The sequence below is a fragment of the Bombyx mandarina genome, chromosome 11, assembly GCF_030267445.1.
Source record: "Bombyx mandarina strain Sakado chromosome 11, ASM3026744v2".
Classification (NCBI taxonomy): domain Eukaryota; kingdom Metazoa; phylum Arthropoda; class Insecta; order Lepidoptera; family Bombycidae; genus Bombyx; species Bombyx mandarina.
Window position 1 is genome coordinate 93,096 of NC_143218.1, and position 144,179 is coordinate 237,274.

Consider the following 144,179-nt stretch of genomic DNA (forward strand, 5'->3'; position numbering starts at 1 on the left):
CCTTGAGAACACGAGTAGCTGGGCCGAAAATGGCCCATGTCCTTTGCCAACAGTGATTTTAAGACTAAATTGCTTCATAGAACGTAAATTACCATAACTTTGATAACAAAACACTATTAAGAATGTTATTATTGTAAATTATGTAAGTTCCTGTATTAAAAAGAACGACGTACAAATCCTAGAGGGTGGCAGTTGGCGTATTAAAATTCAACAAACCATTGATCTCGTGAATAATATTTTATTATAAATTGTAATTTTTTTTTTTAATAATTTTAATCTTCTTTTGTTTCATACACATTTTTATTACGAACATCATTCATTAGTTCGGAAATTGAATTAATTTATTAAGTAAGTGTGGGTTGTATGTCAAGACACAACACAGAATACATATACAACAGACGGACGCTAACTAACTAACTCACGCACTCAGTCAGTCGTCAGACTGAGTTAGCAAACAGTAAAGTTCATCGTCCTCGAACGAATCACCTGGCGCAGGGCTGAGTCTCAACAGATCGCAGCACGACGCTGCTCTACCGAGCTCAACACCCCACCAGGAACGGAAGTCGTCTACAGACTATTCCGAGCCCCGACATCGAACTGAGTTATATCCGGACCTTCGGAGCCGTGATGCACGTGTTAAGAAAAAAACCGATAGTATCGATCTCCGCGATCCAAATGGGCTTCGACGTCGCGTCTCGCGTTTTGAATGCGAAACGCCACTAGTAAAGTCACATTGCTTAGAGCCTCCCGACTCTCGGGGCTCCACAGTAAGCATATCTTTGCCGGATTCGGCTAGGCTGGCTTCGGCCTTAGAGGCGTTCAGGCCTAATCCCGCGGATGGTAGCTTCGCACCACCGGCTGCTCGGCTGAGTGCATGAACCAAATTTCTGAATTTGCGCTTCCTTTCGTACTGAGCAGTATTACTATCCGCACGCCACTGACCCGGACGTATACAGTCCGGGCCCGGTGAAGTCCGCCAGTCAAAGCGGGGGAAGCCTTGATCTCTTCCACTGAGATCGGCCTCCACAGCTGAGTGTAGTCGCGATTGCCCCCGTGCTGCTCCGCACGCCATAAGACGTGAAGAGCTTCCGATGTAGGCCCAGGTGCGTCGGACACCCTCTCGAGGATAGGTCCCCAATAGGCCTCTCATCCCCTCGAGCGAGTGTTCGACACCCCTACACGCGCCATCGATCACTTCAGCTGCTGCTCTGCTGCGACACTTGTACAGTTCCTGCACACGCGCGTACTCCGCTCTGCGCTTCTGTTTTTTGGCTTTGTGGGCACTAGCAGCCAGATCATCGTTCAAATCGTTTCGCCGCCCTGCAGTCCTGAGTCTCATAACCCTGGACGCTCGTCGTCTCTCCGAAAGAACCCGAGCGGCATCGGGCGACATCTGACCGACTGCGGATGGATCATAGGCCGCGGCGTCTTCGGCGCATCGTTCCACGCCCGCTACCTCAGCTCCAGAAGCCCGCCGGAAGTCAGGCTCGGCCGAGCGCCCATCTGACGAGGGACCCGGCTGGGAACCAAATCGGGCAAGGTGCGCTAGCACCAATGCCCTATAAGGCTCCCTTCGCCGTTGTTCCTTAATTGCTTCCAGGGTTCTTCCCAACCCCGGAAGCGCGCCAAAAAGGTCTCCACCCGAGCACTGACCTCGTTGAGCGATCAACCTGGACTCGGTGCGAGCGAGGAGGTCGATTTCCTCGCCATGCCACCGCTGCTTCACCATCATCGGAGCGGCATCCGTATTGATCTCAACAGGGTGGGCTCTACGCTTGTGAACACTCGAGCGAGTGTCCGACGCCCCTACACGCGCCATCAATCACCTCAGCTGCTGCTTTGCTGCGACACTTCTTGTACAGCTTCTGTACATGCGCGTACTCTGCTCTGCGCTTCTGTCTATTTGATTTTCGGGCACTAGCAGCCGGATCATCGTGCAACTCGTTTCGCCGCCCTGCAGTCCTGGGTCTCATAGCCCTGCACGCTCGTCTTCTCCCCGCACCCTCAAGGAGTTCGGAGAGAACCCGAGCGGCATCGGGCGACATCTGACCGACTGCGGATGGATCATAGGCCGCGGCGTCTTCGGCGCATCGTTCCACACCCGCTTCCTCAGCTCCAGAAGCCCGCCGAAAGTCAGGCTCGGCCGAGCACCCCCCTGACGAGGGACCCGGCTGGGAACCAAATCGGGCAAGGTGCGCTTGCACCAATGCCCTATAAGGCTCCCTTCGCCGTTGTCCCTTAATCGCTTCCAGAATTCTTCCAAACCCCGGAAGCGCGCCAAAGAGGTCTCCACCCGAGCACTGACCCCGCTCAGCGAGCAACCTGGCCTCGGTGCGAGCGAGGAGGTCGATTTCCTCGCCATGCCACCGCCGCTTCACCATCATCGGTGCGGCATCCGTGTTAGTCTCAACAGGGTGGGCTCTACGCTTATGGACACCCAAGCCCCTGTTGGTCGAAAAGGAACGCCCACAGAACTGGCAGGTCCAACCTGGCGCATCCTGACCCACAGGATCTGCGCCGGCGGAACCCCGCACAGTCGGGTTATCGCCTGTCCTCTCTGACTCCAGCGGGAGGCCAGAGGCTTCAGGTCTATTTACTTTATTGGACTTTTTTGCAACAAGGTTAACCCTCTGCGGTCGGGCTGCAAACCCAACCGCAGGGTTCGCCCGCAGGTATCGCAAGGCCCCACCCGAAGGTACCTGCTAGGCTTGACGGTCCTCGCGGACTGTCCATCGGGGCTGCTGTCACGTGTTTACCACGTGTACAGCCATCCGGGTGACACCGTCCCATAAGGGACAGTGCGGTGAACGCTATCAGGAGGGATTACTCCCCCCCGCTAGCGCCCCGGCCCACTTTTTGCCTCGTTATGTTCTAAGGCGGCACTTACGAGGGCTGTAGTCCCGCAATGGCTACACCAAGACTACGTGATTCAAGTGCTGCCCCTCCTCCCGTATCGGTCAATGTGCGGCGGTACCACGTGCAGGTTATGGGTAGGAGTGGGGCGTCGTGATCTCGGCCATAGTTTCAGACCGCTCTCTCTTACCCCATTACTAACAGGGGGGTGTATTGGTCCCGTCCATTCGATAGCCAGCCACGAGCAAACAGGTACACCGTCCCTGTTATGAGCAACTAATTTCACTTAACCCGTTAGGGTTGGACGTATACTTGGCACAGGACATCGTCTCTCACACTTATAGTGAGTGACTCCGCCAGCCTCGGGGCCATCCACATCCTGTGCTTATGCTGGTGACCGCGCCACTGATCACCAGATTAAGACGACTGATTTTTAATGAAAAATAAAAAGAATGCGTATCGCCCCTAATGCGGAGTTTACATTACGAAATTAGTGTCATGCATGTTGAGCTCAGTTTCACGAAAGTAGTTTCGATATATGCGAAAGTAATTTCGTAAAAAAATTAGTGTCGCGAAATCCACAGTATCGTAGTAACCATGGCGCCGTCAGCATCAAAGCTATATTTTGCTATATTCAATGTAGCTAAAGAAATGCTTAAATACCTATGAACTTAAAAAAAGGCTATCAAGAAAAAAAAAGTTGGTAGATTCGAGGATGGTCAACAAGAAGGCATTTAGGTGCAATGAAGTTAGTCTCTGAATTAGCAGATGAAGATCCTGAAAGTAATAAAAACTATTTTCGAATGAGTGAAGATAATTTTGATTTTGTACTGTAGCTGTTTCGGGTCCCATAGACACCCTTGTCGCTGATATTCATTAATAAGATCTATTTTATTTTTCTGTACTCCATCGTTGGTTTGCCATTTTCAACGCTTGAAGCGCGTCCGAACTAACAATACACACGTCCGCACAGCGCAGGCCCTTTCGCGACATTAGTTTCACGTCGCGTTTACACTATGAAATTAGTTGCATGACACTAATTTCACCAAAAAATCGCGCAGGGCACGAAACTAATTTGCATGCATGAAATTAATGCATGCATTACGAAAGTATTAAATTACACGTGAAACTGTTGGTAAAACTAATGTCACGAAATTAGTTTCATGCCATTAATTTCGTAATGTAAATACATTTTCATCGCCGGATCAACATGCCATCGTCTTTAGTGACTGTGGTCGTAATCATCATGGATTAGGATCGGAAGACCCCGAGATTCCCACCCTCCCGATCGTGGCCGTACGCCGGCGAAATTGGATCAGTAGATGTTTAATGTCTGTTTCTGATGTTAAATATAAGGGAAGCCAAGGGAGCGAGCTCCGGGGGAGAAACAGACGGGCCTGATCTACACCCTTACCGCTGGACTACTGTGCGAGGCTCAACCAACGCCGCCCCCCATGACGGACGTCATCTGATTGAACCTGGTCCAATTCATGTGCGATCCTCTCAACGCCAATATCGGAACGATCTGTAGTGTCGGTTCCCGAAGCCCGATTATGGACCTTAACTCCTTGTAAGAAGCCAGGCTCCAAACTCCCCTCCAAGATATCGTGCACGAAGTGGCTCGCACGCACTCAGCTTTCGGAAGTCCTAGTCTACCTGCGACCAACTCAACCAGCTCCCCGTGATTCCCGTATTTATTACGTTTCTCACGGTGGAGCTCGTCAAGCGATCGCTGGCCCGAGACCACCTGCACGTCCACGATCACTCCGACACCATCCCTGGAGGCGATAATATCCGGCTTACGGAGACCAACCGATGTTCGTAGCCTCGGCTCCAGCTCAACCGTCCACTTGTTCTCTTCCATGGCTTTCGCCACGAAAGATACAATCTTGTTGTGTCGTAGAATCCGGCCGCCGTGTGTTCTGTGACACTGTTGTAGGATGTGAGCCGTCGTCTCCCTAACCTTGCAACCAGCACGGCAGGTCAACGAAGACTCACCCCCACCTCTACGCCCTCTCGATCCGCGAATGCGGGATGGGAGGGCGTTGATATGAGTGTGCACGAACTGCACGAAGTCCCGTCCGGTTATCTGCGCGCATCGCTCCCTAATCCACTTTGTGGATGTCGGGGTGCGTGTGGATTCGCGAAGTTCGCGTCCATCAACAGATGCGTGCAGATGTTCTCGCCAAAACAAGCGCACAGATGGTCGTTGCGTTGTGGAGTCAACACGGCTGAACCTGCGGAGCTGTTTCCAGGCCCACCGCAGTTTCTTACGAATCTTATCAGATTTGGCGGCGGCTCTTGCCACTGACCATGGTGACGAGTCGAGCCCCCCGAAACGCCTCACAATGAGGTCCGGGATGGTCGCTCGCACCGATGGGATCGCTAAGCCGCCGTCCTGAACTGCGGCGTGATAGTATGCCTTGGGCACATCCGCCGGTAGCCTTAGCCACTGTCCGACTGCTTTCCGGATTTGGACATCGAGCATTCTCAATCGGTCATCCGAGATGTTTCCAAGCACAAAACCGTGCTGGAATCTCGGAATCAGATGAGCTCTCAAAATCTCCAACCTCTGTTGGGGTTTGAGAGGTGCCCTTGAGATGTTATTCAGAGCACTACTGATACTATGCTCTAATGTCACGCATCCAGAGGCCTCAAAATCGACACCAAGATATCGCCACCGCTCAACACAACTCACCTGCCTGAGCGGCTTACCTCCAATATTGAAGGTTCGCTCAGTCAGGTAGTGATGCTTCTTGCGGTGGCCATCCGGTATCATAGACAGAACCGCGCTCTTCCTGCAATTCAGGCGTAGGCCCATCTGCTTACCAACACAGTCCACAGCAGAGATGGACTCCTGCATCCCTACCTTCGACCCCGCAAGCAGGACTAGGTCGTCAGCATAGGCCAGAGCGGACACGAGTTCCATCTCCAACCTATACCCGACCCTCTCCGGCAGGGAAGCTAGGATGAGGTCCATCACCACGTTGAAGAGTATTGGCGACAGAGGGTCCCCTTGACGAACCCCTCGTCCCACTTTCACAGGGCTGCTCATTTCATTGTTCACGGCTAAGGTGGTGGACGCCGTATCGTATAAGTGAGCAATGTAGCCGCAGAACTGTTCGGGCATGCCCCTCAACCTCAGCAATTCGACAAGTGCCTCGTGAGACAGTGTCAAATGCCTTGGCGAAGTCTAGCACCGCCACGTGACATTCCCGCAGCTTCTTCCTGCTATCCCCAAGCACCGCGTCCAGTACTGCGGAATTCTCCAGCGTACCGTCGGCGCAGATAAATCCGCGCTGTCGTGCGTCAGGGGGGCAGCAAGCCAACAGCCTCCGGGCCAAGATGGAGTGAAAGTGTCTCAGGGGAATCGACGCGATCGAAATCGGTCGATATTCCCCCGGTCCACCTGGTCTCTCCACCTTAGGCACAAAGACGGTTCGGCACTGCCGTAGAATTTCGGGTATTTCGCCTCGTGCCATCCATGCATTAAACATTTCCGCCTTCAAGTGCACAGGAACCGCACGCCACTGACCCGAACGTATACCGTCCGAGCCCGGCGAAGTTCGCCAGTCAAAGCGGGAGGCCTTGATCTCTTCCACCGAGATCGGCTTCCACAGCTGGGTGTAGTCACGATTGCCCCCGTGCCGCTCCTCACGCCCTAGGGCGTGCAGAGCTTCCGGTGTAGGCCCAGGTGCGTCGGACACTCTCTCGAGGATAGGTCGCCAATAGGTCTCCATCTCCTCGAGCGAGTGTCCGACACCCCCACACGCGCCATCGATCACTTCAGCTGCTGCTCTGCTGCGACACTTCTTGTACAGTTCCTGCACACGCGCGTACTCTGCTCTGCGCTTTTGTCTTCTCGTTTTGTGGGCACTAGCTGTCCGATCATCGTGCAAATCGTTTCGCCGCCCTGCAGTCTTGGGTCTCATAGCCCTGCACGCTCGTCTTCTCCCCGCACCCTCAAGGAGTTCGAAGAGAACCCGAGCGGCATCGGGCGACATCTGACCGACTGCGGATGGATCATAGGCAGCGGCGTCTTCGGCGCATCGTTCCTCGCCCGCATCCTCAGCTCCAGAAGCCCGCCGGAAGTCAGGCTCGGCCGAGCACCCCCCTGACGAGGGACCCGGCTGGGAACCAAATCGGGCAAGGTGCGCTTGCACCAATGCCCGATAAGGCTCCCTCCGCCGTTGTCCCTTAATCGCTTCCAGAGTTCTTCCAAACCCTGGAAGCGCGCCAAAGAGGTCTCCACCCGAGCACTGACCCCGCTCAGCGAGCAACCTGGCCTCGGTGCGAGCGAGGAGGTCGACTTCCTCGCCATGCCACCGCCGCTTCACCATCATCGGAGCGGCATCCGTATTGGTCTCAACAGGGTGGGCTCTACGCTTGTGGACACCCAAACCCCTGTTGGTCGAAAAGGATCGTCCGCAGAACTGGCAGGTCCAACCAGGCGCATCCTGACCCACAGGATCTGCGCCGGCGGAACCCCGCACAGTCGGGTTATCACCTGTCCTCTCTGACTCCAGCGGGAGGCCAGAGGCTTCAGGTTTATTATCCTTATTAAACTTTTTTGCAACAGTTATAACCCTCTGCGGTCGGGCTGCAAACCCAACCGCAGGGCTCTCCCGCAGGTATCGCAAGGCCCCACCCGAAGGTACCTGCTAGGCTTGACGGTCCTCGCGGACCGTCCATCGGGGCTGCTGTCACGTGTTTACCACGTGTACAGCCATCTGGGTTACACCGTCCCCTAAGGGACAGTGCGGTGCTCGCCATCATCAGGAGGGATTGCTCCCCCCTGGTGGCGCCCCGGCCCACCTATCTCCGGATGACACTGCCCCCAGAGGGAGCAGTGCGGTGCACGCCAACAGGGGAGATTACTCCCCCCCGCTAGCGCCCCGGCCCACCTATTGCCCCGTTGCGTTCTAAGGCGGCACTTACGAGGGCTGTAGTCCCGCAATGGCTACACCAAGACTACGTGATTCAAGTGCTGCCCCTCCTCCCGTATCGGTCAATGTGCGGCGGTACCACGTGCAGGTTATGGGTAGGAGTGGGGCGTCGTGATCTCGGCCATAGTTTCAGACCGCTCTCTCTTACCCCATTACTAACAGGGGGGTGTATTGGTCCCGTCCATTCGATAGCCAGCCACGAGCAAACAGGTACACCGTCCCTGTTATGAGCAACCAATTTCACTTAACCCGTTAGGGTTGGACGTATACTTGGCACAGGACATCGTCTCTCACACTTATAGTGAGTGACTCCGCCAGCCTCGGAGCCATTCACGTCCTGTGCACTATACTGGTGACCGCCCCACTGGTCACCAGATTAAGACGACTGGATTTCAATCGAGAAATTAAAATAATGCGTATCGCCCCTAAGAGAGTCATAGTTACTCCCGCCGTTTACCCGCGCTTGCTTGAATTTCTTCACGTTGACATTCAGAGCACTGGGCAGAAATCACATTGCGTCAACACCCGCGAGGGCCATCGCAATGCTTTGTTTTAATTAGACAGTCGGATTCCCCTTGTCCGTGCCAGTTCTGAGCTGACCGTTGAACGGCCGTCGTACAGAATCGTGCCGATCGCGCACGAAACGAAACCGACACGACCTTACGGCTAGGAAGATCCGCGGAAGGCCGGAGAACGCGGGTCCGGATCCAGTCCGAAACGTAAGACGATTTTCGCGAGTGTCATATTAAATATATACAGTTTTTGAGGCCGCATTATATTAAAATACTGACTCGCTAAAACGAACATAACGTACGAACATCGACCAGACCCGGCACCGAACTCGAACGCTCAGGCAGAAAAGAAAACTTCGCGGACCTCTCGGCGGCGTCTTTAGGCCACTTTAGGTCACCTCGTCGAACACTCGTTTTTAAAGACGAGGGAACGATTATTGAAACGGTTCCGCTGCCGGGTTCCGGAATAGAAACCGGATTCCCTTTCGCTCAAAGGGCGTTATTTTATATATATGTATATGTTTTTTTTATATTACACTAAACAATACAAACACGATTAAGTGGGGACGGGGCATCGCGACGCCGCCGGCGAGGTTGGGCCCTGCCTTGCCAAACAAACATACATAAGATTATAATAAAGTCAATATTCTATGTGTAACTGAACATTGGCTTCAAAAATATAAATTAAATTTTAATTTTAAAAATCACCAGGTTGTGAGTTGCTATACCTACGAGGTGGCTCACTTATCATTGTTAATAAAGATTATAAATGTAAGGAACGTCGAGATATTGTGAGCCTCTCTATGGAACTGATTATTGAAATGGCCTGTGTAGAGCTTGAGCGATTCATTGTTGTAAGTGTGTACAGACTCTACAGACCCCCGAATCCGTTATATGATTCTGTTGAAAATTTAATGGAACGTGTTTTATCAAAGCTTTCTGTTTCTAATAAACATATTTTTATCTGTGGTGATTTTAATATAAATTTATTAGAAAATACAAATGCCACTATTAGATTCAGAACATTGTTAAAATCATATAACCTTAGCAATTTATTTTCAGAGCCCACATGAAAAACCAGCACATCGGCAACCTGTATAGATAATATTTTCACAAATGTAAAACCTTTACATAAATACATTATTAATCATTTAAGTTCAGACCACAGTGGACAATATTATCTTTTAAATTTAAATCTGTTACAGATGTTAATAGTTCAAGAAACCTACCGTTTGTTCCTATTAATATTAGACGTATGGAGAAGCTTTGAGGTAAAGTTTTGGCAAAAATTTCGAATGTTGTAATGAAGAATGTTTACTACATGGATTTATTTAATTTGCATTAAATCTGAATTTAGTGCCATCTTTACTTCTAAAACTCTGATCTTACATAATAAAAGGTCATTCAATGAATGGGCGACTGTTGGAATTCACAAAATTAGGCAGAGATATATGATGTTTATCATGAAAAATCATAAAATCATAATAAGTCATTTTATGAGTATGTCTGTAAATATTCCAAGCTGTTTAAAAAAGTCTGTACATTGGCCAAGTCATTGCACTTAGGCAATCTTATAAAAAATGCACCTGACAAAATTAAAATGACTTGGAATATCATTAATAGGGAGACTGGGAATGTCAGAAACAGCAATGCGGAATTAACTTTGACAATCAATGATAGAATAATAACTTCTCATCAAGAAGTGGCCAGTGCCTTTGAGCGCTACTTTGCTGATATCCCAGCTTCTACTACAAAATCTTTAATTTCATCTCCTACCGTCGCCGAATCATTACTGCAAGATCATGTTGATGAATGCAATGTTAACTTTAAGTTCACGAATATTGATATAGAGGACATAATTGATAATTTAAAGCTCATTAATATTAAGAAAACTGGTGATTTATGGGGAATATCAATTACAGTCATAAAATCCATTATTGATATAATCGCACCTTACCTTGCTACAATATTTAATGACTGTATTGATTGTGGTGTGTTTCTTGATCTAATGAAATGTAGTAAAGTAATGTAGTAGTACCTTTGTTTAAATCTGGTAGTACTTTTGACCCCTCTAACTTTAGACCCATTTCAGTACAATTTTACTCAATAAAAAAACAATACGGATTCACTAGAGGTCGTTCAACTATTGATGCAAGTGTAGATCTTATTAAAAATATTCTTCAGGCTTGAGAGGAATCGCATAATGCCCTTGGGGTATTCTGCGATTTATCTAAAGCTTTTGATTTTGTTGAACATAATACATTATTGAGGGAATTACACCACTATGGTATTAGGGGCGTTTCATTAGAACTTATTAAATCTTATTTATTCGGAAGAATACAAAAGGTAGACGTTAAAGGAAAGAGATCTTCCGGTGTCTTACTTAATATGGGTGTTCCTCAGGGTTCCATATTGGGTTAATTCCTATTTCTTGTGTCTATCAATGATTTACCAAAGTTTATTGAAACCCGTCACGAGGTCGTATTATTCACTGACGATACATCCTTATTGTTTAAAATTAAACGACAATTGGAAGATTATGACGATGTGAATGATGCTATCTCGCGCGTGGTACATTTGTTTAGTGTTAATAATCTGTTATTAAATAACAAAAAAAATGTATAAAATTTACCACACCTAATGTTAGACAAGTAGACACTAATATTACTGTAAGTGGAGAGACACTGGAGCTTGTGGATTCGATAGTTTTTCTTGGTATAACAGTTGATTCCAAGCTGCAGTGGGGTCCTCACATATGCAAGTTAGCGAATAGACTTGGTTCTGCAGCGTTTGCGGTAAAAGAAATACGAACGTATACTAATGAAGATACGGCACATCTGGTTTATTTCAGTTATTTTCATAGGTACTTTTCCAATTACAGAGCATAATGCGACTCATTGACTACCTTTGTGTTGTCCTACGGCATTTTGCTATGGGGCAATGCTGCCGATATCGAAACGAGTTTCATCCTGCAGAAGAGGGCTATTCGTGCTATATATAAAATGCACCCGAGGGAATCCTTGAGAGACAAGTTTAAGGAAATCAAAATTCTAAATTTAGCGTCCCAATACATTTTTGAAAAATTGTTAAAATAGTTAGCTATGGCTTGTGGTTCGTCACAAATTTGTTGCCTACTTTAATCGTGCTAATAAAGTTTTTTGGCTTATAATTTTTAGACTGGTTTATTAGTTGCCAAGTGGTTTTTGATTTATTAACAGTTATTTATATTAAATGAATTTTGTGCTTTCTGTGTAAGTTTTATGATTTTCTTTAATCTTTTAGAGTATTGCTTTAGATAATTTTTATTTATTAAAGAAGGGTTATGCCTATGCAACCAAACAAGTTTTCTTTTTTTTTTACACATTGTTTTATACCACATGATATCCACTTAGCCTTTTTGTGTGATCGAATAAATACTTGTTTTTCCGGAAAACAAAGGTCTTAAAAGAGTGAAAATCTCAAGAAAATTATCATATTATGCCTTATTCGGATCATCAGTACTATACATTTCAGTAAAAGAGTAGTTAATTAAGCAATTACGGAATTTTCCTAAATTGTCTTTACAGTAATCTCTTCGTTTTATTTTCCAGCCGTTAATAATAGAAAATTGTGTAGTTGGAGACTTAATCAACTGCCGTGTGATCAGACATTGCGATTTCAATAGGCATGATGACTTAATTTTCAAAATCTATTCTATGATATTCAGAAGTAGCTATTATATCAAAAATATATCATATTTCTGTAGAACAAAGTTTTTCATGCAATAAAATGAAATTTAAATTTAAAGTTTTTATTTCGCGCTAAAACGCTGTTCAGTGTCATGGCGTCGGTCATTACGTCACGGCTCAGTAAACTTCAGTACGTCAATAGTAAACAGATGTTTTTTTATTATATAAAGTTATTTTGCTTAATAAATATGAATTCAAAATTGTATAAGTGGAGTGTGGTCCCTCAGTGCAATAATATATCTATAAAAACTCCGAACAAGTTAATTTGTTTACGTCCCAAATAACAAAACAATGAGAAATAAATGGTTGGATTCTTGCACGGCGAGATCCAACAGGTTTAAGTCTAAATATTTCAATTTATTTCTGTGAAGATCATTTTGATGTAAGTTTGTACATATTTCGTATATTCTACAATGATGTGTGACCTTAATTGAGGTCTAAAATTTCATAAGTTCAATATTTTCTGAGATTACAGTTAATCTCTTGAATAACCAGTAATCTTTATTTCAATGAGTGCTTTATTCATTTTCCAGTTACCACATATATGGACAATTATTAATGACAATGGGATTGGTGTCGCAGGTTCGCAAAAAACCAGGCTGTATTCTCAAAAAATTTGAATACCAGATAGTTAGAAAAAAACGAACTGCTAAAATTATTATAGATAACAGAAAAGATTAATCTCATGTACTATTTACCATAATTTATCAATTCAGACAATAACCATTTAAATAATTGTCTGTTAACATACATACCTAATAGTTTACCCTCCTTAACGTTTATTATGGAAAAAGTAAATTGTAAAATATGTACTAAATACTTTGTCAACTTTGTTTGATTCATTGTTTGTAAAAAGAAGTGCAGATTGTATTCACTAGGTATGTTATTAAGTCCTGCATTTTATTTGTGTCTAATAATTTGCTATTTTTACTTTTTAGTTTTGCGTGACAACTTCTAAGGAAATTTAACAGAAAACATCCCTCGAGAACGACTGATAAGTCTATTCAAGTATTTATTACTCACAAGTTCAGAAGTAAAGCCGTTCAAACAGAAAATAAATTAATAAATTAGATGACATCACCCTTGAAACCTCTCATACCCATTCTGTTTCACGTTCCCATGGACATCCACATTACATAAATAAAAAATAAATAAATATTTACTAACAATCGCGCCACGTTAACTGATCCCGTGCTAAGTTCGTAAAGAACTTGTAGGTATTACAGGTACCAGACCAGATAACGGAACCTAATAAACCTACAAGGCAAATATATCCCCCTATAAGATCAATCTAATAGTGATACTTCTTTTACACCATCTGTAATGTACAGAGAATCATCACCATCAACAATATCTCAAAATTAAATTATATTAGACTGCAGTGAGATGATACAAGACGATAAAAAACAGGAGGCATCTAAAATTCTGGAATGTACCTTGCTTAAAATTACAAAGAGCTCGCGATCTTACATTGGAGTTCCCAAAAGCTGTAATTACTTGATTTAATAGAAAAACATACTAATTATTCCTGCTAACAAAGTATACTCATGAGTCTAAACAAAATTAGATTAAATAACCCATTTAGAGAGCTTGCTGATGGCTTTTGTGGAACTTTTGTTGTGGAAATGGTAAACTACGATTATCAAATGTATTTTAACGACAGGTAAAGCGAAAACAATAGTTTTTTTTTGTTAAAATCGCAGTAATCGCGCGTAAGCTCAAACGAAACAAGATGACTTTTATTAAGACGTGACGTCATTCGCTCTGATTGGTGTTTAAGCTATCATGGCTGATTGTTGTATTTTGTAGATTTATTTTAAGAAATAAATCATAAATCTCGTCATTAATATGAAAATAAAAACATTTTTCAAAATCCAAGAATTATGTTTCATTAGATCAGTTAAATATTTTAGCGATACTTGACTACTGTCATCATGCCTATTTCACGTTGCCATAGAGATCCACATTACATAAACCTTCACCAATCAATCATCACCATCAACAATATCTCTCCAAATTAAATCTATATTAGACTACAGTGAGATGATACAATACGATAGAAAACAGGAGGCATCTAAAATTCTGGAATGTACCTTGCTTAAAATTACAAAGAGCTCGCGATCGTACATTGGAGTTCCCAAAAGCTGTTATTACTTACCTAATTGATTTAAGAGAAAAACATAATAATATTCCTGCTAACAAGATACTCATGTGTCTAAAGAAATTTAGATTAAATAACCCATTTAGAGGGCTTGCTGATGGCTTTTGTGGAAATGGTAAACTAGGATTATAAAATGTATTTTAGCGACGGGTAAAGCGAAAAAAATAGTTTTTGAAGTGAAAACTTCTTTAGAATCGTTGTGATTTCAAACCGGATGCAACGGAAAAAACGACAGGTGAGAGACACAAATACAAAAATGTGTAGGATGAAGCCAGCAAAGAATGAGACAGAAATATACATACTATTTAATACAGCGCCATCTGTGAGATTTTTTAATACTAACGTGTGTATGAAAGCTCTTGTAGTGAATTTTAATTTAGGATTATACGTGAAATTAAAATATCAATTCACAGAGGGCGCTACCTTACAATTATTTACTAATGACAAAATTTTACATATACTTAAGACGTTTAGGATAATTGTATTTTAATTTTGGAAGGTTTCACTTCTACCACGTGTGAATTGCACACATGTATTTTTTTTTTGGTTAAAATTGCAGTGATCGCGCGTAAGCTCAAACGAAACAAGATGACGCTTACTAAGGCGTGACGTTTTTTTTTCCTGCCTACGCTGATAGCCTTGAGAGGCTATATCAGCGTCGACGCGACGAGAGCAGGATGTGTTTGCACGGTAGTGACCGAAGAGGTCGGGTGACAGGCAGCCTGGGGAGCGATTAGCAGTGCTGTTTCGCTGAAACAGTCGCTTATGGGGACGCCATTGTATGATGTGAGCCGGCATTTCCTTCGATGGTAAAACCGAGCTTGTTTTCGTGCCTGGCAGGGGACGAGGAGGCGGTCTAACTTCGGACTGGTACATTTCCAATATTCTGCTGGAACATGTCCTTACCTATGCTGGATATATCGGTGATCACTTCCTCCTTATGCACGATAACGCTCGTTGTCACACTGCCCGTGTAACAATTGTATACCTCGAAGAAGTCGGTATCGCCACATCGGACTGGCCAGCGCTCAGCCCTGACTTGAATCCCATTGAGCACGTGTGGGATGAACCGAAGAGGAAGGTTCGTTCCAGAACTCCTGCTCCTTCATGTCTGAATGAACTGAAATCAGCGTTGATTTACGAGTGGGAAGGTATCCCACAAGACTCAATTCAGAAGCTGATCATGTCTATGAAGAATCGTCTTCGAGCAGTTATTAGGGCGAGGGAAGGGAACACAAAGTACTGATACTTAATTTTAAGGCTAAATATTTTTTTTTACTTATTAATTTTTGTTGTTTTGTTCATTCATTATTTTTCCATATTTCCTTGTTTTCCTACCTCTTTCACTTAATCCGGGATAGCTCCTTAACTACCGGCTCGATTTGAATGAATTTAGTATCAATTTAAAGTTGATAGCTGAACCTTTAAAATGATGTAATTTTTGTGATAATTAAAAAAAAATTTAGTAACTAAGATCGCGTGGAACCAATTTCAAGTAAGTGATTCCAAACTTTTGCTCGCGTGTATAGTTCCGGTCCATAAACATTGCAAATTTTTTTCGCGGCTTGCGTTGCATTTTTACCTGTTTTGTAGTAAAATTTGAAAATGTATCGAATTTCTTTATTAGTTTCACTCATCTTGACAGTACGAAAAGTAAATAAAAATCACCCATGTTCCTAATTTGAATTTGGAATTATCTTCTTTAAAATTTAAACTTTCAATGATACCAAAACCAACCAGATAAAAATAGTATAGCCAAAGAAATCTTATTACAAGTTCATACATACTATAATGCGAAAAGACTTTTCCCCAACCTTGTGTTAAAGTTTAAGCAATTAATAATTGTGTAATTAAACACAGAAAATAAATAAATAATATAAGTCTTTATTTGTTATAAATAAATTGATTAAATTTTATCAATTAGTAGTTTTACAAATTTACAAAATCCTTTAGAAATAAAATATAGGATAGGTAATTTGTTACTGCCATCTACAGGGGCAATGAGAAACTAATCGAAGCGAAGCCATCTAGTGGCCGACGCTCGTAAACATTTTTGTTGAGTTCTTGAGTTACTTATCTATAACAAATTTGTGTATGCCCGAATGTATTGTGCGACAATAATCACTCGTATTTATATTACTCGAACTTTGACTAATCTTAGTTAACTAAATACTGACATTGCGCCGATATGTATAATAGCTAAGAAAATACATCAAGGCAAAGTTGAGATGTTTCATCAAAAAAAATTACTCTCCTGTTTGTACTGGCTTCTGGTTTCTTCTAACACGGTTTCACACAACACGGGACTTTGTAGGAACGTATCTACCGCGCAATATTTTTTTTAAAGGGATTTCATGACCTGGTAACTAAGACATTTAGGTCAAGTCTTATTTTCATTTTAATGAAAACTTTTTTAATATGAAAAATGATAAGAAATGAAGTTGATATGAAACACGGCAATAAATGAAAACGAAATGAAATGAAATGATATGGGATGAAATATAATCTCAATAAAATGGTGGTCATTTACTGAGATTTTTTAAGTTTTACTTCTTTAGGCGCGTTATGAAAAATTGATGAGAGTGAAATTTTACGATGCGCGCCCACCGTGACACAAAATTAACAGAATGAAGTTGCCCACTAAATCGCTCATTACAATACGACCGACGTAACTTGGCGAGTCTGAATATAGCCGCAAGTGAACTTTCGCTCATGTACACTCGTAAAAAAAGTGTTATTAGCATTAATTTTTAGTAATATAAATGACAAATTTATTATTTAATATAATTCATACTAAATATTATTAAATTATTAACGTTAAATATTTATTATTAATTATTTAATATTTAAAGAAACAAAATGTGTGCAATTCACACGTGGTAGAAGTGAAACCTTCCAAAATTAAAATACAATTATCCTAAACGTCTTAAGTATATGTAAAATTTTGTCATTAGTAAATAATTGTAAGGTAGCGCCCTCTGTGAATTGATATTTTAATTTCACGTATAATCCTAAATTAAAATTCACTACAAGAGCTTTCATACACACGTTAGTATTAACAAATCTCACAGATGGCGCTGTATTAAATAGTATGTATATTTCTGTCTCATGCTTTGCTGGCTTCATCCTACACATTTTTGTATTTGTGTCTCTTACCTGTCGTTTTTTCCGTTGCATCCGGTTTGAAATCACAACGATTCTAAAGAAGTTTTCACTTCAAAAAAAAAGAAATAAATTTAATAAAAATAAAGTATAACTTCTTACACGCGTACATAAGTATACGCACCCTTTTTTTCAGTGGGCTTTTTGGAGGATCCCGAGAAGTTACGTCCAGCGGCTTTGCTTCATTTTTCCACATTTGTGCACTTTCACAGATATTAAACAATTAATAAACCACCGTTATTACACATTTAAACCTGAAGAAACACTAAATAGACAAAATAAAACAAATCACACAACTTCACTCCAAGCGTTCCCGCCAAAAAGTCGACTACCGCGTTATAGTAGGGTTACCTGTACAGTATTGAAATTACCAAACGGGGCGATTGGGATTTAATAAAAAATAAAACAATGTTTGAGTAGAAATGTGCTGTATTTAACTATTTTTTCTTTAAATCAATATCTGTATGTGAACACTCTGGTATAATGAATAACTTCGCAGTGTTTTCTGCGATTCTCAATTTGAGGTCTCTTAAATGTAATTGTTTCGTTGCTCTTAACCTAATGTCGAGACAGGATCAAAATCGTCGGTCATCCGAATTCATATCTAAATAGTCTGTGTAACCTCTAATATATTATTATATATATGTAAGCCAGTGATTCTCAATCTTCTTTTTTGTCGCGGCACGCCATGAACGTTTTCGAAATACGACACAAAAAAAAGATAAGTCTTACAACTTGTTCACTATCTCTAAATATACTGCGTCGATGTATGACAGTACTAGCTGACCCGGCAGACTTCGTAGTGCCTCAATCGATAAATAAAAGACCTAAATTTTTGTATAAAATAAATTTAAAACAAACAAAAGTAATCCGTCCGACGGGGGACACATCAAAGGAAAAACAAAATTGTTATTTTTATTTCATTCCGAGCATTTTCATATTTATCTACATTTTAAACCTTCTCTGGACTTCCACAAATAATTCAAGTCCAGCCGTTCTCGAGTTTTGGCGGGATTAACGATCAGCAATTCATTTATATATAGATAGATATAGATTGGATGAGTAAAGTTTGAGGATCACTGTACGTCATGGTAGGGCGAGTGCGTGTGTGGGGGCGGGCGCGCGGAGCACCGTCCCCGGCGCAGGTGTCGCAGGGCGCAGCGCGCGGCGGTCCCCTTGGCGATCCGGTAGTTGCGTCCGACGCCGCGGAACGTGCCGCGCCCGAACACCTCCACGCACACGCGCACGCGCCGCCCGTCCGCCAGCCGCTCCGGCTTGCTGCGCCACACCCACACCCTCGCCAGTTACGTCATCGACCACCGGACATTACTTCCGACTCTATTATTAAGCTATTGCATAGATTTTATCGCGGGCCTTGAGCGCGGCTTGAGAGCGGAATCATGAAATTCCGTAACGAAAAAAACCTTACACTCCTCACTCCGCCTACCATGTAGCTCGCGTTCAACACATTCACACGTTGCGCTTGTGTAGTGTTTGTGAATAAGCGCGCGGCGTGACGTCACACTGCATGCGCATCATGAAAATTCGGCCCATCTCTCTCTCGCGCGGTCTAGCTTATGAGTGTGAAGGGGACAGTTAAGGTATTGCTATTATTAATGTTTAATATAGCGTGGTCTTGTTTTATTTTTGTTTTAATATTAAATTATTATTGTCTAATTATAATTGCATAAGTTGATAAAAAATGCTATGCAATAGCTTTACCGCGGCAGTTCCCGAGTGCCACACGTTTTTCATTGCTTAGATGGGTGGACGAGCTCACGGTCCACCTGGTGTTAAATTTTTTATTGCCTTTGTAGGCAGACGAGCATACAGCCCACCTGATGGTGAGTGGTTACCGTCGCCCATGGACTTCAGCAATGCCAGGGACAGAGCCAAGCCGCTGCCTACCGAAGCCCATAGACATCTACAACGCAAACACTGCCACCCATCTTGAGATCAGATTTCTTTGGTTTCAGTTCTATTCTAACAGTACAACGGCTGCCCTGCCCTTCAAACCGAACCGGATTACTGCTTCACGGCAGAAATAGGCAGCGCGGTGGTACCTACGCATGCACCAATATTTATATATTAAAATGTGAAGCAAAACCTTTGTACTGCTTTTTAAAAATTGCGCGGACGGAGGAGTATGACACTTCCCACACTTGTAGTTGTCAAACTTAAAATTTCAATTGATTATAGTCGAATTTCGACTAATGCAGAAATATGTGAACCGAGCCGGGCGAACTTTTTTATAGCCCTTGTAGGCAGACGAGCATACGGCCCACCTGATGGTGAGTGGTTACCGTCGCCCATGGACTTCAGTAATGCCAGGGGCAGAGCCAAGCCGCTGCCTACCGACCTGCTCTGGACGCACAGCACTATAGCTGTGAGGGGGTGTTGGGGGGGGGACTCACCCGAACTTGGCGGTGTCGGGCTCGGCCTCGAGCAGCTCGCGGACGGGCGACTTGGGCGCGGCCGCGCTGAAGGCCTCCAGCTCGCGGCCCATCAGCCGCCCGTACGACTTCCACACGGCGCCCAGCGACATGCCTGCCGACGGACACACTTGCCACTCTTATATGACGGATTCATTAAGTCTAAAGGCGGCCTAAAGGATAAGACGTCCGGTGCATACGTGTGTAGCGATGCACCGGTGTTCGAATCCCAGGCGGCAGGTACCATTTTTTGTAATGAAATACGTACATAACAAATGTTCACGATTGACTTCCACGGTGAAGGAATAAAATCGTGTAATAAAAATCAAACCCGCAAAATTATAATTTGCGTAATTACTGGTGGTAGGACATCTTGGGAGTTCGCGCGGGTAGGTACCTCCACCCTGCCTATTTCTGCCGTAAATCAGTAATGCGTTTCGGTTTGAAGGATAAGGCAACCGTTGTACTATACTTAGACCTTAGAGCTTATATCTCAAGGTGGGTGACGGCGCTTACGTTGTACATGTCTATGGCCTTCAGTAACCACTTAACACCAGGTGGGCTGTGAGCACGTCCACCCCTCTGCGCAATAAAAAAAAATAGTAAAAAAAAAACTAAAAAACACGCTTTATATAAAATTCAAGTAAAAAATTGAAAATAAATTTTAATAAATTTAAATTGAAAATAGTGTAAAAAATAATATTTTATTGTAAAAACTTTATATAAAGCGTGTTTTTTAGTTTTTTTTAACTATTATTTATTTTTCATTTTATAGTTGAATTTAATTTTTTTCAATATTTTTTTTTGCAATTTTTATTTAAATATTGAATTGTCATCGGTCCTCGATAAATCTACAAAGTATGAATGAAATCTGGCCGTTTAAAGTGGGTGAAAATCGCGTCTAAAGGAGTCGGTTACAAACATACATACAAGTGAAGCTAATATAAAGCGTGTAAAAAATAACACGATGTTTAGATAAAGGTATAAATGAATTAGAACAAAATACCCGAGTCCAGGAATATGGCGCCGGCGACCGACTCGAAGAGGTCTCCGAGCGCCTTGGGCACCTCCACGTCCTCCGCCTGCTCCATCTCGTCTTCGTGGATCAGATAGTGCTGGCGACCAAGCATATCGTATATGCCGGCGCGACATTACTATTTACTTAACTAAGATCAGTTAAAGTTAACTGTCTCCATGATATTGACATAGTCTCTTGAATATTGTAAGTCCAACGCGTGTAAACAATTGTTTAGGACGGTGTTCATAACAATTCATGACTAAGCTACCGCTTCGCTTTCTACCATAAATACGAGTGACTATTGTCGCACGAAGCATTCCGGCTCGAACAGCCGAACGAAACGGAGCTCTTGAAATGTACACTTGGAATTTAATAAATGAAATTCATTGGAAAAGTGAGTCTTAATTACTGTCACTATGGAAGGCAATGACAACAACTAACAAAGTGACGTCATCGTTTGTAATAATAATGTGGCGCCAGTCGCTGACGCCATAAGTCTCTGACGTCACCGCTCACTCCGTCATAATATAAATAAGTACCGACGGCACTGACTGAGAGGCCCCGTGTAGAAGGGGCCTAATGTTCGAAGTGTGGAATGGATTTTTTTTTTAAATAAATCTTTAACAGCACTGTTATAAAATTGAGATTCGATTCCACTTAACGATCGAAATTCGACCATAATCGTCGACACCTAAAGGTTTAGATTCGTTTTATGCATCAAGTTACTCAACTGTTTTTTGTATATTTCTGTGTGGATCAGTTAAGGTAAACAGTGCATAGGAATTTAGTTTTTATAAGCAGCAGTTAAAGGTCATATTTGTTTGTTAGGTAACGATTTACGCAATCCCCCTGCAAACTAAAAGCTTCGTTCTATACATCAAACCGGCGACTTTGGTTTGCATGATGAGATGCCAGCGTACTGCTCAGAGCTGCTGAGAGCGTCTGGGTCCAGTCAGCCGGTGTTGCTGGGTGGGGTGTGGACCTTGGACTTATCTGTTCGCAACCATTGAACATATGAGTCGGTTACCTCTTCGCTTATAGAGTGTCCGTTTTCCTCTTGTATCTTCACGTATTTCTTCAGCACCTCGTTCAAGCCGGGCGACATGTGTCTGAAATATCTGTGAATATATACAAAAACGAAATGCAGTGTCAGTTCGGACGCACGGCTGGAGGGCACTCTTTAAGCGTGCTACCAGCTACTTTCAGATACGTATATTACTATTTGTGAATTTATTTGAAAGTCACCAGTAGATGGCGTTAATCATAAAAATAAATTGCGCTATCGATGTGTTCCTAAAACGTATATATGGGACATGGTTTTTTTTCTACCTAACGGCCTGGCCACGGGGATCGGCGGTGCGAACAGCGAAGCGGTGGACGAGGCGACCATTCGCGCAGCACCGTTTGCAGGCCACGGGTTCTCACGTTCGCCGCCGCGACTAGTAAGGAAGTCCGACAGCGAAATGTCTATATCGAAATTATCTCGATATTGCTTACAAATTAATAGCTTTTTGGTTCAGGACCTATTATTTGGAAAATATTGTGAAGTACATGATTTGAATAAGAATCGGAGTATACCTAAAGATGGAGAATTCCACAAGAAGTACGAGAAATACTTTGGGTGGCTAGACTTCCAAATAGCTGGTCTAGCTAGTATTTCAGCTATTTTTTTTATTGCTTAGATGGGTGGACGAGCTCACAGCCCACCTTGTGTTAAGTGGTTACTGGAGCCCATAGACATCCACAACGTAAATGCGCCACCCACCTTGAGATATAAGTTCTAAGGTCTCAAGTATAGTTATAATGGCTGCCTCACCCTTCAAACCGAAACGCATTACTACTTCACGGCAGAAATAGGCAGGGTGGTAGTACCCACCCGTGTGGACTCACAAGAGGTCCTACCACCAGTAATTACGCAAATTATAATTTTGAGGATTTCATTTTTATTACACGATGTTATTCCTTCACCGTGGAAATCAATCGTGAACATTTGTTGAGTACGTATTTCATTACAAAAATTGGTACCCGCCTGATATTCGAACACCGGTGCATCGCTCAACACGATTGCACCGGACGTCCGTTAGGCCACGACTTTAAAAATATAAAATAAAAAATAAATAAAAAATATAAAAATTTCGGCGTTAATTTTTCGCGGCGAAAACAACTAAACTCATTTAATCACTGCACTATTCGCCGCGACTACCGCTCGACTCCGTGGCTCGCGCCGTCCGTATTCATGCATTTGTTTTGCTCGCCCGCCGCATCGCGCGATTCGCTCGGTACATTTCGCCGGTCGCTTCGCCGGTCGCCGGGGCGCGTGGCTTGTTAGGTACATTTCTATGCGCTTGTTTTAGTCGCTAGACGCTTCGCCGTTCGCACCGCGCGAATATTCGTATCGGCGAATGTCCCGTGGCCAGGCTGTAAGCTGTTGTTAGCCTTGAGAGTAGGTGAACTCATGGGGCTCAAGCCGGGAGTGTTTCGCAGTATCTACCACCGGATCGGAAATGAGACCCACTGAGAAGATCCGGCGAGAAACTCAGTGGGCTGTGTCTGTGGGTTAATTTACTCGTAGAGTCCTTCGTTGCAAGCGACGGATTCGGCGAGGACGGTGACCGGTGCTTGAGGTACCTAGAAGCACCGTTAGTGGATCGGAAGGATCTGAAATGACGTGTTTAGGGCGACGTCGATTTTCCCATTCGATCCACAGGATCAGGTATGGATATTTTGTATAAATTGATCAAAGGTATACTCCAGTCTCCGAAGCCCCATCTAGCGCTCTTCGCCGATGACACGCCTATCTACTACGCGTATAGGAAGAAGTCGTTAATGCATCGGCGTCTCCGGATGGCAGCAGCCACCATGGGACAGTGGTTCCGGGAGTGGCGCATTAGTCATGGGCAAAATCACTCACCAAGAAGAAAAGAGATATATATCTTTTGGATACAAAGATATTTATCATTCCTTTATATATTTAACTCTTTATCTTAAAGTGAATGAATAGTGAAAATTGCAGACAAAATTAGTTATTATAGTGATATTAACTCTGTGAAATGTAAATAGCGGTCTGATTTTCCTTCATACTTGACAGAATATAAACAATAACAAAATACAAACAAAGAAAGGCTAAAAGATGTTGATTACATTCAAACAAAATTGCACCATAAAACTATGGCAGTACGATTTATTATGATTTGCTACTATATTAAATGGTAGTGCAAAGTAGAGGGGGAAAAGATCAACCGAAGAAGACATGGATGGAGTGTGGGAATGACGATATGAGAGAGAGAGAGAGAGAGAGAGAGACGTGAGTGTTGAGATGACGGCTGGTAAAAGAGAATGGAAGAGAAAAATTTGCTGTGCCGACCCCAACTAGTGGGATAAAGTCTTGGGATAACTTGATGCACGTGAATGAAGTGTAACTTCTTTTGCGGTGTGTAGTATTGTGGTTTTCTTAATTTTTCATCTTTAAATCAGATTGCTCTTGTAATAGGGAATGCTGTGTATAAGACATGCGACATCTTCAACATTTATCTATACTTCGATACTAATATTATAAATAGGAAAGATTTGTTGGTTTGTTTATATTGAAGACTCCGAAACTACTGAACCGATTTGAAAAATTGTTTCACTGTTTGAAAGCTACACTATTGCCGAGTGACATAGGCCATAATCTTTTTTGAACAAAAATTATTTAATATATTTTTACATCGCGTGCCCTGCGAAAACCATGATGATACAATAAAATAATGTACTAAGACTTTGTAGAACACATTATTATTACATATCTACAAAAAGTGTCGCGACAGCATATGTCTAACTATTGTAGTTATGCCGCTATAAGTGTTCTTTTATTTTAAAAAATAAAACAACGTCAATTATCGTTGAATTTTTGTTAAAGACCCGAGCGGAGCCGGACCGGTCCACTAGTATTTTATATAATTTAAATCGCTGCTAGTTGCTAACGCTCGCGCTGTTCTGTAGCAGGTACTACGCGCGCAGGCACTACGCGCATGCGTTCGAGAGCCTCGCATTCACTCTCGCTCTGTCTCTTTCTATTCCATGGTAGCGTTACATGTTTAACGCAACCTTGTTGGAAGTCGCATTAGAAGTTTCACTTCAGAAAAAAGAAGCCTGATCAATAAAACAAGGCTCACTTGTGAAAGCCGTGTCTGGCCGCCAGGGTCGCGAAGATGGTGTTGTTGACCAGCGCCGAGCGGAGGTCGGTGAGGGCTCCCGGCGAGTGGCAGCGCTTGTCTTCGTACAGGTGACGCGTGATCAGGTAATCTGAAACGTCACACGTCACGTGAGGCTGTCTCGGCAGTACGCCTTTGCGTGAGCCCAATATAGTATAGTCTATGGAATTTCGGAACGTGGTTACCGGAACCCATAGACGTTTACAACGTACATGCCGCCACCCATCTTGAGATAGGAGTTCTAAGGTCTCAGTATAGTTACAACGGCTGCCCCGTCCTTCAAACCGAAACGCATTGCTGCTTCACGGCAGAAATAGGCAGGACAATGGTACCCATTCGCGCGGACTCAGAAGAGGTCCTACCACCATTAAAAAATTAACTTCTGTTATGTTAATACACTATTATGCCATTTTTTTGGACAATCGCCATATTTTTTATGCTGGGGCAGCCGTTGTAGCTATACTTGAGACCTTAGAACTTATATCTTAAGGTGGGTGGCGCGTTTCCGTTGTGGATGTCTATGGGCTCCAGTAACCACTTGACACCAGGTGGGCTGTGAGTTCGTCAACCCATGTAAGCAATAAAGAAAAATAACAAATAAATCGGTTATCTGTAAAGTCGGTTTACTGACGATAGTTGAACGTGACAACATCATAAGAAAATACTGATGGAAAATTCAAAATGGATTCAAAAGAAAATTTTAATTTTATTTGTTTGATAGATACTTTGTATGCATATAGAGAAGGAGGTAAATGGAAATCACAATTGAATTGATCGTGACGCTTCAATTTCCCTCATGACGTTTCCAAGGTTCAAATTAGACTCGAATTGACAACGGCGTTCCATGGTCGCGTCTTTGTTGTTGTCAAATAATTGGCGAAATTTATTGCCAGTTTAGCCACGTGATCGTGGAACGCCTCAGAGCGAGGTAACGCCGCACGAGTCATGTTTTTTCGTGCGTGCAGCCGGATCCACGTCAAAATAATTCGACGAGAACGAAATCGTTAGTGTTATTATAGTGGCGCACCGAGTATGGCGTCGCCGAGGAACTCGAGCCGCTGGTAGCAGTCGGTGAGCACGTTCCTGTGGTGCGACGCGTGCGTCATCGCCTGCAGCAGCAGCGAGCGGTCCCGGAACCTGTACTGCAGCACGCGCTCCAGCTGCTCGTAGCCTGCCGCGCGCACACACACATCACTACATTGTATACAACAAAGTCGCTCTCTCTGTCCCTGTGTAACTACTCAACGGATTTTGATGCGGTTTTTAAGCTATTGCATAGATTTTATCGCGGGCTTTGAGCGCGGCGACCGAATCAAGAAATTCCGTAACGAAAAAACCTTACACACCGCACTCGGCCTACCATGTAGCTCGCGTTCAACACATTCACACGTTGCGCTTGTGTAGTGTTTGTGAATAAGCGCGTGGCATGACGTCACACTGTATGCACATCATGAAAAGTCTGCCCATCTCTCTCTCGCGCGGTCTAGCTTATGAGTGTGAAGGGGACAGTTAAGGTTTTGCGTTTATTAATGTTTAAAATAGCGTGGTCTTGTTTTATTATTGTTTTAATATTAAATTATCATTTTCTAATTATAATTGCATAAGTTGATAAAAAATGCTATGCAATAGCTTTACCGCGGCAGTTCCCGAGTGCCAAATATTTTTTTTGTTAATAGATAGTGATTGAAGAGGAAGGTTTATATCGACTCTTGAAAGACAAACGTGACTAAGCGACAATAACTGCTTTGTACATAAATGACAGGTAATAACCATATTCAATGCGCAAAAAATATATATTTCTAGTTCTATTAAAATCATTTCAATCCTACAGCTAGATTCGTTAAAATATAAATTTTTTTCAAGTTTTTCTACTTTAAATTAGTCTACTGTAAAGTTGACGCATTGTCGCTTAGTCACGTTTGCCTTTCAAGTGTCGATATGTATAATAACATCCATTAAATAGTGGAGAAATCAATAATAAATTACAGTTTCCAAAGCGACGCGGGGGCGGGACGCTAGTAATCTATATATTAATACGTGAAGCAAAAACTTTGTACCGTTTTTTACGAAAATTGCGCGGACGGAAGAGTCTAAAATTTTCCACACTTATAGAGGATATAGAGAAGGAGTGCAGAATACTAATTCTTTTTTTAATTATGCATAAAAGATACTTTAAATCAATAAAGAAAACATTACAGACGTTATCATGTATTTGACACAACACATACATAAAAATATACTCTTTATTTACTGTCAATTGGGAAACTTTTGTTATTGTTTAAAGTCTATGGTCGAATTGAAAATAGATTAATATTGTTTGTCTTTAATATTATTTGTCTATGGTCTAGACGAAATCTGTGATTATAGAAGTATATTAGTCTTTGACAATAGAACCATAATAATGTTCATATTTATAATTTCAATTAATTATAGTCGAATTTCGACTACTGCGGGGCCACTAGTATGGGTTAAAGCATGAAATTACAAGTGGCCCCTCTTCTACCTATTCTAGTAACCTCGGGGGGTTATTCTAGATTCGCCGAATTAGTAAGTGAGCTCACGGGGCTCAAACCTGAATGTATGCCCGATGCGGGTATCGAACCCACGACCCTCGGCGCAACAGTCCCGCTAACTACTGCACCATCGAGTCAATCATGTCACTTCATCATTAATGAACACTAGTGTGTTATATGGCGTACCGGAGCCTATAGACCTCACAACGTAGACGCCACCGCCCACCTTGAGACTTGAGGTCTTTCTCTCAATTATACTGTAATTAGGTAGATTACAAGTTTTGCGAGAATTATTTTTATTACACGATATGATTCCCTCACCGTGGAAGTCATTCGTGAGCATTTGTTAAGTACGTATTTTATTAGCACAATTGGTATCTGCCTGCGGGATTCGAACCTGGGCATATCGATCGACACGCGTGCACTGGGCGACTTATCCTTTAGGCCATAATGACATATCACGATACAAATCGTTTAGCTTCGAACAATAGTACAAACGCTGGTGCGAGTAAGCGCGACCAGTACTGGCGCTAGCTACTGTCCCTAGTCTGCGGACGGCGAGTCACTGTAGGCGCTCTGTTCCAATTCCTTACCGGACAGCATCTTCTCCAGCTCACCCTCAGGGTCTTCCACGTAGCGGAGCAGCGGCGACGGCGGAGCTTTCAGTTCGCCGTACACTTGCTGTTCGGAGAAAGGCAAGGCTAGTCAAGCTGGGTGAAGCTATCGCTAATTGTATGGGGCGCACCCATCTCGCGTCCCCCGTGGTCCCCGGGGGGTGAGATCACGTTCCATCTCAACCGGTTGAGGCACGCGTAGGTGACAAACAGACAAACAAACAAACTTTAATTTCTATTGTGTTGCTCCAAGATGTTTTATATGCGTTATACAATTGAAACTTCGATTCTATTCACTGTGTCAAAAGAAGGTTACGCTAAAAATGCAAACATTAGGCCCTGGCGTCATTATACAAGGAGTTTATTAATAAATAATAGTTTAAATAAAATACAAAAAAAAACATGCTTTTATAGAAAATCCAACTAAAAACAGATGTGTGGCGTCGTGGGCGGTGTCCCATAGGAACGAAGTTCTTTATTATAAAAATATTAATTTTAAGTTCTATTCGAGGTATAAAGAAAATAAAACTGGAGGTTTCGCAACAACCCACGGCCATTCGGTAACGTGCGAACTTATTGTGGTACACTTCATTCACGGTTGTTTGCATAAGAGTTAGTGTATTGCGCACTCTGAGATCGTGGTCAATGAATGATAAAAAAATATGTTAATTTTTGTACGTTATTACAAAGTTAAGTCGTACACTGTGTGCATTACTAATAAAAATCTTACGTGACGGACGTTTTTTCCCGGTAAGGGTACCCCTCCGCATCGTCCCGCATAAGGAACTTCGTTCCAAAAATGGGAAAAAAATTTGAAAAAGCTAAAAATCGTGTTCATAGATTCCATATCAAGCTAAAGTTAAATACGTATGAAGCTAATAAGAGCATATTAAAATGTACACGAGGCAACCCTATCTGGTTGGCGGTAGGGTTGCCTCGTGTACATTTTATTATGTAGATCTGGTAGTGCGTACCTGGACCCAGTTCCCCTGGCGGTCCCTGTAGGGGGGCAGCGAGCCGACCCTGCGGCGCGCGGGGGGCGGCTCCGCCGACGTTTCCCGCTGCTCCTACGAGATAATACACTTTACTGGTGGTAGGACCTCTTGTGAGTCCGCACGGGTAGTAATGCGTTTCGGTTTGAAGGGTGGGGCAACTATACTTGAGACCTTAGAATTTATATCTCAAGGTGGGTGGCGCATTTTACGTTGTAGATGTCTATAGGCTCCAGTAACCACTTAACAACAGGTGGGCTGTGAGCTCGTCTACCCATCTAAGCAATAAAAAAAAGTTAAGATCAATATTTTCTTTGACATTTTAAATTAACAGCACGTATTCTCGATTGTTCCGGCACAATTTCATCACATTATGACCTCATTTGAGGCCAATGAGACGAGAATCTGGTATTGATGATGACGTACACCAATTAGCCACAATATATCGAGGTGAAAGGCTGTTTGGTTTAAGAGATATATCACTTAATACCCCACATTTATCTATATATTAATACGTGAAGCAAAAACTTTGTACCCCCTTTTTACGAAACAGTTCTCTTACTGGATTAGCCCGACGTGACTGATCTCTTCTAACGTACCTCTACTCTATTGTACCCAAGTCTATTTTTATATACCCTACTCTACCCTAATATAATTTACTCTTGTATACCCACCCTACTCTATCTTACCGTACTCTACTTTACTCTGGTATATCCTAGTCTACTCTAATCTAGTCTACTCTACTCTAGTATATTCTAGTATACCTTACCGTACCCTACTCTAGTCTAGTCTACTATTACATATATCGTTGTATGTAATAGTAGACTAGACTACTGTATATATCGTTTACCGAGGTCGAGTGCGTGTGAGGGAGCGCGGCGAGGTGTCGCGGCAGCACGGCGATGCCGAGCCACGACATGAACAGCAGCGCGCCCCGCGGCCCGCACTCCAGCAGGTAGGCGCCGATCAGCGCCTCCACGCAGTCCGCTATCGACTTGTCTGCGGCACAGACGCGGCCTCAGTACAAGGGTACTTTCTTTTTTTTCCTACCTATGCTGATAGCCTTGAGAGGCTATTTCAGTTTCACCCTAACGTTTGAGGTGAGCTCACGGGGCTCAAACCGGAGAATTGCTAACACTAACCCTAGCAAGAGCAGTGTTTTGTAGAATCTACCACCGGATCGGAAACGCGACCCACTGAGAAGATCCGGCGAGAAACTCAGTGGGCTGTGTCTATGGGTTAATTCGCTCGTCGAGCCCTTCATCGCAAGCGAATGGTTCGACGAGGACGATGACTGGTGCTTGTGGTCCCTAAAGGCACTGTTAATGGATCAGGAGGATCCGTAATGACATGCTTTGGGCGACGTCGACGGTTTACCATTCGGTCTACCGGGTCGGGTATATAAACGAGCGTACGTACGAGCTGTACGTACTTATACGCGGGGAGGCGTAGCATGCAAGCATATAGATATATATCGACGCTTGAAAGGCAAATGTGACTAAGCGACAATGCGTGAACTTTACACTAGACTAATTTAAAGTTGAAATACCTGAAAAAAATTATATTTTAACGAATCTAGCTGTAGGATTGAAATGATTTTAATAGACCTAGAAAATAATTTTTTTTGCGCATCGAATATGGTTATTGCCTATCATTTATATGTACAAAGCAGTTATTGTTGCTTAGTCACGTTTGCCTTTCAAGCGTCGATATGTATTACTAGCGACCCGCCCTCGTTTCGATTCGGAATCATTAAATTTTATTATTGAACAGTTGAGTCCCGCAATATTACTCGCGGTCACTGTCTTATCGCGGGTGACGCCGCGGAGCGAAGCTAGTTATAAAATCCTTTAAAAAAATCGAATATTCTTTTCAAAAAAAAACAATGCGTTTTAAATGTTCATAGAAATACAAAACTGATTTATCTCGTGATTCAAAACATTATACAAGAATGTTAGATGTTACAATTGTTTGCACCCTCACGGTGTGAGAGACGGAACACTCACCCGGGATGCTGTGCTGCGTTATCAAGTTATAAGGGATGAAGCATCCAACGTTCTCCGGAGACGAATCTACGTTCTGTTTCTTATCTTGACCGTTCAGCTGAAGAACAATAAGGCGCGTTAGATTATCGTTGTCTAACTAGCCGGGTAGGCCAGCAGCGACAAGTGATTCTGATGGTAGGACCTCTTGTGAGTCCGCACGAGACCAGCACCCTGCCTATTTCTGCCGTGAAGCAATAATGCGTTTCGGTTTGAAGGGCAGCCGTTGTAACTATACTGAGACCTTACGGGTCCTCTTCACAATCGGCCATGATGGGCCAACAAATGATGGTCCATCATCGTCACCATGATAGGGCAACTCTCCACACAATCGTGAACGTTCATTTACTGACTGTCTATGTTGTCACGTCTAGGTATCGAAGATGGAAATCGAGAAGATCGGGGCTGCAATATTTGTAGTTAGCCCATATAATCATTTAGCTAATGTGCCCGAAAACAGAATCGTGAAAACTAGATGGAGGAAGAGAAGGTGGTGGATGGTGGCTATCAATCGGAACAGAACAAGGTCCATGCAACCATAGTTTTGTAGTCGACACAACTGACACACACTCGAGACAGCTACGTACTGACTAAGCGGCGATGGTGTGGACACGCACACAATCATGGGCCATCATTCCTTTGATCTACCGAAACAACGCCGATTGCGCACGATCACACGCGGTGGTGGCCGATCACAGACATCTATGCCCTCTACACTATCGTGAGTTTCTATAATCGCCCATCATGGCCGTTTGTGAAGAGGAGCCATTAAAACTCATCTCAAGGTGGATGCGGCATTTACGTTATAGATGTCTATGGGCTCCGGTGGGCAGTGAGCTCGTCTACACAGCTAAACAATAAATAATAGAGCATAGATGGCCTCACGTTGAGCTTGGGGTGGAGGGTGGGGGGCGGCTCGTGGCAGGGGGGCAGCCAGTTGTCGTGCGGCTCGAACTTGGAGGCGATCATCCTGCTGCCGAGCTGCTTGTTGCGCCCGAGACGGTACAGGTTCAGGTTCGACACCTACACGCGAACAAACAACAATTATGTATGTATATACAATTTGCTGGTGTGACCAAATAACCACCCTTATTTGTCTATAGTCTATGTCTGTAGTCTTGGCGAAATCTGTGATTATAGAAGTAGAATAATTCAAACATATAATTTCAATTAATTATAGTCAAATTTCGACTACTGCAGGACCACTAGTAAAAAGAAAAAAGCCTTGGCTTAAAGGTCCCGTTACCAGGTCATAATATAAAAAAAACACAAAACGTCAAAGCGTAATGAATGCGGCTACTGTTAGTCTGTGGCACCTGCTTGCTCCGCATGTGGCTGAGCTTCCCCTCGTGCACGTTGGGGTGCGCGCAGTACAGGTACGCGGTGATCGCGAACTTCAGGAAGCTGTCCCCGACGGTCTCCAGCCTCTCGAGGTTGATGCCGTCGTTGGCGTTCGACATCGTCAGCGCCTGCAACCGAACGCACGCGCACTGCCGGGTCAATGGACGAGCTCACGACCCCCCGGTGGAGTCCATGGACATCAACCACGTCAATGCCGCCACCAACTCGAAACATGAGTTCTATGGTCTCTGTACAGTACAACGACTGCTCCAGTCTTCAAACCGTAATGCATTACTGCTGTAAGGCAGAAATAGGCAGGATCATGGTACCTATCCGTGTGGACTCACAAAACGCCCCTACCACTAGTAAATTATGGTAATTGTTATTAAAATACATTGTTTTCTGGATCGATGCCCACGCTGAGCCAACACGATGGTGGTAGGATGTCTTGAGAGTCCGCACGGCTAGGAATACTCCGCGCGCGAGTTCCGAGGATTCGGGGGCTGAGGAAGCGGGCGAGCGTACACCGCGCCCGACCGTCGCTACATACCCCGCACTCTCCCAGTACTAGTGTTGACCTTAACGTAAGAGTACGTTTACCGACTCGCTGTTTTTAATTTTGCGATAGCAGTGTTAATTACGGGTGATTTCTAATATAAATAGTCTTACACTTATAAGCCTTCTTGTTTGCACAAATAGCTATTTAATTTGATGAAAAAGGAATGGCGAGCACTAGCATAATAAACATGTCTTAGCATAGAGGAATATTACTGGCAAAAGGATTGCTTAATGGAGGACGTTGTCGAATCATTTATTATTGAAGTATGTGAGGAGAGTGACATCAAGAGGAGAGTACATCAAATTCTTCAACTACTGATTAATCTGATTGCGAAGGTAATTAATAAGATTTCACGTTCATTTTGTTCAATAAAAATCAGTTCATTAAATGAAATTCATACATGATCAGTTGTTTATTTATTTATTTCAAGTACATACATAGGCGGCACTGAAAATTTCGGGAATTAACGAAGTGACACAACATTACTATTTAAAAATGTATTTATTGCTTTTCGAAGTATTCTCCGCGAAATTAGACACATTTTTCCATACGATGGAACCAATCATTGAAGCAACCATTCCATTCGGAAGTTGGGGTCTCCAAAATGGCCGTTTTGTAGGCGTCCACAGCTTCTTCAGGTGATGAAAATCTCTGTCCACGCAATTTATTCTTTATTTTAGGGAAAGTATAGAAATCATTAGGGCTTAGGTCGGGGCTGTACGGCGGATGGTCTAATAATTCTATGTTTTCTTGCTCTAAAAACTCTTTTGTTCTGTGCGCGGTGTGAGAACTCGCATTGTCGTGATGGAGGATGATGCGGCGGTTGCAGTTCTCTTTACGGAGTTCAGAAACGACCTGTGGCAAACAAATGCTAGCATACCATTCTGCATTAACCGTTCTTTGTCCCTCAAGAGGAATAGTCGTAACATGGCCGGTTTTGGAGACAAACGTGGCCACCATTTTTTTTGCAACACTCCGTGAACGAATAATTTTTGTTGCCTTTAACTCATTTTCGAACACCCAAACTCGTGACTGGTTTTTTGTTTCGGGTTCGTACGCGTATATCCAGGATTCGTCACCTGATACAATGTTGTATACAGCATTTGAGGATCCTGCGTGGAATCTTTCGATAGTTCTGACGCACCAAGTAACGCGAGCCGCTTTTTGCTCTTCACAGAGCGATTGCGGTATCCATCGGGAAAACAACAAACTCAGCAAACCAGCGATAAATTGTGGTTTTGGATGGGGCTTCATCACCAAATGCAGAAATCATCCGGTCAACACACTGTTTTTGTGTTAAACCACTTCGAAAGTCATAATAAATCATCGCTCTTGAATTTTCTCGAGTCAATTCCATTTTTTCAACGACTAAACAAGTTTGACAAAACCTCGTGACAAGACCGAGAATCTTTTTTTAAATAAATAAATGGTATTCGATTTTTAAAACAAAGGAGTTTTCAATTAAAAAGATTTTAATATGACAGGAACAGTGGAAATATTCCATTCCCGATACTTTTAGTGCAGCCCTCGTAATACCCTCATAAAACTATTTTATAATTTACACTCGCACGGAGGCTTAAGATGTGTTAGTATCGATAGCGCAATATCGACTAATTACAATACAAGCTCATTACGTCAACATTCCTTAAAAATCTTCAGAGCTCGCGCGCAGACAGTACCACCAGTAGCAGTAATGCGTTTCGGTTTGAAGGGTGGGACAGCCGTTTAACTAATCTTAGAATTCATATCTCGAGGTGGGTGGCAGCATTTACGTTATAGATGTCTATGGGCTCCAGTAACCACTTAAAACCAGGTGGACTGGTGAACTATATGTTCTTTGGAGAAGACCATCAATCTTAGACACTCGAATTGCCGTTTCCTTGACGAAACCACGGGTCTCGTCTAATTGGCATCGCTTTTACTCTAAGTACGTTATCGAATTGAAACAGTACTAACCTGCAGTATTACGCTGGGACTCGGACCCGGATGTCCTTCTAGAACCGGTTGAAAATCAAAGTCGAACTCCCTCTTCTGACCGCCCTTATCATCTTCGTAATAAGGTTTAAATTCGTTGCCCGTATTGTATTTGTCTCCGTCGTCGAAGCCTATATTCGTTATTTTCTCGTCCACGTAATCGGGAGCGTCAATGTCTATGTCCTTCATCGAGAAACAGAATAAGGACTTTATCTCTTCAGGCTTAAGGTTCGTTTTCAAATGATTCAGTATGAAGCGTTTGTTTCGCTCGACGCTCTGCAGCGTGAGACGTCCGTCGTCCGCGTGCCGCAGCTCTCGTGTGCCGTACGGGAACATCTCCAGGACTTTCGCCTCTACGTTCGGTGTGTTTAAGGTCGTTTTTTGCGTGATCAACGGCGGCAATACTTCCCCGACGGGCTCGTCACGTTGTATCAAGCAGTTCCTCGTGATGTGCTCCTTGTGTGCGGCCACGGAGGAACGAAACCTCTCAATGTGCTGTCGACGAGAACAAAATAAGACATTTCAGATGGCGTAACTCAATTGGACGTATGTAATGCGAGGGCTGGAGATCATTCTTCAAGTTCATACATTTAATTTTTAAGCTATTGCATACGTTTTATCGCGAGCTTTGAGCGCGGCGACCGAATCAAGAAATTCCGTAACGAAAATAAAACATAACACCCTCACTCCGTCTACCATGTAGCTCGCGTTCAACACATTCACACGTTGCGCTTGTGTAGTGTTTGTGAATAAGCGCGCGGCGTGACGTCACACTGCATGCGCATCATGAAAAGTTTGCCCATCTCTCTCTAGCGCGGTCTAGCTTATGAGTGTGAAGGGGACAGTAAATGTTTTGCTTAGGTTAATATTTATAAATATAGCGTGGTCTTATTTTATTATTATTATTTTAATATTAAATTATTATTGTCTAATTATAATAGCATAAGTTGACAAAAAATTATATGCAATAGCTTTACCGCGGCAGTCCCCGACTGCCACACTTGTTTTTTAGGGTTCTAGTAGGCAGACGAGCGTACCTGATGGTGAGTAGTTACTGTCGCCCATGGACTTCAACAATGCCAGGGGCAGAGCCAAGCCGCTGCCTACCGTTAAGGACTCTCCACATATTTTTTTTTAAGAAGACACTTGAAGCGATTTCAATGCGAACGCGAATTGTGACGTATCAAATGACTGATGTCCATGAACTACGGCGACCGCTCATCAAGTCAGTCAGAACGTACTGATAGTAAGTTGCATTAAATACTATAAACCTCTGGCGGCGCGAGCCCATCTCTGATGATGCGCCTCTGCAGCTCGAGGTCCCGCTCCTCCAGCCGGGGGTCCGCTGCGGGCGCCGGGTTGACCTTGACGTTGCCGCCGACGTCCACGGCCTCCGCCTCGTGCGCCGTCCTGTACTCTATGCGGACTCCCATGGCCGCTGCAACACGACTCGTTATGTGGAAGAACGCGGCTCCAGTTCGATGTCGTCACGTAACGAAAAAGCGTTATGCGACTATCCCTGTCTCTCTTTAAAAGTCCCTAGCGCTATCTGACGGACAGTAGACCGACATAGGGAACGTTTACAAGAATCATATCGAGGATCAGACATGTTGTGGTGATGTTCAGGAACTATTAGAACATCATCTTTTTTTCTTTTTGGAGTTTATTGGAGTTTACTCCTTTAGAATCGATTTACATATATAGGCCCGGGGTATGAAAATTATGGGGACCAAAATCGTACTAGCATGTCACACGAAATGCGTTATGCGCCTGATTGCGCATGTCACACGAAATGCGTTATCGCAGGTGACGCCGGGCTGCTGCGCCGGCAGTCCGCCACAAAGCCTCGTACTGATCGCGCGTTTCTCTCATTATTGTATTTTCATATATTTGTTAGTCGTTTGTTTTGTGTCTCGTTAATTTGTTAATAATCTGTAGTGTATCGTGTTGTCGTAATATAGAACTATTTCTCGTATTGTTTCGTTTAATTTTTTATATCCAGTAAACTCCAGTCGTGCGTCGGAGCGGACACACACACTTTTTTCTTTTTATTGCATGTATGGATGCATGAGCTCACAGCCCTCCTGGTGTTAAGTGGTTACCGGAGTCCATAGACATCTACAACGTAAATGCGCCACCCACCTTAAGACATGAGTTCTAAGGTCTCAGATTAGTTACGACGGCTGCCCCACCCTTCAAACCGAAACGCATTACTGCTTCACGGCAGAAATAGGCAGGACTATCTGTTGTCACCGTTACCTTAGTCTTTGTCTACTGTTTTTTTTTCTTTTCCTAAGCTGATGGTCTAGAGAGACCATATCAGCGTAACCTTAACTAGTAGGTGAGCTCACGGGGCTCAAACCTGACGATATTACTAACACGAACCCTAGAACCCTAGCAAGAGCAGCGCTTCTTAGAATCTACCACCGGATCGTAAACGCGACCCATTGAGAAGATCCGGTGAAAACTCAGTGGGCTGTGTCTGTGGGTTAGTTTACCCATCGAGCCCTTCGTCGCAAGCGGCGGGTTCGACGAGAACGATGACCGGTGCTTGGGGTACCTAAAAGCACGGATTAGATATTTGGGGGGTCAGTGGGGACCCCGGTCCGCAGCAACACGCAAGACATAATCACCGTTGGAGTGCTTGCTGCTGCAGAAGCCGCTGTTGTCGGTGTCCTCGTCGCTGCACTCGCTGTCCAGGTCCGAGTCGTCGGTGTCGAAATCGCTGAAAGGTTTACGAAGGGCGTCAACAATGATCGTCGCCTCCGACGTAGTGATTATAAGATACAATTGAAATTCCGACGTGTATATACACGGTAACGTGAATCTCAATGATGACAGGGAGCTTGGCACAGTTAATAAGTATTTACAGTCGGCATGATTGCGCCACTTTGAGAAGGTGAATCGAATGGTAAACAGTCTACGTCGCCCTAAACACGTCATTGCGGATCCTCGCGATCCATTAACGGTGCTTTTAGGTACCTCAAGCAACGGTCACCGTCACCAAAATTAACCTACAAACACAGCCCACTGAGTTTCTAGTCGAACCTTCTCAGTGGGTCGCGTTTCCGATCTGGTGGTAGATTCTGCAAAGCACGGCTCTTGCTAGGGCCAGTGTTAGCAACGTCATCAGATTCGAGCCCCGCGAGCTCACCTACACACGTTAGGGTGAAGCTGAAATAGCCTCTCAAGGCTATCAGCATAGGTAGCGAAAAAAAATCTACGCTTTGATAGGTGAGCTCAAGATCTCAACCTAAGACAATGTGCTAATACCGGCCCTAGCAAGAGCAGTGCTTCGCTGAGCCTGTCGCCTCACGACGCGTTGTACTGGGGCGGTGGTCGAACTCCCGACGGGTACTTGGACACTGGGGCGGTGGTCGACCTTCCGAGGGGTACCTGGACACTGGGGCGGTGGTCGACCTTCCGACGGGTACCTGGACACTGGGGCGGTGGTCGATCTTCCGACGGGTACCTGGACACTGGGGCGGTGGTCGACCTTCCGACGGGTACCTGGACACTGGGGCGGTGGTCGACCTTCCGACGGGTACCTGGACACTGGGGCGGTGGTCGACCTTCCGACGGGTACCTGGACACTGGGGCGGTGGTCGACCTTCCGACGGGTACCTGGACACTGGGGCGGTGGTCGACCTTCCGACGGGTACCTGGACACTGGGGCGGTGGTCGACCTTCCGACGGGTACCTGGACACTGGGGCGGTGGTCGACCTTCCGACGGGTACCTGGACACTGGGGCGGTGGTCGACCTTCCGACGGGTACCTGGACACTGGGGCGGTGGTCGACCTTCCGACGGGTACCTGGACACTGGGGCGGTGGCGACAGGTGAGAGGTAGGTACCTGGACATGTAGGAGCAGTCGCTGTCCGCCACCGAGTAGCTCCGCGTCGGGTTGAACTCGCTCTTGGGCTTCTGGATCGGGTTGCACCAGCTCGCGCTGCCTACAGACAGACTCCGGGCTAATATGTATTACAAAGGACATGGGCCACTCTCCATACATTGCACGGCCCACTAAACGAAGTTCATAGTATAGTAAATACTTTATGACACAGACCTCAATAAACGCCAAGACTAATTTTATGCACAACAAAATATAATAAGCAGATAAATCGCAACGAAACACTTAATAATATCCACAATGCGCACGAGTGCGAAAACGACTGATCAAATGTAAAACGTAATCAACATTAAACAAATAATTATTGATCAATGTAATGATTTATTCTACGGATTTAAAAGTAAAAAAATAAAAGATTTTATATGAATTGTTTAAAATATAAATATATTTTACCTATGGTAACTCCTTCAATATTATCAATGCAGCTTAGTCATGCTAATTTCTTTTTATTTATGATTTTAATTATCCCACCATTAAAATACCCTTAAATTTTATAGTAAGTATGTAAAAATGAAATGTTTTTTTCTATAGATCTATATATTAATACGTGAGACAAAAACTTTGTATCCCTTTTTACGAAAATTGCGCGGACGAATATGAAATTTTCCACACTTATAGAGAATATAGAGAAAAAGTGCACAATGCTAATATTTTTTAAAAATAATGCATAAAAGATACATTAAATCAATAAAGAAAACATTACACACACTACATACAATGTATTTGACGCACACACGCATGCATACTATTTATTGTCAAACTCTTGTTCTTGACGTCTGTGGTCAAATTGAGAATAGATTAAATATTGTCTGTCTTTGTTAATATTTTTTATAGTGTAGTCTTGGCGAAATTTGAGATTATAGAAGTATAAAATACAATCATAATAGTGTACAAACTTACAATTCCAATTAATTATAGTCGAATTTAGACTACTGCGGGACCTCTAGTTTAGTTAAATATTTAGTTATGTGTGTATGTATGTATGAATGTTGTATATAGCTAGAAAGACGCCAATTGCAACAGTTACTCACCGGAAGCGGAAGTGCAGAAGGTAAGATTCGGAGGTAGAGGCTCCAGATATTCGTCGAAGTCAGTGTCCTCCGGTATCGAGGACGCCATCTCATTACTCCACGTGCCAATCTCGAAGCCCTGTGTTGCCAGAATATATTTTTTTTAGCAAAAGAACATTTTTGTTTAACAGATGCACAAAATAAAATTTCCCTTATTATTAAGTGTTACAATTTCTTTATACATAGCGACCGTCTCAGTTTCGACGATGACAAATCAGGAATCAAGTAAATTCAAAAATAAACATGAAAAATTTAACTAATTAATAATTATTAACTACAATAGCTATAGTGAATCAAAACGATGACAGAAAATGTACTATAGTTTAATTCCTGAATTTCATTTCTTTTTCATGATTAACATTTAGGTATAACAGAGAAACAAACAATAAGAGAAAAAAAATAAAGAAAACTTATATATTTCTTAGAACAAAAACAGCATTATTTTGTAACACATTCCCCTGCCGTACGTTTTATTAGAGATAAGTGTAAAAGTGTAACAATGAGAAACGACATTAAAACACCGACATCATGTTTGCAGTGATAGTTGAGGTACTTGATTGATAAGTGGGAAACTTAAACATTTCTTATCGTCAGATGTTGAGAAAAATATTTTATAAATATTAATAATAAACATAATGACAATAGCATATTGACGACATAATGACAACAACATAATGACAAAGACATAATGACAACGACATAATGACAACGACATAATGACAACGACATAATGACAACGACATAATGGCAACGACATAATTATAGCGACATAATGACAACGACATAATGACAACGATATAATGACAACGACATAATGACAGCAACATAATGACAACAACATAATGACGACATAATGACAACGACGTAATGACCACAACGTAATGGCAACAACATAATGACAATAGCAAATGCAAAAACAAGTCGTAAAAGAAGTTTCGATAATATATACGACGAGCGAAAACCGAAGGAAATACTATTAAAAAAAAGTACGTACGTTTTCCGCATCCTCCTTCTCCTGCAGTATGTCGTTGATGGTCTTCGTCTCCGCCCCGCCCTCGTCGGCCGCACCATCCGTGTTGGTCTCAGCCGAGTCGTCCCCCGGCCTGTCCACACACACATCCGACTTGAAGTCAGTCGACGGCTACACATACGTTTGCATGCGGGTTAGGCTATTATTGATACTTGAATTTTATTTCGTATTTTTCACAGCAATGTAAATCTAAGTTGCCTCGGGTAACGAACTACCCTCATACGTCTTCTCGCTTAAAACTTATTATATCAAATATTCGACTTCAAACGCGACATGTCTTATTTCTCTAACTTTTCCCCTCTACCTATTCGCCGGTAGCCTAAAGTAGATGACACGGTCTCAACCCGAGAAAATTTGCCAACACCAGCCCTAGCAAGAACAGTGCTTCGCTGAATCTAACACCGGATCGGAATCGTGACCCACTGATTTAGGCAGCGTGACTGTCTCCGTGACGGCGACGGTGACCGTCCTCATAAGATCAATCCCCTATGGCCGGTGGTGGGAGGACGAAGTTAGCTTATCATGCACTAGCGACCCGCCCTCGCTTCGCTTCGGAAACATTAAAACACACAGGAAACAAAAAAAAAAAAAATTTTTTTTTTTTAAAAATAGCCTATGTTCATCAGGGACAATGTCGGCTTCTAATGGAAAAAGAATTTTTCAAATCGGTCCAGTAGTTTCGGAGCCTATTCGAAACAAACAAACAAGCAAATCTTTCCTCTTTATAATATTAGTATAGATGTAGTAAGGTTGCAACGTATCGAACCATTACGAAGTAAGACAGTCGCACATAACTCGTCAGGTAATAAATACAGTTGCATTATATATAATTCTACCGTACGTGTGTAAGTCACTGATCCCCTCCTAAACGACTGGACCGATTTGAATGTTTTTTTTTTATTGTGCATTTATTCATTCATTCATCTTTATATTAATACGTGAAGCAAAAACTTTGATCCCTTTTTACGAAAATTGCGCGGATGGAGGACTGTGAAATTTTCCACACTTATAGAGATTATAGAGAAGAAGTGCACAATACTAATTTTTTTTTAAATAGTGCATAAAAGATACATTAAATCAATAAAGAAAACATTACACACATTACCATGTATTTGACACACACACGCATGCATACTATTTGTTTATTCTCAAACTTTTCTTTGCAGTCTGTCAGTTATAGTCTATCAAATCGAGAATAGATTAAATACTGTTTTCTCTTTAATTTGTCTAAAGTGTAGTCTTCACGAAATCTGTGATTAAAGAAGTATAATAGTCCTTGAGAATAGAATCATAATAGTGTACAAACTTATAGTTTCCATTAGTTATAGTCGAATTTCGACTACCAGGGGACCACTAGTTTCATTCATTTTGTGTGTGCAGGACAACGTCTGACGGGTCCGCTTGTATATTGTAGGGTAAGTGTTCAGCAAGTGTACAGTATCTAATAATAAATAAATAGCGTATATCTTAACTTATCTTTGGCTGAACTTATACTGACATACAAAATATAATAACCAAATTCAAAGATGCTATAAAGATTTCGCTTTAAAACCACGACTCACTTGTCTTCCTTCTCTTTCTGTTCCCTTTTCGACTCTTCCTCTTTCTTCTTATCGTTCTTCTCCGCGTCGGCTGACAACACCTGCGAGAATGATGTACAAACGGAAACTGTCACATTACTAATGTACAGAACGCGGACTTGCTGTGAATAGAATAGTACAGCACTCGCGCTGCCTGACCGATGCGGGTAGTTCTAATTAATGTAGATTATCGACAAAACAGCAGTGATGTATATAGATAAAAAAATATGAAGTTACTAATTTAATATCTGTTTAGAATTTTGAAACAGGAGAATCTGAAAAATCCCTCCCTATTTGTACTACTGCGAATATATATTATTACTAGCTGACCCGGCAAACATTGTTTTGCCATATATAAGATTTCTAGGGAATTTCTAGTGTAGAAAAAAAAACTAACTTATTGTAATTGTGTAAGGATGTGGTAAATGAGTGAAAGAGGTATGTAGTGCTGTGAACGATGAGGGAATATATAATAAAAATAACAAAACCTCATTCAACCACATAATACCTCATTATAACAAAAAAAAAATGTGCAAATAAAAAAAATATGCTAGGGGTGGACAACCCTAATCACGGGGGTATAAAAAATAGATAGTAGTCGATTCTCAGGCTTACTGAATATGCATAAAAAATTTCATGAGAATCGGTCAAGCGGTTTCGGAGAAGTATGGGAACGAACATTGTGACACGAGAATTTTATATATTAGATACACAGTAAATGTAATTTCAATTATTTTAAATCATCATCATCATCGGCATCGGCATCATAATCACCATCACCACCACCATCATCATCATCATCATCCTCGTCATCATCATCAACAGCCCACGGCCGTCCACTGCTGGACATAGACTTCTCGCAATCCATACCACTGGGCCCGTTCTTCGGCTCTCCTCATCCTCATGATTTTAAATGTTAAATATTTTTCCAGTCGAGAGATGCACCACGGCTCGTGCTCACCTCGGCGAGACTCCAACCGAAGTCGAGCGGGGGCGGGCGGGCGCGCGGGTGCGGGATGCCCAGCCCGACCTCCACGGCCACCGAGCGACGGATCTCCTCCGCGATCAGCAACGCGTTTATACTGGACAACAAACAGTACAGCTGTGAGTAACGGTGTACACTGCGGGGCGAGTGTAGTGCGGTGTACACTGCGGGGCGAGTGTGGCGCGGTGTACACTGCGGGGCGAGTGTAGTGCGGTGTACATTTCGGGGCGAGTGTGGCGCAGTGTACACTGCGGGGCGAGTGTAGTGCGGTGTACATTGCGGGGCGAGTGTAGTGCGGTGTACACTGCGGGGCGAGTGTAGTGCGGTGTACACTGCGGGGCTGGTGTGGCGCAGTGTACACTGCGGGGCGAGTGTAGTGCGGTGTACATTGCGGGGCGAGTGTGGCGCAGTGTACACTGCGGGGCGAGTGTAGTGCGGTGTACACTGCGGGGCGAGTGTGGCGCGGTGTACACTGCGGGGCGAGTGTAGTGCGGTGTACACTGCGGGGCTAGTGTGGCGCAGTGTACACTGCGGGGCGAGTGTAGTGCGTTGTACACTGCGGGGCGAGTGTGGCGCAGTGTACACTGCGGGGCGAGTGTAGTGCGGTGTACATTGCGGGGCGAGTGTGGCGCAGTGTATACTGGACAACAAACAGTACAGCTGTGAGTAACGGTGTACACTGCGGGGCGAGTGTAGTGCGGTGTACACTGCGGGGCGAGTGTGGCGCGGTGTACACTGCGGGGCGAGTGTAGTGCGGTGTACATTTCGGGGCGAGTGTGGCGCAGTGTACACTGCGGGGCGAGTGTAGTGCGGTGTACATTGCGGGGCGAGTGTAGTGCGGTGTACACTGCGGGGCGAGTGTAGTGCGGTGTACACTGCGGGGCTGGTGTGGCGCAGTGTACACTGCGGGGCGAGTGTAGTGCGGTGTACATTGCGGGGCGAGTGTGGCGCAGTGTACACTGCGGGGCGAGTGTAGTGCGGTGTACACTGCGGGGCGAGTGTGGCGCGGTGTACACTGCGGGGCGAGTGTAGTGCGGTGTACACTGCGGGGCTAGTGTGGCGCAGTGTACACTGCGGGGCGAGTGTAGTGCGTTGTACACTGCGGGGCGAGTGTGGCGCAGTGTACACTGCGGGGCGAGTGTAGTGCGGTGTACATTGCGGGGCGAGTGTGGCGCAGTGTATACTGGACAACAAACAGTACAGCTGTGAGTAACGGTGTACACTGCGGGGCGAGTGTGGCGCGGTGTACACTGCGGGGCGAGTGTAGTGCGGTGTACACTGCGGGGCGAGTGTGGCGCGGTGTACATTGCGGGGCGAGTGTAGTGCGGTGTACACTGCGGGGCTAGTGTGGCGCAGTGTACACTGCGGGGCGAGTGTAGTGCGTTGTACACTGCGGGGCGAGTGTGGCGCAGTGTACACTGCGGGGCGAGTGTAGTGCGGTGTACATTGCGGGGCGAGTGTGGCGCAGTGTATACTGGACAACAAACAGTACAGCTGTGAGTAACGGTGTACACTGCGGGGCGAGTGTGGCGCGGTGTACACTGCGGGGCGAGTGTAGTGCGGTGTACACTGCGGGGCGAGTGTGGCGCGGTGTACATTGCGGGGCGAGTGTAGTGCGGTGTACACTGCGGGGCGAGTGTGGCGCAGTGTACACTGCGGGGCGGGTGTAGTGCGGTGTACATTTCGGGGCGAGTGTGGCGCAGTGTACACTGCGGAGCGAGTGTAGTGCGGTGTACATTGCGGGGCGAGTGTGGCGCAGTGTACACTGCGGGGCGGGTGTAGTGCGGTGTACACTGCGGGGCGAGTGTGGCGCAGTGTACACTGCGGGGCGAGTGTAGTGCGGTGTACACTGCGGGGCGAGTGTGGCGCGGTGTACACTGCGGGGCGAGTGTAGTGCGGTGTACACTGCGGGGCTAGTGTGGCGCAGTGTACACTGCGGGGCGAGTGTAGTGCGTTGTACACTGCGGGCGAGTGTGGCGCAGTGTACACTGCGGGGCGAGTGTAGTGCGGTGTACATTGCGGGGCGAGTGTGGCGCAGTGTACACTGCGGGGCGAGTGTAGTGCGGTGTACATTGCGGGGCGAGTGTGGCGCAGTGTACACTGCGGGGCGAGTGTAGTGCGGTGTACATTGCGGGGCGAGTGTGGCGCAGTGTACACTGCGGGGCGAGTGTAGTGCGGTGTACACTGCGGGGCGAGTGTGCGGTGCGACTGACCGGTAGAGCGCACAGGGCAGCGCGACAGTGGCGGCCCACAGCGGCGCGGCGAAGGGATGCGCGCGGCACAGCTCGGGCAGCAGCAGCTGCTTCTGGTCGAGGCGCTCGCGCTTGGCGCGGCGGGTGCGCTCCGACGACACGGGCAGCGCCACGCCCTTGCGGTTCACGTATCTGTCGGAACAACATTCAAAGTTCATTACTTGCTATGTTACCTGATAGAATAACGAGCAAGGGAAGGTTTTATTTTTTGTCGATTGAAATATTCAAAAACCATTTCAATCACAATGACAAATGAAGGTTTTATTATTATTTAAATAAAATAATCTGGATGATAATAAAACGTGCAATAAAGACCTGGGAGTGAGGAGGTTGAGTCTGGCGCTGGTGTGGTCCACGTCCAGCAGCGGCTGCTTGCTCTGCGTGATGGTGACGCCGTACTTGTTCTGGTAGTAGTCGCGGAAGGTCGCGTGGCTCGCCGACGGGAACACGGAGTCGGGACTCAGGCGCCAGCATATCTCTGCCACCAGGAAGTACTGGCGGCACGTTTCGTACGTTTTTTATTTTATTGCATAGATGTTTGGACGAGCTCACAGCCCACCTGGTGTTAAGTGGTTACCGGAGCTCACAGACATCTACAACGTAAATGCCGCCACCCATATAAGTTCTAAGGTCTCAGTACAGTTACAACGGCTGCCCCCACCCTCCAAACCGCATTACTGCTTCATGGCAGGAATAGGCGTGGCGATGGTACCTACCCGTGCAGACTCACAAGACCTCCTACCACCATTAAAATAAGTAGAGGAGAGGAGACGTAATCTAAGTTTGCGAAGTCCTAAACTAAAATGTTCTTCTGCGACAACGACATCTATCGGGTAAGTATTGTTACGCCGGTAAGAGTCACGGCCGAATAGTCGAACGAATATTGAAGGATCTAGTAGCATCTACTGTAGGCGCGCGAGTTCATGTCCATCCTGAGGAATGCGGTAGTGCTGTGACCTAATTAATTATGGTAATGTCGATAATAACTACCGATTTAGTCAACAGCTGTCAATTTGGTTTAATGTAACTCTTAAGGTAATTTTGCAATTTATGAAATAAAATAAATGTGATAAGTAATTAATTGTTTATTTCTAATAGAGAAAAATATTTTTTAAATTCCAATTCAATCACTATCGAATGAAAAGACAACCGACAGATCAGAGTCGGAATCAATATGTATCTTTTTTTCAATCTGAACTTGTTGGAAGCGGAGTAGTCATGGTTAAATAACACAATAGCGTTAGCGTAAATTTTCGATATCGATAAGCGCGCGTCACAACCGTCACGGACAACACTCGACGTCAGACAAATGCGGGCAGGCGGGCGAAGGTGGGGCGAGCTGTCCCCCGCGCGTCGCCTCTGGCCCTGATGGACATGAACTAGCGCGCATACAGTAGAACGCTCGTGAAGTACAACGCCATCTATTGTCAGATAGCGGAAACACGCAATACTAGACTTTTATGGAATATTCTCGAAGCGAAACTCCGAACATATCAGCTGAAGCGAAGCGGAAGAAGCGAATTGAGAATATCAAGTGTTGAATAGTTTTTAATTTATACTTCGATAGAATTTTATTAATCCCGAACCCCAGCACGTCTGTTTCGCGCGCTGTTACGCGCTATGTACCGTCAAATTTCGTTAATTGGCAAACATGAAGCCGGTATCGCGTTTCAACCATAGCCGCGGGGGCATTGACCCTGCACGTCAATTGTGTTACATTGCGTGCTCTTTGTTTTGGGAGCCATCACCACTGCGACCCGACCTCCTTTACAATGTTACAACTATCATTGAACCGTAAGACATTTAGACATAGAACTACCACCTGCGTACTCTCTGACCCCCTCGCGCGTGTGACGCGTACGGTATCCAAGTCTCACCTGCGGCTGGTCCTGGTTCCTGTACCACGGCGTCACGACCGCTTCCTTGTACTTGTCGGGGTCGAACACGAACACCTCGCCCGGCTTCAGGAGCGGGTTGTCCATCTTCTTCACTTTCCCTTTCTGCTTCACCTTTGATCGATAATAGGTGATTTTTTTTATTTATTACTTAGATTGGTGGACGAGCCCACAGCCCACCTGGTGTTAAGTGGTTACTGGAGCCCATAGACATCTACAACGTAAATGCGCCACCCAGCTTGAGATATAAGTTCTAAGGTCTCAGTATAGTTACAACGGCTGCCCCACCCTTCAAACCGAAACGCATTACTGCTTCACGGCAGAAATAGGCGGGGCGGTGGTACCTACCCGTGCGGACTCACAAGAGGTCCTACCACCGTGACGATGCTGGTAATGGTCAATACATGCTGAAACATTAAATTCGTTCAAACGCCTGATTAAGGTGCATTATTTGACCATTTAGCTGTCAACCAGTCTAATTTGTGTTTGGGTAAAATTTTGAAATTGATATATATCATACTTAAATTTTATTTATATTTCTTAGGTATTTTAAGTAGGTTTTGTAAATTGCTTATTCTTATTTATGTGTAAGGAAGCAAAATTATAATAATTATTATATTGTTCATATTTGTGTATAATTTTCATTCATCCATATGTGTATAATAATTTAATAATGTATGTATGTGTGCGTGTGTGTATATATATATATATATATATACATATATACGTTTCAATCGATAGGTACAACACGTGAAAGACATTTCCAAATGATTCTTGTCTACCTGATGGTTGTCTGGAAGAGATCGTTTTTAGCGATAAGACTGCCAACTGTATTTTGTATTTAATGTTTGAAATTGCTTATTCATTTTGTGTACAATAAAAGACTACTCTCTCTCTCTACAATACTCACACATTTGTATACATTGCTCGTCTCAAATGACAAAAAAATCGATGAGCAATAAATATAGTGAATGATGTTGCATGCCGCTATAAACCTTGAGTCTTCTTCTTACTCAAATCCCCCCCTTCTACGTGGGGTGTCCGAAAAACAACCCCTTCCATTCTGGCCCACCGAACGTCATCTCTGTACTCACTTTTTTTAAAAAAAAAGGTAGGTAGCGGTTTGGTTCTGCTTGTGGCATTACAGACGTCCATGAGCGACGGTAACCACTCACCATCAAATGGGCCGTGTACTCGTCTGCCTATAGGGCAATAAAAAAAGAAGAACTTCTCATACATATCCTCTCTTTCACGCAGTCCATCCAAGTGTTTTTAGAAGCTACCCTGAGCCGCCCCCCACCATTGAGACATGCGGTGGAAATCTCAGCTCTATTATTTATGCGGTTATTCGAACCTTAAAACTGTGTATTAAATCACAAAGCAATCCAACATCGTACCTGCTTGCCGCTGACGTCACCCCCCTGCTCCCCCTCATCTCCCTCCTCCCCCTCGTCTTCGTTCCTCCACAGCATCGGTTTCTCCACCTCGCTGCTCTTCTTCTCCTCGGTATGTTTATATATCAGCTCCAAGAACGCCCAGTCGATATCGATTTTCGGAGTACCGTCCTCCTTTACAGCTGTAATTAAAAGTTTCGATGTATATCTAAAAGCTATTGCCGGCAGCTTCCTTCGCTTACAAAAGAGAAGCATCTTCAAGAATTCTAATAGTCTTCGAGCCGCCAGAACAGACCGCAGCACGAACAGAGAGCACGCTGAATTGAATAATGACGTCACTGTTCATCAAAATCCCAAGCATTCCCTTCTTAATAATACGTGTAGATTAAAAGCAAAAAAAAAAAGACTTTTAAATAGAACTAACAATTACATACATCTTATTTTATCCTGTCGATACTGGTCAGAACATTAAGAGCGAAATATTGTAAAATTATTGTATCGAGCCATCTGATAGGTCCGCTTGGTTCGGCTGATCGAGCCGGAATGTTTTGTGCTTTTTTTTTCCTACCTAGCTGATGATCTAGAGAGACCATATCACCGTAACGTTAACTAGTAGGTGAGCTCCCTCACGGGGCTCAAACCTGACGACGTTGCTAACAAGTGCTTCGCAGAATCTACCACCGGATCGGAAACGCGACCCACTGAGAAGATCCGGCGAGAAACTCAGTGGTCTGTGTCTGTGGGTTAGTTTACTCGTCGAGCACTTCGTCGCAAGCGACGGGTTCGACGAGTACGGTGACCGGTGCTTGAGGTACCTCAAAGCACCGTTAGTGGATCGGGAGGATACGAGATGAGTTTTGTGCGACAATAGTCATTCGTATTTATAGTAGAAAGTGAGGGGTAGCTTAGTCATGAATTCTTTTCAATACCGTCTTAAACAGTTTAACTATTTTTAGTTTAAGCTAGCGACCAGCCCTCGCTTCGCTTCGGAAACATTAAATTTTATTATTGATAGGGGAGTTCCGCCATGTTGCGCGCGGTACGATAATAACTGCGAGTGACGCCGCTGGGCGAAGCTAGTCTAAAAAAAGTAGCCTAAGTTACTCCTTATATCATCAGCTACTTATTAGTGAAAGTCTCATCAAAATCGGTCTAGCCGTTTCAGAGATTAGCCGGAACAAACAAATAGACAGACAAACAAAAATCGTAAAAAATGTTATTTTGGTGTATATACCGTATATATACTCATATGCATGTAGTAAAAAGCGGTTTTTTTTTCATTGCCTTTGTAGGGAGACGGGCGTCCGGCCCACCTGATGGTAACTGGTTACCGTCGCCCATGGACTTCAGCAATGCCAGGAGCAGAGCCAAGCCGCTGCCTACCGCCCACTGCGGTTATCTCAATATTAGAAACAGACACTCTAATTTTATTTATACATACATAAATATATAGATAGTGAAGTTGCGCCGATATAATTATAATATGAAGAAGAAGCCGTAATCTCTCGAGTCGCGTCGCGCGCCATCTGTGCCTCGGTACCAGTACTACTACAGAAGTTGAAACTGTACGTATTTCAGCCGCGGGGCGGCGCTAGCGTCGCGTGTGCCACTCACTCTTTATCGTCGGCACCACGTAGTAGTTGTTGTGCGTGGAGCCCTCGCTCTGCAGCCTCATGCCGCGCCGCCGGACGCGCAGCACCTCCGAGAACACGAACCGCATGAACCTGTCCGCCACAAGCGTTTCTTACTGCTGGTAGGACCTCATGTGAGTCCGCGCCAGTAGGTACCACCACCCTGCCTATTTTTGCCGTGAAGCAGTAATGCGTTTCGGCTTGAAGGGCGGGCGAATTCATACTTTAATTATTATTTCCCCAATAAATAAATTTGAACTAAAATGATAATAACAGTCGTTCCAATAACACTAATGTGATAGATTATGTATTAATACCTTATGACTGTTAGAGCCATCTCTTGGCGAATAGCGCTACTAGACATAAACAAGTAACGCCATCTAGTTCACCAACATACGAACGTTCAGAGAACGATTGACGCATTACTTAGACAGAGACCTTACAGCACGAAAGTTTGCGAACGCTCCGGCATAGCATAGGACGTAGCGTTGTAACTATACTTGAGACCTTAGAACTTATATCTCAAGGTGGGTGACGCATTTACGGCGTGGATGTCTATGCGGTCCAGTAACCACTTAACACCAGGTGAGCTGTGAGCGCGTCCACACAACCAAGCAATAAAAAAAAAGCGTCTTGAGCACCGGTGAACCAACGCCGCACTGGCTCTGTAGCTCAGTGGCTATCGGAGCGTAGAGGTTCCCACCCGACTCTAAGCTTGAGATCTTTATTTTTATTTTATTGCTTAAATTAGACGAGCTCATGGCCTACCCGGTGTTAAGTTTATTTTATTTATTGCCCTTGTAGGCAGACGAGCACACGGCCCACCTGATGGTGAGTGGTTACCGTTGCCCATGGACTTCAGCTATGCCAGGGGAAGAGCCAAGCCGCTGCCTACCGAAAGTCTAGCCTACCTAAGTGGTTACTGTAACCCATAGACATCTACAACGTAAATGAACCCACCCACCTTTCTAGGCAAGAGACCCCCTTTTCCAAAATGAACTGATACCGCAGACCTTCATAGCAAAAAAACTTAAAAAATCCCATCTCTATTTTTTTTCCCTATTGATTCCAAAAAACTTAAAATTGATAAAAATATACAGACATAATAAAAAGACATAAAATTCAGAAAATAATAGTACATAGAAATGAATAGTAACTATACATCCAACAATAATACTTCTTATGAAAATATTAGTAATTTTCACAACAAGTACATGTGCGTACAAGTATGTACGTACCGCACCTCGTACAGTATCTTGAAACTTCACAAATAAGAGCTTGTGTTAATTAATGGGGGTCGATTTTAGACCTCATCGAGTCCCAAAATCAGTTTTCGCTAAGCCTGGGACCACTTTTGGAATCCCTGCGGTGGACTAACATAGTCCGTGTGTAGTGTACCTGCGCACGAGGCGTCCTCTGCGCGGCGAGATCCTCACGTCGGCGTCGGGCGCGTGCTGCAGACTCACGCGGACCTCGCCCGAGCGCGTGTACACCGGGAACGCCGGCACCTGCAAGCTGAGCCGACAGCTGTCAGTGCCTACTTCATTCTAAAGTGTACAGTGAGCTAGTCAGAGATAGAGTGAGTGAATTAATAAATCGGTGAACGAGTGAGTGATTGATTCACTAAGTATGTGGTGAGTGAATGATTGCTTCACTAAGTATGTGAGTTGGTTAGTGAGTGAGATTGTGAGCAAGTGAACAAGTTAGTGAGCGATTGATTCAGTAAGTATGTGAAAGTGAGTGATTAAGCGAGTGAGTAAATGATTGATTCAGTGTGTAAGTGACTGAGTGCGTGAATAAGTGACTGAATGAGCGAGCAAGTGAACGAATGAGTGAGTGATTACTTCAGTATGTGAGTGAGTCAAATGGTTAAGCTAATGAGTGAATGATTGATTCAGCAAGTATGTGAGTGAGTGAGTAATTGACTGGATGAGCGAGCAAGTGAACGAATGAGTGAGTGATTGTTTCAGTATGTGAGTGATTGAATGATTAAGGGAATGAGTGAGTGATTGCTTCAGTATGGGAGTGAGTGAACTTACTGCAAGTCCGTGTCGGTCCGTGCGAGCAGCAGCGCGAGCGCGTGGTGCGCGTGCTGCGGCGCGTGCAGGCGGCGGCCGCGCGTGTTGTACCGCTCCGGCAGGGCGCAGCGCAGCTCGCTCGACAACAGGTACAGCACGTTCCTCTTCTCGCCTGAACGATCCGCGCCGAGTCATTGAAACGTTAACCAGCCGTGGACTACTTTATGAACGATTAAACTGAACCTGACTGCAGGATTTTAGAAGTCGTCGTGGCCTAAGGGTTAAGACGTCCGGTGCATTCATGTTGAACGATGCACCGATGTTCGAATCCCGCAGGCGGGTACCAATTTTTCTAATGAATTACGTACTCAGCAAATGTTCACGATTGACTTTCACGGTGAAGGAACAACACCATGTAATAAAAATCAAACCCGCAAAAATTTTAATTTGCGTAATTACTGGTGGTAGGACCTCTTGTGAGTCCGCGCTTACCCATCGCTTGCGACGAAGGGCTCGACGAGTAAACTAACCCACAGACACAGCCCACTGAGTTTCTCGCCGGATCTTCTCAGCGGGTCGCGTTTCCGATCTGATGGTAGATTCTGCGAAGCACTGCTCTTGCTAGGGCCAGTGCTAGCAACAACTCAGGTTAGAGCCCTGTGAGCTCACCTATATGTTAAGGTTACGCTGACATAACCTCGCAAGGCTATCAGCTTAGGGAGGAGAAAAAAAACCGCAGACCTGGCTTTGGCTCCGGCCTGGGCGTCGGCATCGTCCTGGGCACGCCGTCGGGCGGGTCCACTTCCGTGTCGCTGCTGTCCTCTATCGGCTGACAGTCCGTGAACGCGGACGCCGTCTGGCAAACCAAAAATACCAAAGTTTTTATTAAAATTAATTACGGCCATCGGCTACCGGACTTTTTAGTCGGGTATTGACCGAGACTTCAATGAACCATTCAAAAGTCGCAATACGGTCGTACGTAAGGAAAAACATATCTCACACGTTTTTTCTTATATGTTTAGACACGTGAGCCACCTCAAGGAGCGAGATTGAAGACTCAAGTGTCTGACGAATAACCGGCCTACATTATATCGAGATATGAAAGGCTAATTGGTTTATGCGAAATTTTGCAACTTCACAGGAGAGCCATTTAAGGATTAAACATTTGACCTTGATACTTCAAACCGAAACGCATTACTGCTTCACGGCAGCAATAGGCAGGGTGTTGGTACCTAGCCGCGCGGACTCACGAGAAGTCCAGTAATTACGCAAATTATAATTTTGCGGTTTCATTTTTATAACACGAGGTCATTCCTTCACCGTGGAACAGAAGAAGACAGAAAACAGACAGAAGTATTTTAGACTAGTGCATCGTTCCAGGTCGGCGATGTCGTCAATGTACAACGGACCCGTTTGTAGTAGTACTGGCGGCGCTTGGTGGTGCCGGGCCGCGCCAGCTCGGCGCCCTCCTCCGAACTGTCGCGGGAATCGAGTTCGGCTGCTTTGAAATTCTCTTTTCCTGGACACAAAACCAAAATATATAAACCAGAATATATATATAACCAAAATATACATACAGACAACGAGATCTGTGTGGTTAGTGCAAATTTTTAACGTTCCGATAGCGTAAAAGTTAACTGAAAGGACAATGCCCATTTTCTTAGGGCGTTTGGGCCCCTAAAAACAGTTGTCGGGTCATGATGGTTTTAACTTAATTGGATAGACAAAGAAATATCATTTCATATTCAGAAAACGATTTTTATATTTTCACCCAGGCTTAAGAGAAATCTGTTTTTTTCTGCAGCTAAAATTAAGTTGTTAATTGGTTTCTTCGAAATCAATAATCGCTCTCATCATTATTTACAGTATTAAATAAGTTAATTGTGGTTAATGTTGCTAGAAATAAGCCCTTACGTACATTTTTTTATTATTATATCCTCATAATAATAATAAAATGAAATGAAAATCCGGAAACCGGCAACGATATTGTTGTTGTTGTTGTTTTTAAATTTGCCAATAAGCAGGCAAAGAGCGTAGCAATTATTGACGTTAAAAAAACATTAAAATAAAACTACAAGTGACGCTTCACTCGGGTTGCTGCCAAAACTCTCTGATCATATATGTCGGCGCGTGTTTTTATAAACCATTAGTTCATGACTAATAAAGATGGGACGACAAACAACAGGTGCAAGCATTCATCGAAAACAACACGTGCAAGATAAGAATCGTAAACAACATCGTCCCACCACGATACATTGCTATAAAAACGCTCCGTTGTTGCCTCTCGAGCTCAGAAGCGAGCGAGTCGCCGTGTCGGACGGAACGCTCCTGCGTGATATACACTCTGAGTTCATTTCTAGTTTTATTGACTTACGAAGACCGCCCGCTTACCATGTCGCTACCCGAAAGTGGAAATACTCCAACATATATAATAAGAATAGAGTAATGATAGGCCATTGAGATTTTTACTAATGGAATCAATAATATCTACAAATATTAAATAATTCATGGTTTTAAGTAATAATTATTATTACAATATATAAATATTGAATTGAACAAAAATAAACTGAATTATAACCATTAGCTATTTTTTTTTTGTTTTTCAAGTAACAGACAACTCTATCGTTTGGCAGCTTAAAGGTTTACTATAAGGCTTTATGGGCTAAGCCCTTTGCCTATTGACGAATTTAAAAACTATGGCACTCAGTTTTGGGATGTTATCAAATAAATAATTTATTTTTTTGTAAAACAAGCCAGGTTGAAAGAAATGTTGATACATAAACTACGCAACGTGAAAAAATAAGGCATAGTTTTGACATAAAGTTGGCCCACTTTTGGGCATTGTCCTTTGTATGCAGTTCGAACATACAATCACTTTGCCCCTAGCGGCAAACGTAGGCAAACGATCCAACTTCATACCAATGAAGACTTAACTTTTACGCTATCGAGAACGTTAAAAACTCGCACTAAGCACACAGATCTCGTTGTCTGTATATATTCGATTACATTACGTATAGCGGTAGCGTAGATTGCCACAGCACATGGAATCCCAGTTTGGGGCTTGATTGTATATATCTAAAATACATTAGACCAACAACCGGCCAGGCGGACCGATGACTTGCGAAAAATGGCCGCAGGAAGTGGATGAGGAAAGCCCAAGAACGGGCTCACTGGTGTAAAATAGCTTGTGACCAGTGCGCTTAGGGCGAATTCACGTGTAATTTAACATTTTCGTAATGCACGCATTAATTTTACGAATGCAAATAATTTTCGTGCCCTGCGCGATTTTTTGGTGACATTAGTGTCATGCAACTAATTTCATAGTGTAGACGCTACGTGAACTGGTGTCGCGAAAGCAACTGCGCTTTCATATCAGCGACAAGAGTGTCTCTGGGACCAGAAACACCTACAGTAAAAAATTAAAATTATCTCCACTCATTCGAAAATAGTTTTTATAGATCTCAGGATGCCTTCTTGTTAACCGTCTTCGAATCTATCAACGTCTTTTTTTAATTTTATATATAAGCATTTCTTTAGCTACATTGAATATAGCTTTGATGCTGATGGCGGCATGGTTACTGCGATATCGCGACACTAATTTTTTTACGAAATAACTTTCGCATATATCGAAACTACTTTCCTAAAACTGAGTTCAACATGCATGACACTAATTTCGTAATGTAAATTCCGCATTAGTGCACGTTTTTTAACGTTCTCGATAGCGTAAAAGTTAACCTCAATTTTTATGCAGTTGGAACAGCGCCCCTAACGGCAAACGTAGGCCAACGATACCTTTCCATACAAATATGAGCTTACTTTTACGCTATCGAGAACGTTACGTTCGTTACGTCGTTACGTTTACGTTATCGTTTAGGATTAGAAGCTCACCTATGGGCTGCAGCTGGTCGTCCAGCTCCCCCGACCTGTGCAGTATCCTGCATGCCTGCAGCGCCACCATGCGCCGCGCCAGCACTCGACTCGGCATCGGGTGACCCTGCGGTAGACCGGGAGACGGTTACTGGACAACCTTCAGTATATCACCAACTCGATCAATGCAGCTGGGATTCGCTCAAGTGTTACATGTGCCTTTTGCTGCCTTTTTTTGCGGATAAACTTAAAATAGCAGGTCAGGTAGGGACCCTGTCTCTACCAAGCTAATGATAATGAATCGAATAAGTATACTTACGACAATATTATATTTAACAGGACAGTTCAGTGGCAGCCTCAACGTGCAGATGTATGCGTCCCGTTCGACACCGTCCCGACCAGGGAGTCGAACCTTGTCCGTCCAGCACTGAGGAGCCAACCTAGTAAACGTGTCGGAGGGAAGCTTTCCACAGTACCTGATAACAAAAATTAACACTTAATTATATTATCCCCGATAAATGAATTTTGAATAAAATGGTAACAAGTATCGTTCCAATAATACTAACGTGATAAATTATGATGTTAAAATAAATAAAAAATAATAACAAAAAAACTTCTTCATCTATTTGAATAGAGTAAACTTAGTTGAAGTTCAATTAAAAACATCAAACTGTTGATGCTAATACCAAATAAAACGCTCCTTTCATTACAAAACACTGTATAATGCTTCCTTCCTATCTCATTTTCTCCCACGTTAAATCTTATGAATTTATGTATCTGTCTCTTTTTAATACACTTTTATTAGCTTTGAACCTTTTGACTGCTAGAGCCATCTTTTGGCCAATAGCGCTACTAGACATGAATCAGTAACGCCATCTAGTTCATGAACATACGAACTTTCAGAGAACGATTGACACATTACTAGAGACCTTACGGCACGAAAGTTTGCCAACGCTCCGAACCGTAGCGTTGGGCATAGCATTGGACGTAGCGTTGGGCATACATATGTGACACACAAGTGAGCGCGACAACGCAGGAGTTGAAGAGTGCAAAGCGAGAAAAGCTGTACTAATTCCAAGCGAACAGTGAAGATTACTGTGTACTGTGCTTAGTGCGAGTTTTGTAACGTTCTCAACCGCGTAAAAGTTAACTTAAATTTGTATGCAGTTGGAACAGCGTCCCTAGCGGCAAATGTAGGCAAACGTTCCAACTCCATACAAATTAAGAGTTAACTTTTACGCTATCGAGAAGGTTAAAAAGGACAGTGCCCAAAAGTGGGCCAACTTTATGTCAAAACTATTTGTACTTGAAAAACTATGCCTTATTTTTTCACGTTGTTTAGTTTATGTGCCAACATTTCTTTCAACTTGGCATTGTTTTACAAAAACAATAAATTACTTATTTGATAACATCCCAAAACTGAGTGCCATAGTTTTTAAATTCGCCAATAGACAAAGGGCTTAGCCCATAAAGCCTTATAGTAAACCTTTAAGCTGCCAAACGATAGAGTTGTCTGTGATTTGAACAACAAATAAAAAAAAATAGCTAATGGTTATAATTCACAGACTTTTTAGTTTATTTTTGTTCAATTCAATATTTATATATTGTAATAATAATTATTATTTAAAACCATGAACTATTGAATATTTTTAGATATTATTGATTCCATTAGTAAAAATCTCAATGGCCTACCATTACTCTGTTCTTATTATATATGATCAGAGAATTTTGGCAGCAACCCGAGTGAAGCGTCACTTGAAGTTTTATTTTAATGTTTTTTTAATACTTTATTGTGATGTATAATATATAAATTGGGTGTTGTTTTGTGTATTAAACGTCAATAATCGTTGTTCACGATTATTGAGGCATTGGAATAAAACTGTGGCTAACATAGCAGTGACTGTTTTTTTTTTTCAAGATATAAAAGGTCTGCGGAAATTCACGCTCACTCAATGTGCGTATAGGCTACGCTCTTTGCCTGCTTATTGACGAATTTAAAAACAACAACAACAATATCGTTGCCGGCTTCCGGATTTTCATTTCATTTTATTATTATTATGAGGATATAATATAATAATAATAAAATGTACGTAAGGGCTTATTTCTAGCAACATTAACCACCATTATCTTATTTAATACTGTAAATAATGATGAGAGCGATTATTGATTTCGAAGAAAACAATTAACAACTTAATTTTAGCTGCAGAAAAAAACAGATTTCTCTTAAGCCTGGGTGAGAATATAAAAATCATTTTCTGAATATGAAACGATATTTCTTTGTCTATCAAATTAAGTTAAAACCATCATGACCCGACAACTTATTTTAGGGGCCCAAACGCCCCAAGAAAATGGGCATTGTCCTTTCGCACTAAGCACACTGTGTAGTGTGTTATAGTGTGCGTAAGAGATCTAGCAAGTAGAAAACGTTATCACATGACGTGAGATTAACTTCGACTTCGCCGTGATTCTGGCATTGCTGTCCCTATATCCCTATGTATGCTTAAATCTTTAAATCTATGCAACGGATTTTGAAGCCGTTTTTTAATAGATACGAGTGATTGAAGAGAAAGTTTTACATGTATAATAACATCCATTAAATAGTGCAGAAATCAATAATAAATTACAGCTTCCGAAGCGAAGCGAAGGCGGGTCGCTAGTATGTAATAAAACATAAAATTCGACCTAATATCTCGAGACAGGTCACAGAATTGACGTTGTGGTATCTATAGACTCGGATAAACAGTTTTTTTTTTTTTTTATGGCTCGAGTCTCTTCTTTTACGAATTACTCTGCCAATGTCAGGTAGATAGGATATCAATGATATAGATAGATATAGATTGTAGCAGATGAGATGAATGAGAACTGGAGAAAAATTTGTAAATATTTTTACAGTTTAATGTTATTGCAGGAAATAAAATAAGCTAATGCATTTACAACTTTAGGATTAGGGAATGTTAAGAGATAGTTCATATTAACTGGGAACGGGATGTTAGTGTTAGTTAGTAAACAATATAGTGGTGGGCATTCAACATTAAGAGCGCATTCCAGAAATATATGATCTAAAGTACCGATAGATTTACCGCAACTACACATAGGAGAAGGTTTAATTTTTAGCTTAAATAAAAATTGTGGTGAGCAAAAGTGACCCAATCGAAGCCTGATAAGTACACTAGTTATTTGCTTGTTGAATTTTTTGAACTTATAAAACCAAGGTTTGATAAAGACACTAGGATTTATTTTAGAATATTGATATTTGTAGGTTTCCCATTGCTTTTGCCAGTCTGATACGAGATTAAGTTTAATATTATGAATAAGATCACGACTTACATTCGCGTAGTACTCACAATCACCACTATGTGTTGCTTCTTTAGCCATTTGATCCACAGTTTCATTCCCAAGAATTCCTGTATGTGAAGGGATCCAAACTATTTCAACTTTAATGTTGTTTTGATGACAGGTGAACAACAGGTTTTTGATTATACAAACTAGCGGATTTTCTAAACAATTCTTTATCGGATTCTTTGAAATGGCTTGAATAGCACTAGAACAATCACATAATATCGCGGAGTAGTTAATTGAGTGCTGCATGATGAACTTTAGACAACTTATCAATGCAATACACTCGCCCGTGAATACTGAGGTTTCTGGGGGTAGTTTGTGCAATTTGTAATGATTTGCGTTTGGGTGATAGAAGGCAGCACCAGTGTTACCATTTGAAACTAATTTCGAGGCATCGGTGAAAAATAAATTCCACCGTGGCCATTTTTCTTCTACCATGTTTAAAAATTTTAAGTTGGCGTTTTTTGTATTTTTTTCTAAACCTATGTTTAGATAAACTGTGGGGGAATGGCAGAGGGCCTTAAATGATATTTTGAAAATAGGGAGGGTGTCGGATTGAATTAAGGGAGATTGGAAGCTATCAATATAATTTACACTTTTAATGAGACAGGGCTGTTCCCTACTATTCCAGAAGTTTGAAGTCATACAATTTTGAAGAGCAGATAATTTTGATATAATAGCATTAGGGTGTATTTGAGCTAAACGGAGAGTATATCGATCTGAAAGATACTGTCGTCTCAGGCTTAAGGGCGGCTCTGCACTTTCGACCTATAGGGCTCGAGTTGGGGAGGATTTCATTGCACCCAGCACTATTCTTAAGGCTTTGAACTGAACTGAGTCTAATCGAGACAGAATACTTTTAGTTGAGGTCTGCAGGAAAATTGAGCCGAAGTCTATAATACTGCGAACTAGAGCATTATAAAGGAGTTTTTGACTATAGGGATGGGCACCCCACCATGTACCAGATAGTGCGCGTAGCACATTGATGTTTTTTTCACATTTTTTTACTGTGTTATCGACGTGTGCCGAACCCGTAAGCTTGGCGTCTAGTATTAGACCCAGAAATTTTGCCTCTGTTACTAGTGGAATACTATATCCTTGATATACGATGTTTATATTAGGGGGAGAACGCTTTCTTGAAAATAATACTACTTGACTCTTTATTGGAGCTACGTCAAAGCCGTGGTCCAATGACCAGTTGCCAACAGAGTCCAAACAAGCATTTATATCAAGTGAACCCTCATTGATATTTTCGTGAACACGATAGATGCAGATATCATCTGCGTATTGAATAATTTCACAGTTATTTGTGAGAGCGGAGCCTATATCCGAAGTATAAATATTAAATAATAATGGACTAATAACTGAACCCTGAGGGAGTCCCTTCCACACAGTTCTTTCTGTAGATAAGTGGCCATCTATACGAAAGCTGATCTTACGTTCTACCAGTAAATTGCATATAAATTGTACTACTTTACAGGGAATGCTCAGCTTGAACAGTTTGTTCCTGAGCACCGAAATTAGTACGTTGTCGTAGGCCGATTCTATATCTAAGAAAACTGATATGACCGAGTGTTTATTGGAAAATGCAATCTGGATGTCAGATATTAGAAGCGCGTGGCAGTCCATAACACTTTTACCTTTTCTAAACCCTAATTGGCTGGGAGAGAGGATACCTTGACTCTCTACAAACCAGTCCAATCTATTTTTCAGAAGATGTTCTGTGATTTTACATAATGTTGAGGAAAGGGCTATGGGTCTATATGATGATGATAGTAGTGGGTCTTTTGAAGGTTTTAGGACTGGGAGGATAATTTGGTGTTTCCAAGATGGCGGGATGGAACCGGTGTCAAAAAATGAATTTATAATAGTTAGGAGATGATAAAGAGCATTATCTGGGCATTCTTTTACAAAGGAATAAGGGATACCGTCTAATCCTGGGGTAGAATCTTTTAAATTGCCTAATACCATTTTTAGTTCTGCAATAGAAAACGGAACATCTAGATCAGTAGAGTGGGTAAAATGATAGGACATGGGGAGTTCAGAAAACCAAGGCACATAAGCTGGGGCTAGCTTATTGCAAAATTCTTTGGTCCAGCTATTTAAGTTTGTTTTAGGCGATGGGATGGCTAGTTTGCTAGATTTGTATCTTCTTATCATGTTCCACATTACAGTTGGATGCGTAGATGGTGAAACGTTTTGGCAAAAAGATTGCCAACCCGTGCGTTTCTTCCTATTTAGCAGTCTTTTACTTTTGGCTTCAATTTTACGGAATGAGATATAATTTTCTAATGTCATATTTTTATTAAAATTTAATTCAGCATATTTTCTTGCTTTGACTACCTCCGTACTTTGTTGATCCCACCATGGAGGAGAGGGAATTTTTCTGGATGATACATTTTTAAATGGAATGTTGGTTGAGCTAGCAGAATGTAGAACATCGACAAAATTCTCATAACATTCGAGTGCATTGGCGTTAGTGACGCTTTCTTTTAAACTTATTTCATTTTCCACACAGGTTCGGAAGCCACTCCAATTGGCCGCATTCAATCGATATTTAAAAAGAGAAGGAGGGCTCATAGTTTTTCCAAAAGAGGGGAAAGAAATTTTAATGGGGGCATGATCACTACAATAAGTGTGTTGGTCTATGTCCCATGATAAAAGTGGTGCAAGAGAGGGTGAACAAATGGACAAGTCGACCGCGGAAGGATTTTGAAGAGGAGAAGTTTTACGCGTGGGTCGGCCATCATTTAAAATAACTAGATCACCGTCATCTAGTATTTGACAGAGTTTTTCTCCTGGTCTATCATTTCGGTATGAACCCCACAGAGTATTGTGGCAATTAAAATCGCCGACTATAACAATTGGGGGTGGAAGGGAGTTAATTATACTACTAAGTTCAGTTATGATAGAAATAGTAGGATGCGGTATATAGATAGAAAGTAATGTAATAGTTTTAGATTTGAAATACACAGTGACAGCTAGCATGTAAACATTCTCAATTGACGGTAAAGAGATTTGAATATATTTTACGCAGTTTCTGAATAATAGGGCCACGCCGTCCCATCCATCCGGGCGGTCGTGCCTTAAAGTGGCGTATTGTGGAATATAAAAAGGCGTTGACGGCTTAAGCCATGTTTCAGATATTGCGACTATTGATGGTTCGTGTTTATTAATCAGATAGCATAGTTCATTTTTTTTATGAACTATGCTCCTGATATTCCATTGTAGAATGGTTTCCGTTTTGATTGATTAAAAGTTGGGTAATTTCGAATAGTTTTTCGGCAACGTTGGACGGTAAACTTTGATTGGTGGATACATAGGTAACTAGGCTTTGTTGTAGTAGATCAAGGATATCTGATATTTTAGAGACATCTGTAGAGTTGGAAATAGTTTTAGAACTCTGCAGAGCACAACCGTTTTCAGGAGTAGGTATATTAAATTCTCGAATGATATTTTCATGTGCTTTTTTATCATAACCCCTTTGAATTGGGGCTCTAGGTTTTGGTTTTAAAAAAACGGTTTTTCTGTAAGAATTAGTCTCAATGTGATTTATTGGATCTTGGGTGGGCACTCTTGTAACGTTAGCTTGTTTTAGAACTTCTGAGTATGGACGTTGAGAGGCGGCAATGCCTTTTGCAGCCTCCTGAAAAGATATTCCTTCTTCTGACATACGTGTTTTGATTTCGCGTTGACGTTGTTGCTCAGGACAATTTTTATCTAAAGCGGAATGTGTGCCTGAACAAAAAATGCAGGACAGTGAGTCATCGTTATTATAACATCTATTGCTAGAATGTGGTCCGCCGCATTTATGACAACGTGGATTTGATCTACACGCTTCTTTAACATGGCCGTAACGACAACAGTTAAAACACTGTATCACTGGAAATTTATAGGGTTCTATGGCAATAGAGTTATGGAAGCAATAAACGTAGCGAGGGAGCCGCTGTCCATCAAAAGTCAGAACTACTGTCTCACTAGGACGCCATTCGTAGGATGTCTCGTTCCTAACTTTATAATTAAGCCTCCTAGCTTTAACTACCTTTCCGCAACCTAATGGAACATCTATATAGTTTGGTATCTCTTCATTAGAGAAATCTGTGGGAATGCCCCTGGCAATTCCCATGCGAGTTACCTGATAAGACGGGATAAAAGCTTTATAGCCTTTTTCAAGTAGGAGACTATTTTCTAGGAAATCGTTTGCAGCAGATGAGATCGTAAATTCCACAACTATCCTGTTACGGCCTAATTTTTTAATTCCGTCTTTACTGATATGTGGAATGCTATGTTTAAAGATGAATTGACCAAATTTTACAGGGTGGATTGATACTCCTGAAGAGGGGTCACTTTCAATCTTAGAAACATGTACTGCAAAAGGTCCCAAATCTGATGATAGGTATTTACGAGTGTATGCCGGGGTCGAAGGTTGATTATTTTTCGATGATTTTGTCGAATTTTCAATCCTAGTTATTTTGTGTCTAATGGACTGATCATCTGCGATTGGGCCTCTTTTCCGCGATGAGGCTTCATTTGGTAATAGCTCGACGTCAGGAATAGGTGAGGAAGAACTTGACCGAATGGAAGGAGCTGTCAATGTTGAAAAACTTGGAGATCCTAGGGATTCAGAATCATGTTCTGGTATCCCCGGATCGGGAGGTTTATTTTTGTCAGAATTCATATTACATTTTATAAGTGAGGGTACACCATAAAAAAGAATTAATTTATAATAAGTAAGAAAAAATGATATTTAAAGAATATAAAACTACTTACCAACACCGAGAAACATAAACTAAACTAAATAAATAAATGTTAAACACTCACAAATAAGGAAATATTTACAAATAACATGCAAGAGTAATATTTAATAGACCGCGATGACAACCACGTGATATTCGCACTAGAGCTGACCACAGAGTCCGGATAAACAGTTAATACCACCCCTTTAGTTTATCATCTATAACTATTGTAACCCCAGTAAAAATAAAGCCATCTATCGTCGAATAGCAGAAACGAATATCAAAGGAACTAGTGAAATCTGGTATGCTCAAGAAGTACAACGCCACTATTGTCAGATAGCAGAAACACATATCGAAGCTACTCGACTTGGCCTTAAAGTTCTCGATAAATCTAGGGATGTCGTATCGACTATAAAAGCGTTGCAGGGATGACACGAATTCAGTCAGTAATCAGATCTAATCGAAGCGAAACAACGAACGGATCACCTGAAGCGAAGCGGATGAAATACATTGAGAATTTTAAAGTGGTCGTTAAATGTTAATACAGTGTTAATTTGTACTTTGGTAGAATGTTTATTTATCGCGAACCCCAGCGCGTGACGCTATTAAAACAAAATTAACTTGCCTGTTAATCAAAGCTATGGCCGAACTAAGATCCACACTGCCACCCGTCTCGTTCTCACACTTGACATCGTACTTAAGATCACTGTACACTTTGGACACTTCACTCGGACAAGGATCACTGTCATTACAAGTCTGACACAAATCACTTTCGGACATATTTGAGATAACATCGACGTCCTCTGTTTTAGTCCATTCAATCTTTTTATCATCTTTTTTTTTTACATTCCTTTTATCATTTAATTCATTAACGTCACTAACGTCTGACACGGTTACATAGTTTTCACTTAATTTAGTTTCTTTCTTGCTATCCTTCATATGGTCGATCGGTGGTTCCATTCTCAATACATCTTTTTTATTATCATTCGGCGCGTAGGGCTTTATAAGTCCGGTGAATGTGTCGGCCTCATCCTCCTGTTGTTGTGTCGGTTCATTCTGTATACCGCATCCGCATTTCCGCGTTATGATCTGTAAAATATACATCATTGTATCAGGAGAATATTTCAAAACGCTATCGATTGAAGTGATAACTTCTTATATGGGGGTAAACCGGTTCGTTACGTAACGCGTTACGCCGCCAGTCTGTCTGTGTTCTCTTTCTCTCACACATCCGGCAGCGGTACTAAAAACTTATGTAACTCCTAACTATTTATATATCTTTAAATTAGTTAGTCTAACATATTTGTTTGTGCTGTTCTTAAAACAACAGATTAGGTTACGGAAAAATAGATTAAATTTATTTCTATTTAAATTTTCTTTATTTTCTAAACGCCTATCATTTTTGTATATACTGTGACATTAGCAAAATCAATTCCTAAGGCATTAGAGCCAATTAAAAAAAACTATTAATATATCCTTTTCATTTTATGCAAATAAAATTTAAGTAACAACCTAAGCTATTCTCAAGTTAAATAATTTCAATATTAAATAGTTCAACTAAGTTTAGTATAAGGTATAATATACATACTTTATACTATAATATATTACGTCGTGACGACATAAATTGTCGGAACGATGTCGTCCCGACGATATCGGAACGATTGATTTATAAATTAGTATTGCGAGCGATATACCTGATCGAGTTCCCTGTAGATGGGCAGCGTGTCGAGCAGCGGGCCCCCGGTCCGCAGCAGGGCGAGCGCGGCGGAGCGGGCGGCGCGGGCGCGGCTGCGGCACAGCACGTACGAGCGGTACCTGGACAGCGAGCTTGTCTTGCAAATGGAGCTTATTCACGGTTACTGAGCTTTCACTAGTATACTGGGTGTTAGCAGACCGCTTCCGAAAACGAAGACAGACGATAGTACTAATGACACCTTTGATGATGGGACGGAAAAAAAACGATCGGGATTTAAAAAAAAACATATTTTTAAAACGTCTTATTAGCATTATTTACGCTCCATCATGTTAGTACAGCTGAATGTAATATTACAACTTTTATTTCCCAAAAGCTAGGGTAGATGCATTAATAATTAAAACCTACTTTCTGAAAAGGGAAATTTTTCAGTGTTCTTTGTGCAAGTGGTAAGGAAAACACGAAGAACATTCGTTAATCTATCTGACACATAATAAAATAAGCCAGAAGGCTGTCAGATGTGAAATATTGATATTATTTCATACAGGTATAGAGGGCATAAATAAGATAGTTTACGACACCGAATTTTTTGTGGCATAATGAAAAGAAATTATTAATATTAAGAAACATTCACTTGCGCATGGCGACGCTGTACATAGACTACGCTACATAGAGACTGCATATTTATCGAGAGGTGAAAGGCCATTTGTTTTAAGAGATTTATTTATTTATTTATTAAACGTCCATTTTATTTGGTATTAGCATCAACAATTCAATGTTTTTAATTGAACTTCAATTAACTTTACTCCATTCAAATATGTGCAGAAGTTTTTTTTTGTCATGGTGCTTTTTCCAAATTTTAACCTTTAAATGGTTCTCCTGTAAAGTTGCAAAAATGTCGCTTAAATCAGATAACCTTTCACTCCTCGATTTATATACTATCAACTAGCGCAGCGACACGTCACCACACCATGCGTCGCTACGGCATGCGTCGCCACACCACGCGTCGCCACGGCATGCGTCGCCACGCCAGCAATCGGTTCTAAGTGCGGCTGTAGACGTTTCACATCAAAGCGGAACAGAAACAGAAGTATACTGACGAGGGCGGCGCGTCCCATCTCAGCACGAGGTTGCAGCGCGGCAGGTCGATGCCCTCCTCCAGCGCCGCCGTGGCCAGCAGCAGGTTGCACTCGTGCATCCGGAACCTGCGGCGGAGAACACATCGACGCTTGAAAGTCAATCGTGAATAAGCGACAATAACTGCTTTGTACATAAATGATAAGCAATAACCATATTCGATGCGCAAAAAATATTTATATTTCTAGGTCTATTAAAATCATTTCAATCCTACAGCTAGATTCGTTAAAATATAATGTAAATAAAATAAAATAGAAATACATTAACTTAGATGTTAATGTATTTCTGCCGTGAAGCAGTAATGCGTTTCGGTTTGAAGGGTGGGGCAGCCGTTGTAACCACTCAACACCAGTTGGTCTGTGAGCTCGTCCACATCTAGGCAATAAAAAAAAAAAAAAAATTCGGGTATTTCAACTTTAAATTAGTCTACTGTAAACTTCACGCATTGTCGCTTAGTCACGGTTGCCTTTCAAGCGTCGATATTTATTACAAGCCACAAATTTTATTCAGATCTATTTTTGAAGTTAAACTCCTAATGCGACCAATGGTGGTAGGACCTCTTGAGAGTCCGCGCGGGTAGGTACCACCACCCTGCTTATTTCTGCCGTGAAGCAGTAATGCGGTTTGAAGGGCGGGGCAGCCGTTGTAACTATACAGAGACCGTGCGGTACCGCAGTACCCGTGCGGACTCACAAGACGTCCTACCATTAAAATAGGCCGCTCGACTGGCCGCCTTGCATTGCTGATGTCCATGAGCGACATTGACTTATAGCCATCATATGGACCGTGTGTGAGCATTGGAAAAACAAAAGTCGTCGCTTACGCTATTTACAATGCACGATCATCTCGTAACCGATACCGACACGACATTTATATTTTTATCGTAAATTAAACGACGCGATGGTGGTTAATGTTGTCGTAACGTTATCCTGTCGGCCATTGCAAAAGCACTTTTAGGTAATAAGAAATAAGATTGTGTTAAATACTTCTTCAGAACGTCTTCGTGTTTCTTATTTTGTCGCTGGCACTCTCTGGGCTCTAGGGACTCCTCGGGGTTCTCTACTGCGCAGTACTGGGCGCACACGTACGATAACTTCGGGTGGCAACGTGACAGGTCCTGCAATAGTAAGCGTTTAATGAAACTGTTGGAATGTTACGGGTGTTGGTCCTTCGAGCCGTATCATGTTTTTATTTCCGTCTATGCCGGGGTCAGATTCTGTAGGCAAGTTTCTAACCACTTTTCAAACAATTTTCTAATGTAATTACGTAATTATCAGCAAGAAAATCGTTTAAAATGAAACCCGCAAACAACACGTAGCTATTTATTGGCTGTATTGTGTGCCCACGCGGATAGGTGCCACTATCCCATTTCTACCACGAAGCGGTAATGCGTTCCGGTTTGAAGAGTGAAACAACCATAATCCAATTCAATTGAGACTAGCGACGTAATGTCACCTAGTGTGAAAAGATAAAGTGGTGATTTTTTTTTATTGCCTTTGTACGCAGACGAGCATACGGCCCACCTGATGGTAAGTGGTTAACGTCGCCCATGGACTTCAGCAATGCCAGGAGCAGAGTCAAGCCGCTGCCTACTGCTATCTCATTCTCTCGAAGACCAAACCATAGGTACATATATTTATCTCATTTTATTGTAGTTTTTCTAATGTCATTCTAGTTTCATTTAATAGACTAGCCAGCTGGTCCTCATTTTCGTTATGTACTCACCGCGATAATCATGAAGAGAATTTTGGCCATAAGCGGTTCCTTGACGAATAAAACGCCACACAGGGCGTCAGGATTCTGTCCCGTGTTTTGGGTTCGATTGGCGTTGTTCCTGAGTTTGGTCCTGCCTCTGACGCGATTCCCGGAACGTCTGAGAGGACTCGGTTTGACCTGGAGCGGATCTAGGTTAGGCTGGGGGATCTTTTCGTTACAATATGACGACTTTCTCTCTTCCTGTGCCCCGGTCTCATTCGGTTCGCTATCCCCGTCTCTATCGCACTTGTCGATGTAAACGTCTATCTCTTTCAGGTTAGCTTCGTAAGCGTTGACTTTATCTTCTATCCTATCGGCTAAATACGCGAAATCACATTTTTCTATAGCACTCAGTAATTCGAGGGTTTTCGATTTGATTTTTTCTTCATCAGGCTCGGTCTTCACTTGTGTATTAACGGTTTCATTTGGGCTTGTGTTATTTAGAAGCCCGCCATTGTCACCGTTCTTAACATTCTCTGTAGAGCCGCACAGGTCAGCGACTACATTAACTGCGTTATTTAAACTGGCAAAATTTTCTTTGTCGGTATTGCCAGCGTCGAGTATCACATGTCCGCTGTCGGTACGTAAACTCGAATTACTAGTGATGGTGCTAGAGCTTTCGCTTTCCGTTATACAACTCGATGTTTCGGCGCACGAATCCTTCGAGTTGGCGGCGGCTTCGCTCTGAGCGAGGCCGTTCCTCTTGCCTTCGTCGTGAGGTGTATCGGGCGGCCGAAACCTCTCTAATATTTCGGCCAACCTCAGTATTTTCGGCGTCGAGAAGGCCCGGATTCGGTCCCAGTCCGACTCCAGCTTCCCGAACACGAGGTCCGCGTAACATCGTATCCTGACGAACACCGTCGTGCAGAGGCACAACAAGAGGAAATGTCGTTCGTACGGCACTTTAATTTTTAACTTCTCTAATTTTGTTAATATCGAAAAGGCCGCTTTGTCGGCTGCGTAAGGACCTGACGTGCAAAAAAAAAAGCGTTTAATTAATTTTTAGGGGTGAGTCACGCTTATGGTGTATTTGTACAGTAAAAGATTTTATTCGCGGGGCATATGTTAAGACAGCTGGTTTACGGAATCGGACGGAGTCACGATCCTCAGCAGTGAGGGACCAATCGAAGAGAGATGTTAAGAAACCGTGAATATGAAATGGTAATTTATCGATATCATTTAACAAAATACTTTAGGCATAGTTGTAATAAGGTCTATTTTTTTATTAGTCCATTTCACGACACGCTTAGAAAGGATATTCGGTTGAATACGTACATATTGGAATCCTTTTTATCAATGTATCTATAGCGATGTACCGAATTAGAACCGCGAATATAGAAATTTTGTCACATTTGTTTTTACCCGAATAGTAAAAACGCGAATAATGGAAGCGCAAATGAGGAGCTTTTACTGTTTTTTTTTTTAATTACAATTTGGGTTAGATAAATTTGCAGAAGCAATAGAAGCAAAGCAGTCAGATGAACGGTTTCGGAAGGCATAGAGAACAATCGTACCAACAAAAATATTGCATCAAATTATAACACCACGACTAATGTGTAGTTTAGTAAAAGTATAATTGTTACAATAATAGATAGATATATATTAGTGAGCTAACCGCCACGCGGAGTTTTCAATGCACGGTAGAAGATGAAGTGACTCACCCAGTTCTTCTAGAACATGTAAGAACTGTTTGAACATCATTTTGGGTTCGGTCGTCGGGTCCGGAATGTTCTTGAACTCCTCGTACAGCTCGTCTCCGTATATCTCGGTGGGATCGTGTCTGTAATGAAAGGTTTTGATAGGCGCAACATTATTATTTAGTTAAATAGGATTAGTTAAAGTTAACTGTTTTCTTTATGTTGAGATTGTTGGTTAACTATTATAAGTCTGATGCGTGTAAATTCACTGGTGGTAGGACCTTTTGTGAGACCGAATGGGTAGGTACCACCGCCCCACCTATTTCTGCCGTGAATCAGTAATGCGTTTCGGTTTGAAGGGTGGGGTAGCCGTTGTGACAATACTGAGACCTTAGAACTATATCTCAAGGTGTGTGGCGCATTTACGTTATAGATGTCTATGGCCTCCAGAAACCATTTAACACCAGGTGGGCTGTGAGCTCGTCCTCAGATCTAAGCAATAAAAAAAAAAACAATTGTTTAAGACGGTATTCAAGACAATTCATAATTCAGCTACCCCAAAAGCCCATTTTCCTACTATAAATATGAGTGACTATTGTCGCACAATCCGGTCATCGTTCTCGTCGAACCCGTTGCTTGTGACGTAGGGCTCGACGAGTAAACTAACCCACAGACACAGCTCACTGAGTTTCTCGCCGGATCTTCTCAGTGGGTCGCGTTTCTGATCCGGTGGTAGATTCTGCGAAGCACGGCTCTTGCTAGGGTTCGTGTTGGCAACGTCGTCAGGTTTGAGCCTCGTGAGCTCACCTACTAGTTAAGGTTACGCTGATATAGCCTCTCAAGGCTCTCAACTTAGGTAGGAAAAAAAATATGCACAATACATTCTCGCACGAGCAGCCGAACGAGGCAGAGCTCTCTCTTGTTATCGCTGTACACTTGAAATGTAATAAATAGAATTCATTGGAAATTGACTACAGTGCAAGACTTTAATATGCTGTAGAGAACGCTAAAACAAGTATCACACGAACGCACACGCACGTGCACGCACACGCACACACGAACACATACGAAAAGCCATATACAACGCTTTTTCGTTACGTGACGTTTTCTATCGCAATGCTGCCTACCTGTGATCATTAACGAACTCCGCAACGTCTTCAACGGTCCTCTTCATGTAGCTCTCCAGCTCCAAGTAATCCTCTGAGAGCTCGCTATCAGGTCTCCGAGGACAGTATTCGACTATCAGTTCATTTGGTTTGGTGGATGCCGCCGCTGTTCTGAAATTCGTTAGACGATGAATTGCATTGCATGCGACAAAAGCACAATTTAATACTTATCAAGAACGAACCGTGACTTTTTCGTCTACAAAGTCTACATCAACAGGTACTCTGTGATATTCTGTGCTCCCCCTGTACTTATATCAAATACGGACTTTTTGGCGGGAACGCGAGGAGTGAAGTTGTATGATTTATTTTATTTTGTCTTTTTTAGTGTTTCTTCAGGTTTAAATGTGTAATAATGGTGGTTTATTAACTGTTTAATATCTGTGAAAGTGCACAAATGTGGGAAAAAGAAACAAAGCCGCTGGACGTAACTTCTCGGGATCCTCCAAAAAAATAAGAATATAAATTAAAATAAGACATGACTTAAAGGTCTTAGTTACCAGGTCAAAAAAGCTCTTAAAAATATGTATATACATCAAATACAGTGAACCGAATGAGCCAGGGTTCGGATCCAACGACTATTACCAATTTATTTAAGGACACACACAGAAAAAGAGGAAGAGGTGGACCTAAGAAAAATTGCATGAATTGCGTGAAAGACGAGAATGGATAGAATACTAAATGAATATGTTAGAGGAAGTCTGAAAATGGCACCTGTGACAGAGAAGCTGAGAAGTGCGCGTTTGGGATGGTATGGACATGCGATGAGACGAAATGACAATGAGGTTGGTAAGAGAGTGTTAACTATGAATGTAGAATGATATAGAAGAAGAGGTAGACCTAATAAGAAATGGATGGATTGCATGAGAGACGATATGTGTAAGAGGGGATATGATAGAGAAGTATGGAAGGAGAAAGCATGTCGCGCCGACCCCAGGTCTGGCGACTGGGAGAAGGGCAGGAGAATGATGATAATGATGAGACACACAAATAACATACAGAAAATCCAAACACTATTTCATTACATTGAACAAACTCACAACTCAACTGATGAAAAAGGGCTCCCGGAGCCCATAGATTTGATTGTATTATGAACATTTATGAGTAAGCACAACCACCGTGTCTATTATTATGTGAGATAAAATTACAAACAGTTTAGAGCAGGCCTGGGCAAATGGCGGCCCGGAGGTAGAATCTTGTCTGGCCCGTGAAACATTGTATATATTATTATTAAAAACACAAATATTGGTTTTTGTCTAATATAAATTGGTGCACAAAAATTTTTAGATAAAATATTAAGCAACACAATATATTTTAAATTACCCAACTATAATTAAAATTTGAAAAAAAAAACTGTTTGGCCCGAGGTCAAATTTTCACTTGCAATGTGGCCCGACTATCAAAATATTTGCCCACCTCTGGTTTAGAGGATAATCATTACCTTTTCCCTGTGTCGATGTCTTCAGCAAGATCCATTTTACAGCACAACTCATTCTCCAGTTGCTCAATTTTCCACTCCAACTTCTCGTACATATCGAAATCATCTATATTTTCGTTCTCTAATGATTTATCTTCAGCAACTATATCCTGTTCTGGGTCTGTTTTTGTATCTTTCAAAGATCCAATGTCACTGTCGCATGTAATTTCATTTGGTGAATCAGTTCGAGAGTGTCTGATATCTTTTTCTGACCGTTCATTATCATGTTTCTCTTCTTCTTCCGGCATATCTTTCAAATTACATGAGTCTCTTTTGTTTGAATCCTCAGAGTTATCTGCCTGTTTGTCATTATGAATGTCTTCAGATTTTTTGTGCGATCCAAAGAGAGGATATGTCAATGAAAGTATTCGGGGTCTTTTTGATTCTTCACTATCTTTGTAAACTTGCATAATCTGTAAAATAAATCCACAATTATTAGTTTTTATTATTGTTATTGGATGAATGGACGAAGTAATGGCCTATCTGGTGTTAATGGTCACCGGACCCCATAGACATCAACCAAGTTAATCATCCACCTTGAGGCAAGAGTTAAAGTTTCCGTTTTTACAGTACAACGAAAAAATATTACTGTTTCATTGCAGAAATAAACAGTATGGTGGTTCCTGTCCGTTAATTAGGTATTTCATTAGACAAATCGGTACCTGCCCGTGAATTCGAACACTGGCACATTTGCATTGCTCAATGTACAGGGTGTGTTATCCAGGCCATGAAGACTTTATGTTCATATGTCTGAACTCTGTATTATCAATACACAATAGGACAGACTTTCAACTAAGCGCAATGAAACTTATATATTTTAAACTTCACTTACATATTTCAAATTCTCGTCGGTCACTATTAAATGACAGCTATCAATTATTAGAACATTAATATTCGCCATTGATATTATTCCCTCTTCTAGAATTCGTTTTAAAACTACTGAAGTGCAGACCAAAACCTGAAATAGAATTATAATATAAAAGCATTTTATGTTTTTAAAGTTACTTCACTTTTTTAACTCTTCCTAAGCATCATGACTATGGAAAATTGAAAATTGGCCAGAAAATGGGCATAGCAGCATTCTCATATTATTCTTATATTATTCAGTATATTATATACCAGAGTACTGTGACTTCCATTCATTGAAAGTATTCTATGGACTGTGTAAAACAACACAGGCCACCCCTACCTCACTAAATGACTCCCCTGCACTCAAAATTAAGTGTTGGCAGTCAACATTAACACAGGCCACCACCCTAGCTCTTTCTGCCAAGAAATAGTCATGCACTACAATTGAAGGATGAGGCAGCTTTTATACCATACAACTGAGACTTCAACTTCATGTCTCAAAGTAGGTCATCCGGTAACTACTTCAGCAAGTGGACCATGAGCATGTTCACAAGTCTACATTTAAAAAAAAAATTGTGATAATTTAAACGAATCTAAGTTGAACTTTAATATTGAAATTGTTTAACTTGAGGAATGCCTATGTAAGACTAGTTATAACATAAATTGAAAAAGTTATATAAATAGGTAGTTAGAAGTTTAATATGTTCTCACTACCGCTGCCATATGCATGAGAGAAAAAGAAAGACTGATTGGCACCACAACTCGTTACGCAATGATGCGGTTTATCCTCCCATAAGAAGTTATCACTTCAAAATATTTGGACAGTACTTACTTCTTTCTTATCAAGTTCTGCATACCAATCATACACATCATCGTATTTCTCAGCCTCACACAACGACAAGTCGGTCATAATCCTCAGATCGTAGGCGGTGCATTTTATACGATCCTCTCTTGTCACGTGCACTGATCTCTGCTTATTATCATAGAGTGACCTGGGAATATTGTAAATGAGGCATTTAATTTTTTTTTGATTTCTCAGATGGTTAATTTAATGGCTCATTCGATAAGCCTTTCAAAATGAAAGGAAGAAGGAATTATTACTACTTTGTGAAATAAATAAATGGGAAGCAAATACTGGAACAAGAATGATATCATCATTCGATAATGGATGAGCACCTAACACTGAGACTAGAGCATATTTACAGTAGAGCCAGTCTGAATACCAATCCTCCTCACATAGTCTGAGCCTGGGTACCCATTGAAATTTCACCTTGATTTCATTTTGACCTTGACATATTCAGCAGAATTTGACAGAGCCAAGACAACATTAATTCCACAACACAAATAATACACTCACCCTCGTATCTTATAAGCTTCTTCATAGACCAGCCTGGTTGCAATGAAATTTGAGTATTCCACAGCAAGGGTGTTATGTTCAGATGCAATTGCAGCGAGACGAGCACCCCCTTCAGCTGTGGTAAACTTGTAAATTGATGGCTCCACCATCTGAATTGGAAATATTACAGTTGGTAATTTGCAGTATACATGTATTGTATTCAAATGTAATGACAAACATCATATTATATTAAAGTACACAATTGGTCTAAAAAAATTTGTTTTATTGTAAGTAGATAAATAGAATATATAATTGTTACCAGCAGATATGCCTGTATGACCAAGAAATGTGACAATTAAGTTTTCTAAAGATAATGATACAGATTCCCCAGAGAATGAGATGTTTTTTTGAATAAAAATGAGTGTTATGTTACTCTTTTAATACAATCAATTTAAATAAAATCATGTCAAACGTGATCTTAATCTTTCTTTTAACATGAAAGAATAACAAACAAAAACACTTCTACATAAATAAAAATAATATGGATTTAATTATCTAGTATTGTGTGAATTTAGTAGTGGATCTAATAACTAATCACTGCAACTACTCTACTATGGGGGTGATTTTCAAACTTGATCGAAAACTTATGATATTCTGGGTCTGGGTTAGGTTGTTATTGTCTCAAATATTCAGTAAGCAGAGTTCTGAATCGTATATCTGCTCAAGGTTTTTAAATATGGAACACAATTTAGTTTTAGAACTCGTTAATTATGTCCCTATTTATTTATCTTCGAGGATCAGAATGGTGTATCTAAGCAACAGTTAGTTTACTACATAGCACCCAATAAACCATAGATTATACACTTAATATATTTGAGATAGATGCGCAACTCTCATTTTTATTTTTGCTTTAGTTAGAGCCCAGGACAGCAGGCGTCGCTGCTGTCGATTATTAATCTCCCTACCCCCCACCAGGTGGCTTTTTTAGTAATTTTAATATTTTTTATAATTAACTCTCTTTATGAAAAAATCTTATCGTTTAGAATCGCTGAAATTCCCGGTAGTACTTATGAAATATTAAAGAACGTTTGATTGTGTTCAGCATTCTAATCGATAAGACCTTTTCATACAGAGAGAAAACAGTTTTTTTAAATAAAAAGCTGTAATTCTCTGTAAGCTATTTAATTTCCCTATATTACAAACAATTTACTGTTAAAAGATAGTATGAACGTACAATTGTATAAAATTTCGAATAACAATAACTCCTCTAGATTAATCCTACTAGAGTACTTAATAACATTAAATCGAAAGTTATCTAAAAGTTAATTAAGTCTAGATAATCAAATCATTCAATGTCACTTAAGTCATTTGTGCGAAATATAAACATGTCAGCTTTCCATTACAAACATAGTAGACAATTTGAATTAAATTTAATAAATTTGTTTCTTAACTATAGCAGTTCTTGCTTAAAGTTGATCGTGACAGATCATGACCTTGTATGAAAATATTACATCTATAAACACTACCTATGCTTCGTCATACAATAATTGTCATTTATACTAGCATTGTAGAGATAATACACACACTAAAGTGAATACTAAATTATTCTTAGCATTCTTATAAACATTTAGAAATTTAAGAAACGATTAACCCACAATCATGTTCATAACATGTGACATTTTGTTCTGCACAAACGTTTTATTACATGATTTGAAAAACAAAAAATGTTTAAAAAATGTAATGATGATTTAAAGTACTCTTAAATATTGATAGTTTGTACTTAATGACGCTTATAGTAATCTTAGACATGATTTAGTTATACTTTTATTCCCTATCTAAATTATTTCTATTCTGACGTTTCTGATGCTTTAGCTTTGGTAATACTAGATGAAACAAACAGCAGATTGAAAGAAAATCATCTTAAAGTTAATTACATTCATTACAAACCATTAGTTTACATTTTGTTAAAAAAGAAACTGGTGTTCGTTACATGCAAATGAATTATAAACATACACATGCAAACATAAAATGTAAATTTATCTTTTAATCCAAATTAAATGTACACTAATATTACATCTAAATAATAGAAAGGGTTTCGAAAATTTTTATTGCACTCAACAGCAGACGAGCACGCAACCCGGCCCGTGATAAGTGGTCACCAGTGCTTATAAACTTCAGCAGTGCCATAGGGGTTGCTGTCTATCACTTAAGTTTTAATAAATTATTAATATACTCAGTCACAAGCATATTGATTTCACATAATGAAAATGTAAGAAACATAATCATGTTTGGGCATTTTCATTTATATCTGCTCATACAGAAAACACAACTTAGCAAATATATTCCACAGTAAATCTAAATAATTGCAAATAATGCTTTTAAAGACCGTTGACTTTTGATCATTAATTAAAATCATCTTCTCGTAGAATTTACAAATGGTTATTTACAAAAATTTATATCAGTATTTTCATATATTACTAACTTACTAATTACAACTATTCAAACGTAATACTATAACTATAAGAACTAAACAACCTATTTTAAAACAAAATTGGCATCAATTTAGTTCTTATGAACTATTTCAATTATTAATTTATCAATTATAAACATATTTAAAAAAATTAAGATCCCTTGAGAGTTCACGTTCCTTGCTGAATCAGTTTCTCTTCTGAAACGGAGAAACAAAGTATCTTAAGTATGTAACAAATATTGAAAAAATACGACCATGAAAAATTTAGTGTTAATGTAATCTTACTTACAAATTAATATATTACATAACACGTTCTGGTTCAAATATAGTGCATCAATATTTTCATGTTTCAGACATTTTAGTGCTCCTTATAATTTTTCCATAAAATTTTGTCATTATCAAACCTTTGTCTACAAAAATAAAAACATTATTTTATATTGGGTAGAAGGATGAACGTGGTCACAGGCCACTTGGTTTAACTTAGTTATCAAACACCAGGAAACAAAACGTGAATGCCATCATCTAACTTTGGATGTGAGATCAATTGTGCTGTATTTTATTTAAACAGGAAAGCATGACTGATTGATCATTCCAAAAAACTAGTTCGGGCCCACTTGACAATAAGCATATAATACGCTGAGTTGCAAAACATAAATACTTCCACCCACTCGAGACAATTTTATTATCTGAGGTGTGTGTGTGATAGTACGAGACTTAATACCGACTGTTTTGATCAAAACTTAACATATATGATAGCTAGGCAGCAGAAATAGGAAGGACCATTAGTTGGTGCTAATTCATTTAATTATATTATGAATAATAATTATGTTAGCAAATAATATACCGGGAAAATAGTGTAAACTCACCGTTATCAAGGCATCCGAAATAGCATTTCATTTTCGATCTTCGAGGCATGCTGATTTTTAATAATAAACATTCTGTAAGAAATGAAAATAGTTACACAGGCTTACGAAACGCTAACGAAGAAAAAAGTATTGGAGCCAAGTTATGTCTAAAGAGAATTCAAAACAGAGTTTCTCAATGTCTAATCGTCTAATATTCTCATAAAGCTAAAAGTTGCTCTAAATTAATACTACAACGTAAAATAACTCACACCAAGACCAAAAAAAAACGATTTAAAAAATTAAATCGTTACGACATTTTGAAAACTTTTTTTTTTTTTTTGAGATTGTTTTACGGCCCTAGAATTTTGAAAACTTCAAAGCAGTGTTTCCACTTACGTTTTTTTTAACACATTTTACCCTAGTTTCTTTTGAATTTACCCTAAAATTTCCTAGACAACTTTCATAAATCCTTTATATGAGTCGACTATTATCAAAGCCGGCAATCTGACTTTTGGACAATGATTGGTAAATCAGAAAAACGAATTATTGACTTTATATTCCATTGGCAGTCACAAAACTCTTCGGAACGACATCTTAGATAAATAACAGGTTAACTATTAACCTTTATTTAATGCAGGTTTTGAACCGTATTCTTTGAAGGAGACGATTATATTCAAATAAATCTGTATTGACATATCAATAAAATTTTTTTGTCCAAATGCACAGATTGCCACCTTTGATAATAGACGACTCATATAGAAAGCGTAAATAAAATACAGAAAATAAACCACAGCATATTATTTAATGTAGGTATATATAATATAAACGCCCCCAGAAGATCATAGATCTATAGGATTAGAATTTTCAAGGAAGTCGACGCATTGCTTTTATATTCTTTTGCTGCACAACCTAACACTGTTCGGTTCTAAAATTGAGCAATTGTTTGCTGGCAAAGTTGGGAACTTTCTATGAAGCAAGCCGTTCAGGGTTTCATTAGAAAGCCTGTTTCTTTTGTCAGTTTTTAAATTTGAGAACACTGAATAATCTTTCCACCTCAGTCTTTGAAGAAGGAACTGCTAGCAAAAGTGAAATGACAATTACAAGGTTTTCGTAAATGAAATTACCATGATAATCTTTCATGGTACATGAAGTACCTGTATATTACAATACAAGTAACTTCTGGTGACATCAACGAAAATAGGTAAATAAAAATTTGGCGGATTATACTTATGGGGATTCTGGGGAATCCCTAAGAAAAAGCAGTGGCTTAATCTATGATTTACTTTACTAGAGGGTTACTGTTGAATCAAACCTTTATAGTTTTTATACACAACTCTGTTTTATTCTTTTACTTGTCAACTCGACTTAATGTCATTCTCTCTCCATAAAATAAAATGTTCATTGTTTTACTTTAATTATCGTTTATTTTAAAATTCACAACAGTTACTAGTATAGGCTTTGCTTTTTACCCCGAAATATCCTAAATCCTGGTATTTTTTAAATTGTCTTTATCATCCAAAATATCAGCTATTTTTCCCTAAAAAAGGGAGAATTCCCTAAAAGTGGAAGCACTGCTTCAAAGTACGCTACATTTTTTATTGAGTCAGAACTCATATCTGCCATCTAGTGAGTTTATTAGATCATTAATGCCTAAAAGTTACAAAAATGACGTCGCCACAGGAGTAAGATGACGCTAGTTGTATGTTATTTTCCTTTGTATGGGAGTTGCACCCCCCTGCAATAAACGTTTTTAAGTGCGTAGGTTAGTTTAACTTAAGAGTTGATTTATTTGGTTTTTAAACTTACAGTTACTATTTCGTTTCCTTTAAATATAATTCACGACATAATATACCATTTTTAACAGTTAAAAATAATGAAATAGTATCAAATGCAATTAAATTTGTAACAAACAAAACGTATTTACGAAGTTATTATTTATATTACAGCGATTATAGAAATTATTTCTAGGTAAACGTTAATTTTATGTACAAAAGTAAATTATGTGCATTTGGGTTCTAACCGAGAAACCGTTTATGCATTAATATATTTAATTAATATCATGTAACTCTCCTTTTGCACAACATTTGCCATTTGATTCGCGTCTACTGCAAAATCAGATAACAGTGCTGCCAATGTCTTGAACATATAAAATACTAGGTTTCATACTTCAGTGTAAAATACACTTTAATTATGAGCCTTGAAGTAAAAATCTTTTTCACTACCTACATGCTTTATTTTGTGACTTAGACCTTTTGGGTTCCACCCAAAAAAATTTACATTTGGTGTCTGTTTTTGTATAGTCATATGAGGTGCTGTGGTACCCCCATTTTCATTAGGATCGATAGGGTACAGCACCTCGTCGTTCTCATCACAAGCCAGTACCAGAACGGAAGCATAGGTACTAGAGAAAGTTTACAACAACCTGTCAAAGCCCTTTAAACCTCAAAAAGGTGTTAGGCAGGGTTATATATTGTCACCGATTCTATTCAAAATTTGCGGGAAGTATATTATGAGACGACCCTTAGATGGCTAGAAGGGTGGAATATCCATTGGCGGCAGGAAAATCAGCAACCTCCATTGCGTAGATGCCACACACTATTCGCATCATCCGGGCAAGAACTAGCGCAAGTCTTTACTAGAGGAGAAAAGGAGAGTGAATTAGTTGGTCTTACCATAAGGCGAAGACTAAGGTATTGATGATAGACGGACCTGATATGCTTATTCACTTTATTGAACTTCACGACTTGGAATTTGCTGACCAGTTCTTTTGTCTTGGCTCTCTTCTTGGTGTTGAGGATGACAGTGAGAAAGATATAGTCAGAAGAATCTAAATGTTGACAATCATCGTGGCCTAAGCGATAAGACGTCCGGTGCATTCGTGTTGAGCGATGCACCGGTGTTCGAATCTCAGGCGGGGACCAATTTTTCTAATGAAATACGTACTCAACAAATGTTCACAATTGACTTCCACGGTGAAGGAATAGCATCGTGTAATAAAAATCAAACCCGCAAAATTATAATTTGCGTAATTACTAGTGGTAGGACCTCTTGTGATTCCGCGCGGATAGGTACCACCACCCTGCCTATTTCTGCCGTGAAGCAGTAATGCGTTTTGGTTTGAAGGGTGGGGCAGCCGTTGTAACTATACTGAGACCTTAGAACTTATATCTCAAGGTGGGTGGTGCATTTACGTTGTAGATGTCTATGGGCTCCAGTAACCACTTAACACCAGGTGGGCTGTGAGCTCGTCCACCCATCTAAGCAATAAAAAATATATATATATATCTCGAAAAACCAAAATGAGGCTGGTATAGTAATCGGCAAACTTCTTGAGCAAATGACCTTGACTGCGCAGAACCGAATTTTAGATCACTTTGGTGGTGAGGGTGAGGCGCGACGGCAGGGGAAATCGTATCGAGCGCGTTATTGGTAGATCAGTCGAACCCTGCGTCCCGCACCGCGCCCTCATTCCGCTTGCTCCCAAAAGTACGCTTGCGTACAGTGGAAAGTCTATCGTTATTAATCGTTAAGTTATTTGTTATAATTGCTTGTGGACTTTGTTGCCATTGCTATTTGTTGAGTGTTTGTTGATTTTTTATAAAACATACACTATGCCGTGACAAACTGGTGTAGTACTTAAAAGAAAGGGTAGAAAATTTGTGTACGACGTATATTGCTTCTTTATAAAACATGGGAAGAATGATATGGAAAAATTAAAACAGACTTCGGAAGCAACAAAAACATCAGTGAGTACTGTTAGGTGCATTATTAACGAAGCTAAAGGCTCTGGCTTGCTCGCCGTGTTTCGGACTCCGGGTAAGAAAAGATCAGGGAAGAAGAAAGTTACCGGAATGGATAGTTTCGTTCAATCTGTAATAAAAAGATGTAATCATAATAACTACATAACAAGCAGCGAAACTCCGTACCGTAGAAAGGCTTCGAAAAATTTAAAGAAGATATAAATTTTAATGGCTCGGAATTAAGCTTACGACGGATTATGAAAGAGCTAGGCTTCAGATGGAAAAAAAGAACAGAAAATAATCGGAAGCTGGTAAATGAAAAAAGTAACATTCGATTACTACGAATCGAATATCTTCAAAAAATAATTAATTATAGACAAAAAAGAAGACCGAATCGACCGAGTTGTAAACTACGCCGATGAGCCCTATGTCGACTCATCACGATGATAGCGACTCGGGTGATGAAAACAGTGATGATGATGATGGTCAAGATTATGATAACGAAAAAAAAATTACAAATACCAGCTTCGCTCCAACTGAACCAAGACCTGGCAACAGCTCTAGTTTTGACTTAATAGAAGGAATATCTATTTTACCCCAAGATTAAATTATTACAATTATTAACCTATATGTTTTGTTGATGTTCTAATAAATATATAAATAAATACATATGTTGATTTTAATAATTTAATAGCATTATGACGCAGAGTAAGTAATGTTTTTGCACGTGAGTGTACCATGCGCAAACTTACCCCCACTACGTCAACAAATGCTCAAGAAGTTTGCCGGTTATTATACGTACATTTGTTTTTTCAATTTTCGTTTATGGCACCGAATCCAGGACGATAAAATGAAGTGAGAGGGTAAAGATCGACTCTTTTGAAATGTGATGTTGGAGGTGGATGTTACGTCATAGAGACCTCGATAACCTAGAGACGTTTATGGTACTTAGTCAGGTTGACGGGAGAAGATCGCGCGAATGCTGACTTACCCGCTGGTCAGATCTGGTAAAGACACTCACCGCCCTGCCAATAAGCGAAGCTATAAAGACAGCCGAGGACAGGATGACATGGAGAAGCATATTGTATCGAGTGATCAAGAGTTCAAGCTAAACACGACCTTCAACAATGAAGAGACCGACTCAGAAGAAGAAGAAGGAGATAATCATATGAAATAATTATATTAAATTATGATTTGAAGCAAAAAACCCAATTGCAAAAAAAAAAAGAAAGTAGAACCACAAATAAAAATATTAGACGCTTATTAATAATTTAGTGGACAATTAGCGTGTTATGGACATGTGATACGTAGAGAGGAGATACGTGTAACTAGAAGATGTATGGAAATAGTAGTGCAAGGTAGTGAATGGTAGTACAAAAGATAGGTACTTCTTATTATTAAGGTGATTCTTTGTTAAGACTATCGTTATAATAATATTTAAATCATTGTTAATACATGAAATATTCTAATTTACACAACCAGTCAGATAAAAGTCACATGAACGCTCAGAGCACAAACAAATCTGTTATTATTTTGTAAAATATTTGATACTTTGCCAATGAATTCATTAGTTCGTTGCGGTTCGTGATCCAACACCTACTTTTTAATGTAAGATTTTCTACACTTGAAGCTCACAAATAAGTCGGTAAGTCTGTTGTCCACTGTCTTTTAGAATTCGTGTCTGGTGTCCTTAATTCAAGTTTTACCGTCTTCTTCGAAGGTGCTTAGAAATCAGTTGTCAGGGAAGATCTGATTGTAGTATCTTTTAATTATAGCAGACAAAAAAATTGAAAATCATACAAAAAAATATTTGGAACCATTTCAGCTTTCAAGCAATAGTAACATTGAAAAGATCTGTCACAATTCTACCTTTTCTACTACCTACCTAAGGTAGGTACATACCTACCTATGCGCATTTAGCGAATTGTACAGTTGGTGTCATCATTTGTTCCTTTTAAAAACATATTTTATTCGCTGAATTAGCATCATGTGACTGAATGCTTGACCTAAACAGACGCGCCATTTCACAACAACACGTTCTAAGGAATTCGCTTCATTGTAAAAAGTAATGTTTAATAAAAAAAATACGTGTAGTGTTTGATTTAAATCAATATATTTGCGCTAGTTTTGTTACCGCGACTCTTAATAATTTGTTTAGAAAAATAAAACAAGACGATATTTTATGTTACAAAATTATTTTAGTGTACGTTTATTGCCGAATTAAATTTACGTAACATTAATTAAACTAAACCGGATTCTGGACCTCATAATCGGTAAGTTTAGTTTACTTATATCTTCATGTTTTTAAACTTAAAACTTATACGTTATGTAACTTCAATAACCGCTTTTTTATCATACAAATAAGAATTATCGAAAACAAAATTATTAAATTAACTATAAAAAAATTACCAAGAAATAAAGATGATATTTTTAATACTCACTTTAATACTGAGTCTATTTCAAATATTCAATGATGAAGTTGCACCTGATTGTTTTAGACCTCGCACTAGGGGACAACAAAATATTATTTTGACCATGAGTATGATACATTTCCATATGTTACCTCATAAACTAGGATATAAATAATATATAGTGTAAAATAAAACAAACAACCCTAGTTAAAAGCAGGTCAAAAATAAATATATTTTTTTATCCTGGGAATCCTGATATATTAGGCAAAAGTTTCAAGCTTGTTAGATATGTTGAAGTCAATGATAAATATGTTGAAAGATTCTGATTTCATACACATGTACAGTTCAAGCTAATAAAATCATTTTAATCTATTACTTTACAATTAAAGCAAGGATTTATATGATTTTTATTATTTTGACTGAGTGGTCCAAAAAGTTGGACAATAAATTACACCTTTATACTGTGGCTCTTGAAATTCAGTGCTTCATGGATCTCTGTATTGATAATAAACTAAAGTAAATTGGCTATATTGACCATCTTTTTAGAGTTGGTGGTGCTGACCTTCTTTTTTTTTTCTACCTATGCTGATAGCCTTGAGAGGCTATTTCAGCTTTACCCTAACGTGTAGGTGAGCTCTTGGAGCTCAAGCCAGAAGTGTTGCTATCATTAGCCCTAGCAAGAGCAGTGCTTCACAGAATCATGCCTTATTATGGATGCTATTCGTGGAATATTGTTAGACACACTTATCCTCAGTAAGAGTACAAACTCCAGCATAGTGTTTTAGTAAAAATTAGCCCTAATCTTAAGATACGAATCAACATGGTGTTTGGTCTTTTAAGCCATCACATTTAAAATTCACACAATCTATAAATTTGTAATAACCTATGGCTAATGACTCACTTTGATCATTAAATTTTGAAGCTGTCTGGCTCGTCAGAGTGATAAGGCATTTATTTCTGGACATCACTATCACAGGAAACAGCCTCATATACACTCTCCTGATTTCATTGCTCACATCTAAATATGGTGATAGTGTACAGTATGATAAAAACTGGCATGCACCCCACCTGATCGTTAGCACTTACCATTGCTTACAGATACCAATTGAGTCATTTTCAAATTTAGGGCCAAAAGCGAGTTATTTGATTTAATTCTCATAACCTTAATGTTATTGTAATTATAAGTACAGCAAATTTGTTGTCATGACAACAGGCACGTGGTCCTATAATTATATATTCGTAAACACTGCTAAATTAGGAGTTATACATTAAAAACTACTCCAAATCTCATTCGCATCACTGGTTTGAAATTCAAATTCTAACTTGTTTGTTATTTTTCCAGTAATGCGTGTTGAAATGCGGCAATTTTATTTAATCAGTATGATATATAATACAATAATAAAGGAAAACTAACTGGATATTAGAACATTATTAAAAACAAAAGAAGTACGATTTCTAAGCTTTTAAAAAAGTTCCTATTTAAAATTATTGTCATCCGTGTTGGCCTTATCAAATGCGTAAAATTAAAAATATTAATGAATATTATATTATCAATAAATGAGTGATTGACTTGATTGTGATGATGCATTTTTTATTTGGAACATAACTAAACACAAAAAAAACGTGTGGCACTCGGGAACTGCCGCGGTAAAGCTATTGCATAGCATTTTTTATCAACTTATGCAATTATAATTAGACAATGATAATTTAATATTAAAACAATAATAAAACAAGACCACGCTATATTAAACATTAATAAAAGCAAAACCTTAACTGTCCCCTCCACACTCATAAGCTAGACCGCGCGAGAGAGAGATGGGCAGACTTTTTATGATGCGCATGCAGTGTGACGTCACGCCACGCGCTTATTCACAAACATTACACTAGCGCAACGTGTGAATGTGTTGAACGCGAGCTACATGGTAGGCGGAGTGAGGGGTGTAAGGTTTTTTCGTTACGGAATTTCATGATTTCGGTCGCTGCGCTCAAGGCCCGCGATAAAAGCAATGCAATAGCTTAAAAATCCATTTTTTTCGAAACGAAATCGTTACTTTTTTGGCCGCAACATTGAAAATGACCCAACTCCAAAGTCAAATGGAGCAGTCGTGGGGTTCACCCTGTCCTGCGCGCCGTTCTCAAAGCGCAGTCTCTTCGGAGGTATAGGAGCCTGACATAATCAGATCCGATTCCGTATGGGCCGGGTATCCGTAATAGGATTTCCCATTGTAAAAAAAAGAGGCACAGTTAAGTCACAGTCTGCCGCTGATGACTCCTTTTAAACCTCGTATGATGAAAGATAAGATAAAGCGCTGCTGGATGGTACGCCTCTTGAAAGAGCACGCCACTTCCGAATGTTTTCCCCGTAATTAATTACTTCCAGTTTTTCCGGTTTGGCAGGCCAGTTCGCGAGGCTTAATCTATAAACTTCGAGTCTATAAACCTTAGATAATTTGTTAAGTATTTTTCCCTATCTATTTTCTGGTAGCCTAAGAAGCTAGACTAGTTATGCTGTAACTGGTAGGTGAGCTCACGGGATTCAACCTGAGAGTTACTGACACTAGTCTTAGCAAGAGCATTGCATTGTTGTATCACCACCGATGTGGGATCGCGACCCATTTAGAAGATCCGGATTCCGCTGACGGAATCTGCGCTGTTGGAACGTGTAGGTAGGACCAGATCCAGTTGTCTATACATCTGTAACTGTTATTCTTCTGTGTCCTCGTCCAGACTAGCCAAATAGGCTGCACAATGTCAATACCACTTTAGTTTGAGCACTTGAGACGCCAGATCGTATAAACCTTTCCCGGCACAAGTCGATGCTTATAATTTTCTATAAACTAGTGGTCCCGCAGTAGTCGAAATTCGACTATTATAATTAATTGAAATTATAAGCTTTTGCACTATCATGATTCTATTGGCAAAGACTAAATATTATACTTCGGGATTTCACCAAGACTACACTTTAGACAAATATTAATAAAGACAAACAATATTAATCTATTGTCAATTTGACCACAGACTTTAAGGAATAACGAAAGTTTGACAATAAACAAATATTATTATGCATGCGTTTGTGTGTAAAATACATAGTAGTGTGTGTAATGTTTTCTTTATTGATTTAATGTATATTATATGCATTATTTTAAAAATATATTAGCATTTTGCACTTCTTCTCTATATTCTATATAAGTGTGGAAAATTTCATACTCCTCCGTCCGCGCAATTTTCGTAAAAAGGGATACAAAGTTTTTGCTTCACGTATTAACATATAGATAAAAAATAATGATCTGATTGTACATTTACACCAAGTCGTCGTGGCCTAAAAGATAAGACGCTCGGTTCATTCGTATCGTAGTGATGCGACTATGTCGGTGCTCGAATCCCGCAGGCGGATATCAATTGTTCAAATGAAATACGTACTTAATTCGTGCTCACGAATAAATTCCATTTTGCAATAAAAAACAAAACCCCATAAAGTTTAATGTGCGTAATTACTGCGTACATACAGCTGAAATAAAATCTAAAGCCTGGTGGCGGCCTTCAGCTTGTGATGTGTACTTATAGGTTTTTTTTTCTTCGGACAGGGGGCCGAACCGTATACAAAGTCCGTGTCTAGGGGTCCCTATGATGTCTATGGAATGCGGTAACCACTCAACACCGGGAGAGCCGTGTCTCATTTAACCAATAAAACAAAATATATACAAATTAAAATTTAAAGTACTTATTTCAATCGCAACGCAATCGACCATGGACTTTAAGCATGGTTGATTACTGTCCTCGCTTACGAACGTTGACATTGTTGTTGACGTTGGCATTGTCCGTCAAGGTGCTGTCAAAAAAGACCCTATTTAAACTTCACATTATGTAGAACGAATATAGTTTATGTCTCAATCAGAAGGTACATGATTAAATACGTGTAATAGAAATTCATTTCTTGCTATGTAAATCAGTGTCATTTATAGATTTGTATTTTTGGGGTTTACAAAAACTGGAAGTTCTACCAGCGAGCTGGTGAAATTTCTCGATAGACCGACGGTCCGAATATTATCGGTCGGAACTTGTATGCATTTTTTTTATATTTTTATTGCTTAGATGGTTGGACGAGCTCACAGCCCACCTGGTTTTATGTGGTTACTGGAGCCCATAGACATCTACAACGTAAATGCGTCACCCACCTTGAGATATAAGTTAAAGTCTCAGTATAGTTAGTTACAACGGCTGCCCCACCCTTCAAACCGAAACGCGTTACTGCTTCACGGCAGAAATAGGCGGGGTGGTGGTAACCTACCCATGCGGACTCACAAGAGGTCCTACCACCAGTAAGTGCATGCAAAGTTATCTTGAAAATGTCTTCAGCGAGATTCAGGATTTATCAAATAGATTGTCTTCTATGATAGCTACCCGATATACATCAATTTTAAGTATGACACAATATTTCCTGTTTGCTATTTCATCTTAAAAAAGATGAAAAAAAAATTCTATATCCAGAAAGATATTTTTGGTAAAAGCAAAGCCGGTACAGTACATAAGCAAACAAACAAAAATCGGTTGATAGTTAAACACCAGAAGAAACTATTAACTTACGTCACTAATTAAAGTTCGCATCGACCTTGAGACATGAGGTCGGCGTCTCAATTTTTATAGTGGAACTTAGCTTGACCAAGAGAAATCTTAAAAGAGTCTACATTACAAAACAATTTACGTAACATTTATTCGATCAGGTGTGTTGTTTAATTAAAAACTCATATCGAAACATTAATTAGTGATTTGATTAAATTAAAAACCGCGTCCGTGGTTTCCGCGGGTGTACATACATGCGATAGAAGAGTACATAAGCGGCATACTAAATTCGCTCGTTATATAATTAATTGTTATAAAAAAATGAATGGATATAAAAAAAATGTGAGCCGTCACGGGACGCCTGGCAGATGTGAAACATCGACATTATTTTGTAAAAGTAATATGCAGAAAAGAACAGATTGTGATAGGAACTAAATATGTCATAATGATAAAATAAAATATTACGAAAAAATAATTTGTTTTCAACTAAAACACAGGTTATGTGTACTGTGGTAAACAACACTGTATACACTACGGAGTATACACTATAGGTATCCGAGCTCAGTGTAGCGAGAGAGATGGCTTAACGCCGGATCGAGTGGGAGAGGATCGCACGCATGGCGAAGCGTCGCCACGGCATGCGTCGCCACGCCAGAAATCGGTTTTACGTGTGGCTATAGATGTTTCACATCAAAAAGCCGACCGCACAACGTTGATGTATGTACGAAGACTTTTTTATATCTTTCGATGTCTGAAGTTATGATTGAAGCTTATGATATTTTTTTCCACCTAAACTGGTAGCCTTGAGAGGTTATGCCAGCGTAACCGAACGAATAGGTGAGTTCACGGGGCTCTAACTTGAAAATTTTGCTAACCCTAGCCCTAGCAAGAGTAGTGCTTCGCACAATATACCGCCGGAGCGGGAACACGACCCACTGAGAAGATCCGGCGAGAAACTCAGTGAGCTGTGTCTGAGGGTTAATTTACTCGTCGAGCCCTTCGTCGCGAGCGACGGGTTCGACGAGAACGATGACCGGTGCTTGAGGTACCTAAAGTTATTCGATCGGAAGGATCCGAAATGACGTCCTTAGGGTGACGTCGACTGTTTATCATTCGGTCCGCAGGATCGAGTATAAAGTTATCGGCGGCCACAACGAGAGGGTTTTCGTGTCACGCCGCTTTCTCGAGATGGCGCACTGATGCTGACTGTAAATACTTACTGATGGAATCTACGTCGTGCAGGTTCACGTTTCTTACGTACAACAGTGCTCCGACGGCTATCCTGCAAAAACGGGATTGAATTATTTGAAGGGTTTTTAAATTAGTGCGAGCCGCGTGAACGAACACTACACTTGCATAGGCCATGACCGGGCGTATGCAAGTTTTATAGAGTGTCACCTTATTACGAAGTAGTTTATGATAGTAGCTCTATAATCGAATGACCGTGTATAAAAATAAGAAAGAGAAAAAGAGAGAGAGTGAGAGAACAAAAAAAAACAGCTTTAATTCTTTTATCCGCTTTTTTGAACTCACTTGTGAGTTGTTTCAAGTGGTTTCACTGTGTTCAGAGCATTTCCATAGATCTCTTCTGCCCCGCGCCATCCGGCTTTGGGTAGTATGTAGGAAGCTCTACCGAACCCTTCAAGCCGGACACGGCGGGCTGGGTCACAAACATTATTCGAACCCGGAAAGAAAAATCACATATCCGGTCCCAGATTGTCCGGGTAATAGTGATCTTACAGTTATGCCTCACTAATCCCATAATTGGGAACGTTTATTTTTCAAAAGAACCCTCTTATTAAATCCCATTAACAATAATATAAATAAATATTTAATATTATCATTATTAATTATTATTATATTATGACAATAATAAAAATTAATAATTTTATGTTAATAATTTGATAATTTGAGGCATGTTGATTCAAGCATCATTGTTCCAATGGTTGCTTTTTCTTCCTACCTAAGCTGATAGCCTTGTGAGGCTATTTCAGCGGAACCTTAACTAGTAGGTGAGCTCACCGGGCTCAAACCTGAGGACGCTGCTAACACGAACCCTAGCAAGAGCCGTGCTTCGCAGAATCTACCACCGGATCCGAAACGCGACCCACTGAGAAAATCCGGCGAGAAACTCAGTGGGCTGTGTCTGAGGGTTAATTTACTCGGTGAACGAGAACGGTGACCGGTGCTTGAGGACCGTTAGTGGATCGGGAGGATCCGAAATGACGTCTTTGGGGCGACGTCGACTGCTTTCCATTTTTTCCGCAGGATCGGGAATGAATGGTTGCGTCGGGATACGGTTTGATAGCGAAAAGTTTCGATCAACATCTTAAGAAACTTTCGTTATCCAGCTGGGTTAGGGGCGCTGATACAGAAAGCAGTTAGGTATCCTGGATACGGCGCGCATTGTGAGGAGGTTTCTCACTCTGGAGTCCTAACCACTGGTGGCTTGTGTCGTAGACACCACCATCAGTGGTAATCTGATTTTTATGTAGTGTTTTTAAATAAATATATTTTAATAATTAAAAAATACATATTTTAGAATTAATAAGATTTTAAATAGATATAGTAAGATAATAATACTATAATTCTATACGAATATAGAATATGAACAGAAGCAAGCATATGAATTGTGTTTCTTGTGCTCTCCAGTAACGGCGTCATTCCCAAAAATCTACTCCACTGCCTAAAATAAATAAAATGTTATAGTATAGTATAATGTTGTAGTACTTAAAAATTTCTGCAAAATATGTGAAAATAAGCTCAGCACTAAAAGGGTTAACAAATATGCATATACGCAAAAAAAACAATTCTTCTTGACTCATTAAACGTCTTATAGCGTTAACTAGGACCGTGCAGGATCTGTATACTAAATCATACTATTTGTACGAATGTTTCAAGGGTATACAGCACGTTTGCTGTGCGCCTAGCATTGCTTATGTCCGCGGGCGACCCATTACCATCAGGCAGCATAGTCCTCGGCCTTTAGAAGCAAAAAGAAACAACCTTGCTGAAGTTTTTACCCGTAAAAAAATGACAATCGTTTTGTAATCTCATACTAATGCGTAATAATTCAAGTGTAAAATATTTTGTTGAATAACATTGTTTTCTAGTGTTTGTTACAATGTCGTTCTTTGTTACGCTCTGTGTTATAAAAAAACAATAGCACGCGTGCAACTTGGTGCACTTGAAAGAAGTGAAGCTTCTTTTTCGATGTGTAGTATTGTGGCTTTCTTCATTTTTCATCCTTAAATCAAATTTTTCTTATAATAGGGCATACTGTGTATAAGAGAAAGGACCTTGCTCTCTTGTCCTTTCCCTTTTAACGGTCGAGTGGTTTTCGCGAGACGCTGTCTATTTTCTCACTCTCGCTTTTGTGCTAGCGTCTAGTGCTAGGGTCCGCTTTCTACTTAAATTCCACTTTGCGTGGTTTTCGACATTCTTCTGGGCGAGGTTATTCTCCTTCATGTCTGCTTTTACCACATCCAATCAGCGTTTCTTGGGCCTATCGCGAGTTCTAAGAACTTCGCTAAAAAAAACACTCTCTCTCGCTGTCACATCTGGGGATATCAATTCCCCCTTCGTCGACCAAAACAAAAATACTTTGTTTTAATAAATTCTCCGAGCCAACCGATCTATCCAGTCAAGGTAATTAATTCTTATCAACAAAAAAAAAATGTTACTGATAAATGTGATACAATGAAATCGACAGATAAGCTCTGATAAACGCTATTTCTATAAGTCCGATACTGACCACGCATCGTACATAATACGTAAATATGTACACATAGATTTTTGTTGCGTTATCTCTATCTATCATCTTCTTTATCCCCACCTTATCCAAGTAGGTGGAGTCGGCACAGCTAATTTTTCTATCCCATTCTCCTCTATCAACCGTCATCTCAGCACGATTAAGTCCTTTAAGGTCTTATTGTAGTTGACGTTAGAATATTTATGTAGTTTTTCAAATTCATTAAAATTTAAACTCGTGAGATACCAGCCCACTGAGTTTCTTGCCGGATTTTCACAGTGGGTCGCGATTTCGATCCAGTGGTCGATTCAGTGAAGCACTGCTCTTAGGATAAGCTTAAATTAATTACATATACATTTTGCTTTCTATTTTCGATGTAAAGCGAAAGAGAAGTTGTTAGCGTTTTAGCGTAAATTAATGCGGCCTATATACTATATATATACATCGTGTTGTATATTTCGTGTTAAATTATATAAATTTCACTTAATTTCACTTAATTTCAATAATAGTATTGTTTGAGATGATGCTATCATCTCGTTTTTACCATCGCCCGTCACCGGGAGAGTTCATCCATACTACCTGAAGCCACTGCGTTTACCGGCAGTGCGTTTCCAGAGATCTTTTTTGCCACGTACCATCCGGTTTTGGATTGTGCTCCCCTCCACGGTGTTTCCCGAGCGTTATGTCATATCCTTCTTCAAACGACGCTTCTGGAGAGTACGTAACGTTAGGCAGTGGCTTGGCTCTGCCCTTGGCATTGCTGAAGTCCATGGGCGACGGTAACCGCTCACCATCTGGTGGGCCGTATGCTCGTCTGCCTATACGGCAATAAAAAAAGAAAACAAAATGGCCAGGAAATGAAGGAGTTTTCCTGTTGACGATTTATCTCTAAACTTGAGGGCAGGATTTCCCCATAATATTCATAGTGTCTTTCTGAAAGTGAATCACAATTATTTGTATTTTACGCTGTGTGACTAGCAATGAATGATGTACAAGGATAGATTTTATAGGTATTTAACATTAGATGAGAAGTGAGCTCGTCTCCCATGTCAACTGAAAAAAATTGTCCGTTATTTGGCCTACATTTAGTTATTTAAAACTCAAATTAACTCATAAAATTATAATTTTTTTAAAGTTCTAATTTTGATTCACTCGAAAGTCCGTAGATATTCTAGAAAGCGGTCTTGTGTGTCCATATGAAAAGCTAAAACGCCAGTAACCCATAGGATACGACGACCGCTGTACCTATGTCAAGCGATGCGTCTATATTTGTATTCAAATCCTGCAGGTATAATAGATAACGGTTATGAAATGAGGAAAGAAATTAATTCAAAGAGCGCTATGATGAAATAATAAAAATAAGATGAAGAAGCATTTACGTTGTAGATGTCTATGGGTTCCGGCAATCACTTAACATCAGGTGGGCTGAGAGCTCGTCCACCCAACTAAGAAATAAAAAAAATAAAAAAATGCATGGGGGTGTTAGGTTTTATTTTCATTACGGAATTTTTTGATTCGGTCGCCGCGCTCAAACCCGCGATAAAAGCTATGCAATAACTTAATAAAAAATATTATTATTTTCACTGATGTGCAAACGCTATTTTAGTAAAATTAAAAACTAGACTACGGAGAATGTACCTACATTTCTATAGTGACTAGCGCTTCCGCGCGCACTATACCTAATTCACGGAACGACAAATTTTTTGACAAGTACGACAAATACTTGAGTATAATGACAGCGTTGTATTGAGGTAGCAAACGTTTATGAATGAAAAACAGAAAAACTGTTTAAGTAGACAGTTATTAAGTAAAATAGGTACGTAGGCCTTTCTGTTAATTAATCTGGTCAGCCTGACATGACAGCTTACTAGGGTTGACAAAATTTATGACTTTGATAAATAATTATATTTTTTACAGGGGTATTTTGTAACTCGTTGCATAGATATGCATATTGGTAACGCACGAAACGAAAATATTATGTTGCATCGTCGTGAACATTAATAAAGAAAACAGCAACACGACCCACTTACAAGTTGTTTGTTAACGTAAGTATTACGACAGACGGTTGTGATGCTCTAACGATACTTGAGGTTACCGCGCTTCAAAACCCATTGACGTCATTAAACATCTAAGTTCCAAATGCATTTCATTAAAGTAGGCTTTTTTAAATCGTCTTTACCACCGATTCGGATTCAGTTTCGACGCTGAGAAACGCATAAACCTAAAGGCTTGGTCTTTATGTCAATATTCTAGGACACATCGTAAAATATTGCGCAAATTTACCACATTCTTAAGCTATTGCATAGCTTTTATCGCGGGCTTTGAGCGCGGCGACCGAATCAAGAAATTCCGTAACGAAAATAAAATCTAACATCCCCACTCCGTCTACCATGTAGCTCGGGTTCAACACATTCACACGTTGCGTTTGTGTAGTGTTTGTGAATAAGCGCGCGGTGTGACGTCGCACTGCATGCGCATCATGAAAAGTCTACCCATCTCTCTCTCTCGCGCGGTCTAGCTTATGAGTGTAAAAGGGACAGTAAATGTTTTGCTTTTGTTAATATTTATAAATATAGCGAGGTCTTATTTTATCATTGTTTTAATATTAAATTATTATTGTCTAATTATAATTGCATAAGTTGACAAAAAATGCTATGCAATAGCTTTACCGTGGCAGTTCCCGAGTGCCACACGTGTTTTATTTTAAATCTTCCTACCTTCCTCATCCTATTTAAGTCTACTTATCAGACTCACGATGTTGAGCTCTGATCAAAGACAGGGAAGGTTGGTGTGTGGAGCACAGACTCGAAATGACGCGATTTCTTCATTCATAAAATCGCTGATCTTATAACCATCGACCGCCTTGAAAACCTTATTAAATAGCGATAAAGTTTGCAAACTTCCCCAAGCTAGGATTCTTTCATATGTTGCGGGTACTGGAAAAATCAAAAGTTTAATATAATATAAGTATTGTTTTAAACTTTCGCAGCTATTTACACAGTACACGCGCAATTTTTTAACAGCTTGTTATCATGCTTTTTACATTTGTTAAGTTTCTGACAGCTTGGCGCAAGCGCCATGATCACGGGTAGCCCGAAGATTGCGGGTAGGATGTTAGGAGAACACAAATCTGACAACTCTATTTCTTAGTTAGGTTTTTAGTATTGGTCTGGTCTTCGATAACTCGTTCCGACGCGACGCTTGCCACCGGGTCAGAATATCGGGAACTCAGGAATAGTGAAAATCGTGTTAAGAACCCGTTAAAGAATAGTGCATGTAATAAAAAAGCAAACTCACAAACCTTGGACGTCTAATCTCTTAACTACTCATTATGACGATACGACTCGACCGAATCTAAGAGACGAGAACTTGTTACCAAGACAAATGCTCCGTTCATTTTTCCGGGAGGTTGAAAAACTAAAATTGGCCGATTCCAGTTCGTCCATCACAATTTATAAGAGCCATAAGACATGTATACCGTGTTACCGACGGAGGTGAAACTGTCACCGCATGACCGAACTCCTTATCTTGTTATAATATAAAATGGTCAATGTTCTCGCGGCTTATTGCCCACAAGATGGGCAGGCTTCGTTAAATCATCTGCAAAGTGTCCCCTTAATGGATGCTCACGCACCGCCACAAATACAGAGAGATGGAGAAGCTTCGTAAAAACCGCAACTAATAAATAAGACGGTACATGACCACGACCACTTCACCCAGGAGTATACGACTGAAGAGGAGGATAATAAAAAAACACTGAATACGGCCAGAACATCGAAACCAGAACCCGTGGTTCACTAAAAGCAGGCCAGCTGCATTTGTACGGTAATGACGGCTCGTACTCTTGATATTGTAAACCGCGATTAGATGCGTTCGTTTTCGAGAACGTTCCTTTGCGGACGTCACGTGTCCTTGAAACATTCACGCATAAAGACGGCATTAAAGTACCTTTACGAAGCAAACGATAATCAAATTATCTTATCAGCGCATTATTATTGGCGGTGGTAATACGCGCGGTACTTTTGTCGTCGTAAATGACCTTAAACAAAACGGAATTATTGTTCAGTCATCACCGGTAATGCGATTGTTCAATGTCCACAATGACTGAATCATAATTAGGGCACGCGAAAAAAAAAAACTATGGTTTTTTATTTATTAAGTAAGGGTACTAGAAATGGTATTAAATTTAAACTTTTCTTTTAACACGCTTTTATTAGCTTCATACGTATGTTAGTATGGATGGATGGTATGGATGATATACTATCATGGTATGAATGATAGGATGATAGTATGGATGGTATGGATGATAGTATAGATAGTTATGGGTGTATGTAACGTCGTCGAAGTTGGCAAAGAGTTCGACGTGCAACCCAACCCATGCATCAGCCCACTGAGTTTCTCGCCGGATCTTCTAAGTTGGTCGTGATTCCGATCCGGTAGTAGATTCATTCCCGAATCAGCTGCTCTTGAGTTGTTAGGTCTCCTTTTTCAGAGGTGCTCGGGCAGCTGTTAGCAAATCACACCCCTCCTGGCCGAGCTTTGCTAGCTCACCTGTCCTGGTGAAACTAGAAAGGCCTCCGGGCCACCAGTAATCCTTCAATGATAAAAAAAACGTATGTAAAGATAACTGTGAATATCATTTTGAACCCCTTCGAAACATCGGATTGATTCGAAATTTGGTATACTTATCAAGGACCGATGATAATTCAATATTTTAAACAGTTTATCCGTTATCCTTACTAGGATAATCAGGATTAGTGATTTTTTGTTGGGACTAGCTTCCAATTCACACACCTCTTCCATAATATTAACAAAGCCTAATTCGACAGCTTTACAAATCAATAGCTTATTATTAACATGTTAATGTTTAATTGTAAAACTATTTAATAAATGCAAGACATGAGTGGATGAAGCGGTTAAGTACATTTTTTAAGATTTTTGAGTTTTTACATTAAACTAGAGGTCCCGCAGTAGTCGAAATTCGATTATATAATTGGAATTGTAAGTTTGTACACTATTAAGATTGTATTTTATACTTCTATAATCACAAATTTCACCAAGGCTACACTATAAAAAAATATTAATAAAGACAAACAATAATTAATCTATTCTCAATTTGACAACAGACGTCCAGAACAAAAGTTTGACAATAAATAGTATGCAATAAATTATTTCCCTTTGATGTGTCCCCTATCAACTGGATTCGTTTTGTTTGTTTTAAACTTATTTTATACAAAAGTCTTTTATTTATCGATTAAGGCACTACGAAGTCTGCCGGGTCAGCAAGTTCAAAATAAATAATTATTTAAAATAATTATTGTACTTTTATGCTAAACTAGTATGCTATACTTTTTAAGATATGATCAAAGTGAATTGACACCACGCACCCTACATTAAATTTATTTTCTAAAAGAGTGTTTAGAAAATAAATAAGTGTTATAAAAGAGTGTTTTTTATATTTTTCAACTATTATTTATTTCTCATTTTGCACGGTTTTGATCTACAAGTAAAATTTCAAGTCTCTAACCAATTACGAAGTTAATGGTTGATTACAATATCCACGGATGTCGTGAATTTTCTCGTTAAAAGGAATCGATTGGGCCCAAAATAGATGAGTTGGTTGTTAGCAAAACATCAAGAACTTGCTGCATATTTTTATTCCATAAATAGCTCTGGTATTTTTGTATTTACATCAGAATTATACACAATTCAGGGCGATTTATTATATTTTTTATTTCTTATTGCTGGGATAGGTGGCAGAGCTCACAGCCCACCTGGTGTTAAGTGGTCACTGGAGTCCATAGACATCTACAACATAGCGTAGCTGGAATACCCTCTTAGGCTACCAGCGAATAGGTGGGGGAAAAAATAAGACTGCATTCTTATTTACAACAAGCGGCCTGCTCCGGCTCCCCTCGGGCCTTTAACAAAAATTTCAACGATATTTGACGTTGTTTTATTTTTTTAAATAAAACAACACTTATTGCAGCATAACTATAATAGTTAGACATTATGCTGTCGGGACACTTTTTTTAAATAATAATGTGTTCTACAAAGTCGTAGTACATTATTTTATACTATCGTCAATAGTTTTCGCAGGGCACGCGATGTAAAGAATATTTTAAGTATTTTTTTTACATCTTGGGTTACATTATTGGAGTTTTAGTAAGGATCTCTAATTTTTTTCAAAAAGTATTGTAGCCGATGTCACTCGGGAATAGTGTACCTTCCAAACAGTGAAAGAATTTTTCAAATCGGTTCAGTAGTTTCGGAGCCTATTCAATACAAACAAACAAACAAATCTTTCCTCTTTATAATATTAGTATAGACGAGTAGTATAAATTCGTATGTGGGTGATTTATATAGAAGCACGTTTTTAAAACCGTTGCCTTTATTTGGAGCTGCAATGTATTAGTGCGCTTGTTCGTGTGTGAACACACCGGCTCCTATACGAAGGTCGCCATTAGATTTCTAGAGCCGTGACTTGTTAACTTTAGCGTTAATGGACGAGAATCTTTAAAATATTAAACACCGGTGTCGAGGTAAAGTTTGAATTAGTTGAATTGTAAAGTGTCCGTGACCTAAATTGTGATTTCATGTTGAAGGAATTTACGGCTAGACGATCTGGCTTGGAAGGATCGTGAGCGAATCACGGGTGGACGATGCGTCCCCGAAGATCCTTGGACGATTACTTGTCTATTATTGTCCAAGCAGGTTGAATTGAGTGAAACACTATTGGTTATTTGGTGAAAGGCAATTATTTAATCTTTTTTTTCCTACCTATGCTGATAGCCTTGAGAGGCTATTTCAGCTTCTCCTTGACGTGTAAGTGAGCTCACGGGCTCAAACCGGAGCGTTGCTAACACTGGCCGTAGCAAGAGCAGTGCTTTGCAGAATCTACCACCGGATCGGAATCGCGACCCGCTGAGAAGATCCGGCGAGAAACTCAGCGGGCTGATGTTTAGGTTAGGTTGCATGTCGAACTCTTTGCCGAGTTCGACGAGTACGGTTACCGGGTCCCTACTCCTAGTGTTAGAGCTGAAGGTGTCTAATGCAAGGGTTATTGGACCGGAAGGATCCATGAGGACGTCTCTAGGGCGTCGACGGTGACTGGCTCCTGCGTGATCAGGATTCGAGGAGTAATCAGCGGCGGCAACGTTAAGGCGATTATCATAAATCTAAACTATCCAGGGACCATACTTTTGAATTATTAAAATGGAGCTACAGCTTATATTTTAATCAAATGACAGCATTTGTTATCTATCCCTTCATTAGAACGACACAATTTACATGAAATAGATCAACTATCTTTTATCTGGATAATTTTATAACAGAAGACTTGCACGAGATAGCATTTTAGAATCTCGACGAGAGTTGGTCGATTATCTTTTGATAAAACTTGCCTGCACGGTTAAATGTTTTATTTTCAGTCCGTATAATCAAAGTTCACTTACTTTTTTTGATGTGGAGACAACTTGTGGGAGCTCCTATTTACCAGTGAGTTACCCTAGGTCTACAAATATCAAAGTTAAAGGATACTTCAAGTGAATAGGACTCATAGATAATAATAAATATTTACTAACAATCACACCACGTTAAGTAGTCCCGTGATAAGTTCGTAAAGAACTTGTGTTACAGGTTTAGATTTTTATTATACACATACATATATTTAAGATACATCCATAACCCTGGAAAAGACATTTATATTTATCACACAAATACCTTCCCTTTGCGGGATTCGAACCCGCGACACCCTTGTGTAGTGACCATGTCACTTACCACTACACTACCGTTACTAAGCTTAGAGTACATTTATCAATTATATTTTTATAATTTTTTTCTTCTAAAAGTCGATTCGTTCTGTTTTGTTTTATTCAGTAAAAACTAGTTCGGCTCCTGTCGAGACCGAAACAGCATTAAAACCTACAAACAATTGAAAAAAGCTCTAACGAAACAAAACAAAATATGTATGCGAATTGGAGACTCCTTTTTTTTAAAATCGGTTAAAATAAAAAAACCAACCAAACCTATGTTCTCTGTTTGTCGAAAAATGTACATACAGTCACTATATCTGAAGGTGCATTTTATTTAAAATTGTAATGTCTTGTCATTGAAAAAATACTTACATATTTACTGTCTTGTAAAATGCTATTTGCATCCAAACAAAACGAGTTTCTGTAGCGAGACAAAATACGGATACTCCACCTGGCGTGTTTTCGTAAAACAAAAGACGTCATATTCATATTCATAAAAGAATGTACTGTTTACCTCGTTAAACAATATCTCAGAATAATTATGGCTTTCAATATTATTGATTCGGTTCTTGCTACAGACGGATCCGATTTACATCTAGCCGAGGGTCATATACTGCATTACTATAGACACAGTCCTCTGCAGCTCTGTACTGATCCCGAGCTCTTCTCGCACACAAACAGATGTAGATCCGACCTACATCTAGCCGAGGGTCCTATACCACACTACTATAGACACAGTCCTCTGCAGCTCAGTACTGATCCCGAGCTTTTCTCGTACACAAACAGACACAGATCCGACCTACATCTAGCCGAGAGTCCTATACCACACTACTATAGACACAGTCCTCTGCAGCTCAGTACTGATCCCGAGCTTTTCTCGTACACAAACAGACACAGATCCGACCTACATCTAGCCGAGGGTCCTATACCACACTACTATAGACACAGTCCTCTGCAGCTCGTGGTCGTCGTGGCCTAACGGATAAGACGTCCGGTGCATTCGTGTGGTCGTCGTGGCCTAACGGATAAGACGTCCGGTGCATTCGTGTTGAAACGATGCACCGGTGTTCGAATCCCGCAGGCGGGTACCAATTTTTCTAATGAAATACGTACTCAAGAAATGTTCACGATTGACTTCCACGGTGAAGGAATAACATCGTGTAATAAAAATGAAACCCGCAAAATTATAATTTGCGTAATTACTGGTGGTAGGACCTCTTGTTAGTCCGCACGGGTAGGTACCACCGCCCCGCCTATTTCTGCCGTGAAGCAGTAATGCGTTTCGGTTTGAAGGGTGGGGCAGCCGTTGTGACTATACTGAGACCTTAGAACTATATCTCAAGGTGTGTGGCGCATTTACGTTGTAGATGTCTATGGGCTCCAGTAACCACTTAACATCAGGTGGGCTGTGAGCTCGTCCACACAGCTAAGCAATAAAAAAAAAAAAAAAAAGCTCAGTACTGATCCCGAGCTTTTCTCGTACACAAACAGACACAGATCCGACCTACATCTAGCCGAGGGTCCTATACCACACTACTATAGACACAGTCCTCTGCATCTCTGTACTGATCCCGAGCGCTTGTCGCACACAAACAGACGCAGATCCGACCTACAACTAGCTGAGGTTCCTAGATCACACTACTATAGACACAGTCCTCTGCATCTTTGTACTGATTCCGAGCTCTTCTCGTACACAAACAGACACAGATCCGACCTACAACTAGCCGAGGGTCCTATACCACACTACTACAGACCCAGTCCTCTGCGGCTCTGTAGTGATCCCGAGCTCTTCTCGTACACAAACAGACACAGATCCGACCAACATCTAGCCGAGGGTCCTATACCACACTACTATAGACACAGTCCTCTGCAGCTCTATACTGTACGCTTCGAGCTCAGCCAGAATTCTATAACAGTCCGCGTGTAAATGTTTTATTCTATTAGCGTGTAATTATTTTAACGATTTGTAACAGTCCAACCGGTTTCGAAGTAATTTAAAACTTGGAATATGATGACTGAACGCCGGAGACTGATCTTTGCGACACACACTGTTTGGGTTCAATGACGTCTTTGCCTTTGGAACACGATTAGAATTACAATGAATCTTAAAACAATAAGTGATAAAGATGTCGCTAAGAACTTACGAAGAAACAGAAGCGACACTTAGATAATACATAAAATTCCTTAATATTTAAACGATTTACACAATACGTTTGTTTATGGTTATATTTCATGCATTTCTATAGGGGAACCTTCGCTACGTGTGACGTCATTCGGGGTTAAAGTACGCGACGACCTGATCATAGAATGATAATTATGATCAGGTTCCACGCCGACTTCTAATAATGGGTGACTGATGCGTGGCTAATGATGCGTGTAATATAACGGAACCATAGAGTATATAATACAAAAAAAACTACAACCACATAACAGATTAGCCACATTACCCTTGGAATTGGTTACGTTAAGTTTTCTACTTCGCAGACAGGTGAAATATTTCACGGCCTACCTGATGTTTAAAGGTTATCGGAGCTCATAGACATCAACAATAACAACAAATGCCGCCACCCACCTTGAGACATGAGTTCTCAGATCTATCGTACAATGCCACCCTGCAAACCTGGAGCATTACAGGTCCTCTGCAGAAAAAAGACAGCGATACCCGCAATGTCATGCAATACTTCTTTTTTCATTGCCATTGTAAGCAGAAGAGCATACAGCCTTGTGATGGTGTCTTTTTGATACTCTCCAACACTTGTTAAGGCGGCGGCTTGGCTTTGCCCCTGACATTGCTGAAGTCCATGGGCGACGGTAACCGCTTACCATCAGGCAGGCCGTATGCTCGTCTGCCTACAAGGGCAGTAAAAACAGAACAACAAAAACACAAACAGATAAACGAATATTGTGATTTGATTTCCGACAACTGCAAATAAGCCTATAAGCTGAAGTAATCCTTGATCCAAAATAACTGATAATATTTCTAAATGTTTAGATCTCATATTAAACTTTCTGTACATTAGAATCTTCATAGTTGAGACTTACCTTCAAAACGCTCTAAACATTCTTAGGTCTACGGAAACGACGTATGCACAAATGTTATGCATTATTTCTTGTGTACAGCGGATACCCAAAGCTAACGGTATTTGTAGGATGCGACCGAAACGGTATGCCAAACAAATTCTATGTTTGTAGAATCATATTAACGTATAATGTGCTCCGGTCATCGTTCTCGTCGAACCCGTCGCTTGCGACGAAGGGCTCGGCGAGTAAATTAACCCTCAGAAACAGCTCACTGACTTTCTCGCCAGATCTTCTCAGTGGGTCGCGTTTCCGATCCGGTGGTAGATTCTGCGAAGCACTGCTCTTGCTAGGGTTCATGTTAGCGACGTCGTCATGTTTGAGCCCCGCGAGCTCACCTACTTGTTAGGGTTACGCTGAAATGGCCTCTCAAGGCCAACATCAGCTTAGATAGGAAAAACAAAAAGTATAATGTGCAGTGTATCTGATGATACAATGAAATCCCGTTGTTTTCTATAACGAGACTTTATTTTATATTTGTACAATAATTTGTTTAGAGTAGAGATGTTTAGTTTGTATTTTGATGAATTACATGAAGTAATTAAGTATAGAAGCAAGAAGTTTGTATAAATTGAATTAAGTAGGTAGAAAAAAAAGCGGGAATTGTTCCTCGTAAAAGTCATAGACCTATATAGTAGGGACACGACATATTGTTCTATACGTACAATTGCTTATATAAATAGCACCCATTTTGAAGGTACACACATAAACATATATCTATCTCGTTCTTACTCAGCACTTTAACTCGCAGGAAAACAATATAACAGTATTTCAGTGCGTACATAAAATGAAACATGAATATACGTAAATGTCTTCGTCTCCGTCTAATGAGGCCGAAAATCCGCCATGCTTAGCGCGCCAAATGTCATTGTCACGTCAGTTCGGCCGTCTGTTTTGGGTTGTACATTATTTATTGACTTTGATATCGATTTAATATGATTGCTTATATAAAATTTCTAATTTTATCATACTTAAAACATACAAAAATAATAATTAAAACATATTTAATAGGATCTCAAGAAAGTCGATGCCCCAAAACTATTACCTATATATATTTAAATTCATTATGGAGCCCTCATCCGAAAAATTCGGTTTTTCCATTTTTCGGTCGGAATCTATTGATCATGACACTAATTATAAATACCTCTTTAAAATATGTCATCAAAACATATTTAGACATTCTGTTTAGATATTTCGGGAAAAAGGCTACCGACAAAATCTCTTCGGAACTATTTAAATAAAATAGTTTTATTCCGCAGTGAGTAAAACACTATTGTAAATTCGTTAAATATTTATTAATTAAGTGATTTTAGAGAGGAAGTCATAAGGAATGACGTTTGTAATTTTATTAACGAATAAATGTTCTGTAGGTGTTTTTTTTTATCAGGCGGTCCCTTGATAACTTTAAAATTTGGTGCGGCGTACCTTCCTTGAGGTGCGCTGCGGTACTGTGTTACGGACTTTAGAGTCAGCAAAACAATTAAAATAGATTGTAATAGTCTAAGAAAAACACGTACTCAAAATACGATAACATTCAGCATGCTAGAAATGGGCTGATGGCACTGTACTATGCCATATCTTTATGTTTTGCGGCAAACGACAACTTTATAAAATAAGTGTAGCAAATTTAAAAAATCGTCATATCGTTTACTTGGAAAATTTGAAGCACGAACTCGTCTTAGATTTCACATAATATCTAAATCACATCATCTTTGCACATAACAATATACTTACTTCCCATTAAAGTATAAATTCTACAAATACATTCATACTCAACAATATTTAAAATAAAATAATCCGAGAACGTTTATCGATAAAACCAACTAACATTAAAATCTTCTGGGCAGCACTAAAACCGCCATGTTTTGTGGCCAGATGACGTCACAGTGGCACGAATTTTTTGTTGACGTTTCATTTCCATAGGTTTCCTACTTCAGTGGTAAAAGTGTTAGGAGACAGATTATATTTTAATTACAGAGTAGTTAGCTTAATATAGATTATAGACGACACGCAGATACGGCAAAGGCGTTAACATGCAGCTTTAAGCTAATACGGGTAGTTCTATTCAAAATAAGAACGTTTGTAATGCGGCTGTGTTGCAATTTAATTATCGAACGATTATGAATAACATTACTAGTGGTAGGACCTCTTGTGAGTCCGCACGGGTAGGTACCACCAACCTGTCTATTTCTGCCGTGAAGCAGTAATGCGTTTCGGTTTGAAGGGTGGGGCAGCCGTTGTAACTATACTGATACCTTAGAACTTATGTCTCAAGGTGGGTGGCGCATTTACGTTATAGATGTCTATGGGCTGGTCCCCCCCATCTAAACAATAAATAAATAAAAACTTAATTGCCTTTTCTGTACAATATTAAGAAAACAACATTTTTTTTTTTATTTTTTTTTTATTGCCCTTGTAGGCAGACGAGCATACGGCCCACCTGATGGTGAGTGGTTACCGTCGCCCATGGACTTCAGCAATGCCAGGGGCAGAGCCAAGCCGCTGCCTACCGTTTAATACTCTCCACAAGCCTCGTTTGAAGAAGGACATGTCATAGCGCTCGGGAAACACCGTGCAGGGGAGCTCATTCCATAGCCGGATGGTACGTGGCAAAAAAGACCTCTGGAAACGCACTGTGGATGACCGCAGTGGCTCCAGGTAGTATGGATGAACTCTACTCCGGTGGCGGGCGGTGCGATGGTAAAAACGAGATGCCGGTATCATCTCGAACAATTCCTCAGATTTTATATATAAAAATTACATAAAAAAAGGTTTTTCTTTACATATAATTTAAGCTACTTTAACGGTGTTATATCATGTCTATTTTTGTCTCGTATTATTTCAGACGCTTCGAATTGTTTAGAATTTTTTCCTTAGTCACGGATGAACGACTTTTGAAATTATTTCGATGCACCACGCAGGACACCGGTGACCTACATAGCAGCCGAAGGGTTCATATTATATCTCTCAATGTTGACATAAGAGCATAAGAGAGCTTCACTGGTCTTAAGTATATGATAATTTGGGCTCAAGCACAATCAAATCCCATTTCGATTGCTTATGTCGAATCGCGAAACTTCATAGAACTGGTCCAATTCATCAAAGTAATTTCTAATCAAATCATTGTATTTCAGGTAAACGAAAGCACGGGGTGGGAGAATTGAAAAGATGCCATAATTCAGTACAGCGCCATCTGTTGTCCGCGGAAACGAAACTAAGATGAGTGCAGCGCCATCTGTCGAGTGAACGAGATGCCACGGCTCAAGTATGCTTCGGTCGTGCGTGTTGTCGTCATACTCGGGCTCTTCTGTCTGTGGCTGCAGATCATGCTGTCTGCTTCTGGCGGGGGAATGTATAGGGATGGAGGTAAGAGATCCTTTTACAGCGTATAATCTAACCGTGTCTGAAGCGAATGATGTAACCGAACGAGGGTAGACAGATTTATCTGCTCCTAACATTCTACCCCGTGATCATGGCGATTTAAAACGCCAAAAATGTAATTGTATGTATGAGTTTGATTTAAAAAAAACAAAAAGAGTACATTGTAATTTTCTTGACTAAAAGAGAATGTTAAATTTTGTAAACTGATAAATAGAATAATGTAGATAGTAGATAGAAGAAAAGAGATAGAAAAGAGAAAGAGAAGTCATGTGTATAAGTCGTTGAAAGTATAAAACAAAATTTTCTTAAATTTTTAAGTTAAGCCACTTGAATTGTAAAGTTTCGATATGTGTAATGTATTTAGTTATTCTGTAAGTCGTATACGGGAGGTGTGTTTGTCGATTGCTAACGTGGCAATTTGTTAGTGGCATCTTGAGTGTAAACCACTCACACGCCCAGCGCGAACCGTCTTCATTTTGACTTGATCGAAATTTATGCAAGCGCGAACCGTCTTCATTTCGACTTAATCAAAATGTATGCAGTTGTTTCCTGCAGGCACGATCGGACAGTTTTCCTAACTTCACTATTGTAGTACTAATCTGAATATTCGTGGCGATAAATATGATATTGTCCGGAATGTTTCATACAGTGGCGTCCTTTCGAAAATTCCAGACCCAGATTTCACATTGTAAAATTGAGTGTTTCTTCTTCATCATCATCATAGTCGATTACTCTTGGCAGAGGAGTCGTGGTCATGTGGAATTCTTGTTTATTAAAGCCTCGACAGATGTTTTCTATAGTTGGCGAACGGAGGCTTGGCGCACGCACTCGTCAAGTGGGGTTTTAGTAAGGTCTTGCACCTAATCAGTTCAGCGCATGAGGCTTCGTCCACGAGATCTCTTACCATTGACCCTACCCTGAACAACAAGTTTTTCGATAGACTCTGCTGGCCATCGCGATACGTGTCCAAAATATCGAAGAATCCTGGATTGCTCTGTTGACGACAACCTTTGAGAGATATTTAGTTCTTTTAGGATCGAGGCGTTAGTGCGATACTGCCTATCGTAGAGTACAACCCGCAAACCTTAGAAGCAAGACACGTCAAAGCTTGTGTTCATAGCGCCTATGACTAGTGGAAAGGCCGCCAAAAAATCTGGCAAAACCCAGACAAACTTTTCGAAGATTGATAAGAAAATGAAGAAGATGAAAAGGAAGGAAAGTTACGCCATTTAGATTGAAATCCTCAAATAGGTACATCCCGACAACGTAACATATTCGACGAGGTCTTTATTTTTATTGCTTACATGGGTGGGCGAGCTCAGCCCATTTGGTGATAAGTGGTTACTGGAGTCCATAGACATCTACAACATAAATGCGCCACCCACCATGAGATATAATTTCTAAGGTCTCAGTATAGTTACGACAGCTACTCCACCCTTCAAACCGAAACACATAACTACTTCACGGCAGAAATAGGCGGGGTGGTGGTACATACCCTGTGGTGGTACTCACATGAGGTCCTACCACCAGTAATTACGCATGTTATATTATAATTTTGCGAGTTTGATTTTTATTACACGATGTTATTCTTTCACCGTGAAAGTCAATCGTGAACATTTGTTGAGTTCGTATTTCATTAGTAAAATTGGTGCCCGACACACATTTGAGAGTCGAACAAACACCAATCTTTAATAAGTAGAGTGACATTGGCAACTAGTTAAAGGTGGTCATTGGTTAGCAATAACGAATAGACGTCATGATAACATATCATTAAAACGAAGAACGAAGGTGATCGCTACAATGCGCAGCTGTGCTAATAGAAGAAATGTTTCAAGCAGCCGAAGCGCGATGCAGAACTAATTTCTTCACGTCAATGTTTAAACTCACACCTCATACGCGTGTTTATAAAATGTATTGTTAACTGCTTTATTATAATTTAGTCACAAAGAAATCTTTGTCTTGATAAGCATCGGAAAGTGTTTATTGGCAAAAAGACAATAAAACAGCACGTTTTTTTTTTAAATAACCAACTGAAAGTCACTGTATTTTGGAAAAAAAAAAGTATATTTAAATCACTTAACATCTGGCACTGCTCTTGCTAGGGCTAGTGTTAGCAAATTCTCTCGGGTTGAGCCCGTGAGCTCACTTATCGGTAAAGTTTTTGAATGGATTGTCTTCGAGGTGGGGATTTGAAACATTTAAACCCAATAAAAAACCAAATTATATATCCAATAAAATCTCTGGTGAGACTTTGAACTCGTGTCTCACGATTGGCGTTAATCATATTGAACGGAATTCTGTACAAAAAACATCTGCTACTCTCCTCCTCCTTCAATCGATCGCTCATTGCTGAGCATCATGATGATCCGTCTTTTTTGGCTCCGACCTCTGGATCGTCTTCCATCCACTTTCCTCATCACTATGAGTCTCTCCAGATTTTCAGAGGATTTTCTAGCTATATAACCAAAATACTGGAGCACTCTATAGAGGCACATAGTGCACAGCCTCTGGTCAACAATCTGCTGCTAATAATACGGATTTATCTAATAAGCCATCATGGCTGCTGTATACCAAAAGACCACAAGAGATCTCTCGAAGACATTTAATATACAAGTTTTCGATAGTTCATTTTGTTAACCTTTTTTTATATTTGAGGCGGACAAGTAGTGAGTCACCTGTGTCCAAGGGTAATAGTACTCATGAATATTAAACGTGAATGTTTTCATTCGTTAGTCGCATCGCATTACTCCGCACCCTTACAAAGGATTAATTAATTGTGTATAAACTATTGATAATAAACATTATTTTATTGCATTAGTGGGCAGAAGAGCATACGCTCCACCTATTGCTGAATAGTTAACAGGCTCGGCATGTCAGGAACACAGCAGCCAAGTCATTGGCTACCGCTGAATACTGGTGGTAGGACCTGTTGTGAGTCCGCACGGGTAGGTATCACCACCCCGTCTATTTCTGTCGTGAAGCAGCAATGCGTTGCGGTTTGAAGGCTGGTGTAGCCGTTGTAACTATACTGAAACTTTAGAACTTATATCTCAAGATGGGTGGCGCATTTACATTGTAGATATCTATGGGCTGGAACAGGTGGGCTGTGAGCGCGTCCACGCATCTAAGCAAAGAAAACTTCCCTCTACAACCCGTGTCATATTATTTGGGAGAACATCGTGGAGGGGAGTTATTTCCAAAGTCGAATGGTACTACTTTTTTTCCCCTACCTATTCGCTGGTAGCCTAAGAGGCTATGCCAACTACGCCCAGACGGGTAGGTGAGCTCACGGGCTCAACACTGGCCCAGCAGAACCAGTGCTTCGCCGAATCTACCACCGAATCTAAATCGCGATCCACTGAGAAGATCCGGCGAGAAACTCAGTGGGCGTTCTACGTGGCAAATCTAATCTCTGAAAACATAAGCAACTGGTACTCACCCAAGTTGCCGTGAAATTTGCCGCTCAACGCTCCGCTGCTAATTTGCATATACCGAAATGGATGTATCGAATTTGGGATCTAGTGACAAGCATGACGTATTATGAGTAATGTACAAGAACGACCTTCGCCTAATTAGCGTTTACAATTAGTGCCGTAACTGTTTAATTACCATAATATTTGCGGTGTCGTATTATTGAAAGCAATTAACTTTTGTTTGTTGAGGCTGAAAACGTGTTAGGACAGGGAAAAAGAACTGGTAGGTATTCCTGTAGGTGATTCTGATACATACGTACCGGGTAAGGGCATTTCGTGTAATCGATTCTCGAGTCATAATTACCAGATGTAAATGGCACCAAACGCTTCTTTTACATTTTCTTATCCAATTATGTGGGGTCGCAGCAGCCGCCGTATCATCTTGTCCAAGTGGCACCAGAACCATTAGACATTAAAATGGATAAGTGTTAAATTGAAACCGCTTTTGTTTTGCCAAAAAACTTGGTACACGGTGTACTGTTTAACGTAATCACTGGACAGATTGTCACTGGCATAGTCAGGACTGCAATACTGGTCGATTAAGATGTGTACTTTAGCATAGATGCCGACTTTTGTTTTTCCTCTGACTCAGACAAGGGTTCTTGAATTATTGTTGTTCATATCTTTAAAAGCTACTTAAGATATTAAGCTGTTATAATATTAAATCTTATAAATACGTCGAGATGCAGAAATCCAGCTGTTACATCTTTGCGAAAGCAGCTACTCACTGATAAATGTAATATATTGTTATGCCGGTAAGAGTAACGCCATCTATCGCCGAATAGCTGAACGAATATCGAAGAATCTAGTAACATCTAGAACGCTCGAAGATTACAACGCCACCTGTTTTCAGATAGCGGAAACATACACGAGGTACTCGACTTGTGAGGAATATTCTCGAAGATTCTAGGAATTTCGTCTTGACTATAAAAGCGTTGCAGAGATGGCACGCAGTCAGTTAGTAAACGGAACTACTCGAAGCGAAACAGCGGACGGATCACCTGAAGCGAAACGGAAGAAGCGAATTGAGAATTTTAAAGTGTTCTAAGTGATAAATACAGTTTTAAGTTGTACTTTGGTAGAACATTTATTTATCCCGAACCCCAGCGCGTAACAATATTTTGAGTTCAGTTTTATATCGGCCTTATACTGAGGTTGAATTTCGGTTAAGACTAAGTAGAAACAGTTTACGCACAAACAATCGTCATTTCAAATTTATTTCAGTTTCAACTGGAACCATTTGGTTCTAATGCAGTTTCATGGTTTATCTCATGCGTTGACTAAATTAAAATACCTTGTAAAACCATAGCTCCGGCACTAACATAAAAAACTTAGCTCCTTCGATATTGATTGGGTACTAATTAAATCATGTAGTAACTATTCTTTCAAATCTCATCTTTCCATATCTATCATTAAGGGCGCAATTTCATTGAATCGTTTCTCGGTCGGTATGCGGTTGTTCCCTGTACAGAAATCCACCAATCGTATGTGCAACCTCTTTCCAGATTACATCAGTTACGATAACTTTCACTCAAGTTTCGATATAGTCCTTAGTGCTATGATAACAAGAATGAATCTTCGAATGAACGAAGCTAGTTGTTTTACGTCATTTCGGGTCTTGCCGACCCACTCTCGGTGCTAGGCTTTCTCAGCGTCATTTCCAAGAGTCATACGAAGGGTTCGAAGTGCAACTTAAGCCACAGACATAGCCGACTGTGTTTCTCAATCGCTTGGAATACCGCTCATCGTTCACGTCAAACCCTTCGCTTGCGACGAAGGGCTCGGCAAGTAAATTAACCCACAGACACCGACCACTGAGTTTCTCGCCGGATCTTCTCAGTGGGTCGTGTTTCCGATCCGGTGGTAGATTCTGCGAAGCACGGCTCTTGCTAGGGTTCGTGTTAGCACTATCGTCAGGTTTGAGCCCCGTGAGCTCACCTTCGTAGTGGATCGAGTTTCCAATCCAGTGATAGATTCAGCGAAGCTCTAGCCAAGATGAGTTAAAAACAAAAGCTTTCTCGGTTTGAGAAATGAAAACGATTCGATTGAAGAAAACAAACATTATCGATCAATGTAAATGCGCCCTTAAAACCAATTAATGAACCTCGAACTCATTCACACCTTAACCAATCAATTAATATTTAATTTTCAGATGACCAAGTTCCCCTAACAGCTAACCCACTGACCGAATATAAAGTCACGGAAGTGATTGTGCCATATACAGGTTTAATATTTAGTTTTTCTTTTTATTTTATTATATATTCATCTTTTTCCTACATATAAATGTATTATTTGTTTAGTGGCGTCTTGCTTGGTTGTTAATTTAATGCGATTTTTAGCTGACTTAAAAAAAAAGAGGAGGTTATCTATTTGTTTGTTTTTTTGTATGTGTCTTACCTCAGCTTGTTTCTAGGTGAACCGATTTTGATGTTATTTTTCTTTCAAATGCGGGTGGATTTTATCAAGATTTAATCAGTAGTCAATGACTTAGACTTTACAGTGTTTAATTAACTTCGACTACATTGGTGATATTCTCATTTTAATTTTAATTGAAGTCGGTTTTCCATTATTTTTTTTGTTTTTTTTTTGTCAATAATTTTTCTCATTTATGTTTTCACGTTTCGGAATCGGTAAGGTCCCAATATCGGAATGGCTTTGGTGAAAAATTTAGGTCCCAATATCGGAATGGCTTTGGTGAAAAACTTAAGTCCCAATATCGGAATGGCTTTGGTGAAAAACTTAAGGTCCCAATATCGGAATGGCTACGGTGAAAAACTTGTATTCACTCATACTTTGTACGGATTTTCAGCAGCGACACCCCTTCGCTATTCGTTACTCATACAGTAAGGCTGGGTTCACAACGCCTGCACGTTTATTTGCAGTATTACGTCTTAACGAATTAATTGTGGCACACACACACGTCATTACGGATCCTCCCGAACCATTAACGGTCCTTTTAGGTATTTCAAGCACCGGTCACCGTCCTCGCCGTACCCGTCGCTTGTGACGAAGGGCTCGACGAGTGAATTAACCCATAGACACAGCCCATTGAGTTTCTCGCCGGATCTTTTTAATGGGTCGCGTTTCCGATCTGGTGGTAGATTCTGCGAAGCACTGCTCTTGCTAGGGCCAGTGTTAGCAACACTTGTGGTTTGAGCCCGGTGAGCTCACCTACACGTTGGGGCGAAGCTGAAATAGCCTCTCAAGGCTATCGGCATAGGTAAGAGAAAAAAAAGTGGCACATACATTGTACATAGAACCATTCACATGTCGTTTGTACCGCAAAAAATCGTACACCGCTTATGCGTTTAAACGAATAGTCAACGGACTTGCCAAGCAAATCGAATGAACTGTCTCGTTCACACGTTCGTTTTTACACGAATGAAAATCTACCGTATTAACACCCGGGCGATTGTGCGTTAAAATAACGAATACAAAGAAAACGTGCGGGACGATGCCGTGTTAATCTATATATTAATACGTGAAGCCAAAACTTTGTATCCCTTTTTACGAAAATTGCGCGGACGGAGGATTATGAAATTTTCCAGTTACTTTGACTTCAATATCATGTTTTAACATTAACAAATACTATTGGCCTAATATGTACGTAAAGTATTTTTAATCAACTTATGCATTTATAATTAGACAATAACAATTTAATATTAAAACAATAATAAAATAAGACCACGCTATATTTATAAACAATAACAAAAGCAAAACATTAACTGTCCACTTCACACTCATAAGCTAGACCGCGCGAGAGAGAGATGGGCAGACTTTTCATGATGCACATGCAGTGCGACGTCACGCTTATTTCGTTTTATTTTCGTTACGGAATTTCTTGAATCGGTCGCCGCTCAAAGCTCGCGATAAAAGCTATGCAATAGCTTAAAAAGTACCTTATTAAAAACTTGAACATTAATCCATATTATATTTCAACAGTATAATAATAATTTTAAATGGTTATTTGTATATTAACTTATCAAAAACTTTATACGTGCGCGCGCTAAAACACGTCCGTACAGGTCTTATACTGTTTTTATAATCAATCTGTGCAAATAGTCGGTATTCCGATGTTCCGCACTATATAATGGATTAATAGAGCGTCGATCTATCGACGGTTCGCGCTCAAAGGATTAAAAACAATGCTCTTAAATTAACGCCGCGAACGTAGAGGTCGTCAACCCGATGACGTTAGTAACAAAAAAATGCCGTAGCCAAAATAACAGTCAAAAAAAATTGTTGGTATTTTATTTTATCATTGACCTTTCATGGATGCTAAATAAAAATGTATTTAAACACTGATTTTTTTCGTCAACTAACGCGAGTCGATGACATAGTGATCAAAACTATTTTTAGGCTTTAATTTATTGGCGTCCATTAAATTAATTTTAAAGACGGTAGTTAGAAAGAAATTTAAATTAAAATGTGCGACAAATAACGTAAGTTATTCGTCCGTGCTCATGAAAACTGTGAAGTAAGCGACATTTTTGCAACTTTACAGGAGAGCCATTTAAAATTTAAACATTTGGTAAAAATATCGTAACAAAAAAGCTTCTTCAGCTATTTGAATTGAGTAAACTTAATTGAAGTTCAATTGAAAACATCGAACTGTTGATGCTGATTCCAAATAAAACGCACCTTTGATTACAAAGATAAATGTCGCGTATTAAGCGAAAAGTTGCATAAACCAAATAACCTTTCACCCCTCGATATATTACTTTTGTTACTAGTGGTCCCGCTACTACTGTCGGAATTCGACTATCATCATCATCATCATCTCAGCCTGTCCATTGTCCACTGCTGAACATAGGCCTCTCCAAGTGATCTCCAGTGCGGCCGGTCCGTTGCCACCTGCATCCAACGTGACCCAGCGGTTCTTACCAGGTCGTCGGTCCATCTCGTAGGTGGCCGTCCCACACTGCGCTTGCCAGTACGACTATATTTCGAGAAATCGACTATAATTAATTGAAATTATAAGTTTGAACATTATTATGGTTCTATTGTCAATCACTTATTATACTTCTACTATCGCAGATTTCGCCAAGACTACATAATTTTACAGAAGACAAATAATTTTAAAGATAAACAATAGTAAACTATTCTCAATTCGACCACAGATTAAGCAATAACAAAAGTTTGACAATAAACAGAGAGTATGTGTGTGTCAAATAACGATTTAATGTATTTATAATGTATAATTTTTAAAAAATATTAGCATTCTGCACTCTTTACCTAGGTATATTCTCTATAAGTGTGGGGAATTTTCGTAAAAAGGAATACAAAGTTTTTACTTCACGTCTTAATATATAGATTCCCAATGTTTCGAAAAACTTACAGTTTTCGTTTTCTCCACCGATTGCTCGTGTATATTGCTAATAGTCATTAATAAACTCTTACGGGTATATGATCTCATCACGGGTCGCGTGCAGACATCGAATTGTCGGATCCACAAGGGATGTCCAACCTAAATTGCCCTAATTACGTCTATGTATTATATTTTAGGAGTGTTCAACGAACTGTAACTCTGTATGTATAGTTAAAATTCTAATTAGCATTATTCGTTCGACGATCGAAATACGACCGTAATGACTGATGCCTCAGGATTTAGATTCGTTTTTTGGTTACCCCTACCTAATTGTTGGTAGCCTAAGGGGTTATTTCAAACTACGCGCGGATAGGTGGGTGGGTAGATGAGCTCACGGGATCAACCTGATACAGTCATTCCCTGTTTTCCAATTACAGCACAAGAGCGCATTATGCGGCATAAGGCTCAACGATAATATAAACAAAATTTCGATCAATGCCAACTTAAAGAAAAAACACTTGTCAATTTTCTGTCACTGAGTCGGTATCGATTGTACGCATCACGCGAGAGCAGTACTTTTGAGAGTGCTCGATCGTTGCTGTAGTTGAAACATTCAACGTTGAGCATTATGCCGCATAATGCGGTCTTGTGCTGTAATTGGAAAACAGGGATTTTCTCCTTTGGAGGCGCTCGGGCAGCTATTAGCAAACCCCACCCTTCCTGGCCGAGCCTTTGCTGGGGAAATTGAAAAGGCCTCTGGGCCACCAGTAATCCTTCAATCATAAAAAAAGTAATTTCCTTCATTACTTTGTCCTGTTTCGTCTTGTAACAGATGTTTAAAAAAATAATACTAATTTTATTTATTTATTGATAACACAAAAGCCGTTTGATATTAATAAAAAAATATATGCTGCAGACAAATAAAAGTCAGCAAAATATTTCACTGTTTGTATAGATGCTTTATAATATAAGAAGATATATTATAAGAAGAACGTGTTTTGCGAATACCACTCGATTGGATTGGATCGAATAACGTTGGTTTTGTTTTAATAATAATTATTTATTGATTCTCGCACTCCGATTGGCTTGGTCATAAGGAGGGGTGAAGATTTTTCACCGAGCAGCTAACATTGCTCGATAGACCGACGCTCCGAAACTAACCTAACACTGGTCCTAGCAAGAGCAGTGCTTCGCTAAATCTACCGCCGGATCGGAATCGCGACCCAGTGACAATATTCGGCGAGAAACTCCGTGGGTTTTCTGTATAGGAGTCAAATATCTTTTTTGTTCCATCATGATTACCGCTATACACTTAAGAGCGTTTGGGCAGTGATCTTGTTGGCACGTCTATATTTGTATATATAAAAATCGTCGCTCGATCGCTTCGTGGTAATATCGGATGATTTAACAAAGGATCAAGTACGAAGATTGGCTTAAAATCTCTATTATACGTTCTTTTTTTCAACCTCACGCGTTATTGTTGTCATAATCTGTGACGGACATCCACAGCTGCCATAGGCTTGCCCCAAGATTGGCTACAATGGCCAGTCCAGGGGATTCCCCGGAACTTAGAAGCTCATCAGACCACCACGCGGAAGGCCTAACGATGTCGCGTATTCCGGTGCGCGATCGCCACTCGTCAACTTTCCTCTCGCATTTACGGGATTAAACATTTTTAAATCCTACACTTGGTGTGATAGGTACACTTATAGTGATATTATTATCACCAACAACTAAGAACTGGTTGGAGTTTGTTTAAACCGGTTTGTCTCGCCAAACTAATCAAGTTTGATGTAGGCAATACTTTGTCAATTATTAACTGATTCATCATCACATTCATTTAAATTACGACCGGTTTCGTTGTCCTGCTCGCTTACGGAGCTTACCACGTGTCGGAGCGGGATAGCAAGTATTTCGACACAACTAAAAGATGAAGATAGTGAGTTATAAGATGGCACTCAGTATACGGGCCTGGTAATATTTATGGTAATGGTATCGGGCATGGTACCATCGATCCTGATCCTGGTCCATGCTCGCCCATCTGTCCTGGAGAAACTGAAAAGGTCTACGGACATCAGTTATCCTTTCATAAAGCACCATGACAAATAACGGAGCGAGCGAGTGTTGTGTAAAAAAAGCGTACATTTCGCGATAGACACGTCAAAGCTTGACTAATTTCTAGAATAGTCTAGAATGGTTACGTGGATCAGTTTTAATATTTCTAACTGTTCACTGTTCTTAAATGTTCATTAATAATTACGTTTTACGTTCATTATTTGAGTCGTTAAAAGACAATTGTTTTGAGGTTATTAATAAAAAACCATAAGAAACTGACATTTGAGTCGGCCTTAATAAATAAAAATATTGGTTAAAGCGTATCACTACATAGTATAAAACAAAGTTGCTTTCTTTGTCCCTATATCTGTCTGTCCCTATGTATGCTTAAATCTTTAAAACTACGCCACGGATTTTGATGCGGTTTTTTTTAATAGATAGGGGAGTGAAGAGGAAGGTTTATATGTATAATAACATCCATTAAATAGTGCAGAAATCAATAATAAATTACAGTTTCCGAAGCGAAGCGAGGGCGGGTTGCTAGTGTTAGCACATAAAGTCAATAGTGAGGACGTTTAAGGGCAAACATTTTTTTTTTATTGCTTAGGTGGGTGGCGAGCTCTGAGCCCACCTGGCGTTAAGTGGTTACTGGAGACCATACACAACGTAAATGCACCACCCATCTTGAGATATAAGTTCTAAGGTCTAAGTATAGTTATAACGGCTGCCCCACCAACAGCGGCAGCAGCGGTGAAGCAGTAGCTTCACGGCAGAAATAGGCAGGATGGTGGTACCTATCCGTGCGGACTCACAAGAGGTCCGTCATACCACCAGTAATTACGCAAATTATAATTTTGCGGGTTTGATTTTTTATTACACGATGTTATTCCTTCACCGTGGAAGTCAATCGTGAACATTTGTTAAGTACGTATTTCATTAGAAAATAGAAAAATTGGTACCCGCCTGCGGGATTCGAACACCGGTGCATCGCTAGATACGAATGCATCGGACGTCTTATCCTTTAGGCCACGACGAATTCTCGTATGGCTGTCTTTGTTCCCTTGGTCCCTTTCTCGAAAATTTAATTAGCAGGGGATCTCAAATTCAGCAGACCGTGTGCTTTGAAAATTCCGCGATTTCCTCGATCCTCAAGATCCAACTAAAACTGAACGGTCGTAATATGAATCTGTTCTATATTATCTTGGGAGGTATTTAGCGGTATATTAGCGTCTTTAATGTGTAATCTAATTAAAGGCAAGCAAAAAAATATATTTCAAAAGGTGAGTCGCGGTAACTCTAATCATAAAAAGGACCAATGATTTTTGTAGGAAAAAAAAAACAGAAATCTACAGTGTATACTGCGATTTTGTTCTCTAATAATGTTTAATTATGGTGTACATCGCTTTGCGTGGTCCGTGATAAACTTGGGGAGCTACTATTTGTGCATTATGTGTAGGGTTGCCAGTTTTTTTTTTCAGCCTATAAGGGGCTCAAAAAAATACGGGATTTTAGTTTTTTACCCCGGACAAATGAAAAACAAAATTATATAGTGACATTATTATTATTATTTTTGATATTTCTCCGAGGAGCAAGTCAGTTTTAACATATTTTTATCGGTTTTAAATATATATAAATTTTAAATTTATATAAATATGTTATAAAAATCGATACGATTATAATCGTATGGTTCGAATACGGGACAGATTCAGTCCCGCCGGGATATTTTAAACTAAGTCCCGTCCCGGACAGGACGTCCCGGGAAATATGGGACGTCTGGCAACCCTAGTTGTGTGTGATCTATATATCTGTGAATAATGTTGTTTATCGTTATATATTAATATTGTATTGTTAAATAAAAATGTTCATTAATTTTATAAGAGGCGGCGAAACTAACAGCTTATTTTTGATGAAAGGTTTTAGGATGGAAAACTGGTATTTTATAATTAAGACTATTTGGAGGGTAATCGTCTCTAGAATTGTCAACAATGGTAACAGAGTACATCAACTGTGTGTCTTTGAAATAATAATTGTAAATTTTATTGCTGTTGTGATTACTACCCTATTGCATTAAGTGATACCTGTAAAAATAGTTGTAAGGTTATAAGTAAATAAATTAATAATCTGATACTAATTTGGAATGTGTATTCAAAGAGTTTTTGATACCTACTTTTTCCGGTCAGAAATCACGATAAATCAACGAAAGCGCCATCTGTGGACTAAATCGTGAACTATATGAATAACAGCTGGATGTAATGTTTGCAGAAGAGCTGATGAATTCGAACGACACGTCGGAACAAGTGCTAGCCCTGGTCCCCCCCGAGCTGCACAAGTATCTGACGGTGCACCCGAAGAACTCAAGTGGTGAGTTTTTATGGAAATTCCGTTTTTTCTTTTTTTTTTCTACCTATGCTGACAGCCTTGAGAGGATATTTCAGCTTCGCCATAAAATGTAGGTGAGCTCACGGAACTCAAACCGGAGTGTTGCTAACACTGACCCTAGCAAGAGCAGTGCTTCTCAGAATCTACCGCCGGATCGGAAACGCTACCCACTGAGAAGGTCCGGCGCAATTCCGTGCGTACGGTCCGCATAATGAAAACCGTAAATTTCTGTCTCGGCGTTAGACTTAAAAACTACCGATTTAGAAAATACGGTCTGTTTGACGGCTTTATTAAAGCCTTCGTCAAACAACGCGTAGCGTAGCGTAGTATAGAGCCCCAGCGCTATAAGTACGCAGCGCTCTGTCGCGGCGTTGGGACGCTTTGACGTCAGGCGTTGTAATTTTTTACAAATTTTATTTTAGCGTCCGAGTGAATGTGTATTAAAATACTAGATAATGCCCGAAAAAATGATATAAATAGTTAGAAAATACCCATGCTTATACAATGCCACATCTGAATCACTCGATTTCTTAATACTTTTAAATTTTCACACTGCTATCGAAAGGCACTGTGATTTGGCGAATGCGTTGCGTCAAGGAGCGTTAGACTCATCTAGTCAATTTGAAGAGCGCGACGTTAAGTACGCGGCGCTACGTACGCGTTCTGTTTGACGAAGGCTTAAAAGGCTATTTGGCTTAAGCGGCATTTCGCTTAAAACGAGACATTTATATTTGTAATTAAAAGTGCGATTTATTTGGTATCAGCATCAACAGTTCGATGTTTTTAATTGAACTTCAATTAGGTTTACTCAATTCAAATAGCCGAAGAAGTTTTTTTGTTATGTTTTTTTTTTTCCAAATGTTTAAACTTTAAATGGCTCTCCTGTAAAGTTGCAAAAATTTCACTTAAGCCAAAAAAATTGTCATTCACTCCTCGATTGATATGCTCTTTCAAAGATCTGCCAAATGATTTGACAGTCATCGCCACACGAATATTTAACTTTAACCATAGAAAAGAATAGTGATTTCAGACAATATCCCCGTAAGACCCGTTGCGATTACCAAAGTCCATATTTCTTGAAAGGAAAATAAAAAAAAAAAAATCATTCAATAAAATTCGCCAATTATTTCTTTCAGTCAACTCCACAGAGAGAGCCGTTTCTAAGAATCTCACTGAAATTCGCAAAGCGATACAGAGGAGCAACGAAGCGCAATACATTTATAATGAGGACATATACGGGCCGGTACAGAATGACACCATCATTATTGCCATACAGGTAAGCCTAGCTGATTGGGGGGGCCCGTATTGTGAGTAAAGATGAGGCGTATTTACGCTACCAGGTTTTAAAAACAGGTTTTCGCTTCGAAGCTTATTAATGGTGGTAGGACGTCTTGTGAATCTGCGCGGGTAGGTACCACCGCCCTGCCTATTTCTGCCGTGAAGCAGTAATGCGTTTCGGTTTGAAGGGCGGGGCAGCCGTTGTAACTATACTTGAGACCTTAGAACTTATATCTCCAGGTAGATGGCGGCATTTACGTTGTAGCTGTCTATGGGCTACGCTAACCACTTAAAACCAGGTGGGCTGTAAGCTCGTCTATCCAACAAAGCAATAAAAAAAGGTATCGTCGGCAACTGCGCTTATGTGGTATTAAAAGTAATATTCGTTAAAAATTGGATTCACATAATAAACAACAAACACATTTGCTAAATGCATTAAGTAGCAAAGAATTTTGGTCTGGGTGTTTTTCTTCGAGCCAATATCAACTGTTTGCCGCGTAGGCCCTTCAGATTCGTGAACTTGGGTATCAGTCTGCTTTCCTTAAATTTGTTTCCTTTTAAAACTCTTTTATCAATTTGTATGTCCTTTTCCATCGACATTCTTTCGGAGTCGGCTTCTTCTGTTCTCAATAAAGCTTGCCTGTTCGTTTCGCGAGTTCTATCTTCCATCCAAATCAGTTGGTCTTCGTCGCGTATGCCGGTTTGAAAACGAAATTTACGTGGAATCTGTAAAGGAATTGTCTGGTTAAAATTGAACGTCATCATCAATCATCAAAGTATTATCAGTCTTATCAAACACAAATACCTGAAAAGCATAGATAGCGTTTATGTACGTTTATTGGGATTAGAAAAGATGTTCATGTCACTGGAGGTCCGACAAACGTAAAACAGCAAAATTGTGGGTAGAATTAACAATTAATGAAGAAGTATTAAAGCAATATTAGAAAATAAAATTTAAAGAAGAATACAAGAGGTTTCAAGTAAAGTAACCAAAAGGCATAGACAGACCAGTGCAGATGACATGACAGTGTCTCAATAGACGGCAATAGTTGAACATATCACATAATATTAATAGAATATTAATTGTGTTTTACGCGAATCGACTATTAATCTACCTAATTTAAATAATACACAATTATTTTGTTGAATTCCAAAGGCAATATGGAAATTACCTGGCTAGGTGGTGCGATGACCTCCGGAGGGTAGCCGGCAAGAGGTTGATGAGGAGAGCCGAAGACCGGGCTCATTGATGTGGATTAGGAGAGGCCATCAGGCCACAGTCAGTCATACTGTTGGTATGTCTAGCAGTGGACGACTGTGGCCTGATGATGGTGATAATGATGATGACGGAAATTACCGTATATTCCTTGCAGATATCTTTAAAAGGTTTGTAATGCGGTATTTTGACATCTGATTGTATTTTTTTCGTTCTCGCAATAACGACTCTTGGAAAATCCGGCTTTTGATACCTGAAAGTATTGTTACAATAAACGACAGGCAGACGTACCTGCGTATTTATTTTGAAAATTTTGGATAAGGCATATAACCCAAATCCAATACTTCAAAATGCTTTCAATAAATTATGTGTGAAAAGAAACGTATTAGCTTGGAAATATAATAAAACGAAGATGACGGTAGTTAGCAAATTATTCAAATGTCCACCAACAATACTTAAGTCGTCGGTGACAAAGAAAACTGAACAGTATTCGAAACGTCGAAAATTATATCTTTGGCATCTTGGAACCAAAGATAGGTTACAGTTGTAAGGATTGTTGTAAAATAACTGATATAAAATTGAGCATGTTAAAATTAAGACAATTTTGACAAGATTGCCAAATAGCAACACTGTTGTGGAAGCAGTGGTAGTAGTGGGGACGAGACAATAACAAAGGCGGTAGCAGAGGCGGATTATCCGTAAGGCAAACTAGGTACGTGCCTAGGGGCGTGTAGTTACAAGGGGCGCGCGAGCTCAGAATTTTTAAATAAAAAGAAAAAATTACATATCGATGATTAAGAACTAAATGCCTGAACTAAATGTCCTGGTTTACTAAAGTCTAGGGTTTGATGATACAACGTCATCGTAATTGCAAAAACAATTAATTAAAATTTATAGTATTATGATGGCCATTTATGGCCGTTACAGGGGCGCCGATAAAGTGATTGCCTAGGACGCTTTGGACCTTTAATCCGCCTCTGGTCCTAATCCGGTAGTCTGGGAAAACGGAAAAAAGCGGTATATTATGAAGTGAGCAGATATCTAAAGATTGCACAAGTGGAGTTGTAAATAAAGCAATACAAAATCAAGGGAACTGTTGCAATTTGTCTATTTATTTCTTGGCTGTTGGAAGCGATGTCTACACAGTATTGGCGATATATCTCGATAACATTACAACAGTATCGGCTTATGAATCCAGAATTGCGCTGGCTCGTAGAAAACCGAATTTGGTTTCAACTTGAATATTGTCACGTCATCCAGCGATGCTTGGGTCTAACCAGAATTCGACCTGGGTCCACTCATCGCAAACCAATTAAGGCAGTTGCATTTATCAATATTACCAGACCAAATCCCAATGATCTATCTTCAATGGCTCAGGCATCAGGATCTTCATCCAACGGAGGACGTCGGATCTGAAATAAATTTATCAATCTCCAATCAAAATATATGGCAATAATAAAAGTAATTTAATGCAAAGCTTTAACCGATTAGAAACTTTTCATTTTCCAACCAATTTAAGTCTATATTAAGGAAAAAAAATCGGTTGTCTGTAAAGTCGGTTAACTGACGATAGTTGAACATGACAACGTCATAAAAATATAGGTACTGATGGAATGGCTTCATTTTTCAAAAAAAAAAAATTTAATTTTATTTGTTTGATAGATATTTTGTATGGACAATTGACCCCACATTCACTTTTGACTGAACTTCATACTTGACGAAAACATGTAAATGTATTATGGTATAGCAGCTGTCCACGCGGATGCATCGCTCACTCAAGTAGGAGAGAGACAGATGTCGAACGCTGCCGAACGTGGAGGCCGATTGTGCCTCTTTGTTGCTCGTTGTGCGCTCTCGCTTGCACTTCAAGCCTTAAATGGAACGCCTCAATGAGTCATGTTTTTTCGTGCGTGCAGCCGGCTCCATCGAATTATAAGACGTTGTCACGACAAAAAACAAATTTTTTTCAACGCTTAATAAAATCTGCACAATAGCGACACCACTCTCTAAAGTGTCTGAAATCTTTCGAATTTAAGCTTTATTTATGATGAAATTATTTCGATCGTCAAATTTAGTTTTTTTTTTTTTTTTTATAACAACTAAGAGGCAAACGAGCAAGACGGGTCACCTGATGGTAAGTGATTCACCGCCGCCCACGGTCACCAGCGTTTACGCCAGTGCGTTGCCTACCCTTCAGATAAGAATATGCTCTTTTCTTGAATAACCCAATGTCGCAGTTGTTGGGGAAGACCGCTGATGGCAACGAATTCCAGAGATTTACTGTGCGTGGCAGAAAACTGTTTTTAAAACGCATTGTAGTGGAACGCCAACCATCCAGATGGTGTGGATGATAGTTCCGGCGAGACGATCGGTTGCGAAAATCAGCGGCTTCTATTAAATTGAACAACTCCTCGGAACACTCCCCATTGTAAATTTTGTAAAATTTTTAAGTTATTAGCTTAAGATACATATAGAGTTGAACCGGTGTTTTTTATAGCGTCAACTTGTAATACCTCATTTCCTTGGGCCTCTACAAAATTCCATAGAAAATAACAATGTTAGATTAGGAGTTAGTTCCGAACCTAGTCCAGTTTTCTCGGATACCCCAGTCAGGATCAGTCCGGGATTTGAACCAAGTGCAGTGAGTGAGTGGCTTCCTAGGCGGCAGTCCTATACTCCTCGAAAATCGAATGAATTCTGTTCCGAATAAAGCTCTAATATGCGATGTTATTTTCTGAAAATATATACAAAGTCTTTTTGTTTTTATTTTCACTTTTTTTTTTAATTCCCTTATAAGCAGACGAGCATTTGGCTCAACTAATGGTGAGTGGCTACTGTCGCCCAAGAACGTCAGCAATGCCAGAGGTACAGCCAAGCCGCTGCCTACCGTTTAATACTCTCCACAAGCCTCGTTTGAAGAAGGACATGTCATAGCACTCGGGAAACGCCGTAGAGGGGAGCTCATTCCAAAGCCGGATGGTACGTGGCTAAAATGATCTCTGGAAAGGCACTGTGGATGAACGCAGTGGCTCCAGGTAGTATGGATGAACTCCACTTCAGTGGAGGGCGGTACGATGGTAAAAACGAGATGATTGAACGAGAGTATCACTTCAAACAATTGTCAAATAACAATTGTAATTCATATGAAAAGTGCAGACTTCGCAAACATACTTACTAAAATATGGATAAAATCGTGTATACCGATACAAGGCAAATTCGATGGGTCCTCAAACATCAATAATCTCAGCCCGTTAATGTTGTTATCAGTGAAACATTCCTGAAAATACATAGGATAATTGAAAGTGTTCTATTACAAGCAAATATATTTAATGAAGAGCACAATACGTATTGTTATGCCAGTACTAGTAAGGCCATCTGTCGTCGAATAGCAGAAATCGATATCAAAATAATAATAAATTCTCGTTACTGACTAAAACCCACTGAATAAAAATTCCTCTCCACTTTTCCTAGTCTTTGGCCTTATTCATGCAACTTTTTACTGTTGTGTTTGTGGTAATCACTAACGAGTTTCAATTATCAATAATTTTATACAAATTTTCTTCCAACTTTTCTATTATTATTTTTTATGTAAGACACAAAATGAAACTAAACCTTTAGCTGTCAAAGATATATGTTACACGAACGTGTGACCTGCAAACGACCTCAGCGTCACACAAGTTCATTGACCCCGACCGTGGTAACCTTTGTTGTCTTACAATGCGCGCCGTTAGAAATCGAACATTCATAGTGTTTCCATCACGTTCTTTATATTAACGAGTCAAGAAAAATGTTACCACGTGTTTTCACTACACATCATGGTTCTATTGTGTCTGTATAAAACAACTGTCAACCGTTTATAAACCTTATATTGAGGAAAGCCAATATCTCCTGCCCAGCTAGCCACTTCCTCTTCTGTCCATTTAAAAGCAATCGGAAAACTCAGTATATCGACAACATTAGCCGCCAGCTCGTACAGAGTTAACGGAGATATCTGGCAAGGCTTCAATTTTCTGTAACGGCATACGAAAAAATTCCTTTCAAATTGTAAAGATTAATCGTTGAAGTTTTAATTTACGTGTTTCAGATTAGCTTCGTGTAATAATCGTACTTTTTAGGTTTGTTCCTCCGAGCCTGATTTTAAGGATACTTATAAATCTCACTTCTATTGGTGTTAGAAATAAAATGATAACAGTCAACAAAAGGTGAAGTCGTATTTCAAGCTATTATAGAGTTGTAATTCAGCTTTTATTGATAGTGGTGCCGAAGTGTTGAGAGGCCTGTGGCTGGGTGAAGCCTACCTTTTTCTCTCAAGAAGCAGCTATTCTTTCCGATTTAAAATCTTTTTTTATGGATGGATGGATGGCCTTTTCTGCCTTTACCTTTTTGTCTTATTTTGCCTTTTCTGCGTTCAACATAATGAGTGGACGAACTCAATCCTGAATATATTGTTTAAATGTCACGTCAAAATCTACGAACTACTGTTTGACCGCTGCCAGGTTTAGAACTAGCAGTGTCCGACAGCACCGAGAATATACCAAATGGATCTGTCATATTTAGGGCGGTTTAAAAAGTGGGTCAAAAAGTCATACAATACGACACCGAGACACTGAGCTCATGTCTTGAAATGAGTGTCGGTATTTACGATAAGTATATAGGCTTCTGTTACCACAAGTGATTCTTGCATTAGTCTGCGCGTGTTAAAGCCTCATCATAAGGCCGTCCAGCTGCTTCGCTATAGTAATGGACTGATCGGTAACCTGTGCCAAATCGCAAATACGCTGCAAAACTGTTAATCTTACTTGTTCTTCTGATATGGCTCCTCAATTGGATAGCAAGAGCATTCAGCGCAGGTACTTTTGTCGGGTGAAGGGAAGTTAGGTATCCGTGCCGGCACAATCAAGGATGGCACGCGACGTGGAATTATTGTTCTTTTGAGCATTGTTCGTGTATGGGTAACCTGAATGGTAGGGCATATTTTAAATTTTGAAATCGTGGCTCGTATGTTAAGACGCCCGGTGCATTCGAATCGAACGATGCGACTCACGTCTTAAGCTGGGTGGAGACATTTGCGTTGTTCATGTCTATGGGCTTACCACTCAATATCGGATAAGCTGAGAGCTCTTTCACTCATCTATGCAATAATAATTATTATTATAAAAAAAAAAACACGTGTGGCACTCGGGGACTGCCGCGGTAAAGCTATTTCATAGCATTTTTATCGACTATTGCAATTGTAATTAGACAATAATAATTTAATATTAAAACAATAATAAAATAAAACTACACTATATTTATAAACATTAACAAAAGCAAAATATTAACTGTCCCCTTCACACTCATAAGCTACACCGCGCGAGAGAGAGATGGGCAGAATTTTCATGATGCGCATACAGTGCGACGTCACGCCGCGCGCTTATTCACAAACACTACACAAGCGCAACGTGTGAATGTGTTGAACGCGAGCTACTAAGCGGAGTGGGACTGTTAGGTTTCATTTTCGTTACGGAATTTCTTGATTCGGTCGCCGCGTTCAAAGTCTGTGATAAAAGCTATGCAATAGCTTAAAAACTAATGCGTCAAATATAAATAACGCTAGGAACATTCATTCATTCCTTCAGTCTGTAATTTGTGAGTTCTGTCTCAGCCAGGCTCGAATAGTGGTTGTTGACTGACTAGGGATTGTTGTCGGTTGAATCTACATGCCGCTACCGTTGCCACATTTATATTTTTGCAATTAAAGGTTCGTTTTATTTGGTATTGGTATGAACAATTCGATGGTTTTATTTGAACTTCAATTATGTTTACCCCATTCAAATAGCTGTTTTTTTATTATGATATTTTTTCTTTAGCTTTAAATGGCTCTCCTATAAAGTTGCAAATACCCTTTCATCCCTCGATAAACATATACATATAATTTTATGCTTGAACTCACATACTTAATAAAATGAAATACCTTTTTGTTTGATATACTTTAAGTAAAATTGTAACAAAAGCTTTTGATAGTATCGTCACTTCTAGATGACAATTCGAGTGACACGATAATGTCTGTAAGATTTGATAATAAAAACTCGGTCTTCGAAAACAATAAGGTCGGATATTCATGTTTTAATTGTTAATTAGCTCTGTATTAGAAATCTGGGACGATTTTTTGTTTGGGGTTAAATTCTTTACAACGGTAAAATTGTAATTTAGGTTAAATTAAATAAATTTGATTTAAGTTCTTGATTCTTAAGGAATAGGGTTGCATTTCTGTCGTGTTTTTAGTTTTTGAAATGAGTTGATCTAATTCGTTCTTGTCATTCGCACTCAAAAACTCTGACAAGAAACTGTCATGGGTCATGGATTAGTTCGCTCGTCGACCGACGAATTTGACAAGGAAATCATTAAATCACATACCCACAATAAACTATATTTAAATGTGTAGCGTGCATCATCTCAAAAATTGCTGTAACATGTCATAGTGTGCTATAAGAGATTGCTGTACATGCCTGTAACTGGCTTTTTTAATTTTATTATTGCCCTTGTAGGCAGACGAGCATACGGCCCACCTGATGGTGAGTGATTACCGTCGCCCATGGACTTCAGCAATGCCAGGGGCAGAGCCAAGCCGCTGCCTACAAAATACTTACATAGTAGTACTTAATTTTATACATGTTAATTTTAAGCTTGAATCTTTTGTGTGTATCGGTGTGGTGTGTCTAAATAAATAAATCTCCCTCGTCCCACGTCATCGAGCGCAATGGGAATTCCCGAATACTCTGATATCATCAAAGTGCTTAGTGCGAGCTTTTTAACGTTCTCGATCGCGTAAAAGTTAACTCAAATTTGTATGGAGTTGGAACAGCGCCCCTAGCGGCAAACGTAAGCAAACGTTTCAACTCCATACAAATTGGAGTTAACTTTTACGCGATCGAGAACGTTAAAAAACTCGCACTAAGCACACTGATGTCAGTCGACAAAATTCGCGCGCCAATTTAAAGTGTAACATAAAAATAATATCTTCGTAATTACTATCTCCTAGTGTCTAGCTTCGTCTTCTCCGTTTCTTGTTAAAATTATAATACTACATACTATATAAATATTAGAAGTTTTTCTAAGATAGTGTGTTATTTATTTATTTTAAGTGCAAAATTCCCGCGAATAGCTAACCACAAATGCTATCATCATTCTCCTGTCCTTCTCCCAATCACCTGGGGTCGGCGCATTATGTTTTCTCGTTCCATACTCCTCTATCATATACCATTTCTTCGTTCACTTCTCTTTTACACATATCGTCTTTCACGCAATCCACCCATTTCTTCTTAGGTTTACCTCTTCCTCTATATCATTCCACATTCATAGTTGACACTCTCTTACCAACCTCATTTTCATTTCGTCTCATCACATGTCCATACCATCCCAAACGCGCACTTCTCAGCTTCTCTGTCACAGGTGCCACTTTCAGACTTCCTCTAACATATTCATTCCGTATTCTATCCATTCTCGTTACTCCACACATTCATCGCAATATTCGCCTCTGCTGCATCACCACCGTAACCACAATTGCTATTCATGGCATATTTATTTTGACCGGAACCTTTTCGTCTACAGGTACACACAAGACTGACGTATCTACGTCATCTGATCGTCTCCCTGGCCCAGGCTCGAGACATCGAGAGGACATTACTAGTATTCTCCCATGACTATTACAACGAAGAAATCAATAGCTTAGTAAGAAGTATTGACTTCACCAAGGTGGGTGTGCTGGCTTTTGCAAAATAAAAAGGGTTTTATTGTTGTTGGACGGTGCGTCCTGTGAGCATCTTAATCAACGAGCTCGTCCGATGATAAGCTAAAATCCATAAACGTCGATGCCGTAGACTATATACTGAGAGAAAAAAAAAGACTGCCGCGGTAAAGCTATTGCATAGCATTTTTTATCAACTTATGTAATTATAATTATTTATTTATTTTATTTATTCCGTTTTTTTTCCTTTACCGTCACGTCACGCCCCGCGCTTATTCACAAACACTACACAAGCGCAACGTGTGAATGTGTTAAAGGCGAGCTACATGATAGGCGGAGTGAGGGGTGGAAGGTTTTTTTCGTTACGGAATTTCATGATTCCACTCTCAAGCCGCGCTCAAGGCCCGCGATAAAATCTATGCAATAGCTTAAAAAGAATTTTGATGTCGACTAACGTCAGATATTGATAAATAAATGCAGTTTTAAAATTTAAAAAAAAAACGATAAATGTTTGGACCAAAGTAATAAAATTGTTGTATTGTCATCGGTCCTTGATGTGTGTCGAAAATTTCATTTAAATTGGACGTTTTGAAGTCTGTGAAAATTATTTTGAAAGGATTCGTTAGGCAACTTGTATACATAAATATATGTTATAACGGAACATCCGTAAAAACCACTGTAGATTTATATATTAGTATAGATATATCAATCTACTGACGGTGATGTGTGTGTGTGTGTGTGTGTGTGTTGCAGGTAATGCAAATTTTCTACCCATACTCGATACAGACGCACCCGAATGAGTTTCCGGGCTTAGATCCCAACGACTGTCCTAGGGATGTGAAAATGCAACAGTGAGTCAACATTTCCTTATTGACTAGGACTGTCTGTTCCGCGGTTCTACCCACGTTAAATTTAAATTAACTAAATTGTATATTCCTGCAATGTCACTTGCGATGTTTTTACTGGTGGTAGGATCTCTTGTGAGTCCGCATGGGTAGGTACCACCACCCTGCCCTATTTCTGCCGTGAAGCAGTAATGCGTTTCAGTTTGAAGGGTGAGGCAGCCGTTGTAACTATACTGAGACCTTAGAACTTATATCTCAAGGTGGGTGGGTGGCGTATTTACGTTGTAGATTTCTGTGGGCTCCAGTAACTATTTAACACCAGGTGGGCTGTGAGCTCGTCCATCCCTCTAAGAAAAAGAAAAAAAAAGGTAATGGATACCGAAAGATAAACGGTACTAGTGATACTTGATGACGCTAAAGTAATCGCGTTTCCGTATTATCGTTATGACCCAGCAATGGATAATGTATTGACGTTCGAGGTCAAGGACCCCGAGGGAATAGAAATGAGGGGCGCAGCTTTTACATTCGATTACGTGCTCACGAAATGTGAACCTCTTAAGACGACTAGTGTTAATGCCAAATTTAGTAAATGAATATTCTATTTTTTTTATGTCAAGTTTAGTGGGTATTTTACGATCCAGTTTAAAAATATGAAGTTTATTAAAGATTGTCAATATATATATTTTCCAAATTCTAATTAGTTAATTACAATGAAAGACGTTTTGTATTTTTTGTTTGTGAGTTTTGACTTTCATAACGGTTCTTGTGAGTCTTTGTTAACCCTTTGACTACCGTGTAGGTCACCGGTGCCCTACGCGGCGCTGTGAAGTAATTGTGTCGATTTCTGTTACTAAACACTTGGATTGCCTAACTTGGCTTTTTATTTATAAAGCATGTTTTTTTTATTGCCCTTGTAGGCAGACGAGCATACGGCCCACCTGATGGTGAGTGGTTACCGTCGCTCATGGACTTCAGCAATGCCAGGGGCAGAGCCAAGCCGCTGCCTACCGCAATGTTTTAGCTTTTTAGTTCTCTTAGAAATATATTTAATCTCAGCATCTTCGGATTCGTCTTTCCAATGGTCTACTAGATATTCCCGACCCCTTAATAACAGAAGTCGACATAATAACCTCAGTGCGCCGCGTAGGGCACCGGTGACCTACACGACAGTCAAAGGGTTAAAGTGTAAGTATAAATTAGAACCTATTGCTATTGTCCTAAGGGCGATAAAGTTGAAATGCATCAACGCTTTGCATCCCGACCTCCACGGGCACTACAGGGAAGCGAAATACACGCAGACCAAACATCACTGGTGGTGGAAGGCGAACAGGATATTCAATCAGCTCGAATGTACAACTAATCATACAGGTATGGAACATGCTCAGAAGCGCTTTGAGCTCGTCCACCCAAATAAGCATTAAAAAAAAGCGCCCTTCGTGTTGTGGTCCACGGACTTCGACGGTAGAACTGGGTTCATTCTTCGAAGGCCAACCAAATAAATCTTCGTTTTTTTTTGCTGAAGCGAAACTTTTTTAAACGCGTTTAGAGTAAAATTAATTCGCGACAGATTCGTTACGGTTAGAGAGAAAAGATACAATTAAGAATGAGCGAGAGTGAGAAACTAGACAGAGCGTCTCGCGAACCACTCGACCGTGGAGAGAGGGAAAGGACAAAGCGAGCTAGGTCGTGAAATTTGATTTAAGGATGAAAAATTAAGAAAACCACAATACTATTATACACACCGCAAAAGAAGTTTCACTTCTTTCACGCACCATTTTGCTAGCGCACCATTTTATTTTGTAATCTTCGCTCGTCCCTTCCAGGAATGGTAGTGTTTCTAGAGGAGGACCATTACGTGGCCGAAGACTTCATATACATGTTGAATCTATTGCGTGCGACCGCGGACCGCAGCTGTCCGCAATGCGAGATAATATCGCTAGGCACATACTTAAAGACCTACCAGTACCACGCCAACGGAGACAAGGTGAGCTTTCGTTGACTCTGAACTCTCGCCTGGTGTAGCTTCTGATGCAGACTAGACTCCAGTGTCCAGATAACGCCAGATATCTCCTGAGTCCAATACGCTGTGAAAGTAATTTTGAAATTTTGGACGTGAAGAAATTTAATTCTATATTTCAACCCTCGGACTATATAGAACTGAAATTTCTAATTTGTCAAGATGGATCGTGAAATTTACAATGTTAATGTCAATGGTAATCTTAACCTTCCGCTCATTACTTACTACCAGTTGGGCCGTGAACCCGGTTCCTCTGTATGGGCAATAAAGAAAAAAATCAGTTTTTTTTTTTTTTTATGTTCTCCATAAAAAACTTCAAATTTTATCGATATCTTTTCTATCCTCATTAGATTGTTTATTGATATAACTGCTTGTTGTCAATTGATTGGAAATGTCACTAAAATGTATGATGAATTAATGAGATGTAGCCGTCTGTGTTTCATTAATAATTATTCGTGTGTTACACACGTGAATTTGGTAACAGGAATGTTTTGTTGTGCGCTTTTGAAAATAATAATTTCAACTTGTCTAATGCAATATTAATCAATAGATTCATTTAGACAATATTGATTTAATAATCAAATTGGATTTTAAGTAGAATTTAAAGTTAATCTTTTGCGCCCACAAAAATTGTATAGTATTCGTAATGTCAGTGACAATATGATGACATTAAGTTTCGGAATAAAAATGGCTAATAATTGAATTAAATAAATTAATTAAATATACTTTACGAATACGTGATTAATAAAATGAAAACGGTAAAGGCGACATGAAACCGTAAAAGTAGCTTTAATTAAATCTTTGATCTAGCGATAACCGATAAATATATAAAATCAAATTAAATTTCATTTTATGCGGTTTTCCCTCAAACCGTGGACACGAATAAAGGCATTAGTAAAATTTATCTCAATTATTGGTTTTATAATTTTTTTTATTCTCGAACATAAAATACATTAGGTCCTTTACATGTATATATATTAAATTGCACGGTTAAGAGTTATTCTGTTGAAACTTTTAAAGCATCGCTTTCAATAATTATGGGAGGATTCAAGACAAAGAGAGAAGCGGTCGTATTAGAAAATTACTAAAACCTTGTAATGGTCAAAATGACGGAGCAAGGTGGTAGGATGTCTTGTGAGTCCGCACGGGTAGCCACCACCACCCTGTCCATTTCTGCCGTGAAGCAGAAGCGGTATGAAGGGCGGGGCAGCCGTTGTAACTATACTGAGACCTTAGAACGTATATCTCAAGGTGGGTGGCGGCATTTACGTTGTAGACGTCTATCGGCTCCAGTAACCACTTAACACGAGGTGAGCCGTGAGATCGTCCACACATCTACACATCGATATAAGTTCTAAGGTCTCAGTACAGTTACAACGGCTACTCTACCCTTCATACCGAAGCGCATTACTGCTTCACGACAGAAATAGGCGGGGTTGTAGTACCTACCCGTGCGGACTCACAAGAGGTCCTACCACCAGTAAAAGCAGGTTGTTTGGCTTAAGCGACATTTCGCTTAATACGCGATTTTTATTTGTGTAATTAAAGGTGCGTTTTATTTGGCATCAGCATCAACAGTTCGATGTTTTCAATTGAACTTCAATTAAGCTTACTCCATTCGAATAGCTGAAGAAGTTTTTTTGTTATGATATATTTTTCAAATTTTAAACTTTAAAAGTAAACTCCTGTAAAGTTTCAAAAATGTCGCTTAAACCAAATAGCCTTTCAACCCTCGATAGATTGTTTTGTTGTTCTAAAAGTTTTAAAACCTCAAGTTTAATTTAGCGAAGGTGACGATTTTTCTGAAATGTCCCCCTCCGGACACGGAGCGCCGACCGATGTTCTAGAAGTTCCACTTCGATTGCTAGACGAATAAAAAAAAAGTCAACCTAAAAATATTTTTAATGTGAAAATTCCTTGATCTAGATATCGTGACAAGTTTCTAGAATTAAGTCTAAAAAAAAAATAAGTGATAATAGATGTGTCCTCTGTGTAATCGTAGCGTAAAAAACAAATGACACTGAACTACATACAGCAAGTGCGGATGGCGAACGAGGAGCGAAGGAAGCGTCAGGACACACAGTGGAATTTCCAAGTTTACCCGAACCTGTACGGGAACACGCAAAAGGTTTCGAATATATAAATAATGAATGATGAGTCCTTGAGCTTGGCTAGAATTTTGTACATTTGCTTGTGACAACGTCAGCGTCTAGTTCGATTTGGCCAGTGGTGCGAGTTAAGACCTGGGACGAGACCATGCCTAACAGCATACGGGCTTCATATAGATCAGGGGTGGCTAACTTGATTAGAACCAAGATCTACTGACGAAACAGTCTGCGATTTACCAATGACCTTTCTTGAGATTTAATGACACAATGTAATTAAATAAATAAGTACTATATATTTTTTTTTATTAAAAAGATTAAAATAAACCTGAAATCTATATATATATAAATTAATTGCTGTTCGTTAGTCTCGCTAAAACTCGAGAACGGCTGGACCGATTTGGCTAATTTTGGTCTTGAATTATTTGTGGAAGTCCAGAGAATGTTTAAAATGATAGGATGTTAGATAGATATGAAAATGCGCGGAATTACGAGGTGGGTGGCGCATTTACGTTGTAGATGTCTATGGGCTCCAGTAACCACTTAACATCAGGTGGGCTGTGAGCTCGTCCATCCATCTAAGCAATAAAAAAAAAAAAAGAATTAAAAATAACAATTTTGTTTTCCCTTTGATGTGTCCTCCGTTGGACGGATTCCTTTTGTTTGTTTTAAGTTTATTTTATACCAAAGTTTAGGTCTTTTATTTATCGATTGAGGCAAAACGAAGTCGGGTCAGCTAGTTATATAATAAAAGAGAACTATTGTGCACAAAAGAGGATAAATAATGTGACGCAATGGTCATTAAGAAATGATACAAGATGAAGATGATGCGCGCAGCAATTGGTGATTACGTTGTGCAATCTGTCCTGTGTATTTATATTTTTTGTCTTGCCACGATCGACCGGATATATCGGTTGGCCACCCCTGATATAGTAGACGAAGGTGGTGTAACAAAGCCGGCTACCGTAACTGGGATGGGTCCTAGTTTATCTTATACTAATAGGGTGTTCTTAAACCGGACCCGGAAACGATGAGAAATTGATGAAATAAAAAAAATGGTGCGCTTGCAACTTGGTGCACGTGACAGAAGTGAAACTTCTTTTGCGTTGTGTAGTTTTGAGGGTTTTCTTCATTTTTCATCCTTAAAACAAAGTTCTCTTGTAATAGAGGATGCTGTGTATAAGAGAAACGACTTAGCTCGCTTTGTCCTTTCCCTCTCTTCACAGTCGAGTGGTTGGCGAGACGCTCTGTTTATTTTCTCACTCTCGCTCGCCCTAAATTGTATGTTTTCCCTCTAGCCGTAAAGAATCTGTCGCGAGTTAAGTTTTACTCTCAATGCGCCTAAAGAAGTTTCACTTCAAAAAGCAAATATATTTTAAAATATATATGTATACACCCTGTATCCACAACAGGATGGTATTTTAAGATTTATTTGTTCATAACGAGTCGACCGTACTGGATGGAGTAGTGACAAACCTAGATAACTAACTAAAACTATATATAAATGTATATCGAAGGGTAAAAGGTTTTTTGAATTAAGTAACATTTTGCAACTTTACAGGAGAGCTATTGAAAGTATAAAATTTGAAAAAAGTATCATAACAACGAAAAAACTTCTTCGACTGTTTCAATGAAGTAAACTTAATTGAAAATGAATTAAAAACATCAAACTCTTGATGCTGATGCCAAATAAAACGCACCCTTAATTACAAAGATAAATGTCGCGTATTAAGCGAAATGTCACTTAAACCAAATGCTTTTCACCCCTCGATATCGAAATGTTGAGATATGTGTATGTTACCAAATGTTTCTGAAACGGTTGGACCGATTTTTATGAAATTTTAAGAGAATCTCTAGATTAGTCCTGTGGCGGGTAGCCATCATACAATACTTGACAGATGCCTGAATCTCGCTTACGACACTTTCAACATAAGCTTTTCCATTTAAACAAGTTCCGAACAAGAACATTTTTGCTCGGTAGACCGACGCGACGGTCCGAATGTTGTTGTTCGGAACTTTTATATATACACGCTTATTTTGAAAACGTCGTAAGCCAGATTCAGGCATCTGTCAAATATCTAGTATTGTAGATGGCTACCCGCCACATCACACTACCGAGCAATATCACCCGCTCGGTGGAAGATCTTTCCTTTCGTCGCTTAAGCCTCCCACCGTCCACCGAATGATCAAAGTCAGATACTTTGATCGGCCAGTAAAAGCGAGTCTGGTTCAACTAGCAGTACTTGATCAGAGTGATAATTTAAATCAATCAACGATTTTCATTCGCTTCTATCGTTTATTGAACTTTTCTGATTTTCTAAATTATCAATTAACCTTTTGTCTTTATTGGTCGTTTCCCTCTTACTCCACCGTAACTCAAGGAATTAATATTTTTTTAACCTTCTTCAAAAACGGATGAGACTCTCAATTCGACTGTGTTGCGTGTTTTTGTAGGTGAACCGATTTTGACGGTAATATTTTTTTTTTTTTCAATTTGAAATCTGATGATAAATATGTATGCGAATATGGTCTATTTAAATTTTATCAAGATGCGACCACTGGTTTTTGAGTTATTGCTTATTTTAATCGAACTGCATTAATGAAATTCTCAGTCAGTCCGTTTTCTATTTTGCTAAATTTGTTTATAAATACCACAATGCTATGAAAGCGAATTTTGTTATTGAAAAAAAAAAAAAGTTTAAAAAAACTAAAAAAATACGCTTTTATAGAAAATTCAACTAAAAAATGAAAAATAAATAAAGGTTTAAAAATTTTTATTATAAATAGTGCAAGAAAAAATGATTTTATTGTAAAATATATATATATAAATAGCCTGGTAGTTTCTCTTCTTGATCTTGACGCAGACACTCCGGGTCTCAGGAAAACAAAAAATCGCTAATCCTGATTATCCTAGTAAGGATAACGGATCAAACTGCTTAAAATATTGAATTGTCATCGGATCTTAATAAGCATGCCAAATTTCGAGTTAATCAGACGTTTTGAAGGGGGTCAAAATCATGTTCAAAGATTCCGTTACATACTAACATACGTATGAAGCTAATAAAAGCGTATTAAAAATGGCTATTAATTTAATGAAATAAATTAATTAGAACTATTTTTCGAATACGTGTTGATAAAACGAAATTGGCAAAGGGGAGATTAAACCGTAAAAGTAGCTTTAATTGTATCTTCGTTACGCGACAACCGATGAATATAGAAAATCAATTAAATTCCATTTTATGCGGTTTTCCCTCAACTCGTGGACACGAATAAAAGCTTTAGTAAAGTTTATCTCAATTATTGGTTTTATAATTTTTTTAATTCTCGAACGCAAGAAAGGTCTTTACATTTAAATATATTAAATTGCACGGTTAACAGCTATTCTGTTGAAACTTGTAAAGTGTCGCTTACAATAATTATGGAATGATTCGAAGCAAAAAGACAAGGGCTCGTATTGAAAATAACGTAGCTTAAACTTGGTAAAACTATTGTCAAAAATTTGACATAATTTTGGCGCGAAAATGACATCTGTCAAATATCACAGACAATACTTGCCTTCTATTATCTATAACTCGTGATCAGAACATAGACGTTGTCACATAGTAACCGCTGTATATAGTTAATGCATGGTAATGACTTAGCTAAATTAATAATTAATAAATTAATACTTATTAAAACCGGAGAGATAAAAAGATACATTTTTTTTATTTTTTATTTCCTGCACAGATCCGCCTTTTTTTGTCATTTTTTGGAGGCAAACGTACTCTGTGCAACCTATAAATATATATCGCCGGCGCCGGTTCTCTCTTGTGTAAATACACAGACACGAATGCATATAATTTAATGTATAATATATCGAGGGGCGAAAGGCTGCTATTTGGTTTAATCGACATTTTTGTAACTTTACACGCCATTTACAGCTTAAAATTTGGTAAAAATATCATAACAAACAAGTTCTTCGGCCATTTTAATTGGGTAGGTAAGCTTAAAAGTTCAATTAAAAACATCGAACTGTTGATGCTGAACCAAAATAAAACGGACCTTTAATTACAAAGATAAATGTCGCGTGTTAAACGCAATGTCGCTTAAACCAGGTAGCATTTCACCTCTCGAATTATTCTTCAAATACGTAGTAGGGATGATGGCGAAGATATTAAAAAGCCGTGGAAACTTCTAGAAATCTTCAAAATGCATTTGTTCAAACTTTCATCTAAATAACAAGAGATGATTTACAAAACATTTGTTAGTCGTGAATTATTTAGTATGATCTCCTTTATTTTGAACACAAATGACGTCACACGTGATGGAATGGCCTCCATTCGAGCTACCTAAAGTGTCTATCGATCTCTTTCGTGGCTGTTCAACTTGATTAAAAATTGGCGTGTCGAATTTATAAATAAATGTATTAAATTTAAAAGATTTGGAAGTTGACCGTGTACGGATTGTAGTTAAGAGTGAAAAAAATGTGATTAGTTTATGTCATCCCGCCTATTTCTGCCGTGAAGCAGTAATGTGTTTCGGTATCAATGGCGGGGCAGCCGTTATACTGTAAAAAACTGAGACTTAGAACTCATGGCTCAAGATGGGCGGCCGTATTAGACGTTAATGTCTATGAGCTCCGATGACCATTAAACACCAGGTAGGCCGTAAATAAAATATATAATATGTTCATGTCTATGGTTCTAAACGCATATCAAAATCGATCGAGTAGCTTATAACGAACAATTAAACACATACATACCATACATGACCGTTCAACACGTTATTATTGTATTTTATTTGTTGAAAATCTCTTCAACGTAACCCGTAATTTCTATTAATACGAATATAATATCAATTGCATGGAGTTCGCTTGGTATTGGATTATCATAGCTTGATTAATGAAAGCATGTAAATATAAATAGCATGTTCTGTCTAATTGTCCTTAAAATAAGGTAGATTTTTCTATAGGACTTTGATAAATTTGTTGATTTTAAATAGGTAGTGTGTATTGGTGTTTAGTGAATGAAACACTTCACGGGTTACGTGCTAAAAGCCAGTAAGTGAGGGTGATAACGTCACACACATATTCTTGATTTCGGAATTCGATAAATCACATACAGATCTAAAAAAAAGGCAGCAAATCAATAAAATAAAAACAGATGGCAGCAAATCGATAAAAAGAAGACAGTAAACCAATCGAAAAAAAGATGGCTGCATATCAATAAGAAAAAAAGACGGCCGCAAACCAACAAAAAAAATTTCGCTGGCATTTTCGAAAATTGTAAATCAAAGTCTATTTATTTACTGTACGTTGTTCGATAATTTCTGCTGCATTCTTCAATTTAAACTGCAAGTGGGCTATTTCGTAATAAATAGGCATCATTGAAAATTAATAACAAAAAAAAAACGGCAGAGTATCGCAAGCTTTAGCATTGTAAATCGCTTACTGGGTTTTGGTAATGCACGTGTTAGTGCGACAGAGATAACGCTCTACGGAAAACGAGCGGTCTCTTTCTAGCAAACGAACTCAACGAGCCGCTAGGTTCGGTACTTTAGTGTCTTTAGGGATGATAAATTTAGGTACCCGTCTAAACTTTCAGGTTGACATCACTCCTTGGCATTCTAGCATGCACAACATGGGGTTCGGTTTCAATAGGTCCGTTTGGCATAACATAATGGAGATACAAGAACAGTTTTGCGCTTACGACGACTACAATTGGGATTATTCGTTGCTCCACTTGTCTCAGAACAGAAAGAACCAGGAGAAGTTCAAGGTGATCCTGTCGAAGGGGCCGAGGGTCTTTCACATCGGCGAATGGTGAGTCATTAGTTACCGCCTGTGAAACCGCTTATGAAAAAAAATATTGTTACGCGCCGGGTTTCAGGATAAATAAATTTCCACCGAAGTATAAATTAAAACTTTATTCAACACTTAGAACACTTAAAACACTTCACAAACACTTTAAAACTCTCAATTCGCTTCAGGTGATCCGTTCGCTGTTTCGCTTCGAGTAGTTCCTATTATTAACTGACTGCGTGCCATCTCTGCAATGCTTTTATAGCCGATACCATATCCCTAGAATTTTCGAGAATATTCCACACATCTCTAGTATTGTGTTTCCGCTATCTGACAATAGATGGCGTTGTACTTCTCGAGCGTTCTAGGTGCTACTAGATCCTTCGATATTCATTCGACTATTCGGCGATATATGGCGTTACTCTTACCGGCGTAACAATATTCTTTTATTATATTAATTTTCAGCGGTATACATCATAAGAAGTCGAACTGCAATGCTTCGTCCGTCATAAGCAAGGTCCAGAAGTTGCTTCAGAACGCGAAGCCGTATTTGTTCCCGGGCAGCGTGACGGCGACCGTCACCGCGGGGGGCGCCAAACACAATAAGAAGCTGACCAAAGGGAACGGCGGCTGGGGAGACATAAGGTAGGCTAGCTGACGGAATCCTGGGCCCGCGGTCTGCTCCCGACCTCTGGAGACCGTCCAGTCACACATACCTAACGTGACCATACGTCCCGCTTTGGGCGGGATTGTCCCGCTGTCCCCAACGAAAACAAAAATGTCCCGCTTTCATTTATCTGTTGTGCATGTGCTTATTAAAAACTTACCGAATACTTACTTATCCCAAATCCTTATTGTATTACGAAATACATACTAAAGTAACTCTAATTTTGCTGTAGAAAAGTAGTTTTTTGTTGCGTAATCATTTATAAATATTATTTTAAGAGCAAGTTTTGGTGTAAGAATTAGATGTCAGTGGTGGGTAAGAAGATACCATAATAAATTATTTCAAGTCATTTTTTAAACCATATTTTTTATTATTACTTATATATTACATCTTACCCTGACGTGTCCTATATATTATGTATTTATTTATATACGAAATTCCGTAGGCATCCCGCTTTTACACGAAAAAAAAGGTCACATTACACATATCCCGCGTACCTACCTCCTAGGTGCGAAAAAAAAAGGTTTGCTAACAGTCCGTGGAGCGGTGAAGGCTTGCCGTGCACATCAACAATTTCAAGGAAGAAAAACTATAATAATACTCTAGTATCCTGTTTCGCCGGGACCGCTGCCCAAAGCTTAAACGTGCTGCCAAGTGACGAGTCATTTTGACAGAAGACTTTGAATTTGTGTCTCAAATAAATAATAATTTAAAAAACTCTAAAAAAAATACGCTTTTATAGCAAATCCCACTGAAAAATAGAAAAAAACTAAATAAATATAAAAGCATATTTATTTAGTTTTTTTAAACTATTATTTATTTTTCATTTAATAGTTGATTTTAAAATTTTCTATATATATTTTTTTAAATTTTTTTTAAATATTGCATTGTCATCGGTTCTTAATAAGCATACCAAATTTCGAGCTAATTCGACTTTTTGAAGGGGGTCAAAATCATGTTCAAAAATTCCGTTTCATACTAACACACTAACGTACATACGTCTGAAACTAATAAAAGCGTATTAAATAGTCTTTGTTTTGGGTGCAATAATAATATGCCATTTAAATAGTCTCTGGTCCGCGGCAAATAAAACACTGTACGTAATATATAAAACTCACGATCACCTCCAGCTTTGCTGTGTTCGGAAATGCTTTGCTAGGGAGCGTCGTCTGCTGCTGGCGACCATCTTCAGAACTTTGAGAACCAGGTGGCTAGGTGTCCCCCATCTACCTTAAAGCGAGTTCTGTCTGCAGTGAGGATCGGAAGTCGGGAGGGACTAATCAATGGGTCTTAGTCGGGTATAACTCGTTTCCCAAAATAAAACAAAAAGTGGACCGCGTGTGAAAGAGAGCATCTCTATCTCTCCACAACGATCGGTCCCCCCGATCTTGCCCCCTAAGTGTTTCGGGTCTCTTTAGGTGGAGATCACGGGAAGCTTACCTCTTGATTAGACTAAAAACTTGCACAGTATTAATACTTCTAATAGTCGCCCGGTAGTCGAAATTCGACCATAATTATTAATTTAAATTATAAGTTTGAACATTAG

General features: G+C 40.2%; 3 protein-coding genes across 13 annotated transcripts in view; 1 reads left to right on the forward strand and 2 right to left on the reverse strand.

Moving 5' to 3' along the window:
• Positions 1-17,773: 17,773 nt before the first annotated feature.
• Dcr-1 (Endoribonuclease Dcr-1) lies at positions 17,774-81,239 on the reverse strand. Of its 3 annotated transcripts, none has more exons than XM_089731193.1 (43): positions 80,917-81,239; positions 75,817-75,965; positions 75,292-75,451; positions 74,443-74,568; positions 73,575-74,023; positions 72,098-72,247; positions 70,995-71,113; positions 69,304-70,301; positions 68,565-68,695; positions 67,542-67,646; positions 66,443-66,563; positions 65,374-65,837; positions 56,993-57,149; positions 56,695-56,800; positions 54,216-54,325; positions 53,548-53,662; positions 52,828-52,978; positions 52,187-52,303; positions 50,772-50,881; positions 49,161-49,339; positions 47,746-47,877; positions 46,184-46,362; positions 45,830-46,000; positions 43,593-43,713; positions 42,614-42,693; positions 41,016-41,124; positions 39,983-40,100; positions 38,895-38,994; positions 37,674-37,765; positions 36,312-36,478; positions 35,023-35,535; positions 32,483-32,635; positions 32,052-32,189; positions 31,131-31,227; positions 29,975-30,123; positions 29,107-29,193; positions 28,112-28,199; positions 26,033-26,176; positions 24,967-25,096; positions 21,840-21,930; positions 20,801-20,909; positions 19,777-19,909; positions 17,774-18,640 (listed from the first exon to the last, which is right to left on the reverse strand). In XM_089731193.1, exons 2-43 carry the CDS (start codon positions 75,963-75,965, stop codon positions 18,439-18,441), a joined length of 7,320 nt encoding a protein of 2,439 aa, XP_089587319.1. In that variant the 5' UTR covers positions 80,917-81,239; the 3' UTR covers positions 17,774-18,438. The 3 variants fall into 3 exon arrangements, with proteins under 3 accessions (XP_089587319.1, XP_089587317.1, XP_089587318.1); XM_089731191.1 differs by having other exon boundaries at positions 29,107-29,199; XM_089731192.1 differs by lacking the exon at positions 80,917-81,239 and adding an exon at positions 76,115-76,648 and having other exon boundaries at positions 29,107-29,199.
• Positions 81,240-84,725: 3,486 nt separating this feature from the next.
• Positions 84,726-144,179, forward strand: part of Mgat2 (alpha-1,6-mannosyl-glycoprotein 2-beta-N-acetylglucosaminyltransferase) — a 64,361-nt gene continuing 4,907 nt past the window's right edge. The window contains exons 1-13 of one of the 8 annotated variants that reach the window (XM_089731206.1): positions 84,754-84,915; positions 85,053-85,123; positions 107,539-107,770; positions 113,411-113,482; positions 120,884-120,982; positions 122,137-122,276; positions 131,085-131,228; positions 131,974-132,071; positions 133,288-133,433; positions 133,889-134,049; positions 136,085-136,210; positions 141,770-141,987; positions 142,432-142,611. In XM_089731206.1, the coding sequence (XP_089587332.1) occupies positions 107,656-107,770; positions 113,411-113,482; positions 120,884-120,982; positions 122,137-122,276; positions 131,085-131,228; positions 131,974-132,071; positions 133,288-133,433; positions 133,889-134,049; positions 136,085-136,210; positions 141,770-141,987; positions 142,432-142,611 (1,499 nt within the window). In that variant the 5' untranslated portion in view covers positions 84,754-84,915; positions 85,053-85,123; positions 107,539-107,655. Of the gene's footprint in view, positions 85,124-107,538; positions 107,771-113,410; positions 113,483-120,883; positions 120,983-122,136; positions 122,277-131,084; positions 131,229-131,973; positions 132,072-133,287; positions 133,434-133,888; positions 134,050-136,084; positions 136,211-141,769; positions 141,988-142,431; positions 142,612-144,179 lie in introns of all 8 variants that reach the window. The other 7 variants (XM_028184338.2, XM_089731208.1, XM_089731207.1 and 4 more) reach the window with 7 other exon arrangements.
• Positions 122,688-128,482, reverse strand: LOC114250461 (uncharacterized). 2 transcript variants are annotated; one of them, XM_028184341.2, is made up of 7 exons: positions 128,294-128,482; positions 127,357-127,504; positions 126,670-126,771; positions 126,077-126,228; positions 124,835-124,906; positions 123,636-123,747; positions 122,688-123,004 (listed from the first exon to the last, which is right to left on the reverse strand). In XM_028184341.2, the coding sequence occupies exons 1-7, from the start codon at positions 128,431-128,433 to the stop codon at positions 122,714-122,716; spliced, it is 1,017 nt and encodes a 338-aa protein (XP_028040142.2). In that variant the 5' UTR covers positions 128,434-128,482; the 3' UTR covers positions 122,688-122,713. The 2 variants fall into 2 exon arrangements, 1 of the variants encoding a protein (XP_028040142.2); XR_016323822.1 differs by having other exon boundaries at positions 122,890-123,004; positions 123,451-123,747.

Bases quoted from the DNA above. Each gene is read 5' to 3' on its own strand.
- Dcr-1 (XM_089731191.1), bottom strand. From the start codon at position 75,965: ATGGTGGAGCCATCAATTTACAAGTTTACCACAGCTGAAGGGGGTGCT. The intron at 46,001-46,183 runs GTCTTTATTGCA...TTGTTCCGACAG, and splicing joins CTCAACCTCCTCACTCCCAG to ATACGTGAACCGCAAGGGCG. The intron at 31,228-32,051 runs GTGAGGCCATCT...ATTGTTCTTCAG, and splicing joins CCCTCCACCCCAAGCTCAAC to CTGAACGGTCAAGATAAGAA.
- LOC114250461 (XM_028184341.2), bottom strand. From the start codon at position 128,433: ATGCTCAAAAGAACAATAATTCCACGTCGCGTGCCATCCTTGATTGTG. The intron at 126,229-126,669 runs GTAAGTATGTTT...ATATATTTTCAG, and splicing joins ACGATTTTATCCATATTTTA to AAAATAACATCGCATATTAG. The intron at 123,748-124,834 runs GTAATATTGATA...CAATACTTTCAG, and splicing joins GATCATTGGGATTTGGTCTG to GTATCAAAAGCCGGATTTTC.